This window comes from Cyrtonyx montezumae, unplaced genomic scaffold (assembly GCF_038088225.1).
Source record: "Cyrtonyx montezumae isolate F1298 unplaced genomic scaffold, pur_monq_1.0 scaffold_0, whole genome shotgun sequence".
Classification (NCBI taxonomy): domain Eukaryota; kingdom Metazoa; phylum Chordata; class Aves; order Galliformes; family Odontophoridae; genus Cyrtonyx; species Cyrtonyx montezumae.
The window spans coordinates 17,156,106-17,293,800 of record NW_027071824.1 but is presented as its reverse complement, the minus strand read 5'-3'; the positions used below and the strand labels follow the sequence as shown (position 1 = coordinate 17,293,800).

General features: G+C 47.5%; 9 protein-coding genes across 16 annotated transcripts in view; 4 read left to right on the top strand and 5 right to left on the bottom strand.

Annotated features, from left to right (window-relative positions):
- TJAP1 (tight junction associated protein 1) overlaps positions 1 to 32,975 on the top strand; it is a 35,530-nt gene extending 2,555 nt beyond the window's left edge. The window contains exons 3-11 of the mRNA XM_065755774.1: positions 18,331 to 18,422; positions 19,952 to 20,005; positions 21,888 to 22,046; positions 25,071 to 25,099; positions 26,117 to 26,278; positions 26,864 to 26,930; positions 28,636 to 28,743; positions 29,433 to 29,516; positions 31,151 to 32,975. Of these exons, the coding sequence (XP_065611846.1) occupies positions 21,921 to 22,046; positions 25,071 to 25,099; positions 26,117 to 26,278; positions 26,864 to 26,930; positions 28,636 to 28,743; positions 29,433 to 29,516; positions 31,151 to 32,467 (1,893 nt within the window). The 5' untranslated portion in view covers positions 18,331 to 18,422; positions 19,952 to 20,005; positions 21,888 to 21,920 and the 3' untranslated portion in view covers positions 32,468 to 32,975. The remainder of the gene's footprint in view (positions 1 to 18,330; positions 18,423 to 19,951; positions 20,006 to 21,887; positions 22,047 to 25,070; positions 25,100 to 26,116; positions 26,279 to 26,863; positions 26,931 to 28,635; positions 28,744 to 29,432; positions 29,517 to 31,150) is intronic.
- A 3,946-nt stretch (positions 32,976 to 36,921) lies between these two features.
- On the bottom strand, positions 36,922 to 42,640 carry LRRC73 (leucine rich repeat containing 73). The gene is made up of 6 exons (XM_065736294.1): positions 42,200 to 42,640; positions 41,643 to 41,803; positions 40,718 to 40,840; positions 39,562 to 39,662; positions 38,793 to 38,976; positions 36,922 to 37,473 (listed from the first exon to the last, which is right to left on the bottom strand). Exons 1-6 carry the CDS (start codon positions 42,469 to 42,471, stop codon positions 37,403 to 37,405), a joined length of 912 nt encoding a protein of 303 aa, XP_065592366.1. The 5' UTR covers positions 42,472 to 42,640; the 3' UTR covers positions 36,922 to 37,402.
- Positions 42,641 to 47,027: 4,387 nt separating this feature from the next.
- On the bottom strand, positions 47,028 to 51,711 carry YIPF3 (Yip1 domain family member 3). Its single transcript, XM_065755763.1, has 9 exons — positions 51,608 to 51,711; positions 51,334 to 51,534; positions 51,154 to 51,260; positions 50,900 to 50,945; positions 50,354 to 50,446; positions 49,915 to 50,046; positions 49,250 to 49,363; positions 48,697 to 48,820; positions 47,028 to 47,524 (listed from the first exon to the last, which is right to left on the bottom strand). Exons 1-9 carry the CDS (start codon positions 51,671 to 51,673, stop codon positions 47,403 to 47,405), a joined length of 1,005 nt encoding a protein of 334 aa, XP_065611835.1. The 5' UTR covers positions 51,674 to 51,711; the 3' UTR covers positions 47,028 to 47,402.
- A 55-nt stretch (positions 51,712 to 51,766) lies between these two features.
- Positions 51,767 to 54,992, top strand: POLR1C (RNA polymerase I and III subunit C). 3 transcript variants are annotated; one of them, XM_065755745.1, is made up of 9 exons: positions 51,767 to 51,865; positions 51,940 to 52,011; positions 52,084 to 52,191; positions 52,268 to 52,400; positions 52,923 to 53,042; positions 53,268 to 53,420; positions 53,551 to 53,700; positions 54,199 to 54,315; positions 54,672 to 54,992. In XM_065755745.1, exons 1-9 carry the CDS (start codon positions 51,797 to 51,799, stop codon positions 54,788 to 54,790), a joined length of 1,041 nt encoding a protein of 346 aa, XP_065611817.1. In that variant the 5' UTR covers positions 51,767 to 51,796; the 3' UTR covers positions 54,791 to 54,992. The 3 variants fall into 3 exon arrangements, with proteins under 3 accessions (XP_065611817.1, XP_065611824.1, XP_065611810.1); XM_065755752.1 differs by lacking the exon at positions 52,084 to 52,191; XM_065755738.1 differs by having other exon boundaries at positions 51,767 to 52,011; positions 52,084 to 52,400.
- A 1,306-nt stretch (positions 54,993 to 56,298) lies between these two features.
- Positions 56,299 to 82,924, bottom strand: XPO5 (exportin 5). 6 transcript variants are annotated; one of them, XM_065755692.1, is made up of 33 exons: positions 82,760 to 82,924; positions 82,493 to 82,614; positions 81,952 to 82,024; positions 81,269 to 81,406; positions 80,783 to 80,965; positions 79,770 to 79,811; positions 78,860 to 78,886; positions 78,352 to 78,537; positions 77,610 to 77,686; positions 77,096 to 77,195; positions 75,840 to 75,923; positions 75,302 to 75,427; positions 75,032 to 75,122; positions 73,134 to 73,262; positions 72,388 to 72,503; positions 71,291 to 71,446; positions 70,835 to 70,876; positions 70,115 to 70,222; positions 68,648 to 68,847; positions 67,966 to 68,065; positions 67,484 to 67,665; positions 63,051 to 63,151; positions 62,421 to 62,517; positions 61,821 to 61,957; positions 61,420 to 61,517; positions 60,857 to 60,903; positions 60,368 to 60,462; positions 59,444 to 59,506; positions 58,933 to 59,015; positions 58,384 to 58,491; positions 58,065 to 58,202; positions 57,770 to 57,934; positions 56,299 to 57,556 (listed from the first exon to the last, which is right to left on the bottom strand). In XM_065755692.1, the coding sequence occupies exons 1-33, from the start codon at positions 82,862 to 82,864 to the stop codon at positions 57,413 to 57,415; spliced, it is 3,663 nt and encodes a 1,220-aa protein (XP_065611764.1). In that variant the 5' UTR covers positions 82,865 to 82,924; the 3' UTR covers positions 56,299 to 57,412. The 6 variants fall into 6 exon arrangements, with proteins under 6 accessions (XP_065611764.1, XP_065611772.1, XP_065611793.1 ...); XM_065755700.1 differs by having other exon boundaries at positions 70,115 to 70,204; XM_065755721.1 differs by having other exon boundaries at positions 82,850 to 82,885.
- Positions 82,925 to 83,013: 89 nt separating this feature from the next.
- Positions 83,014 to 91,345, top strand: POLH (DNA polymerase eta). Its single transcript, XM_065755681.1, has 10 exons — positions 83,014 to 83,187; positions 83,265 to 83,399; positions 83,473 to 83,684; positions 83,929 to 84,098; positions 86,748 to 86,851; positions 87,857 to 87,976; positions 88,215 to 88,338; positions 88,893 to 88,958; positions 89,633 to 89,796; positions 90,371 to 91,345. The coding sequence occupies exons 1-10, from the start codon at positions 83,051 to 83,053 to the stop codon at positions 91,218 to 91,220; spliced, it is 2,082 nt and encodes a 693-aa protein (XP_065611753.1). The 5' UTR covers positions 83,014 to 83,050; the 3' UTR covers positions 91,221 to 91,345.
- A 1,314-nt stretch (positions 91,346 to 92,659) lies between these two features.
- On the bottom strand, positions 92,660 to 102,283 carry GTPBP2 (GTP binding protein 2). Its single transcript, XM_065755671.1, has 12 exons — positions 102,077 to 102,283; positions 100,733 to 100,759; positions 99,959 to 100,143; positions 99,541 to 99,649; positions 98,837 to 99,034; positions 98,372 to 98,546; positions 97,664 to 97,883; positions 97,121 to 97,256; positions 96,677 to 96,735; positions 95,778 to 95,949; positions 95,331 to 95,495; positions 92,660 to 94,939 (listed from the first exon to the last, which is right to left on the bottom strand). The coding sequence occupies exons 1-12, from the start codon at positions 102,248 to 102,250 to the stop codon at positions 94,742 to 94,744; spliced, it is 1,818 nt and encodes a 605-aa protein (XP_065611743.1). The 5' UTR covers positions 102,251 to 102,283; the 3' UTR covers positions 92,660 to 94,741.
- A 379-nt stretch (positions 102,284 to 102,662) lies between these two features.
- Positions 102,663 to 104,623, top strand: MAD2L1BP (MAD2L1 binding protein). Its single transcript, XM_065755661.1, has 2 exons — positions 102,663 to 102,962; positions 103,247 to 104,623. The coding sequence occupies exons 1-2, from the start codon at positions 102,663 to 102,665 to the stop codon at positions 103,775 to 103,777; spliced, it is 831 nt and encodes a 276-aa protein (XP_065611733.1). The 3' UTR covers positions 103,778 to 104,623.
- A 367-nt stretch (positions 104,624 to 104,990) lies between these two features.
- On the bottom strand, positions 104,991 to 114,698 carry LOC136060847 (epoxide hydrolase 1-like). The gene is made up of 10 exons (XM_065755649.1): positions 114,590 to 114,698; positions 113,334 to 113,357; positions 112,147 to 112,360; positions 111,349 to 111,529; positions 110,429 to 110,659; positions 109,942 to 110,071; positions 109,149 to 109,363; positions 106,694 to 106,802; positions 106,242 to 106,367; positions 104,991 to 105,289 (listed from the first exon to the last, which is right to left on the bottom strand). The coding sequence occupies exons 1-10, from the start codon at positions 114,616 to 114,618 to the stop codon at positions 105,088 to 105,090; spliced, it is 1,461 nt and encodes a 486-aa protein (XP_065611721.1). The 5' UTR covers positions 114,619 to 114,698; the 3' UTR covers positions 104,991 to 105,087.
- Positions 114,699 to 137,695: the final 22,997 nt, after the last annotated feature.

The following is a 137,695-nucleotide window of genomic DNA, read 5'->3' as shown; positions in this document are numbered from 1 at the left end:
AATGAATCTGAATGTGATACTGCTTGAGGGCAGGATTCCTCTGCTAAGAAATGAGAATTGTACTTGTTACCTTTTTGATGTCTCTGTGCTCTTGTGACTGGTATTATCAGGAATGGGAATTTTCGTAATGAGCTGAGCAGATGTCCTTGGCTGTTGGATTTGATTGATCCTTTGCAAGTAAATTTAAGGTCCTGAAGCTCCCCTAACCTGAAAGTTTTGATTGTGGGTGGATATCCCATTTTATTATGGTACCTTGACTGTGGAGAGAATGAGTGCTTCTGGCATTTGTACTAGATCATGCCTCTTAAGTCACTAGGAACTGGATAAATATGGTCCTCTCTGAAACCTATTTTACACAGGACTGCAAAAGAACGACATGTATAATCTGTGTGAATGGGGCTAATACCTTTGGGTGTAAAATTGTCTGTCACACTCCCCTACCAGTTCCTGGACCTGAGGGCTTTTTGTAAGAGTAGATCAGATGGGTCTGTAAGTGAAATAGGAAGAATCTTACTTTTTAAAACTTTAAAACATGTACAGCTGGTTAGAGGAGACTGCTGTACCTGTGATGAGAATGCTAATCTGGGATGTAAGATACATAATTTCTGCCAGAGATTGATTATGTGCATTCAGATAATTACTGATTCTTTCTCTTTGTTCTTGTACTGTAAAAATTAACGCTCATCTTACTAAAGATTTGAGGAAGAGTCCATAAATATCTGTGAGATGCTTGATTAACATGGTGCTGGATGTTTTCGTAAAGTGTACTAAGAAAACAAAAACCTAAAAAAGGAAATAGAAGAAATAGACCTTCTGTGATCCATTGTTCTTCATGTTCTGCAGCATGATTGCTGTGAAGCCTGGCCTTTAAGGCAAGTAAGCATTCTTAATGCATAACCCCCTTTCCTCTCTTCCCAGGAGCTGTTTTCTTTTTTCCACATCTGGTAATGCCTTATCCAGCTGATTGGTTATGACTTATACTCATCTTTTCTCTTTGTTCCCTCTTGATTGTTCTAGACTCGGAAATTGTTCTCTTTGTTGACAGCATGTTCATGTAAGATCTTATTGCAAAATGTGCTCAGGCAGAGAAGGCCGACAGGAGTAGATTGCAGGCTGTGTCTCATGCTTGGAATGACATAAACCACCCTCTGCAGTGTCCTCTTGAGAGCTGTGCTGAGGAAGGAAATGGCGTGGAAGGCCATGTAGGAGTGTGAGAACAGGATTGCAATGGTTGGAATGCAGGATAGGCATCACTTGGGTGGGCTCGGTTTTCCTCTGCTTTTCAGCAGCAGTGGGTGCCAAGTCTGAGGAAGACTGCTGTGCAGAGGTGAAGAAGCTGGAATGTGCTCTTCAGTTGAGGCGAATGCAATTCAGTAAAACTGATAGGCATCAAACTGAATAATGATTTTAAAGTATTTTCACATGATGTCTAATCTGTGCAAATTCACTACCACATAATAGCACTGAGGCTGGGAGCTCAGAAAAGATCAAGCACTTATACAAGTGGAAGTGTTCAGACTTGCTTTAGCCAAAGAGCTTGTTTTAGAAGACATATTTTTCAGACATAACCCAATCTCTAACAGGTAAAGGTTAGTAAAAAGGGCAATGCGTTCTGTAATTGTCCACTGGGACTTCTTGCTCTGTCTTCTAAACTACCTAGTATTGGCCTGTGTCAGAGGTGAGGGATTGAATCACACTTACTATTTAGAATGCCTGCTAACATTTCCTTTTGTGATAACCACATTAAAAAAAAAAAAAAAGGCACTACAGCTGCTATGAGTAGGGCTGATTGTTGAGGATTTTAAGTGAGGCTCTTAGAAAAGTTAGCACTGTCCATAGATGAAGGCTGTCTTATTCATGAATGTGAAGGCATGTAAGTAATGTTTCTTTACTCTTCAGTGATCCGGCAGAGTGAGTTGTGCCTCTTGCCTTTGCTTTCAAGCAAGGCAAGCATGCGGAGTTTGGCCTTTCCACGTTGCAGTTTTATAGTGGACTTTAATCTCAAAAGCGGCTGAGGAGGTGGACTTTAAGGCTATTCAAGTGAGATCCTGTATCTTGTGGCATGAGCTTCAACTTACTGATGTTTGGGAAGACACAGCTTATGTTCTGTGCTCTTGTCCGATTTGCCCTGGGGATCCAGAGCCTCAGCAGTCCTGCTTGGTCACATAGGCATGAATTCAATTTGCTGGGTAGACTAACAGAGGTAAGCGGCAGTTGTACAGCGGTATGTTTAAGAGGTGCTTGTAATGTCTGCCTAAATGCAAGGGGAACTCCTGAAGATAATTGTAGAGAGGGAGGATTTTCAGAGCTAACCCTAAGATCTGCGTGTGGATTCCCTCCTTATGGGCTGCTCTGAAACTGCATGTGCTTTAGGGCACCCTATTGTGGCAGGTGTAAAGAGTTGCTGACTTTCACAGTAGGTGTGTGATACTGAGAGAATAAAGATTAAAAAGTGAAAAGGGTCAGGATTGGGAAATAAGGTTTTCTGCAGAGATGAGACTGGTTTTTAGGTACAGAGGACCCAACCTCCTGCTAGTGGCAAGAGGCAGCAAGTTTAATTTTCTGATTTCTAGGGGTCAGCCAATTCTGACTGAGAGTCTATGGCAGCTGTTGTGTCTTTGGTTGACTTCTGTGTTTGTCCATGCAGTAAAGCTGGCTTTGGCACTGTTGTAGAAATTGTAACTGTGGGTTTTCTTACTCTTATGCTTAAGGACTCAGTTGTCTGGTTGCATTAATGTAACACCCGTTTGTGAATAGTTCTGGAATGAAAAGTGACAGATGAGGTAGTTTCTCTAATATTGAGGAATCATACTTAGGCTCATAAAAGGCCTTAGGCAAATTTTACTTCATAGCATTTGTATCAAGGGAACGTAAGTTATCTTCCCAAGGGAATAATTAGATAATTATTGTGGCAATAAGTTTTTCGGCCATTATTTTAGCATATGCTGCTCAGGGTAACTGAATTCAGACCTGGATATGTCTTGCTGCACAAGCTCTGTGCAATTCCTAGAGGTCTGAAAGATGCCTTGCTTCACTGTCTCCTGAATGAGATTTCATTCTGCAGCTTCCCCGTTCAGTAGCGAGGGCTCTGCTGCTGCCCAATGGGAAGGTTAAAATATTCTCAAGAGGTGACTTGAAATCTGATTAATGTCACATAAGCTAAAAGTGATTGCAGTTAATTCTACTGTTTTGTTGTTTTGTGTTTTATTTATTGTTTTTGTCCCTTGTTTAAGGGTTCTTACCCTTTCCATGTTACTGAATATGATCCATATCCAATGCATGGATACAAATGGGGGAAAAGAAAGCAATGGAATTTAAAGTTGTTTTAATCACCTTTCTTGAGAATGAACTTCAAGTTTGTTTAATTTCTCTGAGCAGAAAACATCTCATGCACTGAAGTATACAAAATATATTTCTTGAACTTCTAGAATTACATTTCTGGGAATGGCTTGTGCTACAGTTACATTAATACTAGGGAATGCAGACTTCACTGAGGATTTTTTCAGCTAGCTGCATTTTCCTAGCAAATTCACTCCATTAGTGAACATGTGCATAGACAGTGAGCCCACTTTTTCCTAGGGCTAGTAAGGAGTGTCATTCTGGGGAAGCTTTTCATGCCAGGTCGGACTGATTCCTGAGGGCAAATCACCCTTTCTGGGCTGTGTAATTTCTGTAGAATCAACTTTAAAGTGTACCTGATCTTTCTTGATTTGATTATGCCTTTGCAATAGGTTTCCAGGTGTATCTGGAATGGCTGTAACAGAGTTCAGTGTCGTCGAAGCTCCAACTGGATAAGGAGAGCTGTATTGCTGCACAACTCCAGAGATGATTTACTGTCCGCCTGACAACTTGCAATATAAACATTAGTCCAAGCATGATCTTGTCCCAGAACCCCGCCTATGCAGGGAGCCAGGAGCCTTCCTGCCACGCGCCATAAATCGTTTACAGTTTGCTCATTCCCGTGCATTTGAAAAACAGCTGTGCATGGAGGATTAGCAGTTTGCAGAAGGCCCGTGCGGGGCTAAATTAGGGTCTCTTGCTCTGGTGGTGAATACCGGTAATGGAATAGCCAGAGTGCTTCTCTGCAGTGGGAGGCAATTTACTCTGGGAAGGGGGGGGATCTGCGCTGGGGGTACAGCAGCCAGGGGAGAGAGTGCTGTATTGCAGTGCTCCATGGGAGCTCGAGTGTCTGACTGGTGGTTGCCCAGCGTGGTGAGGGATCAAAAAATCGTTGTGAGCTGTGGGGAGGGTTATTTTAGTTATATATTTACATATGCAAGCGCACACACACACGTAATAAATATAATTTATCCAAAATGCAAGCGGACTGTTTCTGTCTTTTAGGAGCTGAAGGGCTGTGGAGGTTTTTTCTATGTGTGTGAAGTATGATTTCCCCTTTGTTACCCACCCCAGTAGCAGAATCTGATTCTAGGCAACCATCTGGGGCTTCTCATCTAACTTGCAGCTTTTATGAATTGTTTTACTGTGCCACTTGGATTTATTACAGCTTTGCAATTTCAGCTCCTGGAGTCAGGCTATTGTGTTGTCTGTGCTAATTTAAATTACCTCCAGGAACTTTTAATGACTAACTTGTGTTTATGGTGAAACCTCCCGTTTTTTTCCAAACCCTGAAAGCATGATCTGTTCCATAACTCTAAAAATATTGATGGTGTTACATCAGTGCTGGGTACATTGGAGCCTAAAGTCAGTTGGTGCCTTCAGGTCTTTTTGTAATAAAGAGAATATTCAGATTCTGTGTGCAAATGAAACTAGACAGTGGAGTTTAGATAACCTCCTGCGTGCTGGGTGATGGACCAGCTGCTGAGTAATGATATAAGTAGATCATTTTAGCTGGGTTGGTGTCTCCATCTACAAATCCCTCTTGGGTGGGTTGGGTAAGAATCTGGGTGGAATGTGTCAGTGAGGCACCTCCTTCTGGCTGTGTTGGTCGAATATAAGTGCTTCCAGGCTGTACCAGAAGCATCCATTGGGCAGAGAAAATAGGCTTTGGGTAAGGCAGGGGACTTGTTTCCAAAATGAAAGCTGTTAGAAAGGTTCTTACTGTTTTGCTGAGGCTGCTGCTCAGACATCACTCTGAAATAGGAATATTTTCCTAGAGCCTCCTGTTTTGCTCTCTTGTGTCACTGATTTGGGGAGGGCAGCTGGAAGGGCTCATGCTAGGCTTCCCTGAGCCTAGGAGTTGCCTTCTTTTTGTTTTTCTTATCCATTTTGGTGAGAGGCTGTGCAGTCACTTTGGCTCTCTGTGCCATGCCAGATGGAGGCCAGATAGTACCGAATATGTTTGTGGCTGTTCATGTGGGCTTTTGAGATGTGGAAGGCACCTCCTAATGAGTGGTAGGTCATTTCATGTCAGATTGGCTAAGTTTGCACCAAGCTGGTTCTTGTGGCAATACATATGGACTGTGTATGTTTGGGGATCCCTATTATCTACCTCAGATGCACAGGATTTTCCTCCTCTTTGCTGCCTCCTTGCTGCCCACAAGAAAAGAAATTGCCCATTTCAGGAGAGCTCTTAACCTAGAGATGGAATCAGGTGCTTTGCTCTTGCTTATGTAGGCTTTCTAGATATACATGGTGTTAGGGGTATGGGTACGTGATCATATTGCAAGCTTTCCCTCCTCGTTGCTGTTTTTGATGCAGCTGTTGGAATTTACCTTTCCCTTTTCCTGGGAACTGGTTTGAAGGAATTGCCATCACTCAGAGCAAGAGCTCAATCTACTTGCCTCAAGGCCTTACCCTGTCCAGGTGAGCTCTTTGCCCAGCTTCCGAAGGCAGAAGATTTTGTTGACTTGTGTTACCTGAATCTTCTGGGTTAGATCTGAAAGGAATGGTTCAGGGCAGTGGAAATAGCAACTGGGAGATGCTGGAATAGGGGAGGGAAGGAAAAGATAGAGTTAGCCATACAGTTAGCTTATCCTCCCCGCACCCTTCTTTTTTCTCGTTCCTCACCTGCCCAGCTGTGTAGTAGGTTAGCAGTACGTGTCTATTCTTATTCTTATGAAAGTAGACTTTGTTCTCTGAAGACTGCTAATCATGCCCCATGGGGGTGTAATCAGTTATAAGGTATTTAATACAGTGCAGGTGGGAACAGGCCGCCTGGCTGGGCTGGCAGATTGCAACACTACAATTATAAAGGGCCCCTTTCCCCCACTCACCCGCCCACTGGTGGCAGGGTGAGGGTTGTGCCTTAAAACAGCATTTAGTCTATGAAAAATAAAGGTATAGTGGGGGCGGGGAGAGGAGAGGCTGAGGAGGCAGCTCCTATTCCAGGGACCGGGCAGATGGAATCTCTGTGAGCGCTGCAGCCATGGCCAGTTGCGCTGTCGAGACTTGTGGGCATTTGGGTGCCATCACCTCGAAGTGCATTGCTTGGGGTTGGCCCTTGGCAGCCTGTGGAGCAGCAGGGGGCTTCCGTCCTCTCTACTTTGAGTTTTCTTGTGGTGGTTGGGGTTGGAGAGGAATGGAGCGGTTAGAACTGGAGAAGCCCTTTCTCCAGCATAGGGTGATTTAGACACCTAATCTGTTTGGGTGCTTTTGTACATCCTGCCAGGCTTCTATTTATATCTGTGGATATAAATCTATTGGTAAATATAGCCTTTCATACCTCTTTCTTCCAAGGGCTGTTGCTAGCGCAGCAGCCTGCCTTCTTGGCTTGAAAGGGAATAGATGGCTTGAGGCCTTGAAATTTAATGGGCATGGGAAAGATTGTTGCACTTCAACTGGCCTGGTCTGGTTACTTGGCATCAGCCCATTCCCCTCAGTGAGAGCCCTAAAGTGTACATGTGAAGTGTGGAGCAGCTGGGCCATGGCCTTAGAAACCATGTCTGCTCTGGCAGCTTGCTAGATGTGTTTGTACGTTTCCGGAGCTTGTGGCCATGCTAACTTTTCCCCTTCCAGGTTCCCCAGAGATGATAGGGTTTTAGCCCTTTGTTGGTGCTCTTGGAGTTCACTAGTGTTGTTTTGTGCAGTGACAGCACAGAGCTTCCTCCATGCATGTGCCCTTCACTTCCTGGAACGTGGAGGGGAATTTCTGTTCTGCTGTTCCAGTTTGTGTTGTATAGTTTCTATCCTTTTTTCTTAGGAAATCCTGCTCCTTTCTGGCATTCCTGTGTTTTGCTGAAGTTCAGAACCCTTTAGTAACTGCATTCTTCAGAAAGCTTTTTGGACATCCAGGTGCTGCCTGTGGAAAAAAATGTGGTATTTTTTTCTGACAAGAGCAGGGACCGCTGTATAATAGTGGGATAGGAGGTTCCTTATGCATTGAATTTTTGTACACTTAGTCTTCCTTCTCGTGTTTGTTTAAGTAGCGAGGTGTCAGTGCTGTTGGAGAGTATAATGTACAGTGAAGATCACATCTGTTTCTGTGGGCAGTGAGGACAGGATGTGGAAGTGATTGTATCCCAGAGAAAAGCTGCTTGACTTCAGCTGGGGTGGTTTTCTGGGGGGAGGATAAAGGTTTGGGCATCAGGAGTGCTCGAAGAGGTCCAGTCAGCCTCCTTTCAGCTCTCCCCCTCAGTTCAGCACGGCTTACTGTTGCATTCTTCCCCTTGCCTTGTAGGAAAAGGCAGGGAAATTCCCTTCCCAGGCTACTGTGCAGCACTGTTCCTGCTCTGGAGCTTGCTTCCCAGCTGTGATGGTGGCTCCTCTCCCCACAGTGTTTGTGCCCAGTGGGTACTTCTGCCTTACGCTGTGTCTCTTGCCTGTGGCTTGAAGTCACTTAGAGAGATTGAGAGGGCCCCATGGAAGAGTTTGAGGCCAAAGCCGTTGTTGGGGCCCTGGCAGTAGCAGGGCTGGCGTGCGTGGGGAGCGTGGCGGGTGTCAGCCTGGTGGGTGTGTGGGCTTGCTGCTTGTTTTCCTTCCCTGCCTGGTGAGGAATGCGATGTGTTTGCCTTCCTTGGCCTGTGGTTGCAGCCACATTCCTGCACTGGGAGTCAGCACGGCGCGGCGTGCTGTTTATGCCCCCTGGCTACATGCTTTCAGCTCCACATCAAAGGTGTGTTTGGTGTGTAGCTTGTGCCATTCCTGGCCACACCTGGTGGCCTGCAGGCATGCAGGAGGTGGAGTCTGGCTGTGTTTGCAGATGGCATTCAGGGTTCAGGCTTCTTGCTTTAGGAGAGGCTAGAGCTGAGTCCCTGCTAAACAACCCCAGGAATGCAGCGGGAGAGCTGAGCAGCACAGTCACTCCAGGGGCATGTCCTAGCAGCAATGTTTCCTTTATAGCTGCAGCAAAATAACTCATGCTTGCTTCTCCAAAGAACTGTTTTCCTGGGTGTGTTGTAGAGTTTAATTTACACCACTAAGGCCAATTAAGGTTGGCTTGTCCCCATGCAGCCTGTATGCTCATGTCAGTCAGCAACGATTGAGTGGCTCGTGCCATCAAACTGCGTGCTTAGTACAAACTGTGCATGAGATGTCTTCCTGGACATGGAATAGCCCCAGGACTTAAGCCAGGTAGAAGCACTTCCCCCAGTCAGTGCAGTATATGTTCTTACACAGGTAAGTTGTCACTAAACTCTCCCAGCTCCTGTGAAAACCTTCCACTTTTGACTAGTACTTCAGAGAAAGAGCACTGGAAGCTTGGTGAAGAACTGCACATCAAGATGCAGATGCATTATTTTGGGATCCTTGCCAGGATCTCTAAGAGAAACAGGCACTAAGATGTTTCATGTCCCTGTCTTACAAGCCATCCTAGTCCTGTGTACGGAAGTCTTCTGTTTACCTGGCTCAGGGAAAAAATATTCTTAGTTGGCCTCAATGTGAGGATGGATGCCTTGTGAACGAGGTTTGTGGGAAGAAAAGTGGAACATATTCTGTCTTGAGTAAACCCTGGGCTGTTGGGCTGTTCAGTTCATTAACTAATTCACTTTTATCTTGGAGACTTGCGGTTCCCCTTCTGATAATTTCTAGGAGCCTTAAATTCTCTGAGCAGCCAATTGCTTCCGTGTTAGAATTTGTCTTCTGAAGAAGACTTCCCTACTGCCATCCTTAGTCAGTAACAGGCATGAAAGAACAGACACTTGAAGGTGCTCTGGTTTTATAGCATCGTTTTTGGGTTTTGGCCATGGCTGTAGTCTGTGGATCAGTTGCTGCAGGCTGGTCCATGCTGCTGCTGCTTCTTGAAAAGGAAGTATCACTTTTCAAAGCTGGATCACAGTGATAGATGATTAGGGAGATGCTACTTGTTGCAAAAGACATGATTGTGAAAGGATTGGAAATTTGCATTGGGCTCTCTTCTCCCTGATTTCAAATAAACTTAGAGTTTGATTTCATACCAGTTGCCACTGACTCTGCCTGACTTCTAGGACTCAGGTGTTGGGGAGAAAGTGTATTGCCTGAAACTGTTTTCCTTTGTCTGTTCTGTGGTGCCAAACTCAACAATGTATCCTGTGGCAACATGAAGCGTAACAAAATATAAATAAGCCTAAAACTGGATTATGTGGAAACTTACTGATTGAACATTTAATTGTGTATAATCATTGTGTGTTTCAGCTTTGTCATACAATGTGGGGCTGCAGCTGCAAAAATGAAGGTTTTGGGATTAAATATCCCTTCTGCTACTTTCTGATTGCTGAGAAAGGAGTAAGGATGATTCTTGTGCTGTTTTTTCCTGCCTTTGAGTTTTTATATGATGTGGAGAGAAAGCTGGTTTGACTTCAGTGCTGGCCTTCAGGAGCATGTAAGAATCCAGATCTCTGTGCTTTGATGTCCAGTCCCAAACACCTCTTTACCAGGGAGATTTGCTTCCCTGGCTGGAGCATTAACTTTCACCGAGTAGTTACATCTCCCCCTGGTGGGACAGAGAGCAGGAAGCAGAGCTGTGGTTAGACTGTGGAATAAAGGCTATTGTTCTGATCCTGGGGCACCTGAGCCAACAGCAGATGCGATGTTTCTCCACTTGAGACATTCCTTAGTCCAGAGTCACAGACTCTAGAGCCCAGCTCTTGCAGCTGCATGAAGCTGAAGATGTGAGCCAACAGCTTGCTGTTGGCACTGGACAAACACCTTCTCTTTGCAGCATCTGCCCAGAAATATGCTGGCATTCATCCTTGCCCTTAGATGAGTGGTGACCTACTAGCCCTTTGTGCAGTTTTGTCTGATATCTGACAAAAAAATAAATAAAAAGTACGTGGGATGTGGCAGCTTGCTTTTTTTAAGACACCTGGGACCAACTGTCCTCTTTGCTCAGAGCCCCTTAGAGCATAGATGACCAGAGGTGTCTTTGCTTCCAGTTTGGCTGCTTCTTATTCCCAACTTACTGTCTAAAGAGCTGTGCAAAGCTTACTGATGGGAGAGGCTGTAGAGAGGAGCCCTGTGGCAGTGAAGAACTTTTCTTTGCTGCTAAAAAGATTTCTTTTTTCTATAACCTTGGAATAATTAATGAGCTTATGCTATCCCAAGGGATAACGGTGATATAGACCAGACACTTCAGTTTTACAAGAGAAATACCAGGCAGGGGATGCAGTGCTAGTCTGGACAAGCTGACCTTGTGGTAAAACAGAAGTGCCTGGCCTTTGCTGCAGTTGCCCCTTGGGAGGATTTGTGCTCTTTATTACCTCCTGCTGAAGAACTACATTTGTCATTATTGCTAACACCACTGCTGAAGAATCTAGTTGATGAGAGTGCTAACTGTGCCCTGAGGAGGAGTTGTATCTGAGAGAGAAGAATCAAAGGAGCTGTTTGGACTGTGGTGGGATGTCTGTGGTGGTCCTCCTAAGGGGGAAAGTGAAGCTTGGAGGTGTTACGCAGTATGTACAGAAGGATGATCAGAGCAGCCTCCTTGTGTGCTGTTTGTAGGGTGGAGGTGTGGGTCCCTGCTTCTGCCGTTAGGATCCTGTTGGTATGAGAACTAGATGGAAGCCAGGTGAAGGGGAGAAGGGGCACAGCCAAAGTTGCATGCCTCGTACAGGTCACCCGTGAAAGGTGAGTGGGTGGATCTGTTTGCTTTTCCTAAACTGGATTAAACCGTGTTATGGTTCTGTGACTGAACACTCAGCATAAAATCTTTCAGCAGTTCAGTGTGCTGAAGGCTAAGGAATTCATTCAAAACAAATAAAACAACCTGAAACAGATGAGGCAAACTGAGGCAGATTAACTACGGGACCACACCACAGAAAGGAGAGAAGATGCTCCAGGGTTACATTCTGCTTCAGGAACCATGCTGCTCTATTGTTTACAGAATTAAGACAAGTTTTGTGCCTGTTCCTGCCCTTGGCTCTGGCTCTGTGTCTGCTAGGCCCAAAGCATGTTTTTGAAAGCAGCCTCCTTTCCATGTTCATGTGTCATGGCCTGTTGAGACTACTGCTGCCAGCATGTAGGTGTGGGTGCACTCCAAATCACACCAGGCTGCAGAGGCTAAGTGGAAATTGGTGGGGAGTCCTTGCTGCAGTTTCTAGGCTGTGACTTGGGTGAGGTGGGAGATATCCATGCCTGACAGGAAACATGCTTTGTAAGGTGTTGGCAGCACCATCACTCCTAACTTCTGGGGAGGGAAAGTGACAGGATAGGAGCAGGCTGTGAACTGCTTCCTCTTTTCTTGCTTTGGTTAGGTAGTTTTATTGCCCCACCACCTCTTCTGTTCCTCTCAATGCTACGCTGCTTTTCACTGCCAACTCATAAAGAGCTATTGCTTACTGCTGGTAAAGTGAGGACCAGGCTGACTGGTTGAAGAGCAACATACTGGTGTCCTTGCATAGTGCTGGGGTCTGTAATTTTACTTCATTGTGCTGACTGCTGCCTACATTCAGTGCTGCAGAGATCATAAAATATTTGTGCTAGATTTTCTCTGATAAATAGCACAAAGGATGGCTCAGGTTTCCATGGCAATGCGTCTGAATATGCTTCTGTGTCACTGAAGAAAGGGACTTTCAGTTGACTAAGGTTTAAAGGGTTTCCCTGAGAAAGGGGGGATGGTGGTGAGACTGCACATTAGGTGTTAGTCTGCCCTTGGATAGTACCTCTGCACCTGATGTATAATCTGGAGAAAGAGGGAGCTGACCTTTGGCTAATGGCAAAGATGGACTGTGTCATGCAAACTACAGCTGGACTCCTGGCTGTGCTTAACTGTTCAGCTACAGATGCAGCTGCATGATCACACAACAGTTAAGCCTGTACCATTCTCTGCCTCTCACATCTGACCATCTGCTAGGCAAAAGCTAATTAAACCAGAATGATTCTTGCTGGGATTAAACCCTAGCAGCAGAGAAAACCGAGAATAGTACAAATATTGTTCTCCCACTACTCGATCAGGATTACTGCTTTATTTGTATTTGTAAAGACTATTCAACTCACTGCTGTCAGGTAGGTGTTTAGCTCTTGCAGGCTTTCCTTCTTTCTACCCTAGATCACTTCTGGCTTAGGTGGAAGAAACAGGGCTTTGTCATGCTGAGTTTTCTTACATTTCCTTTTTATGATAGCTGAGGATGTTCTCCTTTTTGGAAAACAAAATTTGGATAGATTTTCATGCAAATACAGTGTACAAGGCTCTTTTCTCTCCCAGTGCCTCAGTTTCTTCTTAATGGAAATTTCTGCTGTCCTTTCTCAGTGAATGCAAGTGCGGTGAGTATGAATCCCAGTTTTAGTACTGGGACCACGGAACCTCTTAGCTGCTGGAAGCTACTGGTGTGAATCTGAGATTCAAGACCAAGTAGTTTATTGTGAAAATGTTCCTGCAGCCCTTTGAGGGTTGAAATTTAAATCTCGTAAAATAAAAAGTGTGAAAGAGTGGTTCCCTTAGTAACTGAACTCTCATATGTACCCACAGCCCATGGTGCCATGTGATTGGGGTTCAAAATAGCTCTTAAAAAAAATCAGATGAAGTGGCCTTACAATTGTGATTTTGATGCTTCTCCTGGTACTGAGCAGAAGTGACAGCTCACTCTGTTGCTGAGAGTGATGACACAATTATTTTGATGAGAGATACAGTTCCCTACAAGGTGCTTGGAGTATTTTCCCTGACTTGTTTCTGTGCTGAACAGGGAAAGCTTGTTGCACTGAAGAGTAAGTGAGCTCTGCAGAGGTAGCTCCGCGGTGGCATGGGAAGGCAGAGGTGAAAGAACTGCTGCAGTGGGTGTGAGGAAGGATGGAGTGAGTTGGGAGACCACATGGGATAAGCAAGTCGAAATTCAAGTGAGAACACCAAAAGAATGAAGAGGAGCTGTTTTGGTTAATTGAGAAAGCAAATAAATAAATAAATAAAAGACTGATGGATAGAAATTGCTAGAATTTAATTTTGACAAACTTGTTTCAAGGGGGAATGCTGTGGGAACCGGGGAGATCAGAGGCAATTTTAGAGTGTGAATTCTCAGCACGTCGTGGCTGTGACTTCAAACTTGTCATCTGTATGTGATGACTAGGCTCTTAGAAACAATATCTGCTTTCATGGGAGATGGGCAGTTGTAAGGCCATGCCTGGGGCATTTAGCTAACATGCTCAGACTCCACTCTCTGGTTGCTCAGATAAGATGTTGGTGAGCCATTCCCTTAGGAATGAAAGCGTGGAGAACATTCCTTTCTCTGTGTCCAAACGGGTCCAGGTATGTTGGACATCAGCAAGCAAAAGCTGTGTGGGTGCGTGGAAAGCAGGGTACAGCGCAAATGCTTGTTATCACACTTCCCCTCTTGCTTGGGGGGAGTGGAGAAAATGTCATGCCATGCAGGTCTCAGCTTTATGATGATATTCAGTTGGCACTGGAGTAGTAAAAACCTTCTAGTCGTATCAATGTCAGTAACTTCAATACCTTAATATGTGATGTGATTAGCTTACACTGATTCTAAAGGAGATGCTACTCCACTACCAAGCAAACACAAAACCTTCTTTGGAAGCAGGAGAGGACAAAAAGGGTTAACTTCAATATTGTTAAGGATTATGCCTGTGCAGGGAAGTTGTACTGATTTAGCTTAATCAGATTAGAAACAGTTGTGATTATATTAGCGCAGCATTCTTGTATAGGCATCCTTAATTTAGTTTGTCTTGTATCTATCTATTTAACTTAAGTTGATTCTACACAAAGTGCTCTCAAACAGAATTAAAAACATTTACCCAGGAGGGTTATACCATTTTACATTATTTTCTAACTCAATTTAATTTAGTGCTGTGTGTACGTAGACAAGACCTTGGGGAAAAAGCTGATCCTTTTTATTACTTGCTGAACAGTATGTCATGTTTGGCTGCAGCCATGTGATTGTGGAATGAAAGAGCCCGTTGTGGTGCACAGTGGTGGAGGATGGGCACGCTGATCATTGCAAACAATTGTACAGCTTGGTCGTTCTCAGCCATCGTGTGTGATTGTAGATTGTTCCTCCTTGTAGAGTGAGGCTTTCTTGGCTAGTACAGGTGTGAGACCCCTGGAGCACTGTCTTGAGGTTGTTCCTTGGCCTACTGATAAATTAGATGCTGCTTCCCTGACACTCCAGTATGCACGTGTGAATGGTGACTTCGGCTCCTACAAAACTCGCAGTGATGGAAGAAGCCATTCTGTCAGCGCTGCGGTTGTTAGTTAACTTTTGTGTTGGAAGATGTTCATCTAGTTGATACACTTTCTGTTTTCTCCTGGTAGCTAAAGGTTCTGTGACAACAAAACGAGTGCTCCACAAACCCAACTGTACAGGTAATATTTCAGAATGACGTTGACTGCTGTAAACAGCTGTTGTGCTTTCTGACATTTACTTTTGCCGCCACCTGCAAGCCTCAGGGCTGAGCTTAAAGTCTCTGCAACCTTGCAGATGCTTTCTAGGTTGGGTTATTGCAACAAACTTGCCCATCTGTCCTCTGTTAATTATGCAGATGATGTGCTGTGCTCCACTGTCAGTCTGTGTGGATACTGCACAGTGTGTTAGCCATCTGTGCATTACTGCAGCTCGTTGGTGGAGGATATGCTCTGGAGTGCAAATTTAGGCAAGCATGTAGGTTGTAGTACTGGTGCATTCCTCTAGTATTGCTGTATTTTCTGCTAGAGGTGACTTGCAGTCCTTGTAGTTGAGAAATTGGAGGCTATAGCCTTCCATAAGTTATAAAATCATGGGCTGAAACAAGAGGACTGTTGATAATAATTGCTGAGATGGGACTTAGGGAATACTTACAGGTGCTGAGAAGGCCACTTTTCAGTGGCTGAAAAGCTTAAGTTGTTCCTAGTTTGTCTGAATCTAATCTAATGTTCTTTCATTATGTACTGTTGGAAGGTAATGGTTTCTCCTTCTCTTCCTCTCCTACACAGTGCAGGAACTGGCAGGAGTTCTCAGAAGGGGTTTCCTACATGTGGATGGATATTCTAGAGAAATGTTCACCTGCTCCCTCTCTTCAGATGTTTGCTCACTGTAGCCATTCTCTAGCTTGTGTTTGGGAGGGAAGATGTATGGCCGTGTCTCATCAATTTCCCTCGTGTTCTCCCAGTTTCAGATACATAAATATTGTTTGGACATCAAGAGTCGCTTTTACTAGCTGGACCCATTTTCAGGAACTTTGAGAGTTTTCCTAATCTCTTAGTAGTTTCCAAATGGCCTGGTTTACATCTCCTTAGATATCTAAGAAATAGATGTTGCATGAGAAGTCTTCCTGTGGAAGATCTTAAAAGAACACAGGTGAGAAGACAGAGTTGGACACAAAATCTAAAGTGGGAAGACAGCAAGGCTCTGGAAGTTTGCAGCCTAAACCACCGTGTGAGAATCAAAAGGGTCATTAAGCAAACTAAAGGAAACACTGAGCAAACCAAACAGGCTTTTGGTCTGTCAACGTTTCTGACTGAGAAGATGTTGGTACCTCTTTCTGTAGCTGTTGGTGCTAAAGGTAACTTGGCAGGCTAATTCTCGTGCAATTTCATATGTGTCCATTAAAGGTGGTTCTATGCTCTTATATGGATTAGAAAGCTAGCGTTCATTTCCTGGTCAGAATCTCCCCTGGGTATTTTTGTTCTCCATTAGCATTCCTTCTGGGGATTGTATTCGAGTCTTTTGCTTCCTGTCCTGTTCCTGTTCAGATGTTAATCAGCTGTTGTGTTCTATTCCAGTTACATGTGAGAGATGTTAGTGTTTCTGATCCGTTCTGGCTTTTATAAAAGGGTTAGGGAAACTAAGCTGTTCTTAGCACAGTGACTAGATAATAATCCATACTTAAGGATAGGGAGCCCAGCTGAGTTGGGAAGGTGGGGATCTTTGTATTGTGGACAGAGGGAGTGGGACTGTAAGAGAAGTGATTCTGACAACTTGTAAGAGATTTTCACAGGGTGCATGTATGTGACAGACACATGATATGTCCTGTTCATTGTATTTATATTCAGCAAGAACTAAGCAAGACTGTAGGGTCTGTGGATTTCCTTTGGAAATATGCTAGGTGTTAGGCAGGCCTGATGTACAACAGCAAGCCTGGCACCTTTCTTTTGCTATCTCTTGAAGTTGCTCCCATACAAAGAACAGAGATTTCTGCTTAATAGTCAAGGTTAATTGGTATGAAAAAGTGGAAATGAGCAATAATCCTTCTGAAACTCAATTTTAATCTAAGGGACACTTTAATGCTGTTACTCAGATATAAATCGTGAACATTAACATGCAAGTAGAACTGAGATGCAAGTCTCGGCACTGGGAGCTGTCATCTTTATTTTAAACTAAAAGCCTCAAAGTAACCAGCAGCAGAATGAAACTGAACATATTTTTAATTGAAATTCCTTCTCTGAATGAAAGGATCTCATTAAATGTTAAAGTATCCTTTAATAACCTTGTAGTCCTTTTCCATTGTGCTTGGCATGAGCAGACTACAGAAGCTGCTTCTTAACTTCAGTCAGCTTGTTCTTCTGTCCTCGACAAGATCTCTTGGTGCAGTTTCTACATCCCCATCTCTCTGATTAGTAGTCTTGATCAGGCTTACTGCAGCAGCTCCTTGTGTAATCTCATGGGGGCTGAGGTTGGCTCTGTCTATAAGCACAGGAAGACAAGTGACGAATCTATTGCTTTCCATGAGGGTAGCAAGGAGAAATTGCTGCCTCCTAATTCTTGCCAATGTCCACTGTTAGATCTGGTATTTAAGCTATAGGCTGGGTTAAACAGGAGCTATAGGTTCCCGATGGTAAATTCCGTATTCCTCAAACCATGTAGGGGATGTGGCTGCTCTGTGAATGAATTTTATGTGGAGGGGTGCTGTCTGATAGAAACAACTATAGCCAAGCATGTGTGTGCAGCTGCAGTCAGTCACTGTACCCTGTCTCAGTGAAGAGGAGACGTTGTTTGGGTTTTTTTTTGTATCTTTGTGAGGGGATGGAGGAATCATCAGCTTTTGGCAGCAGGAAAGTAAATCGTTAGGTTTCCCCTGCAGTCTTCTGACCCTGTTCATGTCTGCTTTCCTTGAAGACATGACTATTGCTGATGGGTGTAAGCCCAAGCCTGGTAGCTCTCAGTGAACTGTTCCAGTGAAGCTATATCTGTCAGTGAGCTCAGAAATGAGTCAGGAGTTATTGTGGGTAGGAGCTAGAAGAGTAGAATTGGAGCTTCTGCAGATAATAGCCTGCTAGAAGGAGAACTGTAAATGCTAAGGGACATTTTTGGGTAAGGTGGATAAGGCAGATAAAAGGGACCAAGAAGTGAAGTTTCCTCTTGTATTACAGTGCTAATTAGTACAGTGCTAATTAGAATAGCAAAGTCTGGGCTCAAGTCTGCTGCTGTAGCTTCACACTAAAGCTAAGTTCTTCCTGGGTACAACAGAATGTGGACTTGTAAGCAAGCTTCTTCAGAGAGGCTTGTGAATAGTTTGAGTGTAGAGCAGAATTAGCGCTTTCTTCTGTTTTTAGGCATTGCCTATGTCCATTCCTACTTAGAATCACAAGGTCCATTGATCTGCAGAGAGTGTCTGTTGGTCTCTGAATGGCGTATCAGGGAATTGAGCCACCTTGGATGCAGAGGATGCCTGGAGGGGACATAACTGGGCAGTTAGTTGCAGTGAAGTCTGCAGAACAAAGGTTGGTTCTACTTGGGGCAGAATAACAGAAGTTGGATTCCTGATACTGGTCAGGAACACAGGTGGGGAAGCAGTGACCCCTGGAGTCATCTGGAAAAACCAGCTGCCTCTTGCAGGCCGGTTATTCTGCACAAGCAATCCTGCTCAGTGGAGGGATGGTTAAAAAACTGCATCCCAGAAAGGGAAGGTCAAGACAAGGAGCTTCTTTCACACTAGAGTCTCCTGTAACTAGATAGTAACCTGATGGTGCAGCAGTTTGCTTCTAACTCCTGCCCTGGCACCTAGCTGTGGGTTGCTCTGCGCGTGCCTGGCAGTTTCCTATGTGTTGTGCTGATAGGTGACTGACACTAAGTTTCCTTTCTCATGTTTCAGGAGCTGTTGGCCAGATGCTGCTGGATGCTGACGGGGGAAAGCTGATTCGGAGACAAGCAGTCAGAAATGTTTGGACACGTCATTTTGGATCTGTAAGTCCTTGTTTGAGGGAAAGTTGCCTGGAGGCAGTGTGGATATTTGAGTGACTGGAAATTCTGAGATAGTGCAGGTAGGTTTCCAATCTGGTATCTCTTCCAGGTAGGTGAGGATGAAATGGCAGGTAGTTTAGTTGCTGAGTATTGGGTAGGAAGTGGGACAGTCCTGCTTGAACCTGAGGAATTGTGTGATGAGAGACAGTGAGGCCTTTAATGTGTTTGTTCTGAGTACCACTGTGATGGAAACATGGGGATCCATGGGAACAACTGTTCCTGGAAGCCTCTGTTCATCTGCCAATCTGACTTCTAGCTGCTTCTGGGAGCTGGGGGAAAAGCAGTTTCAAATTGCAATAACCTGGTCCTTCCTGGAGTTAATGCTTTCTCTTTCTCTCTCTCTCACTTTCACACTGTATTTTACAGCTTTCTCCTGCAGATCAGTTATGCTGTTGTGAAGCTGTTCTTAACTTTACTAGTCGAGACCCGACAATACCATTGCAGTAAGGAAGGGGGCTAGACAGCTTGTTGGGTCAGGGCCAGCACCAGGGCACCTTTCAGTTTGTTTTGGCAGAGCTTGAGCTTGCATGATCCTGGTTGCCTGCCTGTTCCATTCAGCTTCCATCTGGCTCTCCCCATATGTATACAATTACTCCACACCCTTCACTTCTGTCCCTCCTCCCAGGGCTTGGTGCCATGGATAGGGGAAAAAGCAGCGCAACAGTAGAAGTGCATCAAGGAAGGAAAGATTCCTCTGCAGTCTCTCTCATGCCAGTGACAGGGTGATAGCCATAGGGCTAAGCACTCAGAGCTGTCTCCTGGATCAATCCTTTTCTCTCCAGGTAGTGATGGATGCCCTGAGCTTTGAATGCAGAAGATCCTTCCTGAACTTGTGTTAAATCCTGGGTTGGTTGGGCATTATTTCACAGAAGCCTTTTTGCACCAAGGTAGAACATGACACACTGCTTGCAGGAAGCCAGAAAGTAGCTTGTTTTCTCTCATAGAGGTGTGAGCTATCACAGCGGTAGGCATGGGAATGCAATGTTTTGCCTCAAAGGAGAGAAAAAATAATTACCAGCTCATTTGTAAGTGTACCTTTAGCAAGAAGCACTGACTTAACAATTACCTCATTTGTCCTTTTAGCATTTAGGCTTCACAATCTGCAGTATCAGGGAAAATTAGCAGTAAAGGTCCCATTTCACAGGAGGTTTGTTTAGTCCTTCCTGGAACTGGAGGTTGTTTTAGAAACTGTTTCTTTGTGAATTTGTGTGGTTTGGGTTGCCTGAATGAGTCCTTGGGATACGTCCTTGCCAAGTGCCTTTCCAGCTCTTGCTGGGCTATGTAGCTCAACTGTCCTAAGCTAATCTCCCTTACTTTCAGAAGATCTGTTGTGGGTTGGAACAGGCTCTTGGAGTGAGGTAAATATCCTGTTGTGCTTCATTATAAACATTCCTTCTTCTTTACACGTTTACAGGGTGAGGTTTCAAACTGGCTTTTTGGTAGATGCTAAGCCATTTGTTTCTCTTCTTCAGGGCATCTGAGTGAGTGTCTGTGCTTCATGAGGCTTTGAATTTGAGCCCAGGCTGGTAAGTCCTCAGGTCCTTAAGGACTGGAGAAATTATAGTAATTCCATCTTGGGATATCTACATGAGTATCTGCTGTCCTTAGTCTGCCAGGAGTTGACAGAAGAGTTAACTGTAGGTCACCTGGATAATGGCGGGGTATTGGATAATCTGCTTCTGGGCAGGACATCAGCATTTCACTTTGAAAAGGAGAAATGTCCTCCCAGCAAGACAGACCCAGTTGTTTCTTTTGAAGATGTAGTGAAATGTGCATTTGGTATGCTGGATGTGATTCTTCCAAAGTATTTGAGATCTCTTCACCTAGTCCTTTGTAAAGGAAGAGATCTTGAGAAAATGACCCCAGCAAAGGTGAGTTTACAGGATTTTGATTGTGGAGATTTACAAGCTAGTCCTTAGTGGTGGCTCACATATGTGGAAAACATGTGAGTGCTTGTGGTTTTTTTAGAACAGTGGAGGACAGCTTGTAAATTATCCTGTGAAATATAAAGCCTGATGTGACTTGGAGCTACTCTGTGTTTGGTACAGACATTCCACACTTGCCCCTCACTGCGGGCTCAGTATAAGTAAGCGTCAGGAGGATGCAGCTAAGCAAGAGAGGATAAGGACCGAAGATAACTCTCAGGGCTCCATTTGGATACAATAACATATGAAACTCCCCTGGCCAAAACATGAAGCAGATGAAGTCTGTTAGGTCACTGGCTGTGCAATATCCCTTGGCCAGCTGAGAAGGCTAGCGTGAGAATTAAATAGCCTTGCCATCAGATGAGTGGGAAGGGTAATCTGAGTTGTGACAGGTCCCACACTTTAGAGTTTTGCAGATCAAACTCTATGGATTGCGGAGATTCTCAGCTTTGTCAGTGATAGGATTCAGCAAGGGAAAGGGGAATGGGAAGTGGGTGCTTACCCCAAATGTGTGGGGATTGTGAATCACGTGTGTATTGTCACCAGGGGAGATTTGCTGTCAGGCCCTAAAGGGATTTCTTGGCATCTCTGAGACTTACTGTCTTCTGTGCAGTGGGATGGCTGAAATTCTGGCTGGTTGAGGGGAAGTTTTCCTGTAGTTATGAAGTGATGGAAAAGAAGATGACTATTCCATATGTACAAGATAGCTGCTTTCCTTCTGTCCCACATTTTGCTCTTTTGCTGCTTCTGCTCTGACAGCAGGCAATCTTCCTGCCCAGCACAGCTGGGGTAAAGGGACTAATTTTTGTCTGGTCTTTCTCATGGCAGTACTGCAAATTCTGACCATAGATACCAACATTAATGTTACTGTTCCCTAATTTGATGCCACCTGCAACTTGGTCTTTGTCTTTTCTGACAGAGTGATCAGTTGTAAAAATATGGTACCTCCTTCTAACAAGCCTCCTATGGTCTGCCCCACTTGTTTTTCTGTGTAAGCAGAAAACTTCTGAATTTGGGCTCTTTAATGACTAGAGTCTCCTCCCACATAGTTCCTGCTGACAGTGGCAGCACATAATCAATAACTCCTACTGTCACTGCTGCCTCTAAGGCTTGCTATTTCCATATTGGAAAAGGCCTTTCCTAAAGAGCCTAATCAATATGCTGCTGTGAGGCCTGTTCTCGTTTGCTATATATAATCTGGATACACACAAACTACGTGAGTGAGTGTGTGTAGAAGGGGGGAGAGGATGTGCCAGCCCTCTGCTCTCACTGGCTGGGAGAAGGACACATCTATCTCTGACTTTGCTCCCTCTCCTGCAGCTGCTGCTCAAGGCTTGTGGTCACATCCTTTCCCTGCTCTATCAGTACCCTGCATGGGGACCTGCTCTGGGACTCCAGGGGAGACGACTTCCTGTTGGTTTGCTTCTAGGGCTCAGTGGAGTGCCTGTGCCTCTCTCTTCTGTGAACTTTCTGCTGTTGGTAGGTAACCCGCTGCTGGAGCCACGCAGGTGGGAGGATGTCAAGCACAGCTCCAACAAAGAAGCCTTATCGCAAGGCACCCCCGCAGCATCGTGAGGTCCGACATGAGGTTCCCATCATTCGTGATGACCAGGATGGAGTGATCTTGGCTGAGCAGAGTCAGGTAACGGCTTGCCGGGTGGCAAAGGGCTTATCACCATTGCACCAGCAAACAGGGTTTAGTTGCACTGAGGCAGGCCAGCTTGAGCAGGCAAAAGGGTTTGAGGTTTGCAACCTGAACTTCTCCTCATCGTGGTCCCTGGAGTCCAGCAGTGAGAAGGAAGTGACAGGGTGCAGAGCAGAGTTGAACGTCAAGAGCCAGACCGCCTTGCCAGCATCACACGGTAGGAAGATGGGACAGCGAAGTGGGAAGCGGTGCCCAAATCGCAGTCGTGGGCACCTCAGCAAATTTGTGAGCCGTAGCATGGAGACAGTTGTGGTGCCTGGAAATGAGGGACACCATTCTAGCTGCTCTTTCAAGAGCAGAAGCCTGGAACGCTCGCTTATGTTTAAGGAGCCTCCTGAAGTCTTGACACCGAGGAAGTTTCGGGTCTCTTCTACACACCAGCCTCTGAAAGGGATCTTGAAGCAGCCTGGCATGCAAACAGGCCCATGCCCTGAGACCTTACGGAAGTCCCGCTCAGTTGAGACGCTTTCCCATGGCCGTGGTTCGTGCAAGTACAGTGATACTCATCTCTGCCTTGTCCGTAAGGAGAAATGCACTCTGGAGCGCAGCAGTAGTAGTGCTGCTGACGTTGCCAAACGCAAGGAGAAACTCAGAGAGGAAAAACTGCAGTTCTCCAAATTCCTGGATGAGATTAGCCAGCGGGTGCTGAGTCCCATCCGCTTGCGCCCACTGGAAGAGACCAGGGGAGCAGAGCAAGACCAGAATTCTGCCTGTTTCCCCAGAGGCTCTGTGCCAGAAGGCCAAGGGGAAGGGCACCTGGAAGAGGGCAAAACCAAGCGTGCATCTGAAAGATCCTCCTGCCCAAGCAGAAGAAAATCAGAAAAGAAATGTGAGGGAATGGGAATGGCTTCGTGCCAGAGAAAATGTGCAGAGGAGGCTGAGAGAGTTTCCAAACTAAGAAAGAAACCTGTCCTTGGGAGAAAGGACAGTAAGGAGAAGCTCCTTTCCTTGGACAGAAAAGTAGTAGATCTGTGTCAGTATGAGCTGCAGCAGCTGGCAGACTTGGGGCTGGCAGGGACATCCTCTGGGCAGCAGCACTCACTGTCTTCATGGAAAAGCAGTGCAGAGGGCAAGAGGGATGAAAGCAGTTCCTGCTCGCAGCTGTTACAGCCAAACCATCTATGCACTAAACTCGAGCGGAAGCATACAGTGGAGCGGAACTACCCAGAGAAAGGGTCCTTCTCCCCTCCAACACACAGGATTTGGGATAAGGGACCTGCCCCATCTAGATCCTCCCCTTCCTTCAGCCTGGCACTAAACAAGGTAGGTGCCAGGACTGCTGGCTTTTGCAGACAGGGGTCTCACAAAGGCTGAAATTCCTACCTGGATCTTGTCTCACCTGTAATTCCAGGACTTAGAGGGGGAGATAGCAGGCCCCCAGACCTCATGCTGTGGGTACTCAATTGCCAGAAGTGTTACTGTCTTATGTTCCTGCTCATATCCGTGCTCCAAGTTGGGGATATCTTCTTGGGAGGAACCAGCTTCCCTTTGACTCAGTAGATCGGGAGGTGGGAGTTGGTCCCCTCTCTGCTTTGCAGACCTCCTGGGTGTTTGCAGGTCAGAGGTCCCCTGTCTGCAGGGAGCAAGTTGGGAAGCTGTAGTGTGGGCAGGTGGTGAGATGCTACCGAGACTTTATATCTGCCTTGTGCTCAGCTATCCTGGGGTAGTGTGGCTCTGTATTTGATGGCTGATATAGGCCTTCGTGAGCTGTATCATCTCTTGTCCTTTTATCCTGCTTTGGGACTACTGCCTCATTTCAGTAGGAATTGCCTTATCCCCTTTGCCCGGTCACTACTACATAGTGTGTGTTTGTAGAGGTTGGGGAAGCAGTTGCTAGATGATTCTGCATGAATTTATCGATTGTCATTTGGGGCCAGGATGAAAGGAGGGATTGTGTTGATGGAATTGCCTTTAAGGACAGGAGGTTGTATGCAGGCACCAAGGACTGTCCTTTAAAGATGTGAACTGATGAAGGAAGCACCCTCCCAATGTCTTAGGGCCAGAACTGGGGTAGGTTTGCTTTACGTAATATTGCTAGAAGCTTAGCAACCTCATCCACAACTGCGTGGCACGGCCTCTAAGCTCTGAGCTGACTGTGACTCTTAATAGCCAATTTAAAGTGTTTCAGCACTTAGGGCTTTTGTATTGCCAGTGCTATACCAAGCACCAAAAATAGACTGTGGGCAGCTTGGACTTCGTGAGAATGGTTACAGCCTTGGGCTTTCACAAAAAGTATGGTTGTTACTAGTGCTAATTAAATCTCACCCAGCTGTGCTGGCAGTCAACAGCCATTTCATGCAGCAGCACTGTCTCTCCTTGTTCTGCTGATCCCTGCTCGGAACACCTGTGGGGATGTCACCCAGAATGTTTCTTTCACAGGTTTTTTGGCTTCTGGTGTTTCTTGTGCTACCCTAAACTAGTTACAGTGTCTATTTTCAGGTCTGCAGAAAGAAAAAGTTTTAACAGTATAATCTAGTATTGATGTAACTGGTAGACATGTTTTTTTCATCTCCCAAGTGATGTTCTGTAATTCTTTTGTGAGGCCTCGAGGGTATTGTGATTGCTGTGGTGACATGTTAATTCTCCGTGTATGCTGTCCTGTTTGATTCCTGCTGCCCACTAACTGTGGATTTGTAGGCAGCTGGAACACCAGTGAAGATTACAGAGTTGCAAGAGATGCTGAGATTGCAGGTGGGAGAGTAAAGTTACCTAACTTGTGTGGTGGTTTCTAGTCCAGCTGTTCTACCCTGAACCAAAACACAGTCTGTTTTGGTATCAGCTAGCTAGCTGAGTGATGTGTACAGATCCCAGCTTCTCTAAACTTGCTTATCATGATCCCAAAGAGCTAGTGTGGGAGAGTCCCATGTAGGATCTAGCAACTGAAACTTTGTCCTTTAAGGTACTACGTGAGAGCAACTCCTCTTCTGAAAGAAACTCACAGGTGTTTTCTTCCCTGTGCAGGACCCCTTGACGGATGCGGAAAGGATGAAGTAAGTGTCCTGTTCCCCCTTTATGCCTGTTGTGCTGCAACTGTGTGAGTGCTCATTCCTCACGTCTTGCCTGTGTCACCTATGCAGTGAAGCTGACCTACCCTGCAGGCTCCCCATAGATCTTCACTCAACTCTTTTGGTCCATGTGGGCAGAGCTTTAGCCTGTGTCTTGCCAACCTCTGCATTGTGTATCTCACTCTGGAGGCATGGGGACACAGATCTCCAGTACAGGTGCAAGCAGAGGAGTTGAAGGCTTTAATGTGAGTGGAGAGAGAAGTGCCTACATGTTGTTCCACTGTTTTAATGTAAGACATCCAAAACGGCACCCTGCTCAGTGAGGGTGAGAGCTGGACCTTTTGCTGATGGTGCTGTGGGGCACAGACAGCTTCTCGCACTGAGCTTCAAGCCATAGTGATAAACAAGTATGCATTGCTAGAGAGGAGCTGAGCTGTGCTTCTCTCTGAGCACAAAGGAATGAAAAACAGGAAATCCTTCTGACCACCAGGCATGTCCTGGCTGGAGACTAACAGAGCAGTTTGTATTGGAATGAGATTGACTGACAGCTGTGATGACATCCCTACACCCACCCCACCACCTCTGCTACTGACCTCAAGGCTGTTTAGAGCACTCTTTCCACCATGTGTTAAAGCTGTGAGGGCTTCTGAACAGTTCAACTCCTCTATCCTACACTGGGATAAATTATTGAGTGGGTTTTATTCACCAGTGACGGACACTGGAGCTGAGCAGCCCATCTGGCCAGCGAACTTTATCCAAAAGCTGTAACTTGAGAAGAAGCTGGGAGCTGACAACATGGCTGGCCAGCTAGTATGTTACAAAGTATGCATCTCATAACAGCGGTGCACCTCTCTGCATGGGCTGGAATCTTTCGATAGTTCAGTTCCCAACTTTCTGGGGCCCACGTGTGGAGATGGGCCCTAGAGCAGGGCAGCAGGATATGGGTACTAGTGTGGAGTGTCCCTTGTACTCTCAGTTGTACCTTTGTTCCTTTGCGTCCAGGCTGCTGCAACATGAGAATGAGGAGCTGCGCCGACGGCTGATGTATGTGACTAACAAAATGGAAGCAATGGAGAGGGAGCTGGAGTCAGGTCAAGACTACCTGGAGATGGAGCTGGGTCAGAATCGTGAGGAGCTGGAGAAATTCAAGGACAAATTCCGTAGGTATGAAAAAGTAAAATGAAAAAGGGATAGAGCGAGTGATTACTCCCACCAAGGGCCCCCTCAGCTGGTTTGAGCAGGCTGTGCCCTGTTGTGTTGAACAACAGCATGTTGTGTCTTCAGTATTCCTCCACACTGAGGGGAGAATAAAAGTTTTGCAGCCATTGCTTTCACCAGGATACAGCACAGGACACGTCAGCTTGAGGAATGGACAGCAATAGGGAATTCTGCTTATTGGATGTAAGGGGATCTGCCTTGGATGGCTCTCTGACATAAGCAAAAAGGAGCCACTGACTATCTAGGAAGTAGTCTTTGGTTAGAAATTAATGCTAGGCACTGATTACATGGTTACACATAGCTTAGCTGAGAGGAATCCTCTGAAGTCCTTCTTACTCTCTCCAGCAATGACATGAAAAGTCACCCAGCCAACCTCACCTTGCCTCTACTAACTTGGAGTCTGAAGGCCTTTATGTTGTCTTAGTACTGTGAATACTAAGGAGTATTGGAGTTATGGAGTTGATGATTTGCTTGGTAGTTATGAGCAAAGGCCTGAGATCCATTCCTTTGTGAACAATCTTGATTCTGTAGGTTGCAGAACAGCTACACTGCTTCCCAGAGAACCAACCAAGACTTGGAAGAGAAGCTGCATGCCCTGGTAAGTGCTCTGTCCTACACAGAGGAGGTAGAAGAGATATGTATGTCAGGAGCAGAAGGGGAAGGGTTCCTGGCTTTAGCCAGTAGATGTGGGTTTCTGGCCATGACCATCTATTCTTCCTTCCAGCTGGTGTCGTAAACTAGTTTCTTGATTTACTGAGCCCCTACTTGGTCATGCACTTGAGCTTGATTGCACACAACATAACTGCATGGTATTCCGTCATGTTGCTTCAGTCCCTCTCAAAATGCCAGGGATGTGTCAGCCAGTGTTGGGGTAGTCATCCTGGGAGGCTGGGGGCAGTCAAAGCAGAGCCAGTGTGCTTGTGTGTCTGTTTTGTGCATTCATAACACTCATGGCTGTTTCTTCTCTCTCCCCCCCTCTCTTTCTCTCTCTCTCTTTCTCCTCCCCACGCTGCTGCTGGCACACGCTGGGCGCACTCACCTCTCAGGCCTCTCTCAGCCAAAGCTGGATTTTTGCAGTTGCGTCTTTTCGTTTGTGTGTTTTTTCTTTTTCTTCTTCACATGTCGCAGCCTGTTGGTTTCATTGTCAGTCCCACATATACACCGTCCCAGATGGAGGGGCCCCAGCCCTAGTCCAGCCAAGGGCTCTCCTGGTATCCAGCAGCTGCCCACAGATGCAGCAGGTCCTAGCTTGCAGTGCTCCATCCGAGGAGCATTTGACTCTGGGCCAGCTGGAGCATGGTGTGCTGGGAAGTGGTGCCCATAAGCTGTGGCACTGTGCAAGATGAGGGTGGCTGTGAGCCTTATTTGCTCCATTTCCTTCCCCTTCTGGGCTGTGAGCAGGCAAGTTGAACAGCTGAGATGTAGCCCAAGATGAGGGAGGCTTCTTTTTATTTTCATCTTTTTTTTATTATTATTCTAGCCCTTGAATTTCTTGGTTTAATATAAATTGTGTTGGTTCCTAAAAACACTGAATATTTGGGAAGGATTCTCTTCCTCAACTCTCTTGTGTGTGTCACTGTACTTTACCTGTGACTCATCATCATCGGGCCTTGATGGTCACAGCCTTGGAGCAGACTAGATCAATGTTGGAGGAACTTGTTGAGAAAGGGGATGGTTTGGTTGTTCTGAGCTATCAGTTGTTACATCTGAGTTTCTGTTTGCCCTGAACCTGAACTGTTAGGGAGACTAAAGAGGCAAGATCATCTGCTTTAGGGAGGGTGTTAGGGGGAGCTCCAGATAAAACTGCACAGGTCCTTTTTCTTAGAAGAGCCAGAACTGAATTCTTTGAAGATGGTGCCCTTTCCCTGACAAAAAGAATTTCCATTCAGCATCGACTGCTGATCTTTATCAGCAGCATTCTTGTTCTCTTTACTCTGAGCAGAGGGCTGATTATCACAAACTCAGAGGTAGTTGCTGCTGGTGGCAAGATGGCTGTTCAAAACCAGTAGCTTTCCATCAGACACCCCGTGAACCATGACAGAGAGGAAACGTGGTTATGCTGCAGAAAGAGGGACTCCATTAAAGAGGTTCAGACTCACTAGTTGTCTCTGTACCTAAGCAGAGTGGCTGTCTCCAGGAATCCCTCCTGAGGTGAAGAGCTAGGCTGTCCCCTTTGCCTGTCCATCTAGAAGTTTTTGTATCTCAGTTGAACATGTCATTGTGCTATGCTTGGGGTGAGGTGGGTGGTGAAGCTGCTTTCTTCTGTGCTGTGGAGATTTACATCTAGTGTTCTTGCATCCCAGATTAAAAAGGCAGAGATGGACCGCAAGACATTGGACTGGGAGATTGTAGAGCTCACTAATAAATTGCTTGATGCCAAAACAACTATCAATAAGCTGGAGGAACTTAATGTAAGTCTGCAAATAATTGTGGAACTTTGTTGGGGTGTGGGCTTTTTTTCTGGTTCAAAGTCATTAGTGTAAAGAAGCACATGAATAAACTAAAGTGTATGAAAATGTGGGAACAAGCAAATAGAAAAGGGCCTGAGGGGTTGAGCAAGAAAGAACTGATTTTCAAGTTTAATGTATTTGCTTTTCTGGTGTTTAAGCTTAAGGTTTAACCTGTGCCCAGGCTGTACCAACCAAGTGGTCATTTGGGTTAGAAATGGGAGGGAACTGTTGACTTATCCACACAATTAATGTAGAAATTCCTGGATTTGGTGCGTATTTCTGCTCTCAGTCCGCTCCAGTCTGTCTGCAAGATGCCTGACGTTGAACAGTATCTGCAAGCATGGCTGAGAGCTCTGAGATGGGTTAGCAAAAATCTTTTGGAGTTTAGTTCTATAAAAAGATAGGAGTTTCCTATAAGGAGAGAATATAGGCCTGGAACAAGAATCTGAAGTTGAAAGAGACATGGCTGAGTTGTAAGAAATACACGAAGTGTGGAGAGGAGGGACAGGCAGATGCTGTTAGGAGAAATTAATGATATTCTGCCTTCTTTTTGAAGCCAGTCAGGTGGTATCATTTCAGGTAAAGAGATCTGTCTGATGCTGTTGCACACCTGTGTCCTTTATTATGGTTTTTTTTTTTTTTTTTTTCAGGAACGCTATCGACAGGACTGTAACCTTGCGGTACAGCTGCTCAAGTGTAACAAGTCCCACTTCAGGAACCACAAATTTGCTGATGTGAGTATCAGTCCCACTTAGTCGGGGAAGAAAGGCTCGTGGTTTCCACCTGTCTTTCCAGCTTTCTCTGCAGGGTTATTGGCCTATCATCCTTCAGCCTCAGGCAGAGGTGTGGGGGGCTCCTGTTCCTACTCCCACCGAGAAGGCAGCGCAGAGCCTCTGCCAGCTCCTCTTTCACACCAGCTCCATTTCACAGCTCAGCCAAGAGCTGTTATAAAAAGCACAATAACCTTGAATGTGATAGCCTGCTGGGTGCCTGATGGGAGCTGGCTAAAGGACAGACCTCTCTCTTACCCTTCTCTGTCCTCTTTCCTTTCTCACCTGGCCACATGCAAGGACCATGCTGTGTGCTAAAGAGTCAAGCAGCAGTAGGCTGGCACTGCTGCACTTCTTACTCTGCTGAAAAGTTTGGGGGGCAACATTCAGAACACATTTTGGGTTTCTTAAATAGTTGATGTTGGTAACAACATATATTCTTGCTTGTGAGAGCTCATCCTGCCCTTGGGTAAGTAAAGGTGGAGGTTAGGCCTTTCATGTTAGTAGCATCACTCATTTGATTGGGAATATCATTCAGGCATTTAACCCAGCTCTCTCTTTTGTCTGTGCCCTTAGTCTTCAGCCCTTCTTATGTTCCTCTCTGCAAAACCATGTGCTCATCTTTAGTAACTTAGCAGGTGATCAACATGTCCCCCTCCCCCATTGTGTCTCAAATTAGCACTCTTGAGGTCAATGTATCAGTTACTGCTGGGGTAACCTTGACCCCTCTCCCAGCTGTCTCCCCTCCCCAGGGCTTTGAATTCTGCCCCCCAGAGTGCTGTGTCCTACATGGCCCCCACTGAAGGGGGTCAGTGCTGAGCCACTGTGCAAGCAGTCTGCCTCATAGCCAGCTGTTCACATGCACTGTTCCCCTAGCTTTGGATGGAGTTTCCTTCTGGGTGTGACTGGACGGACCTTGCTGTGCCATGGAATGGCTTCTGGAGCTCTGTTCTCCATGCTGGTGCACTTGACAGGGCAGTGGGGAGAACAGTAGCACCCATCTGCAGGGCAAGGAGCAGTGCTTAACTCTGCTGGACCTCGGTCCCAAGGCTGTGCTAATAAGCCCCATATTTGCCTCTCTGAAAAACAGAGTGTTGAGGAAATGGGATGAGGTGGGGGAAGTGAGTTAGGAGCAAGGGAAGGCATTGATTCTGATCTGTGGGCAGGCTGCCAAGGCAGCAAGGATGTCATTACTGCATTTGGGGAGCACTGTAGATGTGAGCACTGGAGGCTGTGCAGTCGCTTCAGTGGAACCACCAGCTGATTTTCCACAGATCAATAGACCTCTCCCTAGCATGCACTGACTGGGCCTTGTCTCTGTGCTCACAGGCATGGCCTGTGACATCATTTCTTTTTCCAAGATGGGCCTGTGAACCATGGCCTAGAAACATGAGTGGTATGACAGTTATAGAGTCTAATTAGTATAGGGCAAGTTCTCTTTTGGAAAGAGTTGCCTAAGCCAGGGCAAGGTAGGTAAATGTTAGTATTGAAATAAAGATTAAAAGTGCACATGAAGGTTGCTCTTCCAGAGGCAGTTTTTTTGAAACTTGTTGACTTATGTGTCAGTACCCTTCTAATGTCCTGTTCCTTTTCCCTAGCTTCCCTATGCACTGCAGGATATGGTCAATAAGCATTTGCACAGCACTCAGGAGTCTGCAGGCCCTGGTCAAGAGGCAACCCATACTTTGGCACCATCTGATGTTGTGCCCACCTCAGTCATTGCCAGGGTTTTGGAGAAGCCAGAATCTCTGGTGCTGAATTCAGCCAAGTCTAGCAGTGGCAGCTGTCCCGTGGCTGAGGATGTCTTTGTGCACGTGGACATGAGTGGAGCCCCTCCTGAGGCCTGCAACAGTGCAGGACAGATGAAGAAGGAGGAAGGGGAAGTTGGGAAGCAGCAGAACGGTGGCTGCAAGCCACAGGGCAGTGTGGAAAGCGTCCCGGAGGATGCGCCAGCCTTTGAAAAGCTAAGCCCATATCCTACGCCCTCACCTCCCCATCCTATGTACCCTGGGCGCAAAGTGATTGAGTTCTCTGAGGACAAGGTAAGGATCCCAAAGAACAGTCCCCTGCCCAACTGTACCTATGCTACGCGCCAGGCCATCTCTCTCAGCCTGGTACAGAGTGAAGATGAGAGCTGCGACAGGCACCGAACGCTTCCCAACAGCCCTGCTTCAGAAGGGCGCCGCTCAGCTTCCAGCTGTTCCTGTCAGCAGTCCCCCAAAGCAGCCAGGGCTCATGGCTCTTCCCAGAGCAGCCCCTTCAGCAGCCCTCCCCAGATCCCGAGCGCCTTCGCTAGCTCTGCTAGCTCCGAGGAGGACCTGCTGGCCAACTGGCAGCGTATGTTTGTGGACAAGGCACCCCCCACCTCAGAGCGGGTGCTGATGAACCGTACGGCCTTCAGCCGTGACACAGCCCCCGAGCTCCAGAAGAGGTTCAGCCGTTCCATGCAGGAGCTGGATAGGGCAGCCTCTGTCTACTCAGATGGCGAAGAGTCTGCTCAGAGTTGCAGCTGGACCGTGAGCCGGGACTCCAGCGTGGACACAGACAGCACTGAGTCCAGAGCCCGCAGGAGCCATTTCTCCTCAGACTATGGTACAGACTTCTCCCAGGATGAAGCCCAGAAGCTGTTGCAGGGAAGTGGTGGAGGTGTTGCTGAGCCTGGAAGTCCACCCCCAGAAAAGCAGAAGGACTACGTGGACCTTGGCTTGCCTGAGAGCCCAGCTGATGAGAGAGAATTGCTGCTCAAGGGAAGCAAGGAGAGCAACCAAGGAGGAGCTCAAGAGGAGAATGGGGAAGGCAGGGTCAAACCTCCCTTCAGTCGGCCACACCGCAGCCCCAAGAGAATGGGGGTCCACCATCTGCATCGCAAGGACAGTCTGACTCAGGCCCAGGAGCAAGGCAACCTTCTCAGCTGAGGCAGCCACACGCTGCAGAGCTGTGGGATGCCTCCATCTGTCTTCTGAGGGAGAAACTTCTTTCAGTGCCCTCCTCCCCAGGAGGAGTTCTGGGCTCTGCTCTTCAATATTATATTTATTCTCTTCTTTTGCTACCTGGAAGAGCTGAGGTTCCCCTTCCCTAGCACCTCAGACCTGCAGTACTAGCACACGTTGTGCAGAAGCACACCCACTGCCCTGGCACACTCACAGCTCTCTTCACAGCCTCACACTGGTGCCTGTACCAGACCTTGTTCTTGGTACCCACGTCCTGGTGCCTCTCCTCTGCGCTCCCATCTTCCCTTTCCCCTTCCCACTCAGGTACCTGAGGCCCTGGCTGCTCCCATACTGGTGCCTGCAGCTGCTCTGCTCTCTTTTAACTTGTGCCAACAGGGCAGGGTGCCTGCAGGGTGATGTCTGATTCCCTGCGAGCCCCCAAGGGCCGTGAGGAGTCTCCCAGGGGATGGATCTGGTTCCTGGGGTATATGCTGAGGATTTCTAATTTTCCTGATAGGTTTTGTTTTTCCCCCAGCCCTCTGGGTTATGCTCTTCAGAATCTGCCCCTGTAGATCTCTGTTGCTCAGCTCAGCAACCGGCCCCCACTGAGTCTACATGCAGGGCCCCGTGCTGTGACATTCAGCTGAGAGGCCTGGGGTGGGGTCAGCTCCCTTCCCAGGCAGGGACATCGCCCTCTGGGCCCTGGGGTTTGTTTGTGTCTCCTCTCCCTCACACCTCTTCCCCCGCTCTCTGTGCTGTTGTTTTGTTTGAATGGTGCTGACTCCTTGCTCTTGGGTGGGCTTCTTTCTTCTTTCCAAGCCTTTGGTTTTGGGGTGTACTGTTTTCTTTTTCTTTTTCCCCGCCCTGCATAAACAGACACAGTGGTTGGCAGCCAGTCTGTTGCCTGTGTTAAGGGTGTGTTGGGGTGGCTCAGCTCTTAGCTGCGCTTCCCTCTGATCCTGGCCTTCAGCCTGCAGAAATCTCTCCAAACTTGGGAATGAGATCTCGCCTCCAGGGGAGAGAGGCGTGAAGGATGCTACTGGGATTTTCTGGGCAGGGCTTTGTGCACCACAGCTGGCCCATGGGGATGAGGGAGCTGCTCCCTGCAGCCACACTACCTCATGCCTCAGTAGCAGCCCCCTACCAGAGTCTCTTTGTTGCCCCCCTTTGGGGGCTCCAGGCTAGCTCTGGTGCTTCCACTCCTGAGCAGGGCTTCTCTGCGTGTTTTCCTAGTGTAGTGTGGTATTTGCGTGACTCTTCTTCACGGTCTTGTGTACTCAATGTCTTACCGGGGGAGGGAAAGGGAGAGATCTGTAGATGTAGGTATTGTTTTGAGGGCTAACAAAGCCTAATGTCCAGTTTTTAATTTTGTCCTGTGCCCTTGTACATGTTTCACCCCTCGCCTAGGGGTGTGAGGCAAAGGGCTGGCCTGCTTCCTGGGCTGTGCTCCCCCTGCACCAGCTGGTTGTCCTTAGCCTGCTATCTGTTTTTTGAGTTGCGTTTGTGTTGTCTTCCTACCCTACTCCATTAGTTCTTTGCTGGCCAGCTGTGCTGAAAGAGAGCAGCCCACTGCCCGGGAGGGAGCTGACTGCAAGAGATGCAGCCAAAAGCTGCCCAGGGGCTCCTCTTCCAGACCTCCCTCCCTCCAGAGGGCCACACTTGTGGCTGGAGGCAGCCAGGGCCCCAGCTCCAGCCTGGAGGCTCCAGGGCCTGTGAAAGGGAGCTTTAGGTATCTGGGGGCTTGGTGTGCCCTGGTTGGAGCTGCTGCCTATGTGCTTACCTTCTGTCCCACCTCAAACAGCTGTGGAACTGGATGCCAACCTCCAACGTAGAGGTGGGACTCAGTATTTTACTACAGTATTTCACTCAATTCCTGTGCAAACAGGCTGGTGCTGAGAGCAGATGCTTCCTTTTAGCTTGCAAGGCATTATTTCCTGTCCTGAAAGTTGTGATGGGATCCTTGCATTTGCTCTCCCCTGCCACTATGCTGCTGATTTCTCCTGCTCTTCTGCAGCAGTACTGAGGGCTTTCACCTGCAGCAGCCACCATCTTGTGGCTCATGGACATCACCTGGGGTTGGGTGCTTGTGGAGCAAGCTCCTGGGGCTCTGAGAACACCTGTGGCACACATGGGACAGCCTGTCTGATAAGGCTGGCTGATGTGGTTTAGCCTGTCCCCCTCATTGCAGCTGGGAGGCACCGCCCCTCACATCTCACCTGTCCTGGTGTGCCGGTCAGGGGACAAAACCCATTCTCTAGCTGAAACTGATGGTGCTGAGCAGAGCTGGGCTCCCCCCTGCTTTTGGTCTCAAGTAAGCTAAAAGCACAATGGAGCAAAGAAGGGTGGGAAAGGAGCACCCACAGCCTTCGCATGCATTTGTTTCACAGCATTAGGCCACTGGAAGGCAGTGGGGGGGAGTAGGCAGCCTAAGGAGGAGCAGAGCCCCCTCCCAGCCAGCACAGTGCCTGCCCTCTGCTCTCTGGCAGCGTTGGCTCCAGGGTCTTGAGCTGACCCAACTTTCAGTGTTCCAACTCCAGACTGTTAATCTGTAACTAATGTGTTTTGTTGTTGTTGTTGGCTTTTTTTTTTTTTCTGAAATTTTCAAACTGATGTATATTTTAAGACCAGAAATAAACTATTTTAAAAGTAGGGGGTGACGGCTGTAGCATTCTCTCACCTAGGTAAGGACCTGGGCCAGACCCATCTTGAGCGTGTGGGGGAGCAGAGCCTCTCATGGTACCATGTCCCAAGCTTGCTGAACTGTGTGTGCCTCCTGTAAGCTTTCCAGGTGGTTGTGGATTCACAGGTCATCCTCTGTGCCTGCCTCAGTTGCACTGTTTCAAGGTGCTTGTGCAGATCAAAACTGTCTGTGTTAGAGCTGAGGTACAGTCCCAGGCAAGGAGTGGTGTGGGAGATGAGTGGTGTTTTACCTCTGTAATTGCATCAGAGCACATGCTCTGGAAACTGTTGTCTGTGTCTGAGTGCATATGGACAGCTCAAAGAGCCTGTTGGCCACAATCCCTCCTTTTGACTCTGAAGCTGTATTTATTTTTTGGTTTTTTTTTTTTTTATAATTAAAAAGCAGATTATTTAACCAGGCAACTTTGGGAAACATTGAAAAATAACGTGGCCAATTTTTCACATTGTTTTGAATGCTATACAAATGAGGCTTGATCTGCCAAAACCTCTTTGCAAAGAATTCTGATGCTATGAGAAGGCCTGGTGTTACCCAGGAAATGCTGCCTGCCCAGTATCAAGTATTTTGCTGGCTGTGCATCTGTCTGGTTTGTTTCTTCCCAGAGACCTTCACGTGCTTATCTGCAATAAGATGAGGTATAGCAAATTCTTCTTGTACTTGGTTTTTCTTGAAACCCCAACTCATGGAGTCAAGTAAGAGCAAATTCTCCATTTCAGAAACCAAGACAGATTATCCTGGAGGAGTTCTATAATTCTAGTGATTATTTTTTTGTTGTTTTTTTTTTCTTCTGTGTGGTGAAAGTGGTTTGGAGCTGACAGGAGATGCTCAGATAGGAAGTCCTCTTCATGCGAGAGAGAGCGGGTTACTGATACCAGCACTTCCAAGAGTTTTGTTTTCATGATTGAAGGGGGCTCTCACATGTTATGCAGATGTTTGCCTTCCTGTAGCACTCTGTTTCCCAAGATCCATCCTCGTGGCAGCAGGAGACCCTGGGCACCTTCTGGTGTAGGAGTGACACAGGAAGTGTCTTATTTCCATGACTCCATAATTAATGATTTTATTCTGTGCTCCCTTGAGCAGCAGCTGCTGCCACAATTTAATCTTCCAACCTAATGCTAGCCATGAAATACAATCTTCTTCCTTATTTCACTTCAGCAAGTGCAAGGGACACGTGGCTGCAAGCTGCCACACCAGTGGAGCCTTCACCACAGCCTGTACCTCATAGACAGGCTCCAGGCCTCACCTCCAGCAGAAGCGAAGGCCTGGAGGAAAGCAAACAGAACTATGCTGGACCTCACTGCAGGGCCAGGCAGCCCTTTCCTCCAAGGAAGCCCTTCTCCCTGTGCAACAAAGGGAAGAGGGAAGCTGGAAGGATGCTGGTATCCTTCACCCCTGCAGAACAATTGTCTTGCAGCTGGGATCCAGGACCTTGTGCTTCAGGAGGGGTTTGTGCATTCCACCAGGGGCTGACTGGACTTGTTTAAGGTGTTGAAGGAGTCTGCCAGCACCTCACATCCTCCTGCAGGAGCCTGTGCCTGACAGCCTAAAGCTGGCATCCAGCTTCAGCAGAAACTCTTCCCCCGGGTGGCAGTGTGCCTCTCTGTCCCCTGTCCCCCTGCAGCAGGCAGGTACTCACCAGGGCAGGGCAGCATGGAGCTCGCGCTGCAGCTCTGCTGCAGTGTGTGAGGAGCCCGACCCTGGGTGGTGCTGCCACCTGCCGCCCGTGCTATGCCCCCTCCTGTAACTGAGAGGAGAAATACCCATTTTTAGCACCGTTTCTGGCAGCACCATTACCTTGATCTAGTGGGAGCAGAAGGACTGAGGCAGCTGCGAGCAGTGCCACATCTGTGACCTTTATAAAACTCTGGTGTGACAGCAGGACAAGCAATAGAAAGACCATCTCTTATACACATCTGAATAAATACAGCCTGTGCCCTGCAGGGCACAACCAGGCATGGGGAAAGGCAGGGCAGTGTGAGCGACACATGCAGCGACCGGACAACCACAAGCAGCCGACGGGGCGTGTGACGACACAGAGATGTGCAGAGGTTCACTCAGACCAGATTCTGGTGCTCAGAGCCAAAGGAGCATTGACAGGACGTGAAATGCATGAAGAGAGCCCAAGGGCAGCTCACCAGAGGCACGGAGCTGGTGCCTGTGTGCTCTCCTGGCATGCCACACGTGTGGCACTCTCCTTGGCAGAAGCAGGCAGAGTAGCCCAGCTACATCTCTGTTTCTGCTAAGAGGCTGTCACCGAGGCCTGACGTCATCAAGACCATCTGGGAACTGGGATCTGCAGTGAGAGGGAAAAAAACAGTGAGCTTTTGGGGCTGCAGGAGGACATGGAGCTGCTCATCTGATCCAGAGGTGAGGAGGAAGGACTGCAGGCCCCGCAGGGTGAAAGCAAAGTGCTGAGAGGATTTGGGGATTAAGTAGGAGCTAAGCATGCTCAGGTCATGCAGCTAACAGAAATTCTTGAGGGGGTCACTGTTATGAGGTGCCTGGGCAGGGGGAAGGTAGAGACAGCTGCAAGAGACCACGGTGAGCATCTGTACTTGTTGTGTCCCAGCAACCTAGGTCACTTGGCTGTCAGGAACATAGCTCTGATCCCTCTAACCCCCCCTGCACCTTCCTGATACATGTGTGCAGTTACTGGTTGTGCTGACCCAGCTGTGTGTTTAGTCAGCTCTGCGCCTTTAAACCTGCATGTGCTGAGTGGAATCGTTTCAGCTCTAAATCCAGTGTCCAGCTGGGACAAGCTGGCAGGCAGCCCACAGACCAAACCCACCTGGGGTGTGGCACAGCCTTCCCAAGAAGGCAGTGTGAAAGCAGCCATTTTGTGGCAGCACAGGTTGGACATCCTGACTTGCTGTGCTGCGTGAACAGAGGGATTGTGCAGCCCACCCGAGCCTGGCTCCAGGAAGGTGAGAGCAGCTTTCTGGCTTTGCAGTAGTACAGAGCCCCAGCCAGGAGTTGGGCAACTCACTCGAGCGACTCTGATGCAAGGAGGATGGGCACGCATGCCAAATCAGAAACCAGCAGAGTACCAGTTTCTTATCCAGAATACTTTCCAAACAGCAAGAAAAACAATACCGTGTACAAACACAGCAACCTATTGGTATTTCCATTATATACCTTCATTTCTGCTACAAGCCAGTGCACAGAAAGGCTGTGGCACCTGGCTAAACTTACAAGTTTAGGCCACAGGGATGGGATCCTGTGCCAGCTGCAGAGAGGTTCTGGACACAGTGAGGAATGACATGACTTTTGGCTAGGATATCTGGCAGACCCCTAAGATTTTAATGTTCCTACCCTGGGTTTTAAGACTTTGCACAAAGATTTCATTCCTGCAGCATCAGGAAAAATGCCTCTGAAATACCGTTTCTACTCTCTGCAGCAGCTGCATTGTCCTTGGATGTTCCCTCTCCAAGCATGGCTCAGCCCAACACTTTTTCATGTGAAGGCTAAGAGGCTGGAGGCTGTCTGGATTCCAGCTCACAGGGATTGGGGGCAGATACCACTACCCAACCCCACCCTGAGAGATAAGGAAACACCCCAGGCACCCTTATTCCTGCTTGCCAACCCCACCGTGCCAGGTCCCAGAGCTCTTACTGTTCTGGCAGATCCAGGGGTTCTTCTCCCTGGCTGTGACTTCACGAGCCTCCATTTCCTCCTCTTCCTCACCCTCCGAGAGCAGGTCAGAGATCTGCTGCTGCAGCTCAGGACTGATGTTATTCTCTGACAGGATGAGTGACCGTAGGGCCGTGGGGTAATTCTCTACCATGTCTAGCAAGGTCTGAGCAGAGAGCGAGATAAACAGGCTGAGAAACAGCACAAACAGCAGCTAGGTCAACAGCAGCAAGAATTGCAGTACTATCTCCCTGCAAACTCCAGCCCACCTCTTTCTAATATCCACTGTCCTTTGGCTTTGACCTCCCTTTGCCAGACTCTGAGAGCCTGAGGACTTCCCATCTTTTTGTGGGAAGAGCTGAGCCTGGATATTCTTGCTTCATCAAAGAGAAGGGGATTGCTCTACACCCTGTTGCTCCCACGTACCTGGGAAGTCCCATCTCTCAGGGGAAAGTCTATGCTACCACACCTTGCCCCATCTGTACATAGTGCTTTATCTCTGATCCTCCACTACAAATTCACCAAATAGAGCTGTGTGGCTTTTCCCTGATGAACTGAAGAAAGCAAAACAGCCCTAAGGCTGGAGCTGTGGCTTCTGAGCTCCACCTGTGGCTGAATGCAACAGGCCAGGGGAAAGCAGCAGCAGCATCTCTAAATGGAAGGGAAGGAACGTGTTCTGCCTCTGTATAGATGGCCAGGACCTATGTCCTTTAGACTGCAGTGATGCTGTAAAAATAACAGGTTTCCTTACCTGGGCTGATTGGTTGGTGAGTCCTGTTCCCTCCAAATCCAAAACTTCAAGGGTTCGACTGGAGGCCACAGCGACAGCAAGCATCCCTGCTACCTGGTCACCTGTAGGAGAAGCAAACCAGGGCTGTGAGCTGTGCCTGCCTTCACTCACATACAACCCCTGCCCTTGCAGGGCTGGGGCTGTCATGGAAACATCCTCTGCAAATTTCTACCGCTGAACAACTTCCAAACCTTGGCTACCTCAGGGAAAAACAAAAGCTGTTAACTGAGGGAAATTTATTTTATTCCCCGAGGAACTGTATCTGCCCACATCTTCCTACTCAAGGCTGTGAGGACCTTTCACTTTCCCTGAAAAGGATCTCAGATGCCGAATAAGGACCTGGATAGCCTAAGGGAAAGTTACAGCCTGGCTGAGGCCTGAGCTGGCTAATGGGCTGTCACCTTGGAAAGGTGAAGAGACTTCTGAGTGGGTGCAGCAGGACTGGGATCAATGCCAGTGAAGGACAGAGAACTCAGGGTGTTCTCCTGCCATTTCCTGGGGATGCAGGGCTGTGACACATCTTCTCCTGAGGAAAACCAGACTGACACCAGGTAACACCCTGGGGCCTTCGCTGCCCAGAAGGGTGACCTGGTTCAACAGGGTCCAGTGAGGTGGGAAGTGCCCACCTGGTACCTGGGGTAGGGAGGCATGGCCTGGTCTCCTCCTCACCACTTTGCGGCAGAGCTGGAGAGTTGGTTTCTATGGCAACCCATGCCAGGCTCTCCTCCTCTCCCCTGCTCCACAGAAAAGAGAAGGGAGGAGCAGGTGCTGTAGGGCCTCTGCCACGCTGATGTTGGGCCCTGGGGCTTCAGCTACAGGGAAGGAGTGAAGGGTCAAACATGACGACAAACGCAAGTAGGCCACCAGCTCCTTTCTGCTCCCTCAGCAGGGCTTGTGGCCACGTTACACTGACCAGCAGGGCTGGCTTCCCTACTGCTGCAGGCACCTGGCAGGGTGAGCTCACTGCTGTGGGCCAGGCAGGACAGTGCAACAAGCTGCCTTGTCTTGCTGGTGATGTTCTGCTGCCTACCTACAGCTGGGTTCCCAGCCCCCCACCAACGCAAACAGCCCAAATGCAGACAGCTGGAAGCACAGCATCCCTTGGTCCCCTGCTTACCCAGGGGGTTGTAGTCCAAATTCAGCACTCGGAGCTGGGAGCTGTGCGCCACAGCAATGGCCAGGCGACCCCAGCCTTTGCTTGTGACACCCGGGTTGGCGCTCAGTGTCAGCTCCTTGAGGCCTGGAGGGGAGAGAGAAGCCAAACCAGACCCTGAGGGCCACCACAGCGGACAGAAGAGAATGAGTTCAGCTAACCAGGAAATGCGGGCCCTGTACTCCAACAGGCTAAAGGGTTTGGAGGAGGTAGCATGAGGTGACAAGTCAGAGAGGATCACAGGGACAGCCTGCACTCAGGAGTAGTGACCAGCTGAGGTAACAGCATCAGTGGCACTGTGAGAATGGACAGGCAAAACTCTGGAGGGAAGAGGTAAAAATCAATTTGAATGCCAGGGAGAGGGGTGGTGTTACCCAGGACATGCTGCTCCACTTTTATGTGGAGCCTTGGAACTCTAAAGATCATCCTCTGTAAAGATCTGAGCCTTAGCACTGAGGCTGTGACCATCTACATACTCTCTGTGTGCACTCACGTGCAGGGACAATTCCTGGGCACTGACAGTAAAGCCAAGAGTGGGGTGAGAAGCACACCATGTATTTATGTGTGGTGATAATCAACAGGCTAGTGCCAAATAATAAATGAAAAGCCCAAGCTGTCCCCTCCTCCAGTTTAAAACACTTCTGTCATGAACCAGAAGCCACCTGTAGGTCCCTGAGCAACTAGCCGCCTGCAGGAGAGATGATACCAGAAAGCCCATGGGAACTCCTCCTCTATCACTTGGTATTTCTGCTTTACATGAGTTGGGTAAACAAGTCCCTCAGCACATGCTTCAGCCTGCCTCTCCCAGGGCTGAGGATTTATGGCTACATCTTTCTGCCCCATGTAAAGCCCCACTGGCTTCCACGCAGCCCACAACCCTCGTGCTTACCAGACTTAGCCCCATCAGGCGGCAGGAGTCCACAGATGAGGTTGATGCCTTCATCACCCAGCATGCAGTCTCCCAGATCCAAAGCCACCAGCGAGGGATGGATGGAGAGCGCAGGGTTGAGGAGAGCCAAGCCTGCATCAGTCAGGGGACTCCCATGGAGGCTGCAGAGGTAAAAGGAAAATCACAACCGCGGCCCCGCAGGAAGGGAGAAGCAGAGGACGACAGATCCTAATGTCAGATGGGGAAAATGTGCTGGGAAGGCCCTGCAGAGGGGCTCAGCCAGCAGCTGCAAAGGCACTCCTCTCCCAGCAGGGATGAAGGGTAGCGGAGGACAAAGTCCTTCGCAGCACCAGGGACGCCCAGGTTTGGGGGGGACAGGACTGAAACCACGCCAACCAGATGGGAGCAGAGCAAACTCCCCCAGCCCGGCGAAGGGTGACGGCTCGGTGTCTGCAATGTCAAGGACGTTCCTCCTCATGCCAGAGCTGGCTGGGAGCCTCCATCCCCACCACGCTGGGCAGACCCGGTCGGGCACCCACCCCTTCCCCGCTACTCACAAGAGGGACTGGACGGAGCGGTTGGTCTTCAGGGCCTCGGCCAGCTGCTTGACGCGGTTGATGTTGGAGACGATGCCCAGGTTGAGGTTGAGCTGCGCCAGGGAGCGGGACTCGGCCACCCCCCGGCAGACGTGCCCGAAGTCGCGCTCCGAGAGCTGGCAGCCGCGCAGCGACAGCAGCCGCACCGAGTTCTCCCGCAGGCTCTCGCAGATGTCCCGGATCTCCGCGCCCGACAGCGTCTCCCCGGAGATCTGGATGGACCCCGGCAGCATCTTCCTCCCGCTCGGGAAGCCGCAGCCCGCCGAGCTCCCGGCGCCGGGAGGGAGCGTCAACGCCGCCGCCACCGGGCACTGCCGGCCCGGCCCACCGCGGCCCCGGGGGCGTCACCGCGCAGCCTTACCGGCGGCCGCCGGGACGCCCCGCTCCCCGCGGCGGGCGACGGGGCCCCGGGGGAGCCATCGGCGGGGGCTAATCCGGAGCGGGGCCCGGGGGGCAGAGCGCGCCGCGCCGACCCGCCGTTCCAGCCGGGGCCGGGCAGCTCCCGCCCCGCCCCGCCCGCACCTGCTGGGCCGCCCCGCCCTCTTCCTCCTCCCGCCCCACGGAGAGCGAGTCCGTCCCGCCCCGCCGGCCCCGCCGCCATGTTGTGCCCCGCCGCCCGCTCGACGCGCACGAGGGGTGTTTGCCATCCTCTGGTGCTGAGAGCGGGCCAACACCCCGAGAACGGGCCGAAGCCACTGGGCCGTGGTGCGCCCCAGGCTGGGCGGCAGCCGCCCTCAGGCTTTGTCTGCTGGAGCAAACCGATCCTCATCTCGGTCCTGGTGCGTGGCACGGTGCTCTGCAGGTCAGTGCGAGCCGTACCTGGTGTGCTGGGGTAGGTGGGTTGGGGACAAGGGATTTTTTGAGTGGGTTCACAGCAGGTCGTAGATATGGAGGGTGTGGTGGAAGATAAGATTTGAGGCTCCTTGCTGCCCCTTCAGTATAAGGGGGAGGTTGGAGTTTTGTTGGCCACTCCCTTCCGAGGTCAACATCTGGGGGGAGTGGAATGAGCTCAGGTGGGGTGGACGGCCCAGGGGTCGAAACCTGTGGCTGGTCTGACAAAAATAATGATGGGAAAAGGGTGAAACGCTGTCTTCTACAGCTGGCTGCATCGTGGCATGAAGGTGTGGGAGCCTGCACACGGCTGAGGTGGTATTGGGGTGGTGAGGAGTTCTGGTGGATTAATGTAATGTGACTTCCTCTCAGAGAAGTAGGGCAGCACGTGAAGGGTTCTAGGCCACAGCTGGGTGCACAGGAGGAGAAAAAATGAGGGCATCCCGTCATCCTTCCGCTGGTTTTCTTCCTGCAGCAGGGAACGATAGGGGCTGGAAGGATGGAGGTGTCCTCAGGCTCGTGGTAAGGGAGCAGACCTGCCCCATGTCATGACCCTTGTCTGGTGTAAGGAGGCAGCTGGTAAATGTGGAGGGGGTGGGGAAGCGCTGCAGGTCTCCTCACCTCTGCAGCATGCAGCCTGATAAGACACGTGAGGGACTTCTGTGACTCCCTTTTAATTTTCTGGTATGGAGCAGGGAATTGCTCATTCTTTTCCACCTTCTTGCAATCGCTTTACTCAGAGAGAAATATGAAGCAGGGCCCCTACTGTTTCAACTCCAGTGAGCTGAAAAAGGAAGCCAGTGAGGTGGAAATTAGGTTAAACCACATAAGTAGACAAGCTTTCTGCACGTAGCTAATCTGTTAAGGAGAAGGCCTGGCTGCTGTATGTGGCGGGACTCAAGTGAATTCTAATCCGCTGGGTAACTAAGGGACAAACCCAGGCTCCTCTGCTTTGCTTGCAGGCCGTGCTATGAGAGAGGAGGTGGAAAACAAAGGGAAAAAGTAGGATATAGAGGGCATCATTAAGCAGTTTTCCTCCTGTGAAATGGAGGAGCAGGTCTCCTGAGCCACGAGCTGTGTGTTATGCCCTGGATGAGACCAAGGGTGAGCAGTAGATGAGAAGCTGGGCTCTGTTGTCAACACTAAGACTTTGGCTGCAACCAAACATAGGTATTGCCATGCATGTTGCATTTCCTGTTTCATGTGGGTGCTTGAGCTTGCAATTGCATCTGCAGACTGCACCAAGAGTAGGCCATACCGGGCAGTATATCTGTGTTGGGCTGTGAACAGCAGCTGTATGCACCCAACAGTGCAGTACTGGTGCTGGTGATAGCTTTCAGAACAGGAGCTCCTGATCTCTGAAGCCATTAAGTGGTTCCGGTGAGAAGGGGATCCTATGTACAGCAGGACTGCGAGTAGTACACAGTGAATGTCAGAGTGATCTGCCTAAATAAATAGCAGCTGCTCATCAGCACAGGTTGAGTAGAAGACTGCACTTAGTCTCACTTGACAATCACCTCCAGGCACTAATTAACCCGTGCTTCCTTCAGCAGGCTATTATTAGAGAGGCACTAGGAAGAAAGCCTCTGGAACACATCCTCCTTCAGGTGACAGCAGCAGCCTTGAAGCACTGCTTAGAGCATCAGCCTGCCTTTGATCCCCTAGTGCTGGCATCTTCAGTGCCTGTAGTCAGGTGCATGAGAACATCAGGGAGATGTACATCCTACCTTTCCTTATGCTCAGATACATTGGGATTAGTGGTACAGGAGCAAGTGGTTCTGAACTTGTAGGCAAACTGGGCAGTGGTATTTTGGCAAGAGCTAGGTATTACTTCCTTGTCTTGTGCAGTTACCTAGCAGGTATGAGGAAGGTTGGTCTCCCAGGTACTGCAGAGGAGAAGAGACTGCAGCATGCTCTGATATTCATTTTACCTTCCTCTTTCTAACATGACAGCCTCATGTATTTATTTTAGCTTTAATTAAAAGGACTTACACAGTCCATATAGCATTACCCTTCCTCAACAGCTGCACGTGTGGGGAATTACTTTAGATTTGGTGCAAGGGAAGAGGGAGAAACTTATTTCAGATTTCCTGCCAAAGCTACAGCAGGAAACAAAGGTATTAAAGGTGGAGAGTCTGGCATGATGGGGATGTAAGGCTTGCCCTGATAACCGGAGGACTTGAGTGAGACTGAGAGCTGCCCTCCCACGGGGACCTGACTAAAGCGGTGTGCTCAGCATGCTCTGCAGAGCTGCAGTACACGTGCGTTTCCCTGCAAGAGCATGTCCCCCTCTTGTCAGCAAAATTAGAGAGGCTATATCTGTCAGCAGAGCATTGAACTTCTGGTAGTATGAAATGTTTCAAGCTCCAGCTGCTGCACAGAATGATCTGGGTCTGAGGAACTGGAGCAGAGCGAGTCCCACAGCGTCCAAGAGTGTGGTTTGTCATTACTCTTGTCATCTGTCCCCAGCTGACACACAAGCTGCATAGGGGCAGCATGAAGGCTTCTTTCACAGCTCTCTCTCCTGTGCTTTGAGTTAAATACAGAACACTCTGTGGTTCTGACCTAGCTGAATGGCAGGGTGTGGAAGGAGAGCACGGGGCTCCTCCAGTGATGCCCACAATCAGTGGCGGTATTTTGGCCCCGAGTGGTTTTTCTTCTTGTCTGGAATTTTTCTAGTGGCCGTCATCTCTTTCTCCTTCCCTTCCCTCTGCCTGCACTTGAAAGTTTTCACCAAGATGAACAGACCCATTCTATGCTGCCAGGGCAAAAAGCAGAAGCCAGAGAGTTAGGGACTAACCTCCCATGGAGTTATAATGAAGGAAATGCCAGACTTGTGGAATCACGGATTCATTCTTTTAAGTTTGAAAATAATGGAAACTCTAGGTGCTGAAAGTGGCTTAATTGCTCTGAGTATCTTGGAGGTTGCTGGCCCAAATACTGTAGCTGATACTCCCCAGCATCTTGTTCTTGTGTTCTTCAGCCACAATAAATTGGGGACTGGGGGAGAAAGTCAGAGAACGCGTTCACTATGTGTGTGTTAGCAGATTAACTTCTTGCTCTTGGAAGGGGAACAAATGATGAACCCAGGAATAAGCAACAATGGAAAGGTCTGACTGAAACGCTCAAGTCCTATCCAGTGACATTGTTGTAACTGAAGCAATGAGCAGCCTGACTGCGGTAGGTGGCACTGTTTTCCTCTCTTTCTTCACACTTTGGCTCTAGTCTGAATCTTGTCTTTACAGGAGCATCCTCTCCCACTAATAAAACAAAGGGGCCAAGAGTGCAGTTCTGATGTGCTGTCTGCCTTGTGCTGATTGTAGGCACACAGAGAGGATTTCTTTATTTTTGTTTCCTCTCCAGTTTGAGTGTCAGCTTCTCAGGGGTGGCTCCTTTCCTCCAGGAGAGAGACTGAAAGCCAGAAACCAGCTAACAGCTTAGCTCAGATCAATGAGGGAAGACTACAGCCGAACTACTCATCTGTGAGCTGCTGCAGTGCAGGTAAGACTACCCTGGGCTGTTCTGCTTACTTCCCCATCCTTACTGGGAGCCTCCCTGCTCACAGACATGCTGACTGCAGTCAGAACTGCTGTCACAGAACGAAGAAAACAAATAGAAATAAGGTGCTGTGGAAGCACAGGGATGGATACATTTCTGATACGCACAAGAGAAGGAACAGTAAGGTGAGATAGCAGCTTGACCAAATGAAGAGAGGGATCAGTCTGGAACGTGACCAGGTATATGGTTAAATACCATGTTTCTTAAAATCTACAGTGAAGCTGAAATGCCTTTTGGGCTATGTATGGAAAAGCTGCTTAAGATAGGTCATTTATCCTCAAACACTTGGAAATATGACAGCACAAAAGTGCAAAGAATTGTACTTTGGGTCTAGACAAGATAAATCAAGGCACAGAGACCCCACCACGCTCTCCCATTACATAAGTAGGCTCAAACATCATTCAAAACCAACATCAATTTAATTCTTCCCTCTTCAGGACAGGAACAGAGCAGATAGCCCTGGGGTTACATGAGCAAGCAGAAAGGGGTAAGGGACTAACCAAGCTAGGAAATCCCAGCTAAACATGCAGGCAACAGAACCACTCTATTCAAGACAGCCCAGACCCGGGTGGGTGGAAGAGCATTGTCCTTCTGAGTCATGGAGGTAACTGTCCATGCAGCTGTGCAAAACTGCAACCCAGAGGACTGGTCCAGGAAAGCAAAACAAAACCAAGTCTTATTCCTGCTGTTCTGTTCTTTTCCTAAGAGGCAGCAGGCTACTACAGCCCTATGCAGCCCCCAAAGTAGTGAAGGAAGCAAGTCCAAGACTGTGCAATTAGAGGGTCAATGCATTGGCTTTGGCTGTTGTGTTTAATACAGCACTGGAAACAACTGGAATGTCTCTGGCAACTCTCTGAAAGGGTGGCACGTTGGGTCCTTCCAATGTGTCCAGGATACCTGCAGGAAACAGGAAAAAGAAGAGAGTGGCAAGAGTTAGTTCAGAAGCAGGAGGCGTGTTTCTTTTTCTCTCTGGACAGTGAGTGGACGGTGGTGGCAGAGTCCAGGATTTGGAGGCAAAGGGATGAGATATCTTGTCCCTAAAGAACTAACAGCAATGAGCACCTCCATCCAGAGACTGCAGCACGCAGATCAGTTTATCCTTGGGGCAGAGGAGTGTAGATCCTTTCACTTTGAGGGCGCTAAATCCAGCCCCCTGTCATTTGACCCTAACGTAGACTCTGCTAGGGGCTCTGCTCTGCCAAGGCAGCCTGGCAGATTGCTTCCCCGCCTCACTCCAGCACGTACCCTGCTTTTAGACCAACTGCTTGCTTTCATCTTGAGGTATACCTGCAAGGCTTGTATCAGGAATTGCAGCTGGGGATGCGATACGGTATTTTTATTGCTGCAATGCAAACAGACCATATTTGGCAGGAAACACACACGCTGATGGAAGTGTTCTCCAGTTCGTGTCAATTACTCTCTCGAATCTGATAATCAGTCCTGGAGATACTTGAAGAAAATTGCTTAGAGCATATTTCGTTTGCTGAGAAGATGCATATTAGGGTTGAGAACCTTGGCTGTGAATAGGGAGCCAGGAAAGAACAGTATTTAGCTTTAAAAGGACTTGTGATGCTATGCCAGAATTATGCAGATTTCATTTTTTTTTTTAAGGGGGGACTAACAGTTTGTCATGAGAAAAACAGCAACAAAAACACAAAGATGACCTGAAATCTGTATAGCTTGTTAAAAAGTATTGTACAACTTAAGATAATAAAGGTGCTATGCAAAGAAGGAAAGACTTCCATGACATATTTCCTACTCAGAGTAAAGCAGCCTCATTTCGGCAAGGAAGGGACTGGACAACTGCATAAGAAAAGTGGTCACTGCTTTAACACTTGACTTGTGGGGGAAAGTCAACCTGCTGCCTTGCAACTTAAGTGCCAGAACTGCACATGCATACTAACCCACATCGACAGGCTGACCTGCTTTGACATCTGCTAACAACGGCAGTGCTGCTCTGGACGGTGTCAGGTCCAAACTGCCAATCCTTTCTCTCTGAGAAAGGAAAAAGCGGCACCTCCTCCTCCCCCAGATCTAAGAGGCACTGCCATCACGTTTCTGTTGCTTACCTTCTACCACCTTGTGATAAGCAAAGTGCAGATAGAGGAGGAAAAGCATATGCAGAGCAGCAAGAGTCCCACAAAGGATGAGCCGCTGGGTATGCCCCACTGTGCGCGACACCAGCACGGCAACCTAGGAGAGAAGTGAAAATTAGAGACAGGGTAGCTGCAGTGTCAGCCTCTGCAGTCAGGACCACACAGGAGGATGGGCCAAGTAGTGAGAGCTGGCAGGAATGCTGCTCAGAGCCCTTCTCACAGTTGGCACCAGGAAATTCTGTGTAATCTGACTTTGTTTTGGGTAGATGAATCTTGCCCATTTTCACCAAGTGTTCAGGAGTCTTAGGCAAGTCTCTCTGGATTAGCAGGGGACATAAGACAGCAGGCTTCCTGCAGCTGTCACACTGGGGGAGGACAGTCAGCCAGGCCACGCACAAGTAGCCAGATGACCCAGAAGCATCGTGCTGTTCTTTAAGCACCCTGCCCAGCTGTGGAATCACCTGCCTGGCCCAAGGAACAGAAAGCAAGAAACACTTCCCTCCTGTCTGGGCTGCCTGTCACTTACCATTCGCAGTGTAGAGAGTCCACCAACCACCAACCAGAAAATATAAAAGAGGGAATGGAAGTGGATGTTATAGGTGACAAGCAGAGTGATGCAGTGTCCAAAAAGGCCATAGCCCTAACAAAAGAAAAACATCCACGTTACAGTTGTCACTTGCACACAAGGGGCTGTTGAGCAACAAGCAACCCTTGCTTGCAATGTTTCAGCAAGGCAGTACTTCACAAACCACACACACCACGCTAGAGCGTCAACCAGCACAGCAATTTTAACAGCAGCTCACACACAAATCATTTGTCTGAAGGATTCACAGGATCGTCAGAGATTGCAGCAATCCAGGAAACAGAAGGAAAAAAGCCTGATTCCAGAAAGATTGTGATCTCCTGTGTGTTTGCTTGTTTGTAAACCACTGTGCTCTCAGATCAAGTAGTGCAAAGCAGGAAACTTGCAAGCAGGAACAGCTGCTTTGTGCCATCCCTGTGTCTGGGATAGGTCAGGTCTGAAGAGCATCGTGGATTTCCAAGTTGTCCCAGAGCAAAAGGGTTATGGTCATCTGGGACTACTAATTTACAAAGACATTTCCAGATCTCTGGGAAGAGCTCACCGGACACTCTCCCTCTGGAACACCACACAGCCAGCATCCATCGTGGGGCAGCCCCATCTGTACATACCAGCAGCGACAGCATCTGCACCATCGTGATCTGGGCGTTGCACAGATATGCCAGGAAATAGATGAAAGAGGAGACTCCCAACCAGTAACCGAAGCAGGTGCCAATGGCTGTGCCCATCAGTGTGCCTTCCCTCTGTGGAGACAGCAGCAGGATGAAGAGAACTTGGAGAAGTGGCCTGCCAGCACCCAAGTTCCACTGCAGAGGATACCCAGAATCTTTGATATGCATTATCACATAGCCAGCCTAGCAGCAGCCAGGTTGCCCCATGACCTACACCCCAGCTGTCCCAGCAGCAGAACATCAGGACTTTCTGTGGCAACGTCCCTTCCCTCCCAAACCAAAAGGCTCTTCCTCAGCTCAAATCTGCTTTTCAGCAAGATGCTGTTGTGTTCTGGAAGAGGTGTCATTATGGCAAACTAATCACTGAGACTCGCCGTACAATGATGGTGTCCGAGGTCTTCATCCCATGTAAAAGGATGGCTACCAGCGTGAAGACCAACATGAGGGGTCCATAAAGCTCACCTGCGATCTTCTACGTGTAAAGAGAGAGATGGGAAGGTTTGGTTAGTGCTCCCATCTTCCAGGCTCTCCACCCCAAGTGACATAACGAGTTATCTCAGAGAGTTTTATCGCCTGAGGAGCGTCAGTACGGCCACTGCTGATGCAGGCCACACAGAATAGGCTGCATGATGAGAAGAGTGGTGGTAAACAGGATGCAAAAATGGGTGAAGTGAAATCTAGAGTTCTAGAAGTGTACCAGCATTAAAGGCAGAAGGCAGCAGAAAGGTAAGGCAGCACTGGCACAGGCTCTGCAGGGCAGTGGTCACAGCACTTGAGCTTGCTGGAGTTGAATGGACAATGGTCTCGGCCACACAGTCTGATTTTTGGGTGGTGCTGTGCAGAGCCAGGAGTTGGGCATGGTAATCTTTGTAAGTCCCTTCTAAGTTAGGCCACAGGGTCTGGTTCAGTGAGAGAGAGAACTCACCTGCGGGAAATTAATCATCTTCACGGGAACCATGGACTCCAGCAATCTGCATCACAGCAAAGCAGGGAACGACATCAGGAGAGTTAACGAGATGCTTCAGAAGCAACAGATCCCCGTACACCCACCACCACCGCTTCCCGCTGTGACTGGCAGGGGACAGAGCTCTTGTGACGGGTTACGCCAGCTAACTAAAGGAGGCCTCGCCGCACGGACAGCCAGCGTGGCAGTTCCAGCCCCGCGCGCTCCCCGCCCACCTGGTGCGCACTTGGACGGGCTCCACGTCGAAGTAGGGCCGCAGGATGTCGATGTTGGCGTAGAGGCTGAAGGCCTTGGAGGCTTGCCTCTTCCCCACCTGCCACATCTGCGGAAAGAAGGCCGCGTGCAGCAGCGGGGCCGGCGGCGGTGGGAGCGGGGCGGGGCGGGAGCACGCTCACCTGGTCAGCCACCTGCCGCCCCAGCTGCCCCTGCAGCCCCTTCATGCCCAGGAACTCGCCGTCCTCCTCCCCGCCGGCGCCCGTCTCGCCCTCCTCGTCCTCCTCCTCCTTCATGCGCTGGTGCATCTCGCCCATGTCCTCGAAGCTGGAGCCCGACGTATCGTCCATGTTCTCCATGTCGATGACGGCGGAGCCGCCGCCCTGCGCCGGGACACGGAGCGTCAGCGCCCGTTCTCCCGCCCGGAGCCCGCCGTCCCCGGCGGGCCGGCCTCACCTGCACGTTGTCCTCAAAGCCGCCCCACTCGGCGGGGCCGCTCCTGCCGCCGCCCGGCGCGGCCATAGCGCCCGGCCCCGCGAACTCGCCGAGCCGCGGCGGCGGAGCGGGACGCGGACGTGACGGCGCCGGAAGTGGCGGGAGTGCGGGCGTCGCCATCTTGCGCGCGGCTTCCGGTTTCCGGCGGCCATGGCGGCCGAGCGGAGCGCGGCGGAGATGCGGGAGCGCGTGGTGCTGGGCGAGTTCGGCGTCCGCAACGTGCGTGGGGCGGCGCGCTGCGGGGCGGCTCCCGCCTGTGCCCCCCCGCTCCCTCACGGCCGCGCCTCCCGCAGGTCCACACCACCGACTTCCCCGGCAACTACCCCGGCTACGACGACGCGTGGGACCCGCGGCGCTTCGAGGAGGTGAGTGAGGGCGGCGGCGGCGGCGGAGCCCCGCGGTCGGCTCCGGCGTGACGCGGCTCGGGGCCCGCGCAGGAGTTCCGCGTGGACGTGGTGCGGGAGGAGGACGGCGTGCTGGAGTTCGACATGGTGGGCATCGACGCGGCCGTCGCCAACGCCTTCCGCCGCATCCTGCTCGCCGAGGTACCGCGGGGCTCCGGCGGGAGGGGTCGAGGGGAGATCGTCCTTGTCTGCCGCACGGCTGTCTTGTGTCCCCGAGGTGCCGACGATGGCCGTGGAGAAGGTGTTTGTGTACAACAACACGTCCATCGTGCAAGATGAGATCCTGGCGCACCGCTTGGGCCTTATCCCCATCCGGGCAGACCCTCGGCTCTTTGAGTACAGGAACCAAGGTGAGGGCCTCGGGTCAGACAGTGATGGTGGGGAGCTGGGGTCGTGCCATGGGACCATGGAATCCTTAGTGTTCAAAGGGACCCCTGAAGGCCATGGGGTCCAACTCCCCTGCAGTGGACAGGGACACCCACAGCAGCATCAGGTGCTCACTGCCCCGTCCAGCCTCCCCTTGAAAGTCTCCAAGAACATCTACCACATCTCTGGGCCACCTGTTCCAGTGCCTCACCACCCTCACTGTAAAAATTTTTTCCTGATATCTAATGTAAATCTACCCCCCTTACACTTCAAACCATTTCCCCTTGTCCTGTCACAGCAGACCCTGCTATAGAGTCTGTCCTTTTCTTTTGTGCAGCCCCCCCTTTAGATACTGAAAGGCCTCTCCTGGATATCCCTGCAGCAGATATCCCAGCCCTCCTAGGAGGAATGTTCCCTCTCTTTGGATCATTTAGTGACCCTCCTTTGGATACGCTTCAACAGAGCAGAAGTGCAATTCCATAAAGACACCGTTTTGCCCTTTCCAGGAGACGAAGAGGGGACAGAAATTGATACTCTGCAGTTTCAGCTGAAAATAAAATGCAGCCGGAATCCTCAGGCAGCCAAGGAATCATCTGACCCAAATGAACTGTATTTCAATCACAAAGGTGAGAGCTCTTTCTGCCTGTCCTAAAAGTAGGTATGTCTTTTTGCATTTTTTTTTTTCTCTTGGTCACTTTCTTCTTTCTCGCCTTTGGAATTCAGCCTTGAGCAGAGCCAGCCAATTTCATCACAGTATACACAGCTCACTTTTGCCATCTGCAGTCCTACGCAGGTCAGCAGCCTATTTTCTGAGGTAGCAGCTGGCTGATGCTGGTGGCTTCTTTTGGCAGTGTACAGTAAGCACATGACGTGGGTGCCCTTGGGGAATCAGGCAGACCTCTTTCCGGACGCTGACTTCCGCCCCGTCCACGACGACATCCTCATAGCGCTGTTGCGACCTGGGCAGGAAATAGATGTGCTCATGCACTGTGTCAAGGGCGTAGGTGAGTGCTGGGTCTGGGCTGGGGAGCAGGCGTGCCTGTGCTTGGTCTTGAGTGCAGCCATGTGATGGGAAACAGTGAACTGGCTTGGCCCTGAGGCCTGCCCTCATCCTTAATTCTTAACTCTGTGCAGGTAAAGATCACGCCAAGTTTTCTCCTGTGGCCACAGCTAGTTATCGACTGCTTCCTGACATTACTCTCCTGCAGCCCGTTGAGGATGAGGCAGCTGAGACATTACAGAAGTGCTTTTCCCCTGGAGTCATTGAGATCCAGAATGTCAAGGGTACTACTTTCTTCCCAGCTGTAAAGTGCCTTGTTTCTAACAAGTCATAGCAGAGCGGAGACTAGAGCTAAGCCTTGCAGGGAAAAAAACCACACTGTGATGTTGTCTTGCTGCTCAACGACAGTTGGTGCTGTTTTGAGCCTGGTTGTATTGGCTGAGTGGCAGCCTCACGCCAGTGTTTTTAGTGACGAACTGAAATGCTTATAGGTGTTGCGTGCCTGTCTGTAGAGCTGTAAGTGTGGACTGTTGAGCTGTCTGGATAGCAAACTTGCTCTTTGTAGCTGCTGAGCATGGAGAGGATTTGTGTCCTGCCCAGAAGTAGACGCAGGCTTTGCTCTTTGAACTGTTCAAGATGCATTTTGCCAGGCTGGAGTTTCATGTTAGGGATGTGCTAAGTGTCTGTGGCTTTGCTGCCTCTGCTGCTCGAGGGGTAAGTACCTTTTGTGACCCCAAGGTCTGCCGCTGGTGCCCACCTTGTTTTATTTTCTCCCCTTTTAGGAAAAAAAGTGGCGAGAGTAGCCAACGCACGGCTGGACACATTCAGCAGGGAAGTGTTCCGACACGAGGGCCTGAAGAACCTCGTGCGCCTGGCGAGAGTGCGAAATCATTACATCTGTAAGTGGCCTGGCTTCTGCACAGCACAGAGCCCCACTCTGCCTGAGACCCAGATTCACATACTGGCCGGGCCCTGCAACGCAGGGCCCGGCCAGTATGTGAATCTGGGTCTCAGTCTTCCACTTCTCCCTGGCGTTGTTGTTCTTCTGATGTTTGTATTCCTATGGGGTGATGTTGAGACTGTGGTTTGGTGCAGCTCCGGCACAGGATACGTTCGTGCTTCTCGCTGCTTGTTTCTCTAGCTGCGGAGATCTGTCTTGCCAGAAGTGCAGCAGAGGGGAGATGAGGGGCAAATGCTGGAGCCAGCTGCAGGCTGGAGCTGCACAGTGGCTGTGCTGACGTGTGTTTCTGTGCAGTTTCAGTGGAGTCGACGGGTATCTTGCCTCCGGATGTGCTGGTGACTGAAGCCATCAAGATTCTGATGGGAAAGTGTCAGCGTTTCCTGAATGAACTGGACACTGTGCCTATGGAGTGAGCGGGGCGTAGCCGAGAAGCAGAACCCTGTGCTGCAGTTTTGGGCTTCCTGCACCGGCCTGCAGGAGTGGTTCTCCTGCCATAGGCGAGAGTTTTTAGATGGATTTTATGAGAGCCCTAGGACTGTCTCTGTGAACTTGTTCAGTGTGTGATGAGCCTCAGTGAGGAGATGCACTAAAATTAAAAGCTTTCTTTTACCTCTGTCTGCTTTTGTGTGGTTGAAAATCGTGAGACTGTACCGTATATGGAAAAGTGGCAGCAGGTGCGCAGCTGGGTAGCATTTATTTTAGATTGCAGGCAGTGTGTGAAGAGGACTGATAAGGCAGTGCAGTGAAGCTCTTAGCAGCAGGTCCGTGACACTGTAGTCACGGCCAGTTTAGGTCTGTTTTGGAGACTCTGGCAGCTGCGCTGTCATAACAGTACTGGGCTTCTTTGGGTGGTAGGAATGGTGGGGTATAAGAACATGCTTTGGAATAACTGCTTGTCCCCTTTATGCATCTCAAGGTAAGATATTTCTTTCCAGGTGTTAGTGTTGACCACCCTGTTTTCCCTTTCAGTGACTGAGTTTTCTGGGGTGTGGTAAGGAGTAAGTGTTATTAAATGCCTGTCTCCAGCATGGGAAGCCTGGGCTAACACGCAGGATACCAGCACTGGTGAGCCCTGTTACTGTGGCAGTCTCTCTGGGCAAGCTGATCATGTCAGAGAATGGTTGCCAGCAGCGGTGCTAAGGCTACTTAAGGTAATCCTCACTGTGACACTATAATTTGCTACACTCGATCCTACTTTTCCCTCTGTCTGTTTCACTGGGATATAATTCTTATAGTGTATACATTGTTACGGGTGCAGGGCAGCTACACAGTAGGGAGTGCCCTGTTCAGGGCAAGGCCAGTGATGGTCTAAAAGCAGAACAGAAACAGAGGGTGACCCTAAGTTGCCATTCTGGCTGCCATCACCAACCTGTCCCATTGTCCTGTGTTGTGAAACCAAGCAGCTGATTGACAGTACCTTTAAACACATTTTTTTCCCCTTACTTTTAATTTTATAAGCTAATCAGGACTGGTGCATCCCTTCCCTGGTAACATTACCGTTGGCTGTGCTTTCTTTCTGGCAGCTGGAACGAGGAGTGCTGAATACAAACGAAGTCATGACACCACGGGTATGAAACTGGAATAGCTTTACTGACATTCAGAGGTGTAACACAACCAGTTCAGAGACAGCTTCAGGTTTAAACATTCCTACAAAAAAAAGGTTCTAAAAACCATTTAAAAAAACCCCTTGTGTCTAGCATGAAGTCACAGAATGTTAAAAATATCACAACACAATAAATACACCCAGCCTTTGCTAGAGCCGGGAGCCATGTCAGCTCAGAGGTTAAAAATGTCTGAGGCCAGGAGGAAAGTGGAGGGTGCTGGTGGAACAGCAGGGGCAGGAGGGTGTGGAGAGTCCCAAGGCACACTCATTTTTGTTTTTGTGCATTCCTACCCCTTCCTACTCAAACTTTTCGGTCCAGCAGGATTTATTACTTGTTTTGTTCGACTTAATGGCAAAACTAGCATGGGACAGAACCTCACAGCTCCTCGGCCAACGTTAGCATATGCTGAGTGAACTATCTGTCATGTTAAGAAAAAACAGCTTCCCAAACCAGAGTGGTCTGATACAAGCCTCACGTCATCTGAAACCCCTGTAAACTGCAGTACAATCCCCACTTCTCCTGCCCCCACTACGCAGCTCTGGGAAGTACCAGGCTGGGTGAGAACACAGACTCCTGTCACCTCCACAGCAAGAGGGTGAGGAGGTGCCACTTCTTTTGCAGGTGCTTCAGATATTGGTCCAGATTCTGTGTACCCTGCACTGGCCGTCATCAGGGCATGATAGAAACAAAAAATGAAACCTGTCCTGCTCCCCCTTAAGGGTATTCAAGAAAGGCTGGCACAAAGTCACAGCCTTTCATTTGGCTATGGGTAAAGCAAGTTGTATGAGCATATATATACACACGTACGTATGTATATACATGTACGAGGTGTCTGCTTCCCACAGAGGAGCTGCACCTTAAAAAGAGCGATGTCAAGGAGATCCTAGAGCACTGCAAGGCTTCCTTGGCACACAGCCCTCAGCCCAGCAGCCTAGAGGGAAATGGATCCGTCAGAACACGAGTCCACTAGAGATAGGCATGACAGGAGTGCCCGATGGGTCCCCTGCAAAGCCTGGCTACTAGCACCCAGAGAAAGATAAAGGTAGCCCCTTTCCACATGCTGCACTACTCTTCTGCACTAATCCTAAACCCCAAAGGATGAAGATACGGAGTAGGAGTGACCCAAAGCTACAGGATGACCAGGTTTTACTTAACAGTCTATGGGCTCAGCTCCCACCTTGCAGAGAGACAAAGGTCGAAAGATGCTCATCCAGTGTAGGGGAGGGGAAGGAATAAGAGAAAGCTTAATGGACTGCATCAGATGCCACCACAGACCCCATCTCACTGTAGGGAGGAGGATGGGACGGGACCTGTAGGGGGCTTTATTGAGACAAATGCTCATAGAGGTGGTGACAAGGAGAATCTAATGTGCTTACTATGAGAAGAGATGAAATACCAAGTAGGGAGGGAGATGGCTGCAGCACCCCAGGCTCAGGGCTCAAAGAGCACAGTGAGATCCTCTCCGTCCTCGTTTGTCTCCAGCACATCTGTCTCCAGGGATGGCTTCACCTTTTTGAAGAGAGATGGGAGGTTCCGGATGTGAACCTCCTTGCGGAACTGCTCTCCGAGCGGCTTCTGCAGAGGACAGACAGGCATCAGGCATCACCACCCTCAAAGCCCCCAGTCAGCTCAGGGGTAGCATGCCTGCATCTCTGAGGTGAGGGGAATCTCAGGAAGCAACCAGCACACCTGCTAGGGGCCAGGGAGGCAGGCTGGCTGCCCAGATACTTCCACAGGGCACAGGGATTAGATGAAACAGGCTCGTTTTCCCCCCAGGACATCACCTACCCCAATGCAACCCGTTATGAGGCGTTTGAAATGGTCTTTCCGGCGCTTGTCCGCCACTTTCTGCAGTGTTGGGTTAAGAAGCTTTGAATCAAACTGTTCCAACGAGTCCCTCTGGATGTCTGGGATCTGCTCCATCACCACCTTCAGCTCAGCATAGCGAGGACGCTGCAAGGAGAAGCACAGTCAGTGTGGCTGCCCCTCCCTGGGGGCCGCTGGCTCCTCTGCCCGTGTGTAAGCAGACAAGGGATTTGTTTTCCACCCCCCCCCGCAAGCTGGCACGCCGACAGTTTCTCACCAAGGCCTCGTAGATCTGGAAAGCCAAATGGACGAGGGCTGCCATGCAGCCATCGTGCTGCCCGTGTATCTGTAAGCCCTTCAGCACACTGGTGAAAAACCAGGACACGGCGTCAGGCAGCAGATTGCCTGGAAGCACCTGGGGGAGAGGCACCGTCAGCACAGAAGCAGGATATGACACGACTGCCCTCCTACAGCACTTCAGCCTTCCCAAGGGAGAAGGTAACCCGGGGTGAAGCAGCCACGCTTCTCATTCTCACCACACTCAGTTTCCCCTCACAGTTCTGCCAGAATGAATCCCTTCTGCCTCCTGTACGTACCTGTTTGAGCAGCGGCCAGCACAGCTGTGTTGTGGTTCTTTGGCAGGACAAGGTGTCCTTCCAGGAGAGGGATGCATAGGCAGTGATCATCAGAGCAGTGCAAACATCCTGGGAAGGAGGAAGAAGAGTAAACCAGTCAGGAGACGTTTCCCACCTCTAGCATTTATAGCAAAAGGGAACCAAGAGGCAAACCAAGGACTCTACATCCTGTGTGCTGCTGCAGCTGGAGGTGCTGAAAAGCACCCAACAAGCACCACGAGGTGCAGCTGCTGTGTGGGGTTGTTGCATTTGAAGCCAGGAGCCCAGGACGGAGGCAAAGCCAGGGAGCGCTGAATGCCTCTGCCTCGCCTGCAGAACTGCTGACACACTGTAGCTGAATGTTATACTGGATTCCAAACCCTTCTGCAACAACTAACACAGCCCTCAGAAAACAAGCACGGTCTGAAAAGAAGTTACCCACACTGGGAACGCTGAAGCAGACTGTCTGCCCCAGAGACACAGGACAAAGAGTGCACAGAAAGGATGGTGGCAATGAAAGCAAGCTCTTACCTCCTGCTTCATCAGACACTTCCCAAGCTCCGTCAGCTCTGCGCTGGCAGGAGGAGTCACATCCGTGGCCATTGCTTCATCATCTGCACAGGAGAGAAAAGCAGCACTGTGAATGGGGCCTCCTGACACTGAGGAAGTCACTGCAGTATCTGAGCTGGGAACCCAGGAACAGCACACAGCCTCCAAGCAGACTGCACCCACTCATTGTGGGGCAGGAATTAGCATCTAACTAGCTCCCATCCAGCTCTCAGGAGTACTATGCACACCCTGCTCTTCAGCTCAGCCCTCTGCCCCACAAACCCTACAGCACATTCACCCTTAGGCTAGGCTGTTCTTATTTATTTTTTCCTGTGGTCTCCAGAAATATTGGGAAGGACTTGAGCAGAAGGCTGCACACAAAACCAGTACCCTTCAAAATCTCCATCCGCAGGCCAGCCTCCCCTCTGCACCAATGGGAAAGGTGTTCACATGCATCAAAGGGGTGGGAAGGCAAGGGTGGGCATTTACTCACCATCTCCATCCACAGCAACAGAAGAGTTATGCTCAGCACCTCTCTTAGCAACACAGCAAACGGCTGCAAAAACAATTGTTAATGAGGAATTGAGCAAAATGAGAGACAAGATGCTACCTCAGACCAATCAGAGATGATCCTGCATTCTCTAAAGGGCTCACAGCTGCTTCAATCTTCCCCCAGGTCTCCCCTGACCTTTCCTCTCACACAATATCTGAAGAATTTGAAAGCATGGCAATAAAAGCCAAATACTGTACTAAATAATAGGCCAAAACGACCCACTCAAAGAATCTTCCCACAATGGAACTTGCTGCATGGGGGCTGCTTCAAACTACTAAGAACTAGGAATGCATAAAATTATTAGAAGCCTAAAACTGGAGAACAGCAACGCTGTAAGACTGGTGAAGAGATACAAAGCTGAGGACCTGTAAACTCTATGTGGAGTTAATTTTCCCTGCCTCTCTGCTCAAAGCCACACTGGCAAAAATACAATAGTGGAAAAAAGGAAGGCGAAGAAAGGAGACGGCTTGTGGGGAAGAGATGCTTCTGTCAGTAAAAAAACCCACTCTATACTCATGTTGTCCACGACTTGATGTCATGTATCTGGTTCCAGGGCACAGAAAGGAAGAGCCCGCATTCCAAAAGACAACTGGATTCCTAGGGTTCCGTGCTTTCAGCACTGTCCCCATAACTGTTAGCAAAATAAAAAGGACAAAAACTCTTTCCTTCTGAAGGTTTTAAAGTGGCCTCTTACTAGGCTGAGGTAGGATTCTGACAGGTCTGTCTCACACATGGCTTCTAGTGATTACATTAATTGCTACTGGCCATTATAAGCTAAGTTCTACTGCAAGCTGGAAATCATGTAGTTCTTTTCCAGGGCAAACATCCCAAGTGTAGCAGTGGACCCAGCTTGCTTTCACTTACTGATGAGATCCATGACTTCTCGGGTCAGCAGCCTGACCAACTGCTCCTCAAGCATCTCCTGAGACTCAGGGTTGTCATCTGCAGCATCATCCTCACTGAAAAGGACAGGTTTTTGTGTGAGGGGAGACGGTGTAATTTTAAAGTATCCCCCCCTGCCCAAAGCACAAGGAGTCAGTCACCATCGGGGTACACAAAGGGACAGTGAGTGAGACCATGGACCAGCTAAGACCACCACTCTCAGCAAAGGGTGCAGCTGTGGCCAGGTTAGGATGGGCTAAGCAAATTTCCTCACTAACATCACCACGTAGCAAGTGCAAGAGCAAAACCAGAAAGCTGTAAGCTCAAGCCAGAGCTCCAGAAGCATCAGTATTTTCCAGCTCCCTACTGACAGGGCTCTTCTGTGTGCAAAGGGCCGAGTAAAAGACATAAATAAGCTCCATCCCACTCCCCATATCCCACAGTCAGTACTCACTGAAGGGTGAAGCTTACCAGAGCATGCTTCGCTGGTTGATCACTTCCCATTTCTGAGACAACCTCTGTTGAAGACCAAGACAAAAGGGAAGATTCAATACCTTCCTAAGAAGATTCCACACTGCAAAGAAACCCTAGCGCAGGCTCGCTTGGAAGCAGCCATTGCTGTCAACAGAAGTACAAGAGCCTTAAATACAGCCCCACTTGGAGAGGGATGAGAACTGCTACCAACAGCAGTGAACAACCACAAAGATGCTGTGGCTGTGCTGACTCTGGGAATCCGAGTGAGCTGCCAAGAAATGTGGGGACACAGGCAAAAGCTTCCCACCTCCAACTTCTGGCTGAAGTTTGAGGATCCGACAACCAACGGTCTGAGTTCACAGCAAGGGGTGCTGTGGAAAAGGCAGGGTTCAAAGCATCTGAAAATCTGCTCCACTAAACTGCATCAAAATGGCTCAGTACTGAGGCTCTGCCCTGGTGTGTGCTGACTTTGGAGAGGCACAGAGGCTGTCCCACGCTGCCTGCTGCTACAAGGAGTTTGGGCTGCCAAGAAGCGACTGTCAAACAATCCATTTTCTTACCATGTGCAGATAGGTAAAGAGTGGTCCCAGCATGGGGCAGACAAGGGTTTCGTAGTATTCTGGAGGGCAGGAGAGTACCATGGGCTTCACAAACACACCTGCACAGAGCAGTTAAGGAAGAGACGCAGCGCACACGGCCTGCTGCTACACTGCCCAAAGCAGCTCGTTCTGCTGGGAAGGTGAAGGGCCCACTCCCTCCCTCCCACTGCCAACAGCTCCTCACTGAACAGCACTTACAGGGCAGCGGGAGGAAACGGCAAGGACCTAGCCCGAGCACGAAGTGACAGCTTCTTCCTCTGACCGTTTTGTCCTGGCCATACTTTAAATAACATCAGGAAGCCACCAGGTTTTCAGTTGGCACACTCAAAGCCTGCCTGGCCAAGACAGTGACGGAAGGATACGGAGCATGGGGCGCAGTCTGTAATCAGGAATGTTGTTGAGGTTGATGAAAGCTGAGCTGATGAGCTGGGCAGCAAGACCTTCAACCGTGTAGAAATCCTGCTGCATGGATGGGCCTGCATTTCCCAGTATGTGGAAACTGCAATAAAGAACAGGTTAATTGCTGCAGTGCTAGAGAACAGATGCTCTGCACATGACCTGGAAAGGCTGCAAGAGCTCCTATCTTGAGATAAGAGGCTCCCATTGACTTAAACACTATCAATTTTAACATAGTATCTCTTTTTCCCTGAGCTATCTATCTGCAGAGGAAGGACCATTCAGGAGGCATTTAAGCAGTAAAACGCACTTCCAAGTGCTGATGTACGTTCACACATGATTGTGGAGGAGCTAAAAAGCAGATCCACGTTTTGGTGTGCTTCCTCCAGTGATTGTGCTCCCTGTGTATGGTAGGCTACAACCACCACTGCACCTTGTACTTGGCTATTAAAGAGTGCAGTGCCCATAGAAAGCACAAGTCTAGAACAAGTCAGCACCCAGCAACAGCCTGCTGCTCCAGCTGTGCAATGTTGGACTGCAGTGCTGGGGGCATCCAGTGCTCTTACCAGTTGTCGTAGAGGGTACAAAAGAAACCCTGCATCCTTTCTAAGACTGTTTTGTAAACGGGAGAGTCATAAAGCTCCAGTAGAGGCTGAGGGAGACCTGTGGGAAAGAATAAATGTCAGCAACGTTAATGAGAGCGCACAGTACACCCCTCAAGAGTACAGTTTCCAGAGTAATAGTTTATACTTTTATCCACAAGACCAATTTTTCCTGCTAGGTTGGAAAGACTTCTGTCTCCAATCTATTTTAAGGTTTCAGAAGTCTCTGTTTAGTAAGTGACAGGGCCATAATGCAGGACTTGGTTCCTACCCTTTGGGACAGCTTTCTGCACTCACTTCTGCCTGAGCACCACTCAAAGGCAGACAGTTACATCCATCCCAGACTCTGCAGCCTGAAGTGCCACACCGCACATACTCCTGCCCAGCAGGTAAGCACCTTGGTGGAATGTCCTTTATTTCACTCAGAAGAAATGGATTTGTTTGCCACAAGTTGTTCTTCATTTCAGCAGGTTCAAAGCAAAACCGAGCTGCAAACACTGTGAAAAAGCTGGCTCTCCAGCCCCTGTCAGCAGGCCACTACCTCAGATAATCCTACGCAAGCTGCCCACACGCTGTTAAAGAGAAGCTCCTTACCCAGGATGGCGTTCTTCTCTACCTCCAGCATGTCTAAGGCTTTTGCAAATGTTTCCCCCAGCTTAGCCACCATTTCTGGCATGTAGAGGTTGTTGTGAGTCCTGAAATAGAAGAGCACTCGGTTTATATTCATGTGGGTCGACCCCTTTTGCCCTTGACAGCGGGATCCTCTCCTTCAGCTTGTGAACAGCTCCTCTGAGGCAGACGATGAGGAAGGTGAGACCAAGCACGTGTGCATGGGATCCCCCTTCCCCACCTGCAAAAATACTGGGGAAGCTCACCCCACAGAGACATGGAGTGACTCCACCTCATGTCCCAGATCTCCTGGCTGCCCCTTCTACTTATTTCGGCCACCCCACCCCTTGCAAGCACCGACAGTAAGAACTCCCAGCAGTTCTCCAGCTGATGCTGGCAACAGCTTATTAGCTTGGCCAAAGGGATACGAATGCGTTTTAAAAACCAACAAGACACAGACTCTGTCATCTCGAGAGATCATCTGCACCTAAGTCCCCTGCAGAGGGAGGGGCTGTTTCAGCTCCAAACACACACACTGCCCCCCAGGGGTGGGTCACAGTCCCCAGAATGGCAGGCGGCATTGGAGGGGCTCTAGGGAGAACACTGGTGCAATGCAGGTGTTACTCGTGGCAGACACAGGTGCCCCCTGGACAATGCATCCAACTGGGAACAACTCCACGTCACCAGGAGGTGGCCACGGTCAGCTCTCCGAGAGGGACACCAATTCCGCCACAGGTGGCCGGTTCTTGCCATCCAGGCCAAAATGGGTCCCCTCTTAGCCAGGGCACTGACACTCAGAGCTGGACTTGGCAGGGGGTGTCTCTCTCACCTACCTCTCTCCTTTGAGACCTCAGACCTCCACTCTGGGTGTCGCCAGCTGCACACAGCACAAATCCTGCAGCCTCCTCCAAAACTGCAATGCCATTGTACCTGCTGCTAGAGGTGATCAAGGGCAACTCAGTATCTCCCCCTAGAGCAGCGTTTCCCAAAGCAGGGGGATACATGGGAATGGCTGGGGGAAGGGAGCACGGGTAGACCTCGGTATGTTCTCCAGAGTCTCAGCTTTCACTCATGTCTTAATGATTTTTTTATGTTTTCTGAAGGTCTCTTTTTGCAATCCTGGCAACCCCAATGCAGTGATCACTGCCTGAGTTAGCAGAGAGCCCGAGTTATTTCCAAAACAACAACTATCCCATTTTTCTCTGCAAGTACTTCATACTTCCCTGCTCACTGCACGTGAGGGAGGCAAGTATTTAAGTGTCATAAGGGTTACACAAATCACTTCTTAACCACTCATACTCTCATTCTGGGCTGGGTCTCAAACCATGCAACAGGCCTCAAAGGGGACAGAAGCTGGTTTTACATTTCCCAAGAGGGAGCAGCCCTGCTTCCAAAAGTTTGGACAATGCAGTTCCAGTGACTCAGAAACCACGCATTTCTGCTTGGGGCTGCCTGAATCCTAGCTGCTATAAACCACCTCTCCTCCTGTGTACCTCCTGCTGGCTCCATACTGATGTTGGCTTTGCCTCATCACCCTGAGCAAATGGGCAGCGGGGCAAAGCCAAGGACTGCAGCATTATGGGGTGCACCCTGGGGCCCCGCAGCTCTAACCCCAGCAGGAAGGTCAGATGGTCACATCCTGAAGCTGTGGTCACAGCCGTTTGTTCTTCGAATCCTTGAAGTATTTTGTCAAGTCCGGCAGCTGGGAAGGCAGATGGTCACTAACAAGCCAGTCTCCCTTCACATTTTAGCAAGGTCCCTTCGGTAACAGAAAAGGGCTGATCAGTCACTCCCACAGGAGTTAAAGCATTCAGTGACCTTTGTAGGTGAAGGTGTAGCCCTGAGGCACGATCCAGCTGAGACTCTCATCAGCATGCAGCACTCCTGGGCATCCCACACTCAGAAAAGCATGGAAAAACAAAACTCGAGATGTTTCTAATTTAAAGGATATCACAGGACTTCAGGTAATGTGTTTTCTGACATGGCCACAGCTCTGCTGGAAAGAGTGACTGATGCCTAAAGAGGTGAGCTTAAGAGGCCAAGAGATGAGTCGTTTGGAACAGACCATGCTTAAAGTCTTGACCTAGATCCTGAGCTGTCTACACTGAAAATGCTACAGAATCCCATGTCTATCCAACAGTTATTTCACCAGCACTGATGCCTGGATATTGTCAGCAACTCAGCAAGAGAAGTTCCACAAAAGTCTTTGTTTCTGCAAAGAATTAGCCATGCTTCTTCAGTCCATTTGTAAGACAACAACAAAAAAAGCCCACAACAACTTAAAACATGAGCAAATCCCAGCACAATGAAGGTGCTCTGCCAATCAGTTAATGTAACTGCCAAAGTACCTTCATCTAAAGACAAGACTGAATTTGTGATAAGAGACTGAGACTGTAATTTGGGTTTAAACCCAGGAGAGAACGATTTAAACCAGAACTGAGAAAGCAGTTAGATGAAATGTTGTACCACAGAGGGAAAGAGAGTATCAGTCAGAAAGCTGCAAGCAGTGATGAACAAAACAACTTCAAAATCATTCAGTAAGCGTAGCTACTGAGATGGCTACATGCTAAAAGAGGCTGGCAGGGAACACGCCGTGCTGCCCATGCCACTCAGCTACTTTATCTTCCTTGTTACCTGGACTCTCATTCAGCTCGCTTCTCTGTTCTCACCATCAAGCTACTCACCTTGGCCAAAACCCAACAGTTTAGCAACTTTCACTGCTTCCAACTGCAAACACAGCAGAAAAATGCCACACAATGTCCAGAAGTCAGCAGGACCAACTGCTCTGCCTGCAGAATGCCCTTTTTTGCATACTGGTGCCTGACACAGAGTTCAGTTCAGCTGCTCAGGCCTATCTGTCTAAGCTACCAAGTGTTCAAAAAACTCTGGAAAGGTTTGCAGAGGAGAAGTCTGTAAAACACAGATGCATTATGTCTAAAAACAGCAAGGAAGCCTCCTCCTTTACAGTGACAGGGAAGCACCTGAAGGGAACACAGCTTATATATTTTCCTGGAGATGGTGAACAAGCAGGTGCAATTTCCATCTTTTTCCAGGTAGAGCAATGCAAATCCAACTTGACACCAGCTTCCTAAGCTTGTTGCAACAGAGATGCCAAGTGTTTTTAGAAATGTATGACTTCCAGCAAGAACAGCAACTGTACAGGCAATACAGCTTCAACTGTCTGTTGAAGCCTGTTCAGATCTTGGGCACTGATGCAGTTGATTTCCCATAGTATGTCCCACGCTCTAGAAGAAGCACAAGGCTACCACTGCTCAGGGTGGTACTCAACCTACTCTACTCAACCTGCCTCAAAAGCTCACCCTTCAGATCTTCAGCCTTCCATGGCAAAACACAAACCCATCTCAAGCAAAGCTCCTCTGGACCACAACCACGACAAGATGATTCAGCCCTGCCCATGGGCCAAAGTACCACTCACTGAGCTACAAGGAGCTTTGAGATGAGAAGTGCTGCTAGAGATGGGCCAATACGGCACGTCCCTGTCCCACCAGTCCAGCATGTTGCTTCTCATTGGAAGCAGCAGTCTTGAGCTCATTAGTGACTTCCAAACTGATCTGGATTGACAGAGCATGAGTAATAGGCCCCCCTCCTCACAGATCTGGGAGCAGAAATATCAGTGTATCTGAAAAGGCTTTTTTTTTTTTTTCAACATCTCCTGCCAATGACAGACCTCAAGTTTTCAGGTAAGCAACATGTGGTGTTATCTAACAAGACAGCTCAAGAAGCATTATGCCAGACACTGTCAGCAGTTACTCTGAGACAAATTCCTAACTTATAAATGAGGGAACCACGTTACTCTGGATTGTACTTTTCTGCCTCATCTTTCTGCCTCCTCTGACTGCCCTAGATGTATAAAACACCAATGGTGTGCAGAGAGTAACTGCAAGGCAGCAACAGCTTGAGAGTATGCACTGATCACTGGTTTCAATAGCAGGCAGTGCTTTAGGAAGCTGACATTCATGTTCAGCAAAACCAGCTTGATTTAACTCTGAATAGAGAACAACGCAAAAAGGATGTGATGAGAGCTGGGACTGCCCTGGTGGTGACTGGAGAGGTGGCCTGGCAGGGGCTGAGGGCAGAGGAGAGATGTTAGTCAAGAAATGATTAACTGTGTGGCAGATTTATAGCAGTAAAGGTGGGGGAGGCAACCCCAGCCCAAGCTCCCATTGGCTTTGATGGACTCTTGTAGGTCAAGCCAATGAATGTTCAGAAGGCTCCAGTTACCCCAGTGCCATTCCCCACCATGAACAGTCAGGAACAGTACTTGGGCACCTGCACCAGCCTGCATTCCCACTGGCTTCACTGAGGGAACATGCTCTGAGCACATCATCTGTTTAGCACGGTTTAGATTTCAGAGATTCTTAAGTCAACATAAATGATTTGAAGTCAACTTGACCCACCTTATAAGAGCAAGTAAGTTGTCAAAGAGCTTCAGGACTTGCTCAGTGCAGGGATTGCGGTAGATTGGACTTCCACTAGGCAAGTACCCAACCAGGAACCCTCCAGCTTTTGCCTCTTCCATCGCTGCAGGCCAACGAGCTCGTTTCACAACTCCCAGAATAGTGTACACACAAAAGCTTATCTGCAGCAAGAGATGTGAACAGAGCATATTCAGCCAGAGCACTGTCTGAATAAACGTGTTTTCAGAGAAACCCATCATCATCTTATCTCAAAAGCAATACTCTGCATTACTATGTGAAGCATTAGGTAACCACACAGTGCTTCTATAACTGAAGATGACTTAGCAGGCTTCACTTGCCATTTTAACTGACTTCTGAGAAATGAACACAGTGACAGGACCAATCTTTGCTGGTTTCTTTGCAAGGAAATACAGCAAGTCCTCTCTCTCAATGGATTATGCCTTTCCTGGCATGATACTTACTCTAGAGCGGTTCAGGCCACTAGGATCTTCCACAACTGGATCAGCAATTTTGTTGTCTGCACCCACATAGGAGATAAAGGCTTCAGGATCCGAGAGAACTCTAGCAGTAGAAGACAGCACAGGGCATTATTGTTTGTACCACGCTACTCTGAACAGAGCTTTACACTGGCCAATAAAGAACAAATATAAAACAGGCCAGAGAGTTTAGCACTCCACACTGTACTTGAGAACATGAGAAGCAGCAGTGATGTGGACACTCTCCAAATAGATGATTTGCAATTCCCAGCTCTCTTAGGCGAAGGGAACATAAGACCTTTGAACCCTTTATGAAGACAGCATTGCTGGGTAAACTCTTGTACACACCCAGCTGCCCAGGGCAGCTTCCTAGCTTCATCTGGATATAAGGAAAGATGATCCACTTCTCACTTTCTACACTTTGAGCGTGCTGGGAAGCGTCCTATCATTTTAAACTACTCTTACCTAGCAAGATTCAACAAACAGCATTTAGACTCAGCTGACAATTTCTGGATGTCAGGAGAGCTATCAGCACACAGTGACTGCCCCAGAGCACAGAAGGTATCTCAGCATCCCACCACCCTCTTTTGGTATGTACACTCTTTACTGGGACACCCCAATACCTCTGGAATACCTCCAACTCAGAGCTCTGAATAGTGACTCATACCTCTGCATCTCTGCGGAGAGCCATAAGCCAGCAACAGGGGCCATGAGCTCCTCCAGGAAAGCTTTCTGCCGCTCATAGTCCTTGAACTGGTTGCTGATGAGGACGAGGGCCTCCATAAGGGCACACTTCTCCATCTGTGTCAGAAGCAGCTCATTGGAGAGCAGCTGCTTCACGTGGTTGTACAACATCTCGAAGTTGGGCTAGAAAACACATCCAATCGGGAAAGTCACGCATTTGGTGTGGAGGAAGAAAACTGGGGAAGGCAGGGATGAAAACTCTGGGGTGTACCATGCTATTTACAACAGCTGGAGCAGCATGCCTAAATTAGCTTTTCTCTACAGAGCCAACTCTTTTTCTCAGCCCCTAGTTTTTCTGAATGTTCAGTCTACAAGAACATCTCTAATTCCCTGCCCCTCTGTCATCATCCTGCAACCAATTTACTTTATTCTCCAGATTGAAATACACAGAGGACATCTCTCTCTTCAAGGCAGTCATTTCCCTTGCAGCAGGGACACACCTCAAAATAGTTGGAGACCTTTTACTTACACAAAGAAGTTATCCTGGCTATCAAGTACCAGACTCTTCTATCTCTTTGCTCACAATTAGGCCAGCAATGATTAATACGTTTATCACTATATCCACAGGAATGGCTGAGTTTGATCTCTATCCACCTAGTTCCAACCATTTCTCTCTCTAACTTTGCAGCAAAGCCACCAACATGCTTTGGGGGCAGCTCTGGGCCCTCAGCTCTTCCCAGCTGACTGTTTGGCTTGCCATGGATAAGAAGGTGCTGTAGTTCCCTGCAGTGCAAGGGTCAGCAGAGAGGGAAAAAGATAAAACCTCCTGGCTCTTGATAGCTGCTGCAGACTAGAACTCCTAAACTACTTTAATCAGCATCCTCAAAAATGAGGTTTAAACAAATGGCAATTCCCTCTGCTGCTCCCATAACCCTGAAGCCAACAAACACAAAACTGCTGAAGAAAGGAGTGTGTGCCAGCTATTTACTTCAGCAAAACCAAACATAACTCAAAAATACTCAGACTTACTCCAAGGTAAATAACTGATGTCTGTATTTTCTAGTATCCTCAAGCTAATCCTCTCGCTCCTTCATTATTTAAGGTAATAGAAGAAAGTCTGAAGATGAGTCTGATAATGTCTTCAGCTAAAGAATCAACTGAGACTACCACAAGTGATAAAGCAGAAATTCAGCGAACACTTTGCACAAATGCACCCAGTGCTGCTTGCCTCCTCCTCACCATCATCTCCTTTCAATTTATCACTTAACTATTCAGTTTTTCAGGCAGAAAATTATAGGGATCATGGTAGGGCAGGATGCAGGGAACAAAATGCTGCCATTTCTGCAGTAGGATTGTTTCCTTGAAGGAAAACAGAGGCTGTTCCCAAGGGAACTGAAGGTCCCACAAAATCCAGCTGAAATTGAGGCAGGATGGAGTTGAATTTACATACCAGGACAAGCTGAGGGTAATCCCGACACATCTTTATGATTGAGGAGCATGCATGTCTTCTCACATTTTTCACTGCTCGAGTTCTAGGAGCCTGGACAGACACAACAAACTTCAATGCAACAAAACGAAAGTTCAGAAAAATGCAGGGTATCTTCAAGAAACAAATGCATCACGTACAATTTTCTGCAGTGTTGAGTACACATGAAAAAACAGTCCCTGACATTTCCACACACACCCCAACCACACGACAACTAATTTGCTCTGAAGTTATAGCCAACCCAAAAAGCTCATGTCCAGACAAGCTGCACTCCAGGAAGAGGATGCTGCGGGTCTTACTGACTTCATCAAGATTGCAAGCATTCCCCCTAGGTAACTGGCAGATTTACAGGCACTGCTCATAGCCATGTGTACTAGCCACTGAAGGCTACCCACAGCTAACAAATACATTTCACTGTCAAAAGGAGCAGCGTAGATTTGAGGACTCAGTGCACTGGCCTTAGACCACACCTGTAGCCTTCTAAGTTTGCAAATCAAAGCTTGTAAGGCTATGTCAACCAACTGTATCGTGATCATTTATGTCTGAACTCCACAGCCCCTTCCAGAAGCAGGTCTATAGCTGAGAAGCTTACTATAGTGGAGTCTTCAACTCAGCATTCACTTAAATAAAATACAATCTGATCCAACTGTTACAGCACATAAGTAGAGAATAATTCAGACGTACCTTACTTTCTTCTACAACTTCAAAAGTAACTGAAGCAAACAGCTGTAAGAAAAGGAAGGAAAAATCCTAAAGCCCGTGTCATTTGTGAATATCTAGCAGCTGTGGGTGTTTTGAGCTCAAGGAAGAGGTCATGTGACTTTGAAGCAATTTCATTAAGTCAATAAAGAACCTCTGACAAAACAGAGAGACTAATCATCATCACAGAGAAACCTTGAAATAAAACGTGGTGTTTACTGCCCACAATGTACACTTCATGTTGAGATTTAAGTCTAGAACTGCAAAATACTTGTTGTTCGACACCATTTCTCCCTGAACAAGATTCAATCTGTTTTACCATTTTTAACACAAAAGACTCCCTGGCAGGAACATCAAGAGGTTTAAATTACTCCAAATTAGTAAAATGGCCACAGCTCCTTAAAAACCTACCTGATTTTAGCACTGTCTGCAAGTACCTACCTTGGAAAGTACTTGTGGTAGGTATTCTGGTCGGTAAGTGACAAATGGGAACAGAGCAGAGACATTGGTGAGCACACAGGACAGGATGAGGGGATCCTTTGTTTCAAAATTAAGGACAAGCTGCAGTAGGTCTATGCCATCATTCACTGGGATTTCCTACAGGGGCAGAGATGGGGAAGAAGGAGAGAAAAAGAAGAGGAAACACTCAGTGCTTTAGCCTGTTGCACACACCACAGAACTCCTTAGAGCGAGGCTGAGTTGCTGGTGCTGTGATATCAGGCCTCTCAGCTGAAGGCAGCTGTTCTCAAAAGCAGAAAAGAAAGCAATGCAAACCTGAGTTTACCTGCACGCTATGTGCACTTGTTGAGGGAAGGTGGATAGCAAACACTGGCATTGCTGATAGAGCAATCTTGAAATGCTGATCCAAAAACCCCAGGATTGCCTGTATCTCTGGGAAAGGCTATTTTCCCCTCTCTAACTCCCAGTTTTTCTCTTAGCTGTTCAACAGATTCCACGCTTAACAACTGCATCAACCCATGCAAATATATTATGGTGATTACAATGCTAAACTAAAGTGCAGACTAACAATACAAATCAAACCAGGCTACAGGAGACTAAGAGAAAAAAATGCTTTTCTTCTGATTTGCCTAAGAATAAAATGCAGAAATTTCATCTGACCTTCTGATCTCCCACTACCTGAGCATGTGTTCATCTCACTCAGATAAAAGTACAGAAAATGAAAGAAATGGGTCAAGCTTGAAGACGCTTTAAACTAATAAACTTAGAACGTTTTTGCTTAAGCACTCCTCTGCTCTTCTAACAAGGAACTGTGTCAAAGCATGTCATCTGCAGTGACTTCTCAAGGCATACCAACCAGAACCAAAAAAATATCAGACACAGTGAGTAAATATGAGATCAGTCCCACCTAAAGAAGGATGAGTACTTGTGAGAAGCACTCAACAAACCACCTGTCTTTTTTGCATGGAGGTAAAAAAAAAAGAGTTTTTAAGGACAATATGGCTGATGAAAAAAAAAAACCCATTTATATCAACCCAGAACAAGGTGGGAGAGCAGGCAAAAGCATGTGGCTCACATACATCTTTATCCAGGGTCCGGAACATCTGGCTGATGACGCTCTCTGAGAAGAAAGTCATGGCATCCCACTGCACAAAGGATGGAGAGAAGATGGAGCAGAGACCTTCTCCTGTCTTCGCTGAAAGGAAGAGAACACTGGAGCTCTCATCACGCTCCTCTCCTCACGCACAACACTGGGCTTACAAGCTCCCACCATGCATCATTTTAGCACTCCCAAGTAGTTCTGTCACGGAGCTGTCCCTGCAGATGTCTAGCAGGGACACACTGCAAGCAACTAAGGTACTCCAGTGTGATTTGCTTCATCAGGAAACCTAAGACACAGGTCTCACTGTGACTCTGTAGAATACAAGGTGGCCTTCCTTTGTGGGAGGAATCAAGGTGACTGACAGAGGGATTTGCCAGCCAAGCAGAACTGCCCTGGACAAAAATAGCACTATGCAGATGACAAGGCCCAAATAATTGCAAAATTATATCAGAGGGAAAAATGTTGTGCAGAGGGGGAGCTTTCTTGCTCACCAGGAGCTCTACAGAAGCTATTTCAGAAGCAGACTGCAAAGAATAATTTTTTGTTTTGCTTTTGTTTTGAACTTGCAAAGACCTTGAAAACCTGAAAATCTACTGCAGTCTCTTGACTCCCCTTCAAAAATATACAACCAAATTAAGAAAAGGCAGAGTAGTTCCTTCTCGGGTTGAATTAAAATCCCTCCCCCCCCCCAGTTTTTTTTTTTTTCTTTCCCCAAAATCTTACAGTTCATGGGTCCAGTATCAACAGGAGCTGTGAGCTGGTACTTCAGCCATTCCCCGGCCATTTGGAAGCCAGTCCGAGGGTCCAGACGACAAGCCATCCTCATCACCTCTCCTTGCTGGGCTCGGAAAGCTGCAGTGAAAGATGGTATACCTTGTAACAAGCTGATGCTACAAATGCTCCCTCCCCAAAGCTCACCTGCAGCTTTGCAGACCTGGGAACATTTTTTGTCTGTTGCTCTGTCAACAGCTGTGTAGTAATCTCGGATAAACAGTGAATAAACTAACTTCAACAGGACAAACATTTTTTTGGAAGAGATATAAATGACTACAGAGTGATGGATCAACAGAAAAATTCAATTGAAGTGCAATACAAATCATGAAAATTATGTTAAACTCAGACTTAGCACAATCAAGTCTCCTCTTTTCACTAACAAATATTCCTCAGACTGTATATTTTCTACTTGCAAAACATTATGAGACACACGGATATTAAACCAGCATTAAACCAGCATTAGATAACCATCACTTCCATTGGCTAAACACACTTGCTCCAAATTATTCAACTTACCCCAGCTCAGCAACAGGTTCTAAAAGCTGCTAAGCTAATGCTAACTCAAAAATATAACAACCCACCCCCAAAAGAGAAAGTCTTGCTTTCATTTTCAAAGGTAGCAGCAAAAGGAAAACCAAGACAGGTATTTAATTTGTTCCAAACCATTCCAGGACAAGATCACACAGAGAAACAAAAGAAACAGCTCTACTGACCACAGACTCAGCTTGTATTGTTTAAAAGAGATGTTTGTCCAAATAGTTCTATTTTAGGTTTCTTACCAGTTTTCTCAGGTATGTTAAAAACTTTTAAGACCATTTAACCCCTTGAAGCTATCACAATTTCTGTGTCTGTGCATCTAGCCTTTTGGTTTACACCCAACCAAATTTATTGCAGTCAAGTAAAACAAATAATCTAATGAACAGTACAAAAATGCAACACTCAGTCTTCAAACATGAAGGTAAAAGTTAAGAATTTAAGTAAGAATCAAACTATACCAACCAGAGACAGCCAAACTCATTTAGAGGGAGTAAAAGAAAGCAAATATGAAATAATTAAAATCCAGGCTCTCCCTCTGCTGGTTTAAGACTACGCTTAAGATCAGCTATTCTATAAACTCAATCCTTATGACCACTACTGAACCAAAACCTTCATAGAAGAGCCAGGACAGATTTTCTCTCTGGAGTGGCACAGACAGTCTTTGGTAAGCTCCCTTCCTCTCCTAACGTGAACAGGACTCCAGGCCATTTGTTCTCCTCATCTAGGTCACCACAAAGCCTATCTCCTCTGACACTAAGTAGCAAACTTCTAGGCCTCTCACCTAGCCAGTAAGTGAAATCATTGGAAAATATGTTTGTAAAACAATAAAATGAAATGCCTGAATGTATAGGAATTGCTGAGTCACAGCCTGAACCACTGAACAAGCACCTGAAGGAAAGATGTGGTCAGCCCTGGGAGCACAGGTGAAGGCAATTCACCTGTGAGACCAGAAGGCGTGGAGCTCTTAGACCTCACTTAAGGGCTGACTGCCACTAAGGAAGGATCTCTTGTTGGAGATCCCTCTTTTTTGGAGTTCCTTCCCTGCAAACCTAGATCTCCATAGATGGGTGAGCATTCATTTTCCCTCTTTTTTAACATCTCCTTGTTCATGCTGGTCTCTTTGCTTTTACCACCTTTATACTGAGCTTCCATGGGAAAATCCCAAACTAATTCATCTCCAAGTGTCCTATTTCAGTCTAGAACATTTGGAAGCTGACAAGTCAACATGGTAGCCTCCAAAGGCAGCCAGCAACTGAAAATAAGAGGACAGGCACGTACAATAGCATCCACAAGGGGTGAGGGCAACTTACAGTTGAAGAAGGCATTAAAATCCTCATCACTGTCAAAATCAAAACGGGAGTATTCACAACTGGGGCTGTCTGTTTTAGAGGGAAAGCCCACCTAAGGATAGAGTAGACGAGGTCAGGGAGGAAGAGCAGTTGATCATCACAGCTAACACCAGTGTCAAGGAGATGAATGTCTCTGGCACTCCCAGTAGAAATATATTTTCTCCCTCTTAAGTCACAGGCCATGTTCACTTAATTGCTTTTCACACTGATCTGCACAGAGTTCCCACGTACCTTCACGAGGTTGGTCATAGATGCACGAAGATACTTGGGGATCATAGCCAGCAACAAGGGGTCACGAGACAGAACCTCGTGCCGAAACAGGGCTCCCCATGTAATCTGGGTGGAAGATCGCAGAAACTGGATGGGGAAAAGAAAGGAATGGAGAAGGATTTCAGTACTGCCATCTGCACTGCTAACATTCCAGTTGTGATGAGTAGGGAAGAAGAAACTACACTGCCTGTTTATGAGAGGGCAAGGTACCCTGCATGCTCAATCCAAACGTTCAAACAGCCAAAAATCTCTTTAAATAAATGCTAGGGTCAGTTGCAAATACTGTAGATTCTCTACTCAGCCCTTTTCTGTCAGATACCATTCCTACTGGGGTAATAAAGGAGGAGATATCACTCAGAATTCCACTTCTTCAGCTGAAATGGAAATAGGAAAGGAATAGCTGGCAGATGAAGTTCTGCTGTCTTCTGTACGTTAGTTTAATTATGCATTCACACATTCTTACACAGACCTACAGTACAAGACTCAGACCACTACACACCTGGCTGGGGTGAGTTGTGAAGGCTAAAAATGAGTCAAGGTATTTTCCAAAGTTGGTGGGTGTTTCCACTTCAGAATCTGAGCCCTGTTAGGAAGACAAACAATTTTACACAGGATACTAACCACATGTCACTCTGGGCTCAGAAGTGGTGTGGATAAAGCAGGAGTATCAGCTTTGCTCCTACCCAGCAGCACCTAAGCAGGATAACTTTTAACCACAGACTGCAAATTTCACACAAAACACACCCAAAAGATTTCACTCCCATTCCTCCAACTGGCTCCTGTGTTGAAGACGTCAACATCTCATACCAGTAACTTTCTGCGAAGTTTGTCAGGACAAGGAAATTTCACTCAATGCCATAAATCAAGGTTCTGCTGCTCCTCACTGAGGTAACACACACCCAAGTACCCTGAAGATCCCCACTCTGGAGCTGTACAGCAAAGTACAAGCGATCAGTGTGAGAGGATTCAAATATATGCCTCATTACTTCCCAACAGACTAACATCCCACACTGAAAGTAATAACTCACTGTTTGCTGCCCATTCTTGCTAGGGATAAATCCTCATTTTATTTTTTTTAAATAATCCTCCTCTGAGAATTTTCTCAGCTCTATCACCTTCACACAGGCTGGACACCTCAGCCCCTTCACAAGCAGCAGCTCTCAGCAAGCCTGCCTTCCTTGCTGTGGAAGCACTGTGCTGAATGGAGGGAGCAGAAATTCAGAAGTCAGTATTGTATCCAAAATACTGGTGTGCATTTTCATCCTGACACTGGCACAGAATATTACAAAGATGAACAGTGGGAACAAAAAATATGCTTTTTTTTTTCCTTAAGCTTTAGAGAATCTAGGTAGAAGAACAAACGGGTGTACACTAAGTTACTTTCAGTGGTGAAATTTAAACAGCTCCTAACATGAGCGATTTCCTCAAGTAGTTTTTCTGTAGTAGCAGAAAGAAAGAAATGTAACCAACTTTCAGTAAAACTTAAGCATTTTGAAAATTTTGAGATGATTCTTGTTGACAGAGGAAACTTGAAATCATACAAGCTCCCTTCATCCTACATTCCTATGACTCAGCAGCACGCAGTTATCCCATCTGCAGGCACAGTAATTTCTGTCTTTTCCAAACCTGTGGAGGGAACCTTAAGGCTAACAAATGTGCAGAGAACCCTGGTTCCAGGTCAAATCAGATTTGTCGTGTCCTCAGCCCTGGAAACGGTCCTTGCTAGAGCTGCTGCTGGTATTAGTAGAGACTTACTAGCAATGCACACAGCTGGCTGCCCAGTGCACACAAAACTTGGCAAAGTCTCTTCAAGAAAACATAGTGCTTCTCCACCAGGCCCTCTCCATCTGCTGTCCTGGGAAAGAGAAGAATGGAAAAAAGTGTCACAGTTACTCATACTGTAGTAACAGGCACACTGCCAACTACATTGTAGAAAAGAGAACACTAGAACAATTACATTCTATAGAGGTGGGATTTTCTTTACTATTACCATAAAAAAGCATTGCTTTATTGTCAACATCTAACATTCCCTTTCTTTCTGAGTCCCCTCGATCCTGATTTTAGGCTGGAAGAAAAACCTTGGGGAATCTGAAGTACTGATCCTATTTTGCCCTTCAATTACAGGATCTGAAAAAACAGCAGTTTTACAGGATGTTTTTGTCTTTCTTTTTAAATGATGGTTTTGTCGTCTCCTAACCCAGCAAATCACAATTAAAAAGCCATTAGTATGCAGTGCTGTGTGAAACAATCACAGCAGGATGGTACTCACTGGGCAGCAGAGAGAATGTAGTGCATGGCAACATCTCCAAACAAGACCATCAGAGGTTTCCGATCCTCCAGCTTCCCCTATGCATAAAGTAAACCAAATGCTTAGATTAGAGCACAACTTCTTATTCCCATCTGCAAATGAGGTTGGAAGATGCTCAGTTGTTCTTTCATCTGGAGAGGTGCTTGCAATCCACAAATGGATTTCATTAAAAACTGTTACCGAAGAAAAAAAAAAAGGGGTACCCTTGATTCCAACAGTTCTCCCTCCCCAGCAACCCCACCACAGAAACTATAAAATGAAGATTTGATACTCTGACATTAACTCTTCTTCACAGCAGACTGGCAGCTGATAAACACTCAGCCTTGACACTTAGCTGCTTATGAACATATGGGTCAAATCACCTGTTTAGATCCTGCTGTCATTGATCTGAGCTTCTAGATGACACAGCTAGGTGACAGTATTTCCCACTTCTCAGTTGCAGAAAATGAAAAAACAAAAGTTAATGGGGATCTCCAACGCTGAGAGGAAAGCACAGAAGCTGGAGCATTCCAACAACTGCTGTAAGCGTTGTGCTGGCATGACATTTGCTACAAGTGTCACTGATAGAAAGCAGTCAAATTTTAATTTAATCTCCTTCAATAAAAGGGCAAAGATATCATTGTTCAGTCCAAATAATTATATAGGATATATATATAGGAGGAAAACAAAGAGGAGTCAGTGGAGCTGAGGAGGAAGAACTCACTTTCCTGCTGACAGCAATTAGAAGACACTCTGCTGCTCCTATTTGGAGCTCAGGCTCATTCAGAAGCAGACACAACATCTCCAAGAGCTTGCAGTTGTCTGCTGTGATGTGGCTCAGGGCCACCCAGTCAATGTAGCCAGCCAGGGTGTTGAGTGCTGCTATCCCCACACGGCAGTTTGCCTGGGCCTGCGAACAGAGGCAAGAGGTCAGAGCCAAGGAGAAACACCAATTCCTACATAAAACTGTCCACTCTCTGAAAAAAACAGTATCAGGAACTGTCCTAAGAAAGTGAGGAGGCAGCAAAAGGGTCCAAGTCCCCACACAGAGGCTGTCAGCTAAGATTTTGGCTTTTCTACACTTGGTTCACCTCTCACTTCTCAGTAATTTCTATAATGGGTGAACAAACCCATCTATAGGTAACACATTTGAAGCCTGGGAGAAGCCTGTTTCTAAACAATCTTGGTTTTAACGATGACTAGTGCACTAAATCCTGCACAGCTCCACTCACCTTTGGCTGCTGAGCCAGATCAGTTTTCTGAAAAAGAAAACAAGAGATGGTAAGTGAACAGCTACAACACACACACAATTCCCAGTCACTGCTGGATGGGCTTGTTCTCAAGAATGCAGCCAGAAGCAGCTTCATGGAACAGCTCCCTAATGAACGAGGCTGCTAGTCTCCTCTCACATTGCTACAGGCATCACAACCACTTCCACAGCCTGCTGGCAGGTAATACAACAGGACTTTCCATAGCAAGTTAGGCTACAGTTTACTTCTCATCCAAAAGATGACACTCCAGTCAGCAGGCACCAGGGAGACACGAGGGACAAGAAGAAAAGGCATTTCAGTGCTTCCTGGAAGCTTCTGGGGAAGAAGCTTTGGACCTTTCTGAGTATCTTACATCCAAGAGATAGCCTCTGAGTGACACTGGTGGCTTTTGTCTACTGAGATTAATTTGTGAAAAGGATGAGTAATTTCTCAGTCAGAATGGGAGCTGGAAACAGAGCTGGGGCAAGAGCTTACAGCCTGACTCACAGTCCCAAGCACTTAACAGTGGCAACACGCTGCTTGCATCACCTTAATACCTAAGTAATGCAAATGCAGTTCGATTTTCTCAGACAGACAAGTTTTATTTACTTCTCAGATGCAAAGGCAGCCTAAGAATTTCTTTTGGCTGCAATGTTTGGGTTTGGAAACTGCCCACCAACACATTCCATGCGTGTACTTTATGTAAACCTGGTTGTGTCCCAGATGTTTAACAACTGAGCTATTAGCGCAGAGCTGCAGATTTAAAAGCACTGCTGACGATGCTCTTGAGAAAGTGTCTGTCATGTCCCCCAGCTTCAGTGTGCAGTTAGGTAACTGAACACCCAACCCTCAGAGTTTACCCTGGGCACAAACATCCCAAAGATCTGCTAACCTGTGGAGTGGTGAGGGCTTCTTGTTCCTGGGGTGCTCCAACCTTGCCAATCAGAAAGATTCCACCGTTAGCAGAAGCAGCCACACTTCAGAACCTTAAGCACTGCAATTCAAACCTTACCTGGAAATGCATTTCAACCGAACTAAAAAACATACCAGGGTTTCCCACCCACCAGAACAAACTGCACAGAAAACACTCTTGCTGTACAGGAGGGTTTGTTCAGCACATCCATGTGTCAGAACAGAGGTCAGGCAGGACATGTTCTTTGGCAAAAGTAACTCTGGATTCCAATTCACAGGAGAAAAATAACAACGGGAAAGTACAAGACGTACGTCTAAGCAACCCATTTCTAGGCTGTTTTCTGAACTCGCTTCACTCTCTCAAATTCACTTCCCTCACAGAAGAACAGACTGGTATAACACTTGCCTTCACTGTCCATCCTAACCGACCTGTATGTCTCTATATGAGAACTCAGGAAAAAATTTAAACAAAAACTAAGAGTAAAACTAAGAATACTCCTAGCCACATCTTGGCAGAAAAGCATCTCCTGACCTGAACTCCAGAAAAAATGGGCCTGAGAGGCCCAGATGCGTTGCTGAGCCACCAGGAACTCATGCATTTCAGCGCATCAACACAATCACAACTGCGGCAAACAACAGCAGACATGCGCCGAGGACAACACCTCTTTAACACTGTGGTAAACTACCCCAAATCTATCCGTTCTTGCCACAATTCCTTTGGCTAAGCTGTTCGCCCTGAGCATCAGCCAGCTGCACAATCCAACACTCACAAGGTACACGTGCCATTTGCACTGCAAATCCAAACAACGCAAACCCTGTCAGCCCTGCGTGCTCTAATCAGCACAGCCTTCCTTGGGCACAGCAGACCCCTGCTTCACACCTACAGCAGCAGCTTTCACAGCGTCTGCATTGTTTCCCAAGACTTGCGGAGTTGCATCCCAGTTCCTACATGTTTCCAGGTACCGAGTGAACCCAATGAGAGGACACGCTTACCATGCGCCTGTACTTGTTGACGTTCTGCTGCAGGGTAGTCAGTAGGAAGCTGAAGATCTTCTCCATATTCTGGGTGAGGGTTTGCTGGATATCTCGCCGCCGCTGGGTAGGCAGGGTTTGGAAAGTCACCACATCCTCTGCCAAGCGTAGGAGGATGAACATCACCAGTTCTGTCTGAGTTTCCTGATGTCCCCAAACAAAACACATTCCGTGAGCACAGTTGAAACATTAAAATGCCCAGAAGCAAGCTCAGAGATGCAGAAAGAAAACACTGCATGAAGATGTAAGTCACAGTTTTGGAAGAAAGGAGTTCTCTCTCTCCCAAAATTCCCTCCTGGAACAACTGAATCTTACAGGCACTCCTCAAATCTGTCATCAGCATGCCTCCCCTGACCCCGAGGTTTCCTGAGGCTTTCCTCACAGTGATGGAAGACTAAAACCCTCTCTGGAAGCAATTGGAAGAGGAGAGACAAGTGTGGCTCATACCCCTTGCTTGGAGAGAGTATCCAGCTCCTTCAGCATATCAGGCCAGTGCTGAGGCCACTCACGCTTGATCATCTCCACCACAATGCGAGACAGAACATCTTTAATGTGACTTTCCTCCTCTAGAATGCTCTGAGTTCCCTATCAGAGAAGAGGGGCAGAGTTATACCAATAGGTAAACATTAGACACTTGTAATTGAATCAAAATTGCAAAGCAGTTGCAAATATTCTATACAGAGAACAAATTAAAAACCGTATTGGGAAAATCTACATCCCAGTTAACTTGGGTGGCACCATTACTTTCCCTGGCATCCACAGTTGGCAAAATCCAAAAGGAGCTTCCTCAAAGGGAAGTCACTCAGTCATGACAGCAACCAGAATTGTAATGTGAATGTGACTAAGGTAATGGCTTTAGCACCCCTGCAAAGGATAGAACAGCTCTGTTTACTAAACTTCTTTCTAAGAAATCAGAAGGAGCATGTACATGCCTCACAAGATCCTGCCATGTGAGAGGACATGGCTAGCACAAACGCTGGAACAATCAGGGATGCAAAACAAGAGAATAACAAACTCCAGACTTGAATCAAGGTCCTTGGTGCTGGACAACAGGCATCTTTACTCCTGTTTCCCCCAGTTTTCTATCTCCAAGTGAAAGAACCACGCTTCAAAGACCAGAAGGCACTTACACTGGATATGAGACCCATGACATTGTTCTTTAGGTAAACCTTCTCCAGCCGAGGCATGTTGTTCCAGCGATATCTGATTGGAAGAGTTAAAAACAGAAGAGATGAAAAGAAAAAGGGCATTGAGTGAAAGTATTTAGAGATCTCCACCTTGTCTCTCATTGAACCGCTGCCTCTTTACCTAAACTAGAGAGAATGAGGCCCTACAGCCCACTGTTCCCGCCACGCCACTGCCCAAACAGACACAACACAGCTGCTGCCAGCATCCCTGGGATCAACACAACCGAGTAGCAGCAGCACAGCACAAAGCATCAGGGCTGCAGGGGCAACAGGGAGGGCCCTCAGCACTGAGCTGACACAAAGCCTCTTTGTTACCCACGGATAACCCCGGATAGCGCCCGTTTATGTCTCAGAACGAGGTGAGCTCACAGCCCGCCCTCTCCTTCACCCCACGAGGGCCGCAGAGGGCTCAGGCCGAGGCCGGCCTCGAGCAGCAGCAGCAGCAGCAGCAGCAGCAGCAGCAGCAGCAACAGCACGGCCGTACTTGACCACATGCTCCAGGATCTGCAGGCCGAAGTGCCGGACGATGGCCGTCTGCGTCTTCTCAGCCAGCTTCAGCCCGCAGGGCACGCAGATCGGACACTTCTCCTTGAACTCCTCGCAGAACTGCCGGGACACACACACACACACACGGCCATCAGGGTCTGAGTGCCCCCAGGCCGCGCCGCCTCCCCCATCCCCTGGGTCCCTCCCGTCCCCCGCGGCCCGGCCCCGAGGGCACCCGCGTGGCCGGAGCGCCGCGCCCGCGTACCTTGAGAGCCTCGAGGCGGTAGCGCTGCGTGGAGGCCGGGTCCATGATCACCGTCACGGCCTTCACCAACTGCTCGCACAAGCTGCTCACCTGCTCGGCGGACATGGCGGCGGCGGCAGGCCCGCGCCACCGGGCACCGGCGGCCGTGAGGGGACGGCGCTGAGGGGGGGGCGGGGAAGAGCGCGCGGCGCACGCGCGACGGCACGGCGAGTCTGCGCATGCGCGGCCGGACGAGCATGCGCCGCCCGCTCCGGCCGAACTACGATTTGCGGAGCGCTCGTTGTCGCTGCGATGTCGCGGGGGACGGAGCGGGTGGTGGCTCTGGTGGACATGGACTGCTTCTTCATGCAGGTGGAGCAGCGCTTCGACCCGCGGCTGCGCGGCCGGCCCTGCGCCGTGGTGCAGTACAACCAGTGGCAGGGCGGCGGGTAGGTGCCGGGCGCGGCCCCTCGGCTTTTCTCGGCTCCTCTTCTCTCCCCGCGCTCACGGCCGCGCCGCGTTGCAGGATCATCGCGGTGAGCTACGAGGCGCGGGCCTTCGGCGTGTCCCGCGGGATGTGGGCTTCGGAGGCGCGGGCGCTGTGCCCGGAGCTGCTGCTGGCGCGGGTGCCCGAGGCGCGGGGCAAAGCGGACCTCACCCGGTGAGCGGGGCCGGGGGGAGGCGGGGCGGAAGCGGCGCGGCCGAGCCGGGCGGCGGCTGAGCTGTGGCGGCAGGTACCGGGACGCCAGCGCCGAGGTGATGGAGGTGCTGTCGCGCTTCGCCGCTATCGAGCGGGCCAGCATCGACGAGGCGTACCTGGACCTGACGGCCAGCGCGAGGGAGCGGCTGCGGGAGCTGCGGGGCCGGCCCCTGGAAGCCGAGCTGCTGCCCACCACCTTCGTGCAGGGGCTGCCCGCGGGGCACGGCCCCCCGCCCGCCGACAAGGGTACGCGGCTCTGCTGTCCTGCGCTGTCCCGTCCCGCTGTGCCGATAGCGTTGCTGCTGCGCAGGGTGTTGTGCTCCTTCCCCCAGAAAAAGAGTGCCCTAAGTGGGATCCGCGTGCTGCCCTAGCGTAGAGCACTTTAGCTGCCCGCTGCTTTCCTCGCTGTCGGTGTGCAGTCTCGGCTGTAGGCAGCTGTTTGCTGAATCACCAACACCCACATCGCTCCCCTTTGCATTCCCTTCTCCAGAGGAGCTGCGGCGGCGTGGCTTGCAGGAGTGGCTGGCGTCGTTGTCTTTCGATAACCCCGACTGCCCCAACCTGCAGCTGGCCATGGGAGCAGTCATTGTGGAGGAAATGAGGGTGGCTGTAGAGAAGGCCACTGGATTCAGGTGCTCAGCTGGGATTTCACACAACAAAGTACGTGTGTGAGGCATCAGCCTCGCTTCTCTGAGCCAGAATGTGCCGCAGCAATGCTGTTGTGTTCTTCTAAGCCCATCAGGTGGAAGATGAGTGGGAAATACTAACGGCAGAGAATGATTTTTGCTGACTTGGAGGAAGACGGAAAACACCAGGTGCTGGCACTGAGGTGCTTTTCCTCTTTCTGGTCAGTTGGTCTCTGCCACCTGCTAGCCATGCTCTGGGTGATGCTCAGCCAGCCGCATGAGCATCTCGTGCAGGGCAGCAGCTGCAGAAGCAAATTGACTTTGATGCTGCAGTTGTGGAGCTCAGCCTTTGCAGAAAGGGCTTACCCGTTACAGCTTTAAAGTTGCAGGCTCTGACCAAAATGAGAAAAGGATGAAGACCGAACAGATGCTTTGAACTCAGGGGAAATACATTTCATCTTGGACTGCTCTAGATGCAAGTTAAGCTCCCAGCAAGCAAATGCAGATACTGGAGCTAGTTCTGCACAGACTCACCTTAAATGCAGCAAATGGACTGTGGCACAAAGCTGAGTGAGCTGTGCAAGGGCACTGGGTAGAAACGACCATTGGAATGGGTGTTCAACTTCCCTTTTTGCTCTCCATAACAGAGAACATCCTGCTCATCATAGGAGCATCTCCCAGCAAGTTTCTATCCTTATGTTCTATTTTTAAGGACAATAAGGAAATCATGATGGGCTGAGCTGTCTCTGAGGAGCTACGTATCTCTTGTATCAAGTGCAGTGCAGAGAGCACCAGGTCAGAAGCTTGCATGTGCAGAACGTGCTACAGTGCTGCCACAGCTAGCTCAGCTCTGTGTGTGTGAGCCTTTTCTGCAGAGGCTGGAACAAGTGTTAGGGGCTCTCAGTAGACCACAGTGCATTTTGCCCAGCAGGAAACCATCCACAACTGCAGCATCAAAGTCAGTTTGTTTCTGCAGCTGCTACCATGCATGATGAGGTGCTCGTGCAGCTGCTCTCAGCGGCTGGCTGAGCATCACCCAGAGCATGGCTGGCTGGCAGGCAGTAGAGACCAACTGACCAGAAAGAGGAAAAGCACCTCAGCTCACCCCAGTGCCAGCAAACTGATATTCTTCTTCCTCCGCATCACTGAATTTGTCAGTAGAAAACATTCAGTGGATGCATCCACTGTTCCGTAAAACTCAAGGGTGGAAGTTGCCTGCTTTAAACTCTCATTTTTCCTGTTTTAAAACCATTTTCTTCCCAGTGAGCTAACTGGTTAGAGCATACCAGGTACTCAGCTGATAAATTATATAGAATCCCCAAGTGAGCTATTTAGAAGCACTAGGAAGGTAACAGCAAGGTTTTAGTAGGAATGACTTGTGCCAGAGTAATGCCACGTACTACACCCTATAGTGATCTGATACAGGGGAAACCTTAAGGTTTTCTGATGCACTTTTCATCATAAGTAGATGTTAACTTGGCAAGATACAACATGGATGAGATTATCTGTCTGCATCTAGCTAAAATAAAGATACTGTAGTCTGTAATAACTGTTTAATGAAGTGGAATCAAATTGGAATGTCTAAAGTGGGATCCTGGGGAGATCAGGCTGAGTTCCAGTAAGAGCCAATGCCTTCAATGAAGCCTATAAGGAGATAACAGCTGTAGGAATTACGGATGAATACTAAGCGCGGGCAGGGCTAAGGGCCTGGGCTGAGATTGTCCTGAGAGATGAATTTAGAGATGAAAATTCTGGGCCTGGAGAAGTCCAGAAACTGACTGAAATCCTTTCTATTTTAGTGACTTGTAGGAAAAAAAAATAAGGAGTTTTTTGGCTGAGTTGCAATAAGTGAGGAGGTAGCCTGGAGTTACTGTGAACCATCAGCAGGATGAGTCAGGAATGGGAGTGTAAATGGCATGCCCTGCTGCAGTACGTGCTAATTTAGAGAGGAGATGAAAAAGTAAACTTAAGATGCCCACAGAGTATCAGCAATTGGTTCAGCTTGCAACGCTTCACTTCAGGAACAGCATGGTTAAACTTGGAAGAGACTACGGTGAAATAGGAATGACAGTATCTGGATGGCTGCAAAATGACTGGATATGAAAAGCTGAAGGAGAGGGATCTGCTTTGTCTAGAAAAAGAGCAAGGGTTTGAAAATGGCTGCTAACAAAGATACAGCTTAATCTGTGGGGAGGAAGCTTTGTTTAGTTATGTGTGGTAAAGCAGTAAAGATGAAATTACTGGATTTCTTTTTTAAATCAGTTATACTTATTTCAGTTGTGTATCTTTGATCCTGTGTTAGATTAGGGTGAGAGAGGAAGCAGTATAGCAGATAGGTAAGAGTACATCCCTTCTGAGCTAGCATTTGTGCGTTGATTTCCTTTTGCAGTATTATGCTGCTGTTAACCTTACTGAGAGAACATTAAAAGAGTGACATTGAGAAAAATCAAGATAGAAACAGAAGTTGGAGGAGCAAGCATAGTGAGAGAAATAGCTGGAGGGGGATTATGGAGATGCTGGGTGGTCCCTGGGAGCAAGCAGTGGTGCAAACTCTGTGCCCTTCTTAGCAGCCTCTCCAAAGACAGCCCTTAATGCTGCTATAACAGCATGTGCTGTTGAGTTCTTGACAACAAAGTCAGCGTGGTTTGTAATAATAAGCTTTCCACCCTCTTCCATATTACAGATGCTGGCAAAACTGGCCTGTGGGTTAAACAAGCCCAACCGCCAGACACTGGTATCTTCACAATCTGTGCCTCAGCTCTTCAGCCAGATGCCTGTCAGCAGTATGTAAGTACTGGGAGCTGCCTGCTTTTGTGCTGCTTGGGGCTTAGGTTGAGTTGCTCCGTGGCAAGAACACGTAATTGAAATGCTGCTGCTGTGCTTCCTCAGTCTAGGTTTTTTGTAAGGAAGAGATCTTACCTTCATCACTACAGTCCTTGCTTCTGTTAGTTTTGTCCTTGCTTGCATAAAGACCGAAGTGACCAGGGGGGTAGGAGACTGTTCCTGGTTACATCAGCAGAGAGCAGTCTAATGCTAATTGACATCAGCCAGCAAAGGCTTTCAACGCCCACTGCTGATCAACCTAAGAGAGAGGAAACCCTGCTAGGAATCCCTTCCAGCTGTGCATGACAGACCATGCTTGGCTGCAGACCCGCTAGTGAATGAACTGCACACAGGGAGCCCACCAGCATCACTGGCAGAGGCTTTCCCTGGAAGAACTATGCTCAGGATGACTGCTGGGATGCACAGGTGTAAGCCAGCAGCAGCCGTGGACAGGGAAGCAGTAGCTGTGTCTCAGGGTAGTGACACAGCTGTTTTCCCTGAGTGCAGGAGTAATTTCATTTTGAACATCTACACTGTGCACAAATGCTGTCACTTGTGGGGAAATGTGACTGGCCCTGCTGCTCTGGAGGAATGGATCCCTGGTCTCCATACTTGCAGTGCTGTTCTCTGCCTTCAGTGATATCACTAATGATGGGGTTTGGGTAGGGAAGGTCCTCTCCACGTAGATAAAAAGCATGGAGTGTGCAAGGTGTTCCTAAGGGCATAGCTTAGGATATCTTTTCAAGATGGGACTGAGAAAGTCACTGAAACTGGGTGAGCCAAGGAGGAATTCCCACTTCAACCCATATGCAGCCTTCTACTACGAGCAAGAGAGTTATGTACCAAGTGTTCCCTTTTGTCCTACCAGCTTCTTACTGCTTCTAGTTGTCCTGAACTAGCAGCAGCTGATGCAGAAAGGCTTACCATTGTCTTCCACATGATGCTTTATATTTTTTTCCTCTGCTGTAGCCGTAACCTGGGGGGCAAGCTTGGAGTTGCAATCACGGACATCTTGGGAGTGGAGTACATTGGACAGGTGACGCAGTTCAGTGAGATGGAGCTCCAGACTCACTTTGGAGACAAGACTGGGTAATGATATACCACTTGCTGCGTTTTGGGTAAGAAGGGAGGCAGTTCACCTCTGCTAATGTCAGAGCAGGGACCAAATCCTGCTGTGCCTGCACCACAGCTGTCACAGCTGCCATCATGCAGGGCAGCAAATCCACTGGCACCTGCAGAAACTCTGCAGTGGGTATCCCTGTGTGTACACATTTTCACAGGGGTTGCATTGGCTGCCTTTACGTCATCATTCTTCTGTGGCTTTCAGGTCCTGGCTGTATGATCTGTGCAGGGGAATTGATGATGAGCCTGTCAAGAACCGCCACTTGCCTCAGTCCATTGGCTGCAGCAAGAACTTCCCTGGGAAGACAGCCCTGGCTACACAGAAGGAGGTAGGAAAAGCCATTATCTGGACTGGAGAATAAAGGAACTCTAAAAGCACAGAGAAGCCGGAGTTCTGCAACCATCTCTGTCATGGTACCGTGAAACTCAAGTGGAAGGAAGTTATTTTTTTCATCAGAAGAAATCCCCTGCTGACAGAGTTGCATTGACAGCTCATGAGGGAAAAAGGTCCAGCCTCACAATTTCCATCAACAAAAAGGCTTCCTTGGTATCAGAGCTTCCAGGGCTGGTCGCTAGGAGAAAGGTAACTAGCTGAAAGAAGAAGGGGAGAGGCAATAGGAGAGCCAGGGCTTTGTAGCCTATCTACCTTTATGCAAGGTCTGGTAGTAATGCTGTAGGATTGGATTGGTGTCTGCAGTGCTTTGCCTCCAGAGTTGCTTAGGCTGTTACCTCCGAAAGTACTTCAGACAACAGGCTTTGTGATAATCTGTGTCTCTTCCAGTCTGATCCCCTTCCAGCGTTCCTCAGTGTCTGTAGCACTGCTCTGGCCTGGCAGCAGTGCTGTGAGCGTGAGCCCAGACATCTTTGTTACTCTTTTATCCAGGTGCAACACTGGCTGCTGCAGCTGGCCCTGGAGCTGGAATCCAGACTGATCAAGGACAGGAGTCAGGTGAGGAGGGGGAGAGACAGCATCCTTCTTGTTGTGCCTGAGAAGGCCGGGCCTTTGGGAAGCCTCACAGTGTGTGTTCACTGAGAGCTGCATGCAAGAGGCAGTGGTGGTGGTAGGGAGGAAATATGCCTGTCCTTGGACATGTGCCAGTGCTGAGGTGCTCAAGAGTCCAGCCAAGCAAAGATGACTTTGTCCCAGAATGGTGCAAGGCTAACGATGGTCCTTCTCTTGTGCTTTAGGATGCAGGGACTTGAAACCTGCACTCTCATCTTGTCTCGCTGCTGCTTTGTTGCAGCTTGCAAGCCCTTAGCTGATGGTGTGACCTTTGAGAGAAAGTAGTATGATTAAATCCACAGATTTAGGCTGCAGGCCAGGTTGAGGTTAAGCTGCTAGCTTCACTGTTGCAGGAAGGCCAGGAAACAGCACACAGCTGCCTTTGAAGAAAAGCGAGGACAAAATTCTTGGCAGCCTGTGTGAGGTGGTTGTGCAAGTCCTTGCAGTCCTGTATCACATCCCTTGGAGATCAGGTCAGGCAGGACAAGCTGCCATCTGTCACACAGCATCGAGAGGTGGCTGGCTTGGAGGGTGCTCTAGGCAGTGAGACCTTCACCGCAGCCATCCCGGCTCCTCCCTGTAGATGTCGCCTGCAGCGCAGCTTTGTCTTCTCTCTGCAGAACCACCGGGTTGCCAAGCAGCTGATGGTGGTCATCCGCATGCAGGGAGACACTAGGCTGTCACGCTTTTGTGCTGTGACCCGCTACGATGCCCAGAAGATCTTCAGTGATGCCTTTGCCCTCATCCAAAACTGCAACGTGGCTGGGGCTCACCAGGCAGCTTGGTGAGTATGGGAGGAAGTGGTTCACATCCCTGCTAGGACCTGACTGATGTGGATGATGGTTGTGCTGACCAGCAGGAAAAGGACAGAGATGCTTTTTGGGAAGAGCCCAATTGGGGCAAGAAGAAAAGCTAGGGTGCACAACTCCTGTATTCAACATAACTTCCTCCTGCTTTTTAGTAGGTGCTAGGGTGAACTTGTAAATGTGCTAGGCTCAGACAAGGCTGCTGCCCTTTGACTAGAAATCTCACAGCAATTCCAGCCTGTGGTGGACTGAAAGTCTAGGCTGGCAGCTGGCTGCCCCTGCTCCAGTACCTGTTTTCTGTTGGAGGGTAGCAAGGGGAAATGCTGTTTTGGGATGAGATTTTCTGTGCCCAGAAGACTATGTTCTGGAGATATCATAACAATGGTTACAGGAAACATCCCTCCTACCTCCTGTCAGATATCCAGACTAATCTCTTTCTCAAGTTTCCCTCTCTCTTGCCTGTGAGCATTTAATGCTGCTTGAAGTCTTACCTCAGGAAACTACTTGCTTCCAAGAATGGTATCTGAGTTGATGTTGGTCTATCCTTTGTAGGTCTCCACCACTCATATCAGTGCATCTCGCAGCTAGCAAGTTCTCTGCTCCCACATTCCTCTCTGCAGGCATCGCCTCCTTCCTGACTAGTGACACTTCATCTGATGGCACTGCTGCTGGCAGCACAGAGGCCGCATCTTCCACGAGGCCTAGGGTGAAATTTTTCAGAAGCCCGAGCAAACAGCATAGACAGAAACCGGCTAGTGCCATTGAGTCGTTCTTCCAAAAGGTGGCAGAAAGGCAGCAGTCACAGGCAGTACTGCCCAGCCTGCCAGCTGCTACCTGTGCTCAGTCACCTGCATCCAGCTCCCCCGAGCACCCAGAGGGAGGTGGTGCTGGATTTGCCTCTGAGCAGTGTGGGCTGGAGGTCTCTGTGAAGCAGAGTCCCAGAGATGGGAGCCCTCCTCCTTGCAAGAGGTCTCCCTGTGAGGAGCTGTTGGCTGATGCTGATGTACAAACGCCCTCAGCTCCATCCAGCTCTGGGATTCTTCTGAAGTTACAGCCAGCTCTGGAAGGAAATGAGCAGAATTTGCCACCCCCTGAGCAAGCCCTGCTCCCTCACATCTCCCCAGGGGACCAGCAGTGCTGTGAGAAGTGTGGCCAGTACGTGCTGGCATGGGAGCTCCCGGAGCACATGGACTACCACTTTGCTGTGGAGCTGCAGCGTTCCTTCCTGGAGCCCAGCTCCCCACCAGCTCTAGCAACGGTTCCCAACCCCAAGGCTGCCGTTTCTGGGTCTCCTGCCAAGGTGAGGAACAGGCCCAAGGCTCCACCAGGATCTAGTGCAAAACGACCTCGGGAAAGTGTGACAAGAACGTTAGATTTCTTCTTTAAGCGCTCACCTCCTTAATGCCCAGCTGTGCTGGAAGTTTTTAGATAATCAGTGTTTTTAAAAGCAATTACAGCCTTTTATACCACCTGTCAGGTTTTAATCCAGAGAAATCTAATAAATTATCTAAGAGGAATTAGAACTGATGAATAGTATGTGGTGCTGGATGTACCCAGCTTTGTGAATTGCATAGTCTGGTAGTGACTAATGCTCATCACTAGTCCTGGGGTGTACAAGAAACACTGCTACTGTCAGCTAACCCAAATGGCTGCAGAGCTGACAAAACAGACTACTGTACAGCAGAACAGCGGGCACTGACAGGAGACTCTCCATCAGGGCAGGATGGGCTCAGCTCCATGCTGCAGTGCCTGAGGCCCATAGGCCTCTTCCAGAAGCGAGGCTGCTGCTGATAGAGCCCAGCTTTGGGGCAGTGGGAGGGAACATACACGCCAAAGCGGTGTTGGGTGGGGCCAGGAAACACTGCATACTCTGCAGAGGGTTTCATCAGCTACAGCTTTTCCCTCCCAGAGCAAGGGGAGAGCTTCTCAGGCAGCAGAGAATGAGGCAAAGTACAGCTGTAGTTGCATGTGCCGTTTCCCTTTCATTTCTGAGCAGCACGATCCTACTTCCAGCTCAACAGCCACTGTTCTCCCCTGTGCTGGGAAGCTGCCACGCTGATGTCAGCAGCAGCCTAGTACATGGCATGACAGTTGCAAGATGCTGAGAAGCACGAGGCAAAGCTGGTGCTGATGCATGCAGCAAGCTCTGCTGGCAGCGAGCAGAGGAAGGAATTACAGAGTCCCTCCCACTAATGACAGCCCTCACCTTGCAAAGTGACAAGTTTCCTGAAGTCCTCACATAAAGAGAAAATAGCAACCAGTCCGGCAGGGTTGCCTCACAGTCCTCTGACAGCAGCACACCTCATTTCCTAAGTGTCTGGCAAGACCAGCCTTAGCAGGTGCTGCTGCACAAAAACAAGCTGAGAACACGCAGCCGCTCAGTGACACACATCACCTCCACAGGGAAGCCCTTCTGCCCCTTGTCCCACGGGAACCACACATCCTCAGGGAGATCACAGCAGCTGCAAACCCCTTCATAAGGTTGAAGCTATTTAAAAAGCAAGCCACCAGTTAGGTCTGTGCCCTACAATGCATCCCTTTAATTAGGCTCCGAGGCAGCCTGTGACAGGAGGAAGCCCCAGCCACAGGCAGTCCCGCCCCCAGCAGCCAGAAGTGCTATGCTCACAGTGACGTGGCTGCCTGTCACCTCAGGCTTGCTCAGATAAGTTGGGTGAGGGAGGCTGTAAACAGCAGCGTGCACGCATTCCTTCCACGCCTTGGGTCGTTATTTATAGGACTGAGTTCAGGACGGAGGGTGAATGGCAGCCATGTCCAGCCATGACCCAGCTCAAGGGCAGCGGGGCAAAAGCCCAGCTCCACCCTCACTACACAACTCAGCAACCTCCGTAAAACATCTTTATTCTGTACATTTATTTATAGACACTCAAGGAACAGGGACAAGCCCCAGCATTAGAAAATTTCAAGACAACAAAACAGCAATTACGAAGAGCATGGCACCAAGAACAGTCATGCCACAGCTGGTAGGGACAAGATGAGACCAGCCATCAGCTATCTCAGCGAGGGTTAGAGAACCCCATGCCTGCTTAGTGTGGAAGACACTAGGGCCGCTGCAAACAGCTGGCACTGTGTTCCCCACCCCAGGGCAGCTTTCTTAGTGAGCCATGAGCACCAAAGGGAACAGCCTGCTGGCAGCTGGGGCCAGGCCTTCTCTCAGGCACAGCTGAAAGACCTACAACCACTGCCAGGAACCTGACCCAGGAGCTGCAGTCTCCCTGCTGGGCTGACACAGAGTTGGGTCAGTGTCCCTCCCAATGGGCAGGCAGTGCCTGCTTCTGCCACTACTGAGTTGCTACTTGAGTCCCTTCACATTTATCACCATTACACCAGCCTACCCCCCGCCCCAGCATGCATTCCACAGTGCTGGCATCCTTTGTCTCCCCAGGTGCTATACTGTCCACAGATCAGCAGTACGGGCCACCCAGCCCTGCATGCACTGCCTGTGCCAGCAGGCCAGAACCAGAGCTTGCTTTCCAAAGGGTAGAAGGGCTCTTTGTGTGGTTGGGGGCTATTGCAGGCCCTCTCCCCTCTCTGGTCAGAGCTGGTGAGCTATGTGCCATGTGACAAGACTGGCTGAAGGACTGTTGCTCATGGCTGACCCTTTTGGTCTGACAGTCAGTGAAAAAAACCAAAAGCCCATGTATCACAGAATCACCAAGGTTAGAAAAGACCGACAAGATCATCCAGTCCAACCGTCAGCTCAACAGCCCCTGCACCCAGGCTGAGGGGCCTGGAGGAGCTGTCACACACGGCAGCCACACAACGGCAAGTGAGAAATGAGAGCGCTCCACTTCTCGTGCAGAGTCCTTGCTGGCAACACCAGCCTTCTTTCCTCTCACAACACTCCCCAGTGGCAGGGGAAAGAAAAAAAAAAGTCTTCCTTGAGAAGAAAAGTAAAGTCACACCACTTTCAAATCACATCTAAACAACAGAAGTCACCTTGTTTTGTGTCAGTAACGTGGCCTGTCCTCACATTAAGGCAAGTGTGAGGAGAAAGGTGGGCTGGGCCCTGGAACAGATAAACCAGGGAGCTCACTGCAAGCCACTGCTGCCCATGTGGAGACTTCACCTGAAGCTGAACAGCCAGGAAACAACCTGCCCATGCCAGCACAGGCCCAGGTCCTGCTCTGCTCCACAAAATAGCTCCTGCTCTGCTGCTGCAAGGAGCTGTTTGCAAGTGCAAACTCTGCCTTCGTGCTGCAATGCCAGGAGGCTGTGGCACGCTGAGCAGCCCCAGCTTCCTAAAAGTCACAAAGTAGGATGCTGAAGGAGTGTGTACATGCACATGGGTAACAGGACAGGATGCTTGTCCAACAGTAAGACACTCAGACTAGAGTAATGCAAAACCAACATACAAATGGACACGCAGCAGATTAAAGCCAACCAAGATTAAAACAGTTTAGAAGTGTCCTGAACGCATTCTGATAGGTTCAACCAAGATCCTACTACAGGCAGCAGGGCCTCTCTCATCCCCTGCCTGGAAGGATATGCTTCAGGACTGCATCAACCCAGTGCTCGGAGAGCTGGAATGGGACCACATCTTGTTTCACACATGGGAAAACATCCCTTCACTACCTGTCTCCGAGGCTTCTGCTCCTCCCAAACAATAATTTTCTAACAGTGAACAAAGCCAGAACTTGCCTGCCTGGGTCAACAGTTGCTTCCAATCTACTCTGAAGGAAGGCAGGATAACAAAAGCAGCGGGCAATGTGGAGAACGTGCTTATCTTGGCTCATGTACGGCACTGAATGCGAGAAACTCCCAGAGGCTCCATCTCACAGAACGGAGGAGGGACACCCTTGCCAGAATGGGACAGCAGCAGCTCCAGGCATCACTCAGAGACCCACGGGAGCTTTCATCCTCCCTGGTTGCTGGTGAGCAGAGATCTCTCTGACCTAGTGGTAGTCAGAAGCTCAGCTGTCCAGGCCCTAGGGACTCCTCCAGGCCATTTTCTTTGGTGGTGATGGCTTGGAGGTCAGTGACATGGCCAATGCCTTTGGTGACTCCTTCACGGAAAAGCAGCTTGGCTCCAATCTTCAAGTATTCAGGATGCTTGATGAATCTGAAACAGACAACGGCCTTCTCTCCTGTCCGCAGCTTATCCTGAAGCGAAAAAAGGGACAGCTTAGACCTACCTGCCCCTTCAATGCATACAAAGAGGTGCGTGTGGATGCTAAGATGATGAAGCAAATGAGCAGATTGACTCCTTCAGACCACATGGCTCAAGTCCTTCCCATTATTGCATGCAAAGGGAGAGACAGAAGAACACAAGCTCTGGAGAATGGAAAGCTCTTCCCCCTTCAGAGTCTTGCTGTACTCTGTGACACTGCTTGTTTTGTGAGAAGGAAATATCAACCAAACAGGAAGGATAAAGGAGTGCTCTTAGGAAGGGAGACACCTACTCAAGATAGCAGTAGCCCATAGCTTTAGAAGAGGGCTCGGTGGAATACCAGCAGAAAGTTCAGTCTTTCTCCCTTTTCCTCCCATGACTTACCTTTCCATGGATCTTCTCTACTACAGCTGTCTGCCGCACGTTCCCCACATGTACCGTCACCTGAAATCCCTTCCGGAAAGTTGTGGCATGGAACAACAGCACAATCTCGGCTTCAAACACTGAGCAGATGGTAGGGTTCATTTCTGGGCTCACCATGACCATGCCCTGCACAGTAATCAAAAGCTCAGACTAGTTAAGGCTAAGCAGGCTCCTCCTGCTTCTGAACAGCACCCAAAACCACAAATGTGTCTCTACTCTGGAACTTGGACTTGCACCCCATTCTCAGTCCAGGACTTATCATTCACATCCAGCCAACTTAATTCCCTTTCAACAAGCTTTCTGTAAACACTTCTCCTTCATTTCTGCTCTCTCAGTGTGGGATTCCCTGGGGAAGCCTCCAGTCCCACTCAGCGGACCAGCAAGGAAGCTTGCAACAGCAGGACTCACCTTGCGCAGCAGGGAGCGGTCAAAAGATCCGAGAGCCAGTGTGGCTGCCTGGCCAGCCCGCAGCACACGGCACGCGGAGCGGTTGCGCTGGATGCTGCACACTTTCAGCCGGAGGAACTTCCCATCATCAGTGGGGCCGACCACCAGGTTCTCCCCTTCTCGGCAGATCCCGCTGCCCAAGGCACAACAGCAGGACAGAGCTCATCAGGAGACAAGGAGGAATTCGCACTCTCCACAATCAACCTGCACGAACTCCCTGGGGCCAAGGAGGTGAGTGTCTTTGGATTCTTACCCGGGCACGTGGCCAACTAACAGGAACACAACGCTGGTGGGAATAGGGATTTTCTACAGTAGGAGCAAAAGCCACACTATCACTTTTCAACTACCAAGGAGCCCTTGGACAGGGGCCACTCCCTCCCAGTGCTCTGCCACACAGCATCATTTCTGCTGGTGAGACTGCAGTTGCCACTTGTGTGAATGTAGCCAAGCTGCGCTCATCGCTCCTAAAAGCTGAAGGGCAGCTGCTTTCTTCATGTAGTTAACTTCTGCTGGGGACAGAGGACTTGCCTTCTACATTTCCTCATCCTGCTTGAGGAAGAAGGAATACAACACTTTAGCACCCTGGTTAACTTCTGCCAATTCTGTTCCCAGCATGCTTCATCTACTAGCACGCTACAGGTCACATTCCTATCTAGCTATTTCAGATCTGATTCCTTGCTTGCCACTGCACAAGCAACCATCTGCTCATGACACCTCCTAGCACTCTGTAGTCCTCCATCCTCTCTTGGTTCACCGACCTGGCGTGAGTAGGGATAAAGCCTGCACTGTTTCCACCTGCAGCAGGTAACTCTAACTTTGTGGGATCATTCACAATCACACTTGTCTGCTTGTTCCCTTACCTCGACAGAGTTCCTCCCACAACAGTTCCTACTTCTGGCACAGTATAAATTTCATCAACCTGCAAGAAGGCAACAAGAACAAGCTGCTCAGACATCTGTGAAATAGTACTCCAGAGCGAGAACAAGCTGCCCACCCCACGTAGAATCAAGACACCATCTGTGAGCTTTCATTAGCTCCCACAACATGCCTGTTAGAGGAACCTTTGCCTTTTAAGTGGGAAGCAGAGGAACAACCTCCTCACTGAAACGGGCATCCCTTGGTCATTATACAGCCCAGCTCAACAAGCCTTTTTCAAGAAAGAGTTCTTTCTTAACTTGAACATGTCCCAGTAGTGAAGCAGTTCACCCTGTCTCTCCCTTCTGTGACTAGAATCCACAGATGTTTTTCACATATCACAGCAATGAGAGCACTAAGAGATCTGGAGCCAAACCACACTTCCATACCTGAAACTCTGTGAGTTGTTGCATTAGCTCCTCCTGCTCTTTACTGTTGGTCAGTGGAGGAAGGATGTTGAGAAAGACTTTCACGAGATCCAGGTTCTCTCCAGAAACACTGGACAGTGTGAAGATTGGGGTGATGCTGTCAGACATAAACAGACAGGAGTAAGCAGAAGGCTAGAGTGCAACTACAAAAGGTGGCTGATGTTCTGAATCTACTGAGTCCAGAGACTACAATGATCAGAGCAGGAGGGCACAAGGGGTAGGCACAACTCTGCAGTAACCCCTGCCTCAGTGGCTGGTTGAGACACCGATCACCTGCCAACCCACAGTTCTGTCCTGGAGAAGCAACTCCAGCACAGCCTTTGGCATCTTCTGCCCCTACAGCCCAGAATAAAGGCCTGGGAGGTGGAAATGCAGAGGTTAGGAAACCTGCTGAGAAGCCCAGATATTCAAGGTATGGTTGCCTCCCTTGTCATCCCTTTCCCAGCTCTACACAGCAACCCAGTCTGAACTGCCTGCTCCCAGCAGAAAAGAATGGTTCCTTACTTGGGAGACTGTGCAAACTGCTGTGCTGCTGTAACAGCATCATCATCTGAAGTCACAAGCAACGGAAGCTTGTTGCAGCCTGGCTGCTTCAGAATTCGTTCCAGCTGCTTCACTGTCCGTTCCACAGTGGCTTTTGAACACAAGTCAACTTTGCTGATGACAATGAAGAAGGGGACCTTGAGGGCCATGGCCAAGCCCAAGTGCTCTCGAGTTGTGCCCGCTGCAGGAGACAAGTCAGAGTGTAGTCGCTGCTTATTTTTCTAAAGCTGCCTCTCCTGGCCTTCCCAACTGCTAGTTCATCGGGCAGCGAAAAAGCAAAACTATTCTTTTAAACAAAAAACAAGAGCATTCCAGAAAAATAGAACCCAGAATTATTGTCACTCGTCTCCTCGCTTCAGAACGATGCAGCAGTTTTCCTCCTTAACCACAAAAGTGTCACTCAAGCTGCATTTTCACACAAGGTTGCAGGATTCAGAAACCCTAAGAACACATAAAAGCTTTTTTTTTTCCCCTGATAAACACAGCCTCAAATTCCAGACAAAGTCTCTGTCCAGAGCACTGCTTAACATGGCCTACGGCTAGTAACCCAGCTCTGCTTCCCTCCCAGGCACTTAGAGGGACTTGCAGACTTAATATTTTCTTCTGTCAATTGCTCCCCCATTTCTCTTCATGTTTTACCCTCAGACTGTGCAGCAGTGTAACACTCACCAATGCCAGTGTTGGCACTAACCACCAGCATAGCAAAATCTGGGCAGTAGCTGGTGAGGCCAAAGATGGTTGTTTTCAGATACTTGTGGTGGCCAGCCAAGTCAATGAAAGTGATCATCTTGGAGGAACTCTCACAGATCTCTTCTGCTGTTCGGGAGTCACTGTAATTTACCACCTGAGGAACAGGAGGACTTGGTGAGAAAAGGAGCCCCAGCAGGGAAATGAAGGAAGAGCCAGCTCTACTCAGTCTACTTTGACACCAAAATTAGTGAAGAGAGAACACAGATTCAAGAAACCATGTCTGTTGCAAATGGACAAAAGTAGCAGTCAGGTTCAGATAAGGGAACACAGAGCTGTACTGCCTCTCTTCCATCATATTTCTCTCAGTACTGTAACAGGAGGGTAACCCAATTCTTCTCCACGCTCCCAACCACTTCCAACTGAGTTCAGCAGCCCCCTCCTCACCTCTCCTTTGCTGTTGAAACCAAGAATCTCAAAACTGATGCTTGATGTTCTTCCTGACTGGATTTCATGGAGATGTCGGAAGAGGTTGAGGCGTGCCCTGCCCCGTCCGTTGTCCAGCTCTCCTTGCGTTAGGACACCCAACAGAGTTGACTTCCCTGAGTCCACATTGCCCAGCACAGCTACTCGCAGGTCTAAGAACTATGGGAAAAAGAGCAAAGAAATTGTTAAACCTAATTCCTGCTCCAATGGGTCTGTTTGAGCACTACACAGCAGCAGAGATGTGCCCCAGAGTGTTTCCTTCCAGTGAAGTGTATTCTTGTTCAGATTCTGCCCTTGCTCATGGCAAATCATCATCTGGAATTTGTTATACATTTTATTGTGTTATGATATGACACATCAGCAGCAAGTTTACATTCTTCCTTGTTTGCACACTGGGTTGCATCACAGTTGATGCTGCAGAAACAGAATAGGTTCTCACCTCTAATCAAGGAAATCTCTCCGACTGGTATGAACCACAACCACAGTCTTGGAGATAAAAAGCACTGTCCTCAAAGCCTCCCTCTGGCAGCTCTTTAAAGCACCCATTATGGGCCAATCTTGAGCAGGCTGCCTCTAGGGCTTGGACTGCCATCCCAAAAGTAAGTTTCTTGTATGAGGGCTGCATAGCTCTGGCAAGAGAGTACAGCCAGGCCAGAGGTTCCTACCTGCTGGTTGTCAGGCACCTTTCGGACAAGCACCTCTGTTATCTTCCTTGGAACGTCGCTGTCATAATCCACCTCCCTCTCTCGGAGCACCGTAATGTCAGCTCCAACCCTGACAGAATACAAAAGAGAAGAGTGAGACACACATGCTAGCACTCAGCAGCCCTTGCATATCTAGAATCAGACCTGACAAAGTGAATGGGACAAAAACTAGGTCTAGCAGGGCAGCAGCCTCAGGCTTCAGGCCAGAAGCCCTCTAGCTCCATTCCTATTTCTAGACCTGCACAATAAGAAAATTTCAGTCATACCCAAGCACCACGGAGAGGAGGCATCAGCTCCTCTAGGGACTCCTGGAGCCAAGTCTCTCTGTACCAGAAGCTGTTCAAGCCTGCAGGTCCCTCAAACAAAAGTGAACACGTACTTCTCTGCCATACGGCGCAGGGTCTTGAGTGAGGCACGCATCTCCTCCTCTGAGAGGCCCACCAGCAGCCCATTGTCTTCCACACCAATCTGGTAGACAGCCTCTCCACGGCCCTCCTGGAGTCTCCACTTCATCTGTGTCACCAGGTGCTCAAAGCGGTATTGTGAGGGATTCACTAGCTTTAGCTGTTTAACAGATGGGGGACAGTCTGTTATAGTCACAGCCTGGAGGCAATCCCAGTGCCCAAGCCAGCAGCTCTCTAAATCAACACTGCGCAGCAGTGCCCCCAGCCTTGACTCACCTCTGGAAAACACACCCCATGTTAGTATCAAAACAGAAACCACGGGATAAGTGAGAGAGTGTCTCACAGAGATGTGTGCATACAGTAGCGGAGCATTCCTGCACCCTCCCAGCTGTGGGGGCAAAAGACAGCACCATGGGACCTACTTGTGACAAATGAGCCCAGTAAGCGTGAGTGGCGGAACAGCCACAAACTGGGTGATAGATGATTATTGGGGACACCGACAGCTCTCTGTCAATATGAAGACTTCAGGAAAACCTGAAATCAGGTCCTGACCTCAGGGATGAGATCAAACTTCCAGCTCAGCGTACTGGCTATCTCTAAGCACTCAGAAAATGACCAATTGTTCCTTCCTTAGTAGAGCGCTTTTTCTGTTCCCATGGGCATGTTCCCCATGCACTGTCTTTCCTGATGTAACTTGCTGTGAGACAACTCTCTGGGAAGAAACCCTCTTACACCCACAGAAGGCTCACCTTGTACTCGATGTTACCATCTTCTGCCTGGTCAAAGAACAAAACAAAACAGAAGGGTTAGATGCTATGCCAGCAGGGATTTCTATAGGCATCAGCTGAAAAGATACACTACAGCTTGCACTGACCATTTCAGAGAGGGAAAACTGCAGAAATATACTGTGTTAGGTTACAGGCCATTCTGCTGTTCATTCCTACACTCAACAGAACTTACTCTAGGCTTGTTTTTGCTGTTTGCATCATGTATTATGAAAAAAAAAAAAGACAAAACTAGAATATGACATGGGAGGGTAGCACTGCCTTTTTTTCTTTTTTAATTGTCTGCAAAAAAGAGGGCTAGTCACAGAGAGTTCCAGTTTCAGAAAAGCCACATCCCACACTGCAAACCACACCATCCCATTCCCGCTATGCCCAGCACCTTCTGTCTACCCAGTGCACGCAGAAATAAGGGAATGGGAACAAAAGTCAGTTTTTTCTCCCATGCATTGATACCCTCTCCCTCACCCAGTTATATTTCCATTGACTCCTTCCATATCCTTACGTATCTACCTTGGAAGTGAGAAGGACCACAGACATAAACATGCAAATTATGGACTCCTTTACTATATAGCAAACCAGTGTCTGGGCTGGAGAATCAAATGTGATCAATGCTACAAGCACACAACATTCCCAGAACTTCCCCAAGAAGGGCTGAAGACAGACCAAAGCCTAAACCAGGAAGGCCCATACAAAAGGCCCATACGTTCATCACAAAAGGCTCCAACTTCCCAAAGTGAACATATAGTGAAAACTGAACCAAGTTTTGCACTGATTTGGTCGAAGGACCACTGACAAAGGGCTGGAGCCTGCAAGAAGCCATGTACTCTGGCAGACTTAAGACTGAGCTGCCAACTCTAAGCACTTCCTTTTCCTCTGGACACCAATTTGTGTGTCAAGAGAGGCAACAGCCCTCTCCCTGCCTTCTAGCTGAGCTCCTAACCACAGCGGAGCTTATGGTGGCAGAAGGCCAACAGAGGGAAGTTCCGAGCTGCCAGCTCGGCGCTCGGGCAGCGGAACTATGCAGTGACAGAAGGGTACGTGCGGGAAGTTTTACACTCTTGCCATTTAAGAAAAACAACACATTCACATTCCGTGCTGTCCTCTAAACAAGGGACACCCTTCAAGCAACACCGTCAGCTCTTCCTGCTGCAAGAGGCAAACACCAGCAACAATAACGCTCGCTCCGAGACTGTCAGCATCCACCCCATCCCCACGCAGGAAAACACTGGCCCTTCGATGCGGGCAGGCCGTCCCTAGGAGACCCCGACCTCAGCCCCGCCGGGCTCCGTGCCGCCCCCTCGGCCTCACCTCGGGTGGCAGGTACGGCGGGTTGTTGGCCTTGCCCCCCCGGCTTCGCCCGCTCTTCTTCTTCGCCTTCGTGCCGCCGCCGCCGCCGCCGGGCGCGGTCCCTCCGCGTCCGCGGAACGCAGCTCCCGTCGGCCTGCAGCAGCCCCCGAACAGCTCCGACACCCGCGAATCCATGGCGGCCCCGCCGCCCCGCTGCGATAGCCGCTCCCCCTCCGCCCGGGCTCCCCGCCGCCCCGGCCCCCGCCGTCAGCGAACCGCCGCGCGGCGCCACGGGAAACGGAGTCCGCAGCGCCGCCCGCCTACAGTTCCCAGCACGCACCGCGCCTCGCTCGGAACTACCGCTCCCGGCGCGCCCCTCGCCGAGGCCCTCACCGCCGCCTTTGTCCCCGCCCAGCAGCGCTGCGTGCATCCTCCGGGCGGGCTCTGGGATACGGGAGAAAACCAAGCGGACCCGGCCGCTGGGGGGCGCCCAACGTGGCGCCCGCGCTCTCCGGAAGCCGCGGAGCGGGCGCTCCGTCTTTCCCATGGTGCCCCGCGGCGGCGGCCGTTCAAATTCCAGCGGTCCGCCGCCGCTGCCGCCTGGAAAATGGCCGCGCTGGGAGGAGCGGAGCCGGCCGGTGTGGTGGCGGCCCCGGGCTCCCGGGCCTCTCCGGCTTTCGCGGTAGAAACGCCTCCGGCCCTGGAGCGCGGCCGCGGCGGGAGGAGGTCCCGGCGGAGCGTGCCGGCTGCGCTCAGCCCCGCCGTGTCCGTGGTGTTCCCGGGCGCCGTGAGCCGAGAGAGCTGCTGCCGCTTCGCCTGCGAGCTCCTGAAGCACGTCCTGCACCAGCGGCACCAGCTCCCGCTGCCCTACGAGCAGCTTGTCTACTTCTGCCGGCGGGCGACTCAGGTGGGCGGGCGGCGGTGCCCCGTTTAAAAGCCGCCCTGGGCTGGCGGTGCAGGCGCTTAGCTGCTGGTTTCTGTTTGTCCGTGAACTATTCCAGCGCCTTCGCTCGTTTTCTGACGTGTCAACCTCTAGAAACCTACAAGCTCTAATCTCAAGTGTTGTTAGACTGTCTTCTGAGTGTTCTTTGAGTCTCAGGGAGGGGATGCATCGTGCTTGCTGAAGAGTGAATTAAGACGCTGTCCAATTTTTTGTATGTATATTAATTTCTCTTTTGATCTGGTTTCCAGGATGGAGATGTGATCAAGAAGCCAACCTCGGTGGGCCTGGCTAGCAAGAAGTGCCAGCAGGTTCTGGTGGAGCTGGAGGGAGTGCTCCAGCACTTGGAAGTAATGTTCAACTTGACACTGGTTCCCCGTGTTCTTATTCTGCTTGGAGGCAATGCTGTGAGCCCCAAGGAGCTTTACGAGCTCAATTTGGAGGGGATCTGTGTGGGCAGCGCTGAGAAAAGCTTGAAAACCCCATCCTGCGTGCGTAAGCTTTTTCACTCGCTCTTCACTGCAGATGTCTTCAGTGAACTTAAGGCTCTTCCCATCACAGGCACTGTTGTTATGCTCCAAGGGCACCGTAATTGTGGTGCGGAATGGTTCCGGCCCAAGCTCAACTACAAAGTGCCAACCCGAGGAAGGAAACTGACTATTAATTTGTCCTGCGATGGAGACCTCGATATAAGTGCCTCAGCTCCTCAGATTATGACTTCTGCTTGGGAGGACTACATATGGTTTCAAGCACCAGTGACTCTCAAGGGCTTTCATGAATGATCTGTGCTCGGTAGAACTTTAATGGGATATTGAATAATTTTTGGTGCTACTTTAGGTAATAATTCTTATCAAAGGTAATGGCATACTCCTGTCTCTCTGGATTTCTTCTCCAGGATATCTGTTGCCTTCCTGGACCACCTTCTTCTGTGTTCAACCTCACAACTTTGAATACAAAACACCTTTTAAGGTACAGTTGTATACACATACCATGATTCCTTAAGGAAATTAATTGATGTACTGGGCATGAAAATTTCTCTGTGACACACTTACTGAACTTACAAATACTGGATACAATCTTTCAGAGCTTTACTCTCCTGAGTTTTACTGCAGCTATTTCTGTTAATAATTACTACATTATATGATTGTTTGAGACTAGATAACATATATGACTATTAATATATAGTTGGCCTCTACTATGAAGGCCACAACCATTCTTTATCTACCCCACTGCAGTGAAAGAAGACAGTTTCCTCCAGCCCACTCAGGCTTGAGTACTCAAGTGCTTGTAAGATGCTTACAGTTGTTCCTCCTATCAAAAGCTGCATGATGGAGTGGTAAAAGTCCTTTGAGAGAAGGTTAAAAGGTGAATTAACCCTCTGTACTTAGTGCATGATTTAAGCTTTTCTGACACTTTTGAATCAAATAAGACTGTAAAACTGGAAGGGAAATTAGTTAATTTTTTGAGTTTAGAGAACAGTAGGGGTGGTATTTCTGCCTTACTATCCACTGACAGCTAGTAACCCCTAAAATTAGTTCTAGGGAAGAACTGCTAGAGTAAAGAGGGCTGCCTTAGGTGCAGCTGCTCACTTTTGAATGTAATCACAGGTCTCTTGAATGAAGTACAACTCAAACACAACTCAAACTATTCAGTAGGAGTGTTTGGTATTTTCAAGACATCAATGCCCTTTACATTTCCACCAAAGTTACTTGAAATGCATATTTAAGAATGCTAGCATTTGAGTATTTAAAAACACTTTTAAACAGAAGCTGTAGTTCTGAGGAACAAGGGGCCAGTTCCTTCCTGCTATCTCCTCCAGATGAGTGCAATGTTACTGCATTATGTTGTTTACACATTGTTATACTTGAATGATGAATGCAGCAATGATGTGGTGGCAGGAATAAAAGACAAGAATTTTTTTACACGTATATGAAGAGCTTTAGAGTTTCAACAAGTTTAGTAGTTTTTATCAAAATAAAATGCTGGCTTCTGTGCTGTGATCATGTTGAGTTTATTTAATCCCTTAAAGTAAGGCTTCTGGGGCTGGCAGAACAACTTGCTTCTATGCTATGTATGTATCTAAACTGCAGATTCACAGCTGCTCCACCTTTCTCACAAAGTGGATGATGTCTTGTGCCAGCAGCTTTGGTTCTTCAAAGGCAGCAAAATGCCCTCCACGTGGCATGTAAGAGTAACGGACAATGTTCTTGAAGGTCTTCTTTGCCCAGACCTGTGGTGTATGTGCTATCTCCTGGGGAAAAGCTGCAATGCCCGTTGGAACGTATACTCCAACCCTAAAAAGACAGTAGTTAACAGTATTTTCAAGAACTGCAGAAAGACACTTAAAACCTTCTGACTCATAGCTGTCACATCAGTTGAAGAAACTTTACCACAGCAACTCTTTTCATAGATTAAGCTCCTCAGCTGAGTTCAGGCTGTGTTTGGAACTCTTGGACTTCAAAAGTGTTATATCTAAAGAATGCATAAAAGGAAGCCCACTTTGTGCAGAGTTCAGTACTGCAATGTTTCAGGCTTTTTTGCTCTGTGATATGTGATGAAGCCACACCTCCATGAAACTCAGAAGTGAGCTAACTCATGTTTGCTTTAGGATTTCTGGTACCTGTATAATCCCTCTTGAGGGAGAAAGTGAACTGGTTCAGTCAGTCAGCAACAAGATTTATTTATTTTTTTAAGCTCATTCACTTGCTGGGGAGTTCTGCCCACCTGTGCTTTCTGGTCAGCCTCTTTAACAGCTGCTTTCATGACCATGAAAGGTGTTTGGTTTCAAGTACTGCACTCCTAGAGGCTTGTTTCATTAGAAAAATCACTTCCTACAAGTTTTTGCTTAACAGCTGTAGCTCATAGTTGATCCACCTGTGAATCATACCCTTCCTAATTGTTTAAACCTGTTGAAAATGCTTGTGATTTTCCGTTTTGTTTTTAGTGAACAAAACCATGGACTACAGTTGTTTGCCTACCAAGTCTATAGCCACACAGTATTTTGAGTACAAACCTGAATTAGCTTTGCTCAACATTGTGTTGTTTTGGCAACAGACCAACTTGTGTGAAAAGAAAAGAAAACTTGTTTAAAAGAAAAGCGACCCTTACCTACACTGATCAAAGAAGGTAACAGCTTAGCTTTTTTTTCCTAGTAGAAGTTAAATTTGCAAGTGATCTTAATGCTTATACAGGCAAGTCTGATTCAGTCTTGTTTTCAATTCAGTCTTGTACCTGCCACCTCATTACCTGGAACTAGCAGTAAAGCCAGGATCCTTGGAGAAGTTCTCCTTGTAGTACCGCATTGAGGGCACGATAGATGCTGTCACCCAGTAAATCATCACATTGGTCAAAAGGTCATCTAGAGAGTACTTGCTATTGGGAGAAAAAAAAATTCAATGTAACTGTGAGCTGTTTCTCAACATACTATGTTAGGCTTGTGCTCTGATAAGCCATTAGTCCTCCAGTTCTCTACTCATTTTCAAACAGCAAGTCAGTTGACATTCATGTGCCCAAAGCAAAACTTCCTGATACTGAACCAGTAGCTTACAGGTAGTCCACTATAAGTTTAAATGTCTACTTGAAGTCTTTCATCCTTAAAATTCAGGCGAAAGGCTGGTGAGTGGAAGCTATCTCCTCAACAGCTATCATCATGTTTTTTTTAAATGACTTTCCTCACAGAATTACATTTGTTTTCCTACCTTTCCAAGCCTCCATTGTCTTTATTCAGGAATGATTTATCTGTCCACGTAGAGAATTTCTCCAAGATATACGCAGCAAGCCCCACAGGGGAATCAGTCAGTCCACAACCTGATACCAGTGAACAACAACAAAGCTCTTACATTTGCATAGCACCATAATACTTCAGTCTAAATTCATCACCTTTTATATCATTTAAAGAGTGGAGTACTCTGTATGCATTTCCCATTCTCGGAAAGCACTAAAAAAATGTTATAGATGTAGCATGTACACAGCCCATTATCTTTGTGTTCTTGTAAAACAAGGATAGTGATACTAAGGGTTGTGAACTTTTGAGTGTATTTTAGCTTAACTTGTAGAAGATAACATATACCACTGTTTCAGTTTAATTATGGACATAGCTAAGTAAGTTTGTGCATTGGCACAACAGTTTCCCCTATACTGTCAATTCTAGGGTAATTTGCTACAGGTTGAAATCATATAAATGCTTTGACCAGCCAACAGTAATTGAGGCCTAAACTGTACCATCTGGAGATAAACTGGGCTGGAAGCTGCCTCTCATCCACTGTATTCAATGTCTGTGGGTTGCACACTCAAATAGTAGCCCTGTTTGCAGCTTGTTATTGAGCCTGTGCTTATCTTACATACTGCAACTTGCGTGGTGAGAAAATACTGTAACTTTGCTTTAAACCTACCTGATGAGAACAATGCTGACAGTGCAGTTATGTCTTGAAATTGAGTAGGGCATACACTTTTTCCTATTCTTTTTCTACATCTCACACTTCTAATGTGCCACAGAGTCCCTGCTATTTTTTTTTCTTTTTTTTTTACTTCCCCTTCAGGTCAGAGTCCTGGACCATATACAGTGCTTGTATGGAAGCTGCCTGATCATTTCAAAATTCTTTTTTTTTTCCCCTTTCTGCATTCTTCCAGGCCTAAAATGTATTTATGAAACAGGTTCAACAGGGATGCAATGGGTTCCAAATATCTTTTTTTTTTCTTGCGCTCTTTTTGCTTTATTTGAAAGACTGTAAAATGCTCTTGAACTCTGACAGAGCTGGCTACACTTCAAAGAACTAGCCATGACTCATGGTTTTTCCCCCACAGCAGAAGCCAAACTAGAGCTGATTGTGATTTTCTTCCCTTAATTGCTTTGTACTTCGTTGACATCAAATTTTATAGGCCAGTTCAATCAGCAAGTCAATTAAATGTTTTTGCAACTCTGTGCAGTTATCTTTAGATAAAACCAAACCTTGGATAGTGGTCAGTTTTTCACTTAACAATTAACTTTTCTATGTAGAGAAATTAGGATCATGATGAAATGCACCAACACAGATTCTTGTGATAATCTCCCTTCCCCTGGAACTTGCTTGCTTATTCCCATGTTAATCAGTTATTAATCCATGAATTTTATCCCTTTCTTAAGGCAGTTTTATTTTTCTGGGGAACATTAAGGGAGAAACCTCGACAAAACTCTGTTTAGAAACTGAAACACTTTACATTAATGGATTAATGGCTCTTTGCTTCTGCAAAGGCTCTGATTTGTGAAACATAGTTTACATGTGGTAGTATCATGGGGACATATTTTCTTTTCTTTAAAATAGCTCTGCTACCTTACACTGAGCACAAAGGGCTGGACACACTGGTTTGTATTATTTCCTGGGCTGATGTCCCACCCACTTCTCTGTTTGTCTCTTTAAAAAGAACATAAAACAAGTAAACACAAATCCAAACAAATAACCCAGAACTGTATACCCTGCTATCTTGCTTGCCTCTTTTTATTTCTTCAATATTGTGATGAGTTCAACCAAAAGACCTGGTTTGCGTTTCCACTAAATAATACCAAAGTGCTGAATTTTTCAATGAACTGCCAGGCTGAGATGCTATTCATTTTGTAGTCTCTGCTAGCGATATCAGTTTGAAGCAGTTCTACTGCCATTTTGGATGAGGATTTATCTCAATACAGGAATATCTCACAGTATTTACCTAGTGGGAATCAATTAAAAAAAAACAAAAAACCATTTACACTTTTCTGGAGATGGCCATCATTCTTACTTAGTGGCCCCACTGTCTTTGTCAGGCTTCTGCCTTTTAAGTGTTATGGCTGAGTGTTCCTTTCAGCAAGTTTTAGATTGCACTTGTTTATGATCATTTTTCTTGTTTTTACTTGTTTGTATTTCTAGAAGCTTCAGTTTTAAGACTCTATACTTCACTAAAAGTCTTCTGCAAAGGAGTTCTTTTCCCAAGAATAGTGGCATACTACTTTAAACAGTTCGGAAAGTAACATTTGCAGTGTCCATCTTTTATAAGCTGCTCATTCTTTCTTTCAGGTCTTAGACCTATACCTTGTACTGAGTTACCAGAATGTATTGCTTCTGAAACATAGCAAGCCTTTGCTCAACTATGAGTTTTTATTATAGGTATACAATATATAGCAATATACAGAAGGTTCATTACCTGCAGTGTCTGGTTTGGTGGCTTGGATGTGTAAGTATCCAGATTCTCGCAGGATGTCAAATACATTCTTCTGTACGAAGGGGTACATCCGTCGAACATCTTCCCTGGTGAAGCCTACAAGCCATGGCACGTAACCTCCAAGCATCGCTTGGATCACCATCTTCAAGCCTCGTATGCTGATGAAGACGAGATTCAGATGAAGCCCTTTCACAGACCTAAAATCAAATTCATGAATAGAGAGTTGAAATTTCTGACTCCAAATTTTTTAGAGAAAAAGTCTGACTGGATCTGTGATGGAAGCTTTTCAATGAACCAAATGCATAAAACCCTGGAAGAACCTGAAAGGTTCATTGTGGTACAAAAAGGAGAAAAAAAATGAAGTACAGCTGGTTCCATTTCCATTCAACAGTGTCACTTATATGATGCCAGTTTTAGGCACTAGTTACAGATATCCATACTGGTAGCTCTGGCTGTTGGTTCATTATGTGCTGTAGACAGCTGGCTGTGCTGGCTACTTTCTGAAAAGCTTTGTTAAATCACGTGCTGTGAAGCATAACTGCAATCCAGAAGACTGAGCTGAGTAGTGGCCTAACAAGCTTTGAGCTTTCTCCCTTTTTCTGTTCTCTGACATAAGTGCAGCTGTGGTAGCACTCTCGTTAAATGCTCTGCTACGATGCCATCTTCCAAAGAAAGTATGTTTATTTTCTGATCAGTCTCTCTCAACTCTGCATAGGAAACTGCTTACACCGAGCTGCTGAAAGGATGAGCTCCTTCAGCTTCCTTTGCTACTCACTGTGGCAGCATCTGGGACATATTTATGGTAATAGCAGATCCCCAGTCTCCTCCCTGTACATAGTATTCCTTGAAGCCCAATCTCTTCATCAGCTTGTGAAATATCCGAGCAGTTGCACGGGTATCAAAGCCTGCAAGTAAAGAGAAGCACCACTTGTTTGTCCTAGCACATCCTGGTAAATATCATGGCCCAAATCTGCTGTGAAGCCACAGTGTACTGTACTGCTCCTCCTCACTCTGGCAATAGAGAGTATGCTATTCAATGCAAAGTGGAGAAAAAAGAGAGAGTTGACTTCCAGCTACCATCACTTTCCAAATCTCCAAACTAGCCCCAGAGCCTCAGTAACATTGGTGTTGGTGCAGAGCCAAGCTTCCTGAACTTCAGACCCAGAATCTGCCTTCCTGCATTCACAGACTGCAGCACACAAAGGATTGCAGCATGGCTGAATTATTACACCAAAAACCCCATGAGCCTTTTTGTCACTTACCTTGCTGGTGTGGTGCCTCTGAGAAGCCATAGCCTGGGATGGATGGGCAGATGATCTCAAACACCACATCACCACTGTCCAGGCCATACTTGGTTGGATCCGTGAGTAGAGGGATGATCTTGTAGAACTCATAGAAAGAGCCAGGCCAGCCATGGACCATTAGGAGAGGCTGAACAGCTTTTCCATGAGGGATATAGGAGGGCTTCACATGGATAAAATGGATATCAATCCCTGTCAGACATCCAAGACAGAAAAGTTAAGTTCTGGCTCCTTCATTTTTTCTCTGGACTCTGAAGAAAAAGAGGTTAGCAAAATAGTGATTAGCAGAAACTACACAATCATCCCACATCAAGAAGATGCTTACCTGAAAGGGATGTCTGGTATTATTCCTATATAACAACTTTTGCCTATAGGCTGAAGTATTGATTACAGCCCCAGATACGGAGATCACAGCAGTCCGAGCATTCCTCTTCTGAGAAACCATTTTCACAGTAATAGGTAAAGCCACACTCAAATACACAGCATAATGCATGCAAGACAAAGGCAAGACGATGCTCATAGAATGGATAATTTTTGCAGTTTTCAAAGGTGGTTTCAAGGCAATAGTAGGAGAAAACCTCGTTGTTAGTTAGCACAGGTTAGGGGCCAGAGGAAGGCCCTTTTGAAGCAGACCTAAATTTATTGCCAGTTTATGATGTTCTTGATCTGCACAAGGTTATTAATAGTACGGCCTACACAAAAGGTATTTCCCTTACATCACTAAGCTGTTAAATATTCTAACATCTTAAACCAGCCATCAGGGCTAGGCATCCAGCAGCTCCTTTTCTCACATGTGCTACTGGCAAGTGCAAAACAAGGACAAGATAGGCTAATGGGGAAGTGCCCTGTGGTGTAACAGGGAGGCACAGTGACCCACTCACCTTCAATGGTGGTATGGAAATGAGGGTATTTGTTGAGGATTTCCACTTGCTTGCGCCAGTCAAACTTGTTCCTCCAGTAGGCCACCACCTTCTGCAGGTAGTCAGAGTTGAAGCCGTAGTTGAAGGCTGCCCCTTCCAGTGGAGGTGCGTAGCGAGCCCGGTCGAGGCGGTAGTGCAGGTCCTGCAAAAAGTTCATAAGTTCATAAGTTCATAAGGTTGGAAAGGACCTATAAGATCATCTAGTCCAACCATCCTCCTATCACTATCTCTACCCAACTACTAAATTAAGTCCTTAAGCACCTCATCTAAAAAGAGTGAGGATGCCCAGATACCCAAGTTCAGCAGAGCAAGCACATGCAGGATCCAACTCTCCAAGCTCTACCAGCTTTTAGATCTCTACATGGTGCACAACGGTCCTGGTTGAAGCAGTGATCTAAATGAGATTCTCCTCAGTCACAGGGAATATGCTTTTCTGTAGGTTAACAATTCTCCTAATGCACCTAGGATTATCAGGTCTCTTGCCTTGCTGTTAACTTTATAATTTTTGGTACTAGGAGCTTTCAGGCACTGTTGGTCAGAAAAAGAATTAAAAAAAAAGCCAATTAAAGATTGGGCCCAGCTGCCTGTTGCTAATTGGCTGGATCATTAGAGACAGGTGCTGCAATTTATTAGGAAGACTCTCTTCACTCTTCCAGGTGTCCTTCTGTGGGAGCCTCTCAGCCCTGCTCTGCTCTACCAACCAGTCCCTATGCCCTCCCACTCTGCCCCAATGCCTGCAGACTCACTGTCAAACTCTACCTCAATTTCTTCGTCAGATGTTTCAATCTGGAAGGGGCGGATGCTTTCATCTTCCTTCCCTTTTAGGTGTTTTTCACCAGAGCCCCACCATCCATCACCCATTTCAATGGTTGTGATCTTGCGTCTAGACATCAGCCAGCAAACCAGCATCCCTCCAACACCCACAGCAGCCACAGGGAGCAGGACTGCATTCTTCTGAGAATTTTGAAATGACCTAGGGATGGATAAGGTTTGCATTCAGTGCAAGGGTAGCAGGACATTGCTGAGGCTTGTTTCCACATTGACTGGGTCCAACAAATGTCTAAAAGCCCCATGGAGTTAGCAGGGGCTGAGTACTTCTGTTATTTTTGAAGACCACAGGCAAGATGTGGAACAGCATCTTAAAAAGCAATGAATTCCACAAATACTGGCTCAGTAATCTAGAACCAATGGAGAGACATTAAATTCTAGCAACAGCGTGATGACAAGAAGCCTCAAAGTTACATCTACTAGTGCTCAACAGGGATCCCATGCTCTTGCTGGTCATGACTTGCTGATCACAAGGCCTCCTTGGCCCTCTCCTCATGAAGCAGGATACCCTGGGGGAATAGGGTAAATAGGATATGGGCAAGTCTATTTTAAGGAAGGTACTCAAGTGAACAGGATAACAGTAGCTAGACTTCTCCAGAAATTAAAACTGCATAGGCTGAGGGGTGAGAGCATAGATAAGGGTCTTCAGCTGATACCAGGAACTTGATGTGTCCCTCTTGGCAGTGCTTTATATGTAGCATCCCAACAGATTCAAGCATCTTTTAGGGCAATGCTGGCCCTCTAATGTAGCCTTCCAAAGGTAAAGATCTCAGACTGCCTTTTTGGCACCCCTATTTCTGTTCCAGTTATGAAATATCTGAAAGATGAGTCACTACTGATGGCTTTAACAGTCATGTAGTGTTTCAGAGATGTTCAAATGTGACAGCAATCATTTCAAAATGTCAGGTACCTTCCTGTCCCTTGAACCTGTAGGTCAAGATCTCCAGCTTCTCCTGGGGATTTGGAGAAGTACCTTTTTAGGGAGCTGCAAGAAGTCTTTGGACAGTGAAGATTTTGATGTTGTAGTCAAATAGGGTAGGGAAAAGACTATGCTGTGTCTCAGCCAGGGTGTTGATGAAAAGTAAAGATTGTCAGCACAGAACAGCTATTTCACTCACCTGATGCGGAATAAGATGTTCTCCCTGCAGAAGAGAAGGAAAGAGAAAAAAGATCCTTATAGTCTGACAGTGTCTGAATGGTACCAATCCTTAAGGACAGTGCAAAGGACTGCCAGCACCGCTTACAACCTAGCCATGCTGTCACAAGCCGTTCACCCACATGAACAGCACATCCACAATTTTTCTAATACTTCTGGATGAGATAGAGAGGACCACAGATAATTGCCTCTACACAGTGAGACTGTTTCTTGGATGTTTTAGCTAGATAGCTTGTCTCCATAACATTAACTCCTTTTGCATAATTTAGATAAAAGGCCATAAATAAAGGGATAGGTGTCCTTGCAGCCTTTCATCCTATGAGTGGCTGTGATACTCCAGCCAAGAAAATAAGTTATTTTGACCACTGAAGAGAGATAGGAGCGCAGCCCTGCAGTGAACTGTCAAGATCAAGGGTCATTCTGCTGCTAGACACACTGTGTTAATTGTGCCAAAGGACTGGAACGAGGAGAAGCTTGTGGGACCTTTATCTGCTCAGATTTCGGTGAATTGCTATACCTTTGCTACTTCTAACTAGTCTGGGCTGGACAGTGAGCTTTTAGGTCTAACCTGCCGGCAAGAAAAAATGAAACATCTCCCTCTGTTCTTTAGCCTGATAGATTGCCCTGCAAGAAGAGCACAGTCAGAACCAGAAAAACCAGAAGGTCTTGTTACTCTCTCTGCCTTAAGGTAGGAAGCTGAAGAAGGGAGCTATTTTGTATCGTAATTAAGATATCCTGAAATAAAAATTCCTGAAATGAAAACATGTATCCGCAGGCTGTTTCTTTTTTTTACCTTGGCTCCAAGCCAAGGGAAAACAAGACTGCTGTTAGCAGCGTCACCCTCCCACTGTAAGAGGCTAAACAGCTTATGAAACAGGTAATAATATCCCCCACATGCTTATATCCCAGACCTTAGTGAATGAGAGGCATGAAACAAGATATCATAGCAACAGCACCAGCTCTGCTCTGATAAAAAATATGCACGCAGCTCTCCAAGCAACAGAAAACAAGGCTTGGTCTAGTAAAATCTCCTCCCCAGTCACATCACAGAGAAGTCAGCTGCGTGCTCCCAACGCCCTCCAATAGTACAATAGCCCACCTCAGTCTGGGTTAGCCCATGGTGGTTTCTCGCACCCAGCAGAGCCCCGTTTACCCAGCCCCTGCTACCCAGCAGAGCCCCGTTTAGGTCCCTCCTCCCCACGCTAAAAGGCATCTCACCAGGCATTGGGAAGGACCTCCTGCCACATGTCTGCTCCTCCTCGCCTTGCTGCAGCTCTCAGTGGAGTAACACGGGTGTCTCCTCTGCTGACTTCCTCTTTGGCACGGAGGCTCTCTCATACATTGGTGCCACCTATTGCCTAAATATGCACATGCAAATTGAGTTCAACGAAGTTCAAAAGAGGCCAATACAAAGTCCTGTGTAGGGAGGGAATAGCCCTGTGCACTAGCATGGAGTGCTCTTTAGAGCCTGGTTTGAGGTCCTCAGTTGAATCAGAGTCAACAAGGGGACCTCATGGCAAAGGTCAGCTGTGTATAGGGCTATACAGCAAGCTCGCTAGCCAGCATGCTGGGTTAAGGGATGCTTCACTCTCTTTGGCACTTCTGAGATAATCCCTGGAAGTGCCATGCTGAGTTCTGGTCTTGCTGTTAAAGGAAAACAATCAGTAAAGGAAAGATCAGAGTGAGTCCCCTATAGGGGCACGAGGCTGGCCAGGGGCTGGAGCGCATGCTGCATGAGGAGAAACAGACCTGTTTGTTCAGCATGAAAAAGAGAAGGACAAAGAAAGACAAAACAAAATAAAACTATGAAAAAGGGAAAGGTAAATTTTCTCATGTGCCATAGAAATCAGTGCTTTGTTTTAGCTCAAGGAACTAGATTTTATTTCCCTAGTAGTCAGTTAAATCCTGCTGGATGAAGGCTTCTGCTTCCTAAATTGCTGCACACTGCTCTTGCTATATTTCAGTCTAGGAACTGCTATATTGTCAGAGGGAATCATTCTTCTCTCCATGCAGTGCTCAAAGTAAAGTCCCATCACCAGTGAGATCTGTGAGATCAGATCTCATGTTACTGGGGTGTATATGCAGTCCCTGTGCTGCCAAAAGTGTGGAAAATAGGAGGAAAACTGTAAACTCTTCATTTGGTCAAAGTTCAATTCATTGCTACACCAGAGCTATTTCCAGTTATGCCTTTCTGGGATCACTTAGCTTTAAGGTCTGATTTCCAAAACAGAAGGTCAAGAGCCCGACTAAAATGCAGGGTATACGTGCAGGGATTTTGTGAGTGCTTGGATCAGGGACCCAGGGGGTCCAGGGGAAATCCACCGCTTTGGAGTGCTGTAGCAGCCAGACCGCTTTAAAACAAGGTTTTTCTCCTTCTCTCTTACAACCTCTAGTGGCGAAAATACGCAACTTCAGGCAGAAACTGCTTGCTGGCGCGAAGGCAGAGTCCCTGGAGCCGGTGATGTGTGTCCCAAAGACGCGTCTGTCAGAGGAAAGGACCTAGAAGAGTGTGTCAGAGCATCTTCCTGCACTGGGGCAGGATCCTCAGTGACATTTTATCACCACCAATCAGCAGTACGCCTGCAGCAACGGTAGAAAATACACAGAAATGCAACTGTCATGTATTCTTTTTCCCACTTGTTTTAGGAGCTGGATATAAGCAGAAACCAAACACATGATAAGCTGCCACCTCTTCTTTTGGGTTTCAAAAAGCCAAAGTAGCGCGGAGGCGCTCACAGCACTTCTGCAAATACTGGGTGCCCTCTGGTGGGAAGAGGAATTCACAGTACTCAGAATAATAACAATTTTTTTCTTTTTTTTTCCCTTTCTTTTTTTTCCTATTTGAGCTTTTTTTTTTTTTCCCTCATTATCCTTTGCACATTTTCAGAATGTAAGCCTTATAAATATCATTAATAACAAAACTGAGACACAAGAAGGAAAGCTGTTGAATTCTGGTTATGAAATAAGATTGGGAACAGAGTTAAGACTGGAGCACAAAAGCTTTGACAAGTAGCTCTGTACAGATGATTATTCTGACCCTTAGGTCCACTGCAGTCCCCTCCCTTGGATTTATGCTCCTGGATATAATGCTCTGCCCTACATCTTTCAGCATGAAGACTTCACTCCATAATTCTTCTGCATGTGGAAAATCAGGTTCACTATCTATTAGTAGAGAGCAAATGGTGTGTGGTAATGGGATGCTTATGAACGGTCTCCCATCCTATGCCAGGGATTGGCTCTGGTCTTTTTACTTGTCAAACTGCTGGCTGGTGATGCTTGTTTAGGGCAGGGCAATGCCTGGGAGCCTTGAATCTGCCTTGTGCCAGTCCAGGCTTTCATGGACCCTGCCCTGCCCATGGCATCACTTGGTGTTACCCACCTTCTCTGTGACACTCCAACTTCTTTAAGGTTCCTTCTAACCTAAGCCTGTCTTCTTTTTTTTCTATTAAGAAGGCACCTGAAGACTAACGAGGCCTTCCTCAGCTTGACTGCATGTTTGTTCCCTCAGACCAAAGACAGCACAAGATATGAAATGTGGCATTTCCCCACATGAATTCTGACAGGGAATGGTTTGAGCAATCCAACAAATCCAAGCTGGGACTGCTCATGAGCATGTATCTCTTTTCTGACATGCAGCATGAACCACACTGCCCAGCAACAGGATTGCACAGGAAGCACTGGAGAGCTTAACACATGTGGCTGTGTCCTGGGAACCAACAAAGAGCCCAAGTGTAACACAATGGACCAGCAAGATTTTCACCTTCCTGGTGAGGCCCTGGGAGATTCAGCTGGTCAGTGAGAGATTTACTCCAGCCGTGAATGGCTGCCTCTGTGTTTGGCCTCAGTGATTATTACATCCAGTGAAGAAGCACTGGGCTCCTAAGTATTTCCAAGCTGTTAATTCCTGAGTCTTATTAACAAGAGCCAGAAAAAACAACCCAGAGCTGATTGCAGCTCTTCACTCCTGCCTCCACCAGCAGCCAGCCCATGGGGCTGCTCCATGGTATTTTATGTAAAGCTCAGATTGTCAAAATGATGAACAACTTGGGAGGGACATGAAAAAACTCATCTACTTCCTCTTCTCCCTTCACAAATTCTTTTTTGCCTTGCAAGCCCATCACCATTTTTTCTGCAAGTACCGTGACACCCCCACCCCCATCTTTTTAGTCCTGTGCCCTGCACGGTATACTGAATAAAAGTTAGTGTTTTCCCAGCTGGAAATAGCCCCTTCTCTGCCTCCCTTAGGAGATCTCACAAATGTTTCACTGCTACCTCCAGCAAGGACTGGCCCCTTCTGTTGCTAATTAGGGAGCTAAGAGGTTCCCCCAGGCACTTCCCAGTGAAACTGAGTCCATTAAATGAATGGCAGGCAACATCTCGGGGTGGGGAGCAAAGTTACACAACAGCTGTTTGGAAACAGGCAGTTGGTTACGTGAGCTGGTTTTAGACTCAGCAGCATTTAAAACAAAAGCAACTTTCAAGTCCAAAACAGTGTACTGAGGTCAGTGATACCCTGGGGATAATCCTGGGGATATCGGTGATTGGAAGCAGGCAGCAGGCAGTGGGAGCTGGTGCTCAGCCCAGACACACAAAACGTGATGGTCCCCATGTGCGCACCCTGCCACGCAGTGGGAGCTGAGTGCACGGGTTTCTTCTGAGCTCTGAGTCATGGGCCCTGCTATGCTGTGGAGCAGGACTCTTAACCCGGAGTGTAACTGTCAGGCAGGGCCCCATTGATTTTGGACACATTGATGGCATGATGGTTAAGCGTGTCTGAGGTTTGCAGCCTCGGCCAAACCAGACACTGATGTGCTGAGTGTGATGTTCTCAAGCCTTGTCTCCCTAGAGGCTGGATTTCAAAGGCTAAGTTAAGTAACAAAGACAGAGGAATTTCTTATACAGAATGGAACTCCATACAGACTCGATCTGTTAGGCTGTTTTTGTTGTCTTACAATCTTAGAAGAGCACTGTGTACCTCCTGCAACAGTCGCCATAAGTGACCTACAATTATCTTCTCACAAAGTACACAAGAATAATTAAAGAAAAAAGGATGCAACTACAAAAGGCCACTTAGAACCAGGCTCAAGAGCTGTAAGGCAATAAAGATATAAATATCTTATGGAAAATAATACTCTGGGTGATTTTTCATTAGTATTGTGATGGAAGTATTGGAGGCAGAAACAAAGGCCTTACCTTCAACAAAGGGTGAAGATAATTCAGTATGTGTAGGTGGTCTATTCTCTTTATCTAGTTTAACAAAAAAGTCTAATAAAGCAATACTTGTGTTCAGATGGAGCAAAAAGAAATGGCAGAGAATGACCTTCATCCTTCTCAATAACAATGAGCACTGCTGGGGACTCTGCAATGCCTATGGTGATCACAGGCAGATTTCACGTTCCTTTTCTCATCCCTTATTCTGGCAAACTTCTAGACTTGCTTTTAGTGAGCATCAGTGCTCAATGGCTACAAGGGGTAGGTGCGCTGTAGGAGAGGGGTAGGCATTCTCTGTCACCCTGTTCTATTACAGCACTGCATAGCCAGTGGTCTGGAGCTAGGCAAAACCTCCTCCAAAGAAAGGCTTCTGGAACATGTGAACACACCCTTTGCAGATTTGAAAAAATGTGCAAGCCAAGTGTGTGTTTTTTGGGAAGTCAGTCTCATGGTGTGTTCAGATCACTGGAAATTTCAGAATTTTTCTGCTATGATCCTATGCATTATTTCCTCCCTCTTAGGGAACTGTACAAGCTACTTGGAAATATATCTGAGGCCTCCTTTCTCAATAGTCATTTATTCTCTTGGTTTTTCCTGCTGTACATTATTAGACGTTATGCCTAGATTATATAACAACAGCAGTGACATGAAGAAACTCCTCAGGTCCAGAGACATTAAGGAAATCAAGACTGAATCAGCTGAATTTCTAACATATGGATATGATTTTTATTTTTCATTAAAAACAGATAGTCTGGGAAACCATGACAGTTTGAGTATAATGCAACGACACTGTAGAAATCTTTTCTAGAGAAAACAGTACTGTGGACTTCAAGCCTTATAGGAGGACCTACAAATAAAGCTGGGAAAATAATGAGGTATTGTATTTTAAGATACCAGGCTGAATATGGTAAACAAGACTCAGCAAGTCTGTAAAGGATTATTTTTTTCCCTCCCTTCAGCTTTACAGAGTTCTTGGAAAGACCTAAGCACAATCCCAGTGTATGTAGCTGATTGGCCCTTCCCAAAGACACAAGGATAAAACCCTTTGCAAATGGCTATTAAGAAAACTTGGCAACAACAGCTTGCAGGATGAATAATTGCCAAGGATTAATAAGCAGTTGCACAAGCAGTGGAACTAATGAAGCCTCATTTCCTACATGTATTTGCAAATTACAGCTACTACTTGCAAGTACAAATACTTTTAAACTGAATGATTGTAATATTTTTTTTCTATGTACATATATAAAATTCCCTCTACACTTCCCAAAACAAACATTTTTCATGAAATGTGTAGAAACACATTTCATAATTACTTTCAAGTTTCTGCTTGTGGAAATTGACTGAAATCATCAGAGATCAAAAATCTACAGGAGTGCGTATCAAGTGTTTGAGATATATAAGCATTTGTTCTGCAGAAAGCAAGGAAATAAAAATGGTGAAAGAAAACATAGGAGAAAACATCAATTTCTCAGCAGTGTTGAATGCAAAGGGGTTGCAGGGCCTTTCCCATGATCACTACTTTGATGTAAAGCAGCCAAAAGTGATCCACTTTTGGCTCCTTTTATTGCACTGGCAAAATCTTCAACATTGCTAGTGTGACCACAGCTTTCTTTTGCACCACGTCCAGGGGATGAAGTGTTCAGTGAGGTGGCCAAGTCTGTATAAGAATATACAGAATGATTGGGAAAAAAATTCACAAGGTCCAACTAAAAGCTGCTCTTTCTAAAATCAGTGCGTGATTTCGGATTTGCATTCAATGGGAGCAAGAATGAAGCAAAATTTAGGTAAGTGAGATAAAGTGCTGGTGCATGGAACTGTGTATGCCAGTGAAAAGTCATGGAAAGCTGAGAAAACTGCACTCTGAAAGGTTCTGCAATAGAGCTGATCTCAGGGAAAGGATCTGAGCACTTCTATGGACAGTGCAGTATTGAGAGAGGAAGCTCAGTGCAGAGCAAAATGTGTATTAAATAGGAATTTATACATTTCCATAATAATTCCTAAATAAGTCATCCGTGTATCATCCCATGGAATCAGGGTTTAGTACAACCACGTTCTTAATAGAAGGGCAAAGAAGAATAGAAAAATCAGAAAATAAAATGGCCTGACAGACATGGGTCAGTGAAGGCTGCGATGGGAGAAGGAAATAAGTGAGCAGCAAGGCTTAGCTTTGTGAAGATCTGAGTTAGTCGAGAGACAAACACTCCTTCCACAGCTCCCATGCAGTCACAGACCTCTGTTCTGTAGCTAACAGGGCTTTTTTTAGGGCTGCATCTTTTCTCTGGACTTACCTGAGGGCAACATCACACAACCACCCATGCAGAGCCGTTGTGCCTGCAGTGTTGCTTAGTTCCAGGAACCACATTACCAGAAAAACCATGACAAACTAGAACCAACTCGAAGAGCAGCAACAGATCTACTCTCCAGAAGAAAAACATTGCAAAAGCAAAATCGAGTTTGCCTAAGGAGCAGCATACTGACCTCCAAATATTTGAAGAACGAAGAGAAATCAGGAAGAGAGAAGTAATTGGTGGAAATGAGGCAAGGAAAATGCGCTTGGTCTTCCTGTTGTATTTCTCCTACCTATGAGATACTTTTCTGGTTCTTTAATGAAAGATCAAAGCTCTCTCAAAGTGAGCGTAGTGCAGGCCAGGAATAGAGATCCTTTGACAAGAAGAATAGCTCAAATTCACGTGACAGCCAGGATATGTCTAACAGGTAAAGCACATTACTGTTGGGGTAGGCATGCACCTCAAAATAGCAGTTATTTGAGAAAGACACATCATTTCTCCAAGAAAAATGCCTGAAATCCTGTGAAGACCAAGCTGTTCTCCCCCATCTGCAACTTCTAAAATACATGTGGTCCCAGGAAGGCTCTTCTTTATTTGTTGGACTCTAACACATTTTTGGAGTGCTATAAAACTTTCTCACCCTTTTCCCAGGAATAAAGTGAGTCTTGGTCAGGCACAAGTATAGCTGAAGGCTACCCATGGAACAAACCATTTACTATGATTCTGGACAAATATTTTTTTCTATACAAATGCTGAATTGCAGCCTAGAACATGACATAGAAGAACACTGAATTTATGGTATTCATATGAAGTGCCACCAATGTGTGCAGACAGGTGTGGGGAGGAGACATAGGAGTGCCTACCCTGCAGTTCAGGTTCAGCTTCCTCACTACATGAATTTATCTACCAAAGCACAACTTCAGCAGGGCCTGATGACAGTAAGTGATGGTATTCACTAATACTGAGCTGTGGACGTGGAAGGTCATGCTGGAAGATTCCAGGGAGAGCAAGAACTGAGTCCTGGGCAGATTGGACAACTGAGAGCCTCTATAAAGGCCCCTAGGATGACCATAAAGAAAGCATCCAGCCTGGTCCCTTACTCAGTGAGGCTAGCAGCCCTCCCAAGCTGCCTTACAAGGCAAGAGAGAGGTGCAGGATGTCTCCCAAAAAGGGTGTGAGGCTCAGAGAGAGTAAGCTGGATGTGTTAAGCAAGCTAGCAGAACTGCTTCTCCGTGAGCTCAGTGTCTGCCCCAGACTCTTCAGGACAAAGAGCAGATTTAGCAACATGGGAACACCCATAGTTGGCAGGATCACACTCTGCCAGTCCTGAAGGCAGAGCTAAACTTCAGGGCTGTAGTGCTGTGGCATTGGATACTTGCAAGCTTCTCCCTTCCTCTGCTTGGGAAGGGAAGTAGTAGTTTAGTGGGTAGGGATGGTGATAGGAGGATGGTTGGACTAGATGATCTTGTAGGTCCTTTCCAACCTAATGTATCTATGAATCTATGGAAAAGCTTACAAGTGCTCCCTGGGGGCCTTTGAACACCTCTGGCAACACAACACATTAAAAGTGATTTTTACGCAGGGTCTGGAGTTGCTAATCAGCACCTTTTACCACCCCTCAGCTCTCTTGACCCCTCTCAGCATGCCTTGATGGTGAGGTTTGAGTGACATTGGTCTAGCTTAGAGCTAACTCTTTTCCCACTTCTCCCTCAGCCAGCCACCTGGCACACAAAATCCAATCTCCCCCTATCAGGCTTTGCCTTTCTTCCCTGTCTGTCCCTCCATCCTCCTCCTACCAACTACCAAGTTGACCTAACACCAGCTCTTGCAATATGCCAGCATGAAAATGAGCTCCCAGCACAGAGTTCCTTGTGACCATGGAAAGCTACCCAGCATTTTAATATGTGCCAGGCCCCAAGGAGGAAGTGGAGCAGGCTCAGCTAATCCCAAAGGGAAATGATTAGCAGCTGTAGACTCGCATCTCAGTGGCATAGGATTTGGGATTCGTTTTCTTAAAAAGTGCAGAGCTGAAAGCTCCAGGGTGATCTGGGGCCATCAGAAAGCACTGGAAAAGAAGCAATTTCAGGCCTGCACAGTGTTCAGAAACCGCTTTGTACCAGAATTTTGCAAAAGGAGCTGCAGGATGTTCTTTATTTAAAATGCAGTTGAGGAAGGGAATGCTGCTTAGGCAGACTTATCTAGACCTAAGTAGCTGGGACATCAGCTGCGGTGAAGCCACAGCAGCATGGTCAAGCAAGCTTGCTCAAGCCCTGACTTGACTTGTCTGGCCTTCCTGGAAGTCTGTCCCGCTGTTATTTCATCACTGCTAGAGTTTACTTAGTTGCTATGCTGCAATTAAACATTCTGATTCTGTGGTAAGCATGCCCTAAGTGTGATGGAGCCTGAAAATTTGGGAAGAACATGGAGCTCATGTAACTGAACTGACTCCAAACAGAAAGGAAGTGAAAACAGCAACCCTTCCTTCCCTTTCCAAATCCCTCAGTTAGGAAAGAAAACCCTTCTAACAGCCTAGTTATAGATCTGAATTGTACAAATGATGACAGATCTTTAAAAAAAAGGGGGGCGGGGCAAATCTACTGTCTCCTCTCAGAAAGCTTTTTGCAAATATGGCTAGCTAGATCCCTTTCCTCCAATCTGCAGCGATATATATTTTTTCTGAGATTAAGGGGTCAGCACTCAGCCACATAAGTCTACCTTAGACCCTAGAGACAGTCTAATGCATCATATCCTCTGAAGTATTATCCCTAAAGCCTGCTGTTTTCAGGTTCCTGTTAAAGATTAATAATCAAAGAACAGACAGCTTTTGTTTTCACTCTAATACTGAATATAGCCTGAATCTCTGTTTGAGCAAGAGCAAACCAAGTGAGTATTTGGAGAACCAATGGCTCTCAGGAAAGAGGACAATTTCCTTTCTCCATCTTCTGGACAGTTTGTGTTGGTAGCTCTGTGCCTCAGAGACCTTTGTGCCTCTGTGGCACAATGGCTAGAACCCAGAGCACATAAGCTTGTAAGAGAGGCCACATAATTCACATACAATAATTACTTAAAAAAAAAGGCGGAGAGATTTTCCATCAGAGGGTACCAACTCATGGATCTTCTGGCATTCTAAAACCTTATCTGTTCTTTACCACCATGATCTGTAGGTTCTCATATCGAGTAACTTAAAGTTGAACATGAGAAGGGGAAAGGATACCAGCACTGAAGCGCTCATTGCTCTGTGTTGGTTTCTAGTATCTCCAGCTCTCACATTCCACTGTTGAAAAGCAATACACAAAGGGTATCTGGCAACACATTCAATTACCTGACCTGTGCAGTGACATGAAGATACAAACTGTTCTGTTATCAGAATAAATGGCAGAAGTCTCCTTAGCTGGAGGGGAAGTCATCATGAGAAGGTAGTTTTATTTTTCCTGGCTGTTCCCTCTTGGCTTTGTAGGGTCCTTGCCCATAGGCTTTTTTCCTGAGAGAAGTAGTCAGTGACATTTATTTGATGTCATTATATCCTGTTTTTACTGGCTTCTGGAAAATACAGCCCTTGTATGTATGAAAGAAAAAAAGATCATCCTCAGTGATCTGTGAAGAAGCAACAGCAGCCACAGCTATCTGTGCTCCCCAGCCATGACAGAACCCTCCCTGCTGCACAGACCCTCTTAGTCTACTATCTTACCCCTTACACTGAGACAAGGACAGAAAAAGGTGACCAAATATCTCCTAGTGCTTCATCACCTGCTCCTAGCTAGTGCTGGCAATGGAAATTCTGTCTTCATGCTGGGTCCTCTAGGATTTGTCAGTAGCACATCAGTTCAGCTTTCCAGGTACTCTCCTGCTCTCCTACTTTTCTTCAGGGTGCTGTTATCACATCCTTTCCCCTTCTGAATACAAAGAGGAGGAGAACATGTCCACCAAAGCAGAGGCAAACTGGCCAGCCTGCAGTGATGTTGGTCTGCAAACTCTGGAAGCCAGCAGCCTGCTTTGCTTCAGGCCTCAAGCTTTATTCCTTCTCCTTTGCTCTGAGTTTTGGGACTACAGATTCAGCCAGCTTTGTCTTACAGCTGGACATGGAAAAGGGTCATTTCACAATCCTTTGGAGCTGCTCCATGTTTGCTGGCCTCCGGTACATGTCCCAGTGTGCATTTCTGACATCTCCTTTCCATCTGAACTGTTCTCCCATGTGTGATATTACCAGAATTACTGCTCCAGACTGCAGCATGCTATCATGCAGAAGCTGTTGCTTCAGCTGAATTCAGTGTACACTCTTCTTGCTGGTGATTTTCTGGATGACAAGCATTTACATGAATCTCAGCCTTTGTATTTCAAAAGGCCTAGGGAAGGCAATTATTATCATCATCTTGTGCTTCCTGAACAGAAGGATTGCAGGGACACCATCATCCATCAAGGTAGAAGGAAGTTAGTATCCAGAATTTCACATACTGTTTGGAGAGAAAAGCACCCTCCTTACTAACGTCTAGATAGAAAGTTTTTTCTATCACAAGAAAGCTTTCATGTTTCAGACTGCTGCTTCATGAATTCCTTCAGAAGAGGATTAAATGAGGCAAGATGCCACATATGGCTTTTCTCTACAGGAGACCATCTTTGGCTCCCTTCCCAGGGTCTCAGTGAACTTCTGGAAGCAGCAGTGGAAGCTGAGAAAGCACGTGGCCTTTGTGGAAGACACTGTGACACAAATGGGAAGACATTAGAACAGTTCAGCCTCTTCCCATAAAGGTCTGGTGGGTCCTGTGAATCCTGCAGTCTGGCAAGACAGGAGGAACTGTACTATTAAGACATGAGTCGCATCTGTTGCATGGTTTCTTAAAACATCTCATCTGTGAACAGCTCTTCTGTCCAGCTCTGCCTGTCCGGGGGAGCCACACTTTGGGACAGTGGCTGAGGATGTGCCAGAGCACGCAAGTCACTATGTACAAAAGCACTACACACTAAAACATAAATGAACAAGAGATTAAAGGGGAACAGATGTTGGCTGATCTTGTCCACTGTGCTTCTGGGAGACAGCCCAGTGCAGCTGCTGTCTGCCTGAGGCTCTGCTAGCTCAGGGCAGAAGGGTTGGGATTCTTACAGCCCTGCATATGCTTCAGGTGATATCAGGTGATATGCTGAAGATGGGATCACCTTTGCTGGTGCACACCTGGGCTGTCTTTCTTCCCTTCTTGCTGCATGCTCAGGCTGCTGCACTCACAGGGCTCTGCAGAAAGCCAAGCTATAGGGCCGTGGCTCCCCTGCAGAGCCACCTTAACAATTTTCCATTCTCCCCTGCTTGTAGGTCTTCCCCAGCACCCAGTGCCATAGATAGCACTTTTTATGAGTCTCCCCTAATACAGCATCATAGGCTACCAGATACTTGCAAAAAAAGAACATTTTTCTCAGCAGGTGTCCTGAGCCCCCCAGGAAGTGTTTGCTGTTCTCTGTTTGCAGATCTCCTCTCATTTATCAGGCCATCCAGGTCACTCATCACTTCCTGATGTTAATGCTGGAAGATAGGGCTACTGAGTGCAAGAGTGGCAAAGCTGTCACGCTCCAGCTGGGCAAAAGTGGAGCCTCACTCAGTAAATATTGACACGTCTGCAAGCAAACAGAAGGCAGCTTTCAGCAAGCAGCTCTCTGGCTCCCTGAGCAGAGGCTGGACCAGAGATGCTTGGTGCTTTGTGGTTACAAGCTGATGTTTACTGAGTATAGGATGCAGGCATGGATCTCCAGTATCTGTGATGACAGTTGCAAATTCATGTGCTCACAGGAGTCACCAGCAGCGTGCCTACTGCCCACCTGCACTACAAGTGGCTGCAACCACTTCAGCCTCTGGAAAACCAAGCTGTCTCTGCCACTCCTCAGCAACTTCCAGTCAAGATTTCTTCAAGAAAATAGTCAAGCCACTCTCTATTAAAAATGGTTAGCACAAAACAGAGTTTTGTTCCAAGTCTTGAGGTCCCCTGACTTCCAGTTCTAAAAAACTGCCTTTGATATTTAGGTGGTTATCGTCCCTCCTGAGGGTTGTTAGATGTAGGGAACTCAAAAGTGTGGGTGGATATAAGCACAGAAGTCATCAGACTGAGTCCTTCTCATGGCCAGTCATTCACAGAATCAATTCTTACCAAAATCCCCAAATGTATAAAATCTTATAAAATCTACAGATTAGCATACACTGTAAGATAGGAGTTTGATGTCTCCTTTCAGACTGCTGCCTGCAAGCTAAAGGGCCACAGTCCCTGCACAGGTGGAGCAGAGTCCTTTTTGTCAAGAAGAGATGGGATTGCGAGGAAGGGGTCTTGATGGATTGGGTTCACTTCCTGGCCCACCCTCTATGACTTTGAGCAAGTTATTTGATCTCTTAATGCTTTAGCTCCTATCCATGAAAAGGAGGTGATAATGCTTTCTCTCTGCAGCTCTTTCTTTTACCTACTTAGGCTGAAAGTAACTTGGCTTTTTTTTTCTGCTGTGTTCCTGTATTTTCTGTTTGTTTGTATTCTTAGTATGTCAGTTCTTCTGAAAGTAACATTTTCTATTTCGTGGAAATTACAACAGATAAGAACAACACAATAACACTATTTGATGGAGTAAATTCTCAGTTAAAAAACACTCTTTTTCAATGTAGGCATCACTATTAGCTATGCATTTTCAGCAGTGATGAACAAGAGCCTGCATGCCATGCTTGTCAAAATCTGCACCAGCAGAGGTGACCCACTGTCGCAGTCACCACTGCTGAAATGACAACCTGCAGCCTTACTGTGCTCACATCCACTGTTTGGTCTCCAGAAACATTTAGCAAGCATCAGTGAATGTCAGTGGGTGCCACTTTTTTCCACAAGGAAGAATTTAATGGCACACGTTTGCTTCATACCCACTTCCACATCAGACGTTTTCTGTCAGACTGCCCCTCTGCTGCCATCTGTCACATGGGAACAAAATGTAAGGGAACATTGGTGGGAAGGTTCAAATTCTACAGCCATACAACCAACATCTGTCTCTGACATCAGTGGCCAACATAATCACATAGGAGGCACTATGTTCAGAGCAGCCCTCATACAATTAGATTCTGATCTGCAGAAGGAATTCCTATGTTCTTCAGTAAATACAAATAATAATCTGTTCTCATTTAGGGCACGTAGGCACCACCATATAAGGCAATAAATAATGAAAGGGTGACTCAATTCTTAACTGGCACTGTATGGATCTTAGATTGGGAACTAAGGAGGAGAATAATAACTTCAGGAGTCACCATGAGTGAGTTCCTTTCACCACTTTCTTGAATGTTCAAATTCTTTCTTTACACTTGTTTTACACCCTCTGATTTATCTCTACTGCCTCTGCCTCTCATTTGCAGAGTAAAGACAACAGTTAATCCCCAGATCCTTTCCCCTGCATGAAATAAACACATTAACTAATATGCGTGCTTTGGAGAGAAGCCCGATCCCTGCCCACAGAGCACGTCGTCTCTCTTCTTCCTTGTGGTCTCTTGCCATTTGTCATTTCTAAACCAAGATTGTCAGTTTCCTAGAGCAGGGACTTTGTGTCACGCAGAACAAAGTGCCTACAGCACTGTAGTATGTAAGTAAAGCCATTGGTGCAGACTGCACGCGGTTTCTTATTCATTAATATCCCAGAGTAAATCAGAAATGGAATATTTTCTGTTAGACAGCTTCTTTGCTGAGTCAGATATTGGGTGAGGACTGGTATTCAAAGTGTAGAAAAGGAGGATGGGAAATGCAGTCTAGGGATAGTGGAAGAGAGCATTAGGATTTGATTGGTGCACGACCAAATGTCTCACTGCTGCAACAGCGAGAGCCAAAGTGCTGAGCAGAACCAGAAGGCACAGAATTACTGCTTTGACAGTACTGGTGTTCTGATCCAAACCTCAACTTCTATGAAAAAAAAATATTTAATAGCAAATAATTTCAGCTGTTCCCCTCCTCTGGCCTACCCTATTCCATGGTGTCTCTGCATAGGCCCGTGAGTAAACCCACAGTTATCGTCTGGAGTCGGTTCTTTTGCCAAGATCATTGGAAATCAAAACTGCTGTATGCCTCCAGCACTTGCAAGTCCACTAGTACAACTGAATTACAGGGAACAAACACAGCTAGGCATGTTGCTGGAGATCTGGAGGAGGGACAGAGAAAGAAGAGGGAAGCACAGCATGGGGCAAAAAGGAAAAAAAACCAAAAACCCAAACAAATACAGAAGACATAAAATGGACCTAAGGGTAAATTAAAAGGGCAAACTGGTGATACCATTTGTAAATTATGATGTGTTTGCACAATGGCAGACACAGAAACATCAACAACAGGCACAGAAACTTCAATGGGATGGCAAGTTGCATTCCTCTCTCAGAAGTCACGGATACTGACACTACATAGGTAACAGTACAGGGCCATCAGCGTATGCGATGCTGAAAATTATGGCAGCCAACTTTGTCCTACGAACTACTTCCGGGATAAGAACACATAGGTAGAGACAGTACACTGCCACTATGCGTGAAAGACAATGTGAAGTATCCTGTTATCTGGTGGCTGGTCTGCCAGTTGGATGCTGGGAAAAATAGGACTAGACTGCACCTCTGTTTTCTGCACCCAGAAGATGGTGAGCAATAATTTATTTGGAGGCTTTTCCTGATACAGACAGATGTGTTGTAGACACACAAGGGAAACATTGTCTGTTGAAAGGTCAGCATATATTGGTTTTGTGCGAAGAAATGTTTTTGCAGGAAACACAGGCTGTGCAGAAATAAACATACCTCCAGTGTGGAGTAGTGCAGTGATCCAGCTGAGTGTCTCTCTGGGGAATAGCTTCCCAGGAATGATGCACAAAGCCCCTGGGGTATTTACACAACCTGTTCTCTAAAGACCAGCTGCCATTCAGCACAGTTTATCTTCTTTTCCTGATTATTCAGTTTGTGTTTTCTTTGCTAGTCCTGGCTGCCTCTTCCTCTAGTTCCAGGAACCGTGAGGAGTTGTGAGCCTCTACAGCACCTGTATGTGTGTGCCAGACACAGCAGCTGCAGCATCTCAGATGCTGAGCACAGCCTGTCAGCCACGTGCATTTCCACTCCACTGTGTGATACCCCATGGGGTCCTTCCCATGCAGGTTTGTCTCTAAGCTTTATAGTTTCCTGCAGTGTGAAAAGTGCTCTTTGCTTCTGACATCTCTGCATTTTGTGTACCTTTCAAACATGAAAGTTCTCATCATTCTGGTGCAGTGAGAACACCTGAAAAAAATGATCTCTTTGTGGCTATCAAATTAAGAAGGGGAGAGAAGGTTCCAATTTATAAAGAGCCAGACTGAACTTGTGTAGAGGCATAGAGAATATAAACAGGAATGCATTTGGGTCTTGAAGAAACTTTTACAGAGGGTCAAAGCCTCTCTTTATTTCTGCTTGCAAAGGCGTGCGTGTCCATCTTCATGCTAGATCTCTCTGCAAGGATGCAAAAGCCTGTTCAAATATTTGTGACAGTCTCCACTTTGGGCTGGAGGAGCCCTGACTTGCAAAGGCTTTCCAAACACATGAAGATTATGCAGTCCAGGATGAACTGCTGGAATCTTTTCAATTCATTTCTTAGCCAGGATTTGGCTTACGTCTTGCAACACCAAAACAGCGGTAGCAGAGAGATGCATTTTTCTTTGTGGAACAAAGAGGGCACTGTCTACCAAGCTTTGTGGTATGAAATTCATTCAGCGAAATTCATGTTCACTGCTTTCCTGCTCCCTAATTTCATAGGCCTGCTGTCCTGAATACCTTCACCAGCCCCATTAGTTTTTGATTCAACCTCTGTAACAATTAAAAACATCCACAGGTTGCCCATAGACCACGATTCCCACCAGTTTGTGGGAGGACACAGGACGTAAGAGTGAGATTTCTTAATCTATCCGTCACAGATCTCTTCTAGTTGTAGCCCTGCAGAGAAGCAGTCCTTTAAAATATGATTTCAAAAGTTGAAATGCCCATTAAATGCACGCGCACACACACACAGCTTCCCTTGCTAACTCTGTCATGTATTAGCATTAAACTTCTCGGCTGAAAAACAAATGAAAGGAGAAATGATAATGCTACTATTAATCTAATTGTTCATACTAATTGTTCTAGCACCCAAAGAAGTTCTATTCACACTGAACAGAAAAAAAATAATTCTTGCATGCCATAGTCTCCCAAATAAGATTCTTAATGTATGCAGGGTAGGAATGTGTGCCTTGATGTTGTTGCTACAGACTGAAGGAGCTGAGGCTGCTCAAGGTAGATATGAAATCTATGCATGTTTTCAGGGTAAGATTTCCGGAGTACACAAAGCAGCCAGTCATCAGCCAAGGTTGCTTCTGACTTGAGCAATCATTTCCACGGACTTTGGCATTGTTATATAACTGTATCTAGAAATACTCTGTGAGTTTGAACCATGCTGTTTTGCTTTGACAAATAATTTGTGAGACATCTCTACCCTCGGGAGTCCACATTGGCCAATAATGTGTAACAGCTGTCAGCTTTCTTTGGGAGAGTAGTACTTGTTATGACCACTGCCCAGGTCACACTCTAATCGCTTCCCAAGATTTTATCTTCCAGCTCTTCTTCAGAGCATGTAACCACATCATCACCATTTTAACTTTCTAAGTTGATATTGTAGGTTTATAATTTTGTTTCTCCATGGTTTTTTTTCTAATTTTCCTTCTTCTTCTTTTTTTTTTTTCCTACAGCAAGAGTCTTCCAACCACTCAGCAATACATCTAGCATCTACCTGAGCTCCTATTTCTGCTTACAACAAGTGGATAATGGTCTGAAATTGGCAGCCTACTCTCATGCAAGTACATACAGCTGTGGCCTGTCACTTCAAAGACAAATGATCTTAGGCTGCTTAGATGTAATTCTGGGCTAACAGGGGCAGAAATGAAGCTGTGGTCAAATGAAAAGGAAACATTAAATTGTTTTGTATTTTGTAATTGATTATTTATACACAAAGACAAACTGAAGTCTTAGAACTAGACATCCAGATCAGTCAGTACTGACCTGAACAATTATTTTCCAAAACAATTATATCTTAACTCATCCCTGCTGATAGTGGTAGCTCTTAAAAAAAACCTACAGCAGTGTTCGAGGTTGCATCATGGTGATTTTCTGGGTAAGGAAATTTGGTTCAAAAGCACTCCCACAGTCCAAGTCTGCATGTCCCAATTGTTCAGAAGTTAGTAAGCCAGGTTACCAATCTCTGGTGACAATCCATTCCACAGTGATTCTACTGCGCCAAGTTGAACTTTGTGATATGCTGTTACTAGTTTAAGGTGAAGCATAAGAGACACTACAGCTGTCTAAACCAGGACTTCACCACACTGCTCACTTCCCTGACCTTAATCTCCATTTCCTTTCCAGTGGAAACCAAAGAGAATGTCAGGAAGGGGAGAAAGGAGAGGACGGATGGTAACACACTCAGGCTGTACCCTGATAAGCAAGTAGGACCTGAGGCCTTTGGGCCTCTGAGGGTGAAATTAGTCTCAGGCACCTCTATATTTCAGAAGTTGTTGTCAGCATGTAATTGTCCTGTGGCTCATTATAAAGCCTAAACAACTGAATATGTGATGCCCATCTTGTTTTCCAGTTTGATAGGCTCACAGTGTGGGGCTGGAGAACATGGTTTTTCTTCTTCTCGTTAAGAAAATTTCCCATGCTCAGATCTGGAATGATCAGCCTTGGCTGGACAGTGACATGGCCTCTGTGCTATGGGAAAATCTGGCAGGTAGAAACAAAGGCAAATATAACAGTTACTGCAGGAATGCAAAATTGGTGGTCGCTGTTACCACTGTTCTATGTGATATTATTGACATTCCATTGCAAACTAAAGAACACATGCGGCTGGAGGAATGATTAATTCTGCTACGTAGCAAACAAACCCAGAGTGAAACCAGTTCTTGAAGTTTACAGGTATAAGAGGCTCACATAAAAGACCTTTAAATTTGCTTGTTTCCTTTCCTTTTTTTTTTTTTTTCCCCATTAAAATTTATCATTTCTTTAAAGATCGGAGAACTGGAAAAGAGATCAAACCAGGAAAGACTGGATTTTGCAAGCACACCTGTGTGACTCGAATCTATGAATTACATATTTATAGGGTTAATCAGGTTTCGGGAGTTGTACAGATAATGATAAAGAAGTCAAGAAAAAAAGGAGAGGGGTGGAAAATAAATTTCAAAGGATTATGACACTAGATCATTATGACACTAATAAAACTGAATTAGTTTTCTTTTATACCCATGAAAACACAGCCTGCATTCTCTCTTCAGTGAGTAGTAGTCTAACCAGACAAGGGAAAAAAAATTCTATCAGAACTCTGTCAATATAGAAATGTCAATAAATGTTCTGTCAATTAAAATAATTTCCCAACAGAGAGGATAAAATACATTTTACAGAGTGGTCTATGACTTCTATGAGTGATAATCCATTCCTTCCCTGCTACATACACTTACTTTGCTTTTTGATCACTACGTTGGAAGCATGCATCCATATAACTTTTGAAAATGTTCATATATAATTCCCTTCTGAATGAGCAGTGTGCATTTAAGTTTTTTATTAAATGAATAGGGACAAATTCTGCCATTTGAAAAAGTGATGTAAATCTGCACCGTCTGCAGTAATACAGTTATTAAGTCAGAGGAAATGAGAGCACACTTTGGCCTCATGACATCCAAAATGGGAGCAGAAACATAACACAGGAAAGGGTTACTTTCTAACTGCTTGTAAGAACTAAGACAGATAAATAAATAAACATCATCATTTTTTTTTGTTTCTGAAAGGAGATATTTAGTCTACCTAAAGCACTATTCAAGTCATTAAAGGATTCCCAGGTGCTAGTATTTGGAAAGGGTATTAGCTGTTCAAACAGTTTAGGCAGAAGTCTCTGCTGTTCTCTCTCCTGGGTCATCTCATATTTCTTCTGTCTCTGCCCAGAAGTGAACACAGACAGGAAAGAGCAGTTGGAAATTTCAGAGGAGTAACATTTTCTTGAGAACAAAAAGAACACTTTTCAGTACTGCAGGAAAAAGGAGGAAGACCCCTCTTTGTTAGTACAACAGCAAGGCTCAATCAGATGGAGGCCTACACACTGCACAGGGAGGGGAAGTCAGCAGGAGATCAGACTCTGCAGCAGATGCTGAGCAGGAACCCTCTTTTCCTTCCCCTTTCAGAGATAATTTACCTGACTTGACTCCATTCCTGGGAAAAGAAACCACACAAAAGTGTCAGCACAATGCAGATGGGTTGTTTCAGAGTTACTCAGCAGCAGGTGGCAAGAGTGAATCCACACAAATGCAGAAGACTTACTGAGGGGATGACTGAGCTACATTGACAAGAGACAGTGGCCCAGAGACAAGAATGCAAACACCTCTACAGGAGGGAAGTCCAGATTCAAGGTGCAGACAACCATCTGAAGCCACCCACCCCATCTGAGCTGATCTCTAGCTCCTGTGCATTTTTAAAGCTTAACAGATCTAAGCAGGTACCTGAGACTGAGTAGAAATTTCAGATAGGAAAGGCCTTTCCCAAGGAAACAAAAGAACAACACATTGGAAATAGCACTACAGATAGTGACAAGAAGTTCTTTGGACTCTTACTATCTGACAAAGGGAGAAATATATACATCTCCAACTTCAAAAAGCACTGCCTAGATAAAACCAAAGTTTACTAGAAGTGCGTTTTCTGAAAACTTTTACCTTTAGTTAATGAAATCTGCCTAGTAAATTGTTCTGATCCCAGAGTCCAGCCAGATTCAATTTCTTACTCTGATCCAAGTTCCCAGACAGAAGGCCAGAAGTGTTCTTCTCATTGTCAGCTTGCCAAATGCTTGTTTGCTTTCTTCACAATTACCCAGGTCTTTCTTGTATCTGTGCTAAACCATTAGAGAGGTTCTGTCTGGAGCCACCTGCAAACTGCAGACTTGTTGGCCTTTTTTCCAAAGACAGGTTGATTAAACTTGGTTACATCAAGACTGTGTTTCTGATGGTTGCTAATTCCCCTCTCTCTGGAATATATGGTCTTGGTCATGACTCTGAAAAGCCAAAATCATTAAGGTCCCTGCCACCATCACGCACACTTCCACCATTTCACTGTGGCAACTGCAGCTTGGGGTGAAGAGATGAGTGTGAGTCTTAAAAACTGAACTTGTAAACACCAGGGGAGCAAACTGTAACCTAGGAACCACCAAAACTGTTTGGTAATTGTTCATACAAGTTCTGTCTATCTTTGCTTAGGATATCTAAAAAATATATCCTGTGTTAGCTCTTGTGAATGTATTAACTCCTTATGCTGAGATAGTAGGATGTTAGGTAGCTTGAAATGTGAATATTTCAAAAATGCATTAAATTCTTCTGAAACCCAACCACAATCAAGACCTACAGTTCCATACCAGTCTCTCATTGTGATATTTTCTCTATCCAAGGTTCCTCAGCAGCATCTTCCTTCTCAGACTGTAGGCAGTTTGACTGGCAGCACAGTGGGACAAGGTAAAAGAGTTGCATCTCACCTAGTTCATAAGTTCATAAGTTCATAAGGTTGGAAAGGACCTATAAGATCATCTAGTCCAACCATCCTCCTATCACTATCTCTACCCAACTACTAAATTAAGTCCTTTAGCACCTCATCTAAACGCTTCTTGAACAGCGCTAGGGATGGTGCCTCAACCACCTCCCTAGGCAGGCCATTCCAGTGCCTGACCACTCTTTCAGAAAAGAAATGCTTCCTGAGGTCTAATCTAAATCTTCCCTGGCGCAACTTGTGGCCATTCCCTCTCGTCCTGTCATTACTTATCAGGGAGAAGAGGCCTACCCCCTCCTCACCACAACCCCCCTTCCACAACCTCAACCACAACCTCATCGGGTACCTGGAGAATACAACAAAAGCTATATGTGTTCAGTCACGTGATGCCCAGACAAGATGAGGTAATCATCAAATCGGTGCTTTTACCCAGCAAACACTTTATACCTGTACCATATGCCAGGAGCAGTCAAGAAGATAGATACTTAATAGGAAAGTGATGAAATGAACCTCATAGACACAGAAAACTTTGTGTCACAAATACAACAAAGCTGTTGTCTCTCATTTCCATCTCAAACTAACTATGTCGGGATAACCATTTTTTGGGGGGTGTGTTGCCTGTCTGTGATCATGCCAGAGAGAATCTCTAGGGAAAGCTTGTCACAGTCATCCCACAGATATCCTCTTTATCTCAGTGCAGCTGTTTACAACCTGACCTACTAGCCCAATTTATTGCTAACTTGTTACTGGGGATGCTTCTGCAGTGATTCCAGATGTGGTTGAGCTGCAGACTTCACCCCTTCCTCTCCAAGGATCCCAGTGACTGTGCAGAGAGTTCCAATCTCTATAATGGAGAAAATAGCATTGGTCTTCGACAAGCCAAAAGACCTACATCCATTTTCTTTTAACAGTTTGCGCTCAGAGTACTCCCAGAGTTTTGCCATATTTAGTACAATCTCTAAAAGAGGGAAGAGGCAGTGTTAGAAAAAAGTAGGGACACCCCTGATGCCTCCTATTGCTGTTAAACTGTTGCCTATCTCCAGTGCCATATTTTATGCTTAGCATAGCTCAAGGTTTCACTTTGCAGCTCTTGAAGCCTGTCCAACTGTTTGTCATCCACAATCTCCTTTCCTTCAGTCAACCATCTCTTAGTCTTCTGAGAAAAACTCCATACTTTGTTTTCTTGTTTGATGTCTTTTCCTAAACTATTGGTCTTACACAGTGGTGATATACATGCAAAGGAACAACTCAAAGCCACAAGGTTTCTGAAGCCGGAGACAGCCTAAAGGTTTGAGGTAAATGGGAGGAAAATCAGATTTTATATTCAACACAGCTGGGAGGAATAATCTCCCTGCATATTTTCAGCTCCATCAGAATCAATTTCAGACTGTTTCTGCTGCTTGAAGAAGTAATCCAGGCAGTGGATAGAACTTCAAAGGAACGATGGCCTAGGAGATGCCCAAGACAGCACGTTTGTCTTTCGAGAATATTTCTAGGACAGTTTTCATAATCCGTGCCAGCAGAAACGGTGACATGGATAAATAACTGCATGTCTTTCCCTTGAGATGAGGCATACTGCAGAAATGAAGGAAAACAAACTCACTTCCTACTATATCACTAAGGGTATTTTCAACTTTGTTTCAACTGTGGAAGGAATACAGGAGCCACTGTATGCTCAGCAGTAACTTACATATATTTCAAGATATTTGTACTGCAAAATGCTATGTCAGCTTCATACTGAAGCCCAAGATGAGTGAAAAGGAACTCGAGTTTGATTTCTCACCTGAAAGGCTATCCGAAACAGCTATAACAGAACAGCTGTGCTGTGGAGCAGAGCAGGGAGGAGCTGAAGCAGTTTGGCACATGGGTACATAGATGCCTGGTCTGGTCAAGGCAGGAGAGCTCAGTGCTCTGATGGGAGACTGCTGTGCACCACTGGAGCACGGCACCTTTCCTCAACCAGGGAGGTTATCAGTGGAAAGCTGCCTGACCTGAGCCCAGCTGAATGATGCCTGATGCCTATTTTCTTCCCTCCTGGCTTCCCTCCTTCCAACTGCTGAGCTGCTTGTTTGAACCTGGGATGGCAACCGATGGGAGAACTGCTTTCAAACTGTTTAATAACAGTGATGGTAACCTCTGACCTTGCTGAATAGCAGTGCTTTTGACCTTTCATTTGTTAAATAATACAACCACTTACTTCCCGATGCTTATCAGTGTTTAGTAATTGGGGTCAAGACAAAGCAAGGCAGAATACAGTTACCTGCCAGACTTTACTGAACCAGGAAGAATTTCCTT

Bases quoted from the DNA above. Each gene is read 5' to 3' on its own strand.
- POLH (XM_065755681.1), top strand. From the start codon at position 83,051: ATGTCGCGGGGGACGGAGCGGGTGGTGGCTCTGGTGGACATGGACTGC. The intron at 83,188-83,264 runs GTAGGTGCCGGG...GCCGCGTTGCAG, and splicing joins AACCAGTGGCAGGGCGGCGG to GATCATCGCGGTGAGCTACG. The intron at 87,977-88,214 runs GTAATGATATAC...TGTGGCTTTCAG, and splicing joins CACTTTGGAGACAAGACTGG to GTCCTGGCTGTATGATCTGT.
- LOC136060847 (XM_065755649.1), bottom strand. From the start codon at position 114,618: ATGTGGCAGGAGGTCCTTCCCAATGCCTG. The intron at 111,530-112,146 runs GTAGAGTTTGAC...AACTTTTTGCAG, and splicing joins CATCTGACGAAGAAATTGAG to GACCTGCACTACCGCCTCGA. The intron at 110,072-110,428 runs GTAAGTGACAAA...CTTTACTTGCAG, and splicing joins AGAGGCACCACACCAGCAAG to GCTTTGATACCCGTGCAACT.
- GTPBP2 (XM_065755671.1), bottom strand. From the start codon at position 102,250: ATGGATTCGCGGGTGTCGGAGCTGTTCGGGGGCTGCTGCAGGCCGACG. The intron at 99,035-99,540 runs GTAGGAACCTCT...TTTTTCCCATAG, and splicing joins AGGTGCCTGACAACCAGCAG to TTCTTAGACCTGCGAGTAGC. The intron at 96,736-97,120 runs GTATGGAAGTGT...GCCTTCTTGCAG, and splicing joins AACAACTCACAGAGTTTCAG to GTTGATGAAATTTATACTGT.
- MAD2L1BP (XM_065755661.1), top strand. From the start codon at position 102,663: ATGGCCGCGCTGGGAGGAGCGGAGCCGGCCGGTGTGGTGGCGGCCCCG. The intron at 102,963-103,246 runs GTGGGCGGGCGG...TCTGGTTTCCAG, and splicing joins TCTGCCGGCGGGCGACTCAG to GATGGAGATGTGATCAAGAA.
- XPO5 (XM_065755692.1), bottom strand. From the start codon at position 82,864: ATGTCCGCCGAGCAGGTGAGCAGCTTGTGCGAGCAGTTGGTGAAGGCC. The intron at 73,263-75,031 runs GTAAGTTGCCCT...CTTTCACTGCAG, and splicing joins TTTTAATGCCTTCTTCAACT to CTTTCCGAGCCCAGCAAGGA. The intron at 60,904-61,419 runs GTAAGAAAATGG...GGTCTTCAACAG, and splicing joins TCTTTACCTATCTGCACATG to AGGTTGTCTCAGAAATGGGA.
- YIPF3 (XM_065755763.1), bottom strand. From the start codon at position 51,673: ATGGCCGCGCCGGGCGGCGGCAGGAGCGGCCCCGCCGAGTGGGGCGGC. The intron at 50,946-51,153 runs GTGGGCGGGGAG...GCTGTGATGCAG, and splicing joins CCCGTCCAAGTGCGCACCAG to ATTGCTGGAGTCCATGGTTC. The intron at 48,821-49,249 runs GTAAGTGACAGG...CTTCTCTCCTAG, and splicing joins GACTCTCTACACTGCGAATG to GTTGCCGTGCTGGTGTCGCG.
- POLR1C (XM_065755738.1), top strand. From the start codon at position 51,797: ATGGCGGCCGAGCGGAGCGCGGCGGAGATGCGGGAGCGCGTGGTGCTG. The intron at 52,401-52,922 runs GTGAGGGCCTCG...TGCCCTTTCCAG, and splicing joins CTTTGAGTACAGGAACCAAG to GAGACGAAGAGGGGACAGAA. The intron at 53,701-54,198 runs GTACTACTTTCT...CTCCCCTTTTAG, and splicing joins TGAGATCCAGAATGTCAAGG to GAAAAAAAGTGGCGAGAGTA.
- LRRC73 (XM_065736294.1), bottom strand. From the start codon at position 42,471: ATGCTGCCGGGGTCCATCCAGATCTCCGGGGAGACGCTGTCGGGCGCG. The intron at 41,804-42,199 runs GTGAGTAGCGGG...TTACCTCTGCAG, and splicing joins CGCTCCGTCCAGTCCCTCTT to CCTCCATGGGAGTCCCCTGA. The intron at 39,663-40,717 runs GTAAGCAGGGGA...CTTCTCCTACAG, and splicing joins TTTGGACTACAACCCCCTGG to GTGACCAGGTAGCAGGGATG.